The sequence below is a fragment of the Raphanus sativus genome, chromosome 1 (genome assembly GCF_000801105.2).
Source record: "Raphanus sativus cultivar WK10039 chromosome 1, ASM80110v3, whole genome shotgun sequence".
NCBI classification, from domain to species: domain Eukaryota; kingdom Viridiplantae; phylum Streptophyta; class Magnoliopsida; order Brassicales; family Brassicaceae; genus Raphanus; species Raphanus sativus.
Genome location: NC_079511.1, coordinates 10,323,076 through 10,464,445, shown reverse-complemented (window position 1 = coordinate 10,464,445; position 141,370 = coordinate 10,323,076). Strand labels below are relative to the sequence as shown.

General features: G+C 33.5%; 20 protein-coding genes, 3 long non-coding RNA genes and 3 pseudogenes across 27 annotated transcripts in view; 11 read left to right on the top strand and 15 right to left on the bottom strand.

Moving 5' to 3' along the window:
- The first annotated feature begins 24,159 nt into the window (after positions 1-24,159).
- On the top strand, positions 24,160-29,884 carry LOC108814646 (homeobox protein knotted-1-like 6). Of its 2 annotated transcripts, none has more exons than XM_018587274.2 (5): positions 24,160-24,697; positions 24,955-25,080; positions 25,170-25,308; positions 29,158-29,393; positions 29,481-29,884. In XM_018587274.2, the coding sequence occupies exons 1-5, from the start codon at positions 24,371-24,373 to the stop codon at positions 29,637-29,639; spliced, it is 987 nt and encodes a 328-aa protein (XP_018442776.2). In that variant the 5' UTR covers positions 24,160-24,370; the 3' UTR covers positions 29,640-29,884. The 2 variants fall into 2 exon arrangements, with proteins under 2 accessions (XP_018442776.2, XP_018442762.2); XM_018587260.2 differs by having other exon boundaries at positions 29,155-29,393.
- A 966-nt stretch (positions 29,885-30,850) lies between these two features.
- On the top strand, positions 30,851-31,692 carry LOC108858995 (pectinesterase inhibitor 1). Its single transcript, XM_018632834.2, has one exon. The coding sequence runs from the start codon at positions 30,851-30,853 to the stop codon at positions 31,454-31,456; it is 606 nt and encodes a 201-aa protein (XP_018488336.2). The 3' UTR covers positions 31,457-31,692.
- Positions 31,693-38,717: 7,025 nt separating this feature from the next.
- LOC108861907 (uncharacterized) lies at positions 38,718-41,669 on the top strand. The gene is made up of 7 exons (XM_018635895.2): positions 38,718-39,257; positions 39,527-39,613; positions 39,689-39,898; positions 40,162-40,326; positions 40,418-40,471; positions 40,554-40,700; positions 41,090-41,669. The coding sequence occupies exons 1-7, from the start codon at positions 38,724-38,726 to the stop codon at positions 41,465-41,467; spliced, it is 1,575 nt and encodes a 524-aa protein (XP_018491397.2). The 5' UTR covers positions 38,718-38,723; the 3' UTR covers positions 41,468-41,669.
- Positions 41,670-42,230: 561 nt separating this feature from the next.
- On the top strand, positions 42,231-44,668 carry LOC108810986 (uncharacterized). The gene is made up of 8 exons (XM_018583059.2): positions 42,231-42,785; positions 42,868-42,962; positions 43,059-43,162; positions 43,230-43,330; positions 43,424-43,527; positions 43,607-44,050; positions 44,145-44,276; positions 44,377-44,668. Exons 1-8 carry the CDS (start codon positions 42,528-42,530, stop codon positions 44,558-44,560), a joined length of 1,422 nt encoding a protein of 473 aa, XP_018438561.2. The 5' UTR covers positions 42,231-42,527; the 3' UTR covers positions 44,561-44,668.
- An 85-nt stretch (positions 44,669-44,753) lies between these two features.
- LOC108810997 (F-box protein At5g41490-like) lies at positions 44,754-46,264 on the bottom strand. The gene has a single exon (XM_057010317.1). It carries the CDS (start codon positions 46,174-46,176, stop codon positions 44,815-44,817), a length of 1,362 nt encoding a protein of 453 aa, XP_056866297.1. The 5' UTR covers positions 46,177-46,264; the 3' UTR covers positions 44,754-44,814.
- Positions 46,265-48,247: 1,983 nt separating this feature from the next.
- On the bottom strand, positions 48,248-49,952 carry LOC108811010 (F-box/kelch-repeat protein At4g33290). The gene is given in 2 exon segments (XM_018583076.2): positions 48,248-48,606; positions 48,609-49,952. Coding segments are annotated over 2 exon segments (1,332 nt in total). The 5' UTR covers positions 49,875-49,952; the 3' UTR covers positions 48,248-48,540.
- A 1,836-nt stretch (positions 49,953-51,788) lies between these two features.
- LOC108845028 (F-box protein At5g41490-like) lies at positions 51,789-53,052 on the bottom strand (annotated as a pseudogene).
- Positions 53,053-54,348: 1,296 nt separating this feature from the next.
- Positions 54,349-55,864, bottom strand: LOC108856981 (F-box protein At2g38590-like). The gene is made up of 2 exons (XM_057007682.1): positions 54,668-55,864; positions 54,349-54,554 (listed from the first exon to the last, which is right to left on the bottom strand). Exons 1-2 carry the CDS (start codon positions 55,806-55,808, stop codon positions 54,463-54,465), a joined length of 1,233 nt encoding a protein of 410 aa, XP_056863662.1. The 5' UTR covers positions 55,809-55,864; the 3' UTR covers positions 54,349-54,462.
- Positions 55,865-57,774: 1,910 nt separating this feature from the next.
- On the bottom strand, positions 57,775-59,191 carry LOC108845020 (F-box protein At2g38590-like; annotated as a pseudogene).
- A 2,149-nt stretch (positions 59,192-61,340) lies between these two features.
- LOC108861859 (F-box protein At2g38590-like) lies at positions 61,341-63,311 on the bottom strand. The gene has a single exon (XM_018635834.2). It carries the CDS (start codon positions 63,209-63,211, stop codon positions 62,351-62,353), a length of 861 nt encoding a protein of 286 aa, XP_018491336.2. The 5' UTR covers positions 63,212-63,311; the 3' UTR covers positions 61,341-62,350.
- Positions 63,312-64,723: 1,412 nt separating this feature from the next.
- LOC108845011 (tryptophan aminotransferase-related protein 1-like) lies at positions 64,724-70,832 on the top strand. 3 transcript variants are annotated; one of them, XM_057010306.1, is made up of 6 exons: positions 64,724-65,016; positions 65,275-65,772; positions 68,826-69,129; positions 69,437-69,714; positions 70,096-70,388; positions 70,487-70,832. In XM_057010306.1, exons 3-6 carry the CDS (start codon positions 68,857-68,859, stop codon positions 70,684-70,686), a joined length of 1,044 nt encoding a protein of 347 aa, XP_056866286.1. In that variant the 5' UTR covers positions 64,724-65,016; positions 65,275-65,772; positions 68,826-68,856; the 3' UTR covers positions 70,687-70,832. The 3 variants fall into 3 exon arrangements, with proteins under 3 accessions (XP_056866286.1, XP_056866278.1, XP_056866289.1); XM_057010298.1 differs by lacking the exons at positions 64,724-65,016; positions 65,275-65,772 and adding an exon at positions 65,937-66,075; XM_057010309.1 differs by lacking the exons at positions 64,724-65,016; positions 65,275-65,772 and adding an exon at positions 66,796-66,936.
- Positions 65,800-68,796, bottom strand: LOC130496907 (uncharacterized). Its single transcript, XM_056989573.1, has 2 exons — positions 66,789-68,796; positions 65,800-66,708 (listed from the first exon to the last, which is right to left on the bottom strand). Exons 1-2 carry the CDS (start codon positions 67,761-67,763, stop codon positions 65,800-65,802), a joined length of 1,884 nt encoding a protein of 627 aa, XP_056845553.1. The 5' UTR covers positions 67,764-68,796.
- A 2,576-nt stretch (positions 70,833-73,408) lies between the features above and the next one.
- Positions 73,409-74,822, top strand: LOC108852757 (uncharacterized). Its single transcript, XR_001949591.2, has 4 exons — positions 73,409-73,588; positions 73,736-73,827; positions 73,920-74,002; positions 74,640-74,822. It is a non-coding gene; the product is annotated as an uncharacterized LOC108852757 (long non-coding RNA).
- Positions 74,823-78,180: 3,358 nt separating this feature from the next.
- LOC108856447 (F-box protein At2g38590-like) lies at positions 78,181-79,651 on the bottom strand. The gene has a single exon (XM_018630249.2). The coding sequence runs from the start codon at positions 79,592-79,594 to the stop codon at positions 78,338-78,340; it is 1,257 nt and encodes a 418-aa protein (XP_018485751.2). The 5' UTR covers positions 79,595-79,651; the 3' UTR covers positions 78,181-78,337.
- A 1,999-nt stretch (positions 79,652-81,650) lies between these two features.
- Positions 81,651-82,965, bottom strand: LOC108858633 (F-box protein At2g38590-like; annotated as a pseudogene).
- Positions 82,966-85,747: 2,782 nt separating this feature from the next.
- Positions 85,748-88,213, bottom strand: LOC130498245 (uncharacterized). The gene is made up of 6 exons (XR_008937199.1): positions 87,674-88,213; positions 87,373-87,506; positions 87,142-87,247; positions 86,920-87,065; positions 86,596-86,773; positions 85,748-86,247 (listed from the first exon to the last, which is right to left on the bottom strand). It is a non-coding gene; the product is annotated as an uncharacterized LOC130498245 (long non-coding RNA).
- Positions 88,214-89,001: 788 nt separating this feature from the next.
- Positions 89,002-91,366, bottom strand: LOC108855649 (uncharacterized). Of its 2 annotated transcripts, none has more exons than XR_008934880.1 (6): positions 91,057-91,366; positions 90,442-90,639; positions 90,265-90,364; positions 89,801-89,951; positions 89,585-89,731; positions 89,002-89,505 (listed from the first exon to the last, which is right to left on the bottom strand). It is a non-coding gene; the product is annotated as an uncharacterized LOC108855649 (long non-coding RNA). The 2 variants fall into 2 exon arrangements; XR_008934871.1 differs by having other exon boundaries at positions 89,801-89,935.
- Positions 91,367-93,629: 2,263 nt separating this feature from the next.
- On the top strand, positions 93,630-96,058 carry LOC108844999 (tryptophan aminotransferase-related protein 1-like). The gene is made up of 5 exons (XM_018618276.2): positions 93,630-93,725; positions 94,175-94,478; positions 94,797-95,074; positions 95,363-95,655; positions 95,808-96,058. The coding sequence occupies exons 1-5, from the start codon at positions 93,649-93,651 to the stop codon at positions 96,005-96,007; spliced, it is 1,152 nt and encodes a 383-aa protein (XP_018473778.2). The 5' UTR covers positions 93,630-93,648; the 3' UTR covers positions 96,008-96,058.
- An 8,774-nt stretch (positions 96,059-104,832) lies between these two features.
- On the top strand, positions 104,833-107,922 carry LOC108808579 (glutamate--glyoxylate aminotransferase 1). The gene is made up of 13 exons (XM_018580702.2): positions 104,833-105,117; positions 105,307-105,470; positions 105,624-105,807; positions 105,897-105,978; positions 106,068-106,155; positions 106,233-106,391; positions 106,478-106,651; positions 106,745-106,876; positions 106,955-107,020; positions 107,105-107,169; positions 107,250-107,341; positions 107,422-107,578; positions 107,662-107,922. The coding sequence occupies exons 2-13, from the start codon at positions 105,363-105,365 to the stop codon at positions 107,789-107,791; spliced, it is 1,437 nt and encodes a 478-aa protein (XP_018436204.1). The 5' UTR covers positions 104,833-105,117; positions 105,307-105,362; the 3' UTR covers positions 107,792-107,922.
- A 1,158-nt stretch (positions 107,923-109,080) lies between these two features.
- LOC108808587 (60S ribosomal protein L27a-2) lies at positions 109,081-109,676 on the bottom strand. Its single transcript, XM_018580711.2, has one exon. The coding sequence runs from the start codon at positions 109,643-109,645 to the stop codon at positions 109,205-109,207; it is 441 nt and encodes a 146-aa protein (XP_018436213.1). The 5' UTR covers positions 109,646-109,676; the 3' UTR covers positions 109,081-109,204.
- Positions 109,677-110,778: 1,102 nt separating this feature from the next.
- LOC108844992 (uncharacterized) lies at positions 110,779-111,540 on the top strand. The gene has a single exon (XM_018618269.2). It carries the CDS (start codon positions 110,812-110,814, stop codon positions 111,538-111,540), a length of 729 nt encoding a protein of 242 aa, XP_018473771.2. The 5' UTR covers positions 110,779-110,811.
- A 2,180-nt stretch (positions 111,541-113,720) lies between these two features.
- On the top strand, positions 113,721-115,287 carry LOC108839691 (ubiquitin-conjugating enzyme E2 variant 1A). Its single transcript, XM_018612469.2, has 5 exons — positions 113,721-113,920; positions 114,063-114,202; positions 114,535-114,660; positions 114,746-114,872; positions 115,051-115,287. Exons 1-5 carry the CDS (start codon positions 113,893-113,895, stop codon positions 115,104-115,106), a joined length of 477 nt encoding a protein of 158 aa, XP_018467971.2. The 5' UTR covers positions 113,721-113,892; the 3' UTR covers positions 115,107-115,287.
- A 287-nt stretch (positions 115,288-115,574) lies between these two features.
- On the bottom strand, positions 115,575-122,156 carry LOC108806665 (mediator of RNA polymerase II transcription subunit 23). The gene is made up of 20 exons (XM_057010285.1): positions 121,938-122,156; positions 121,820-121,866; positions 121,644-121,743; positions 120,711-121,571; positions 120,401-120,638; positions 120,098-120,315; positions 119,814-120,012; positions 119,470-119,741; positions 119,299-119,382; positions 119,104-119,198; positions 118,864-119,026; positions 118,381-118,797; positions 118,198-118,311; positions 117,987-118,112; positions 117,748-117,899; positions 117,401-117,641; positions 116,536-117,313; positions 116,265-116,446; positions 116,084-116,187; positions 115,575-115,942 (listed from the first exon to the last, which is right to left on the bottom strand). The coding sequence occupies exons 1-20, from the start codon at positions 122,043-122,045 to the stop codon at positions 115,738-115,740; spliced, it is 4,704 nt and encodes a 1,567-aa protein (XP_056866265.1). The 5' UTR covers positions 122,046-122,156; the 3' UTR covers positions 115,575-115,737.
- Positions 122,157-128,515: 6,359 nt separating this feature from the next.
- Positions 128,516-130,981, bottom strand: LOC108854520 (dynein light chain 1, cytoplasmic). The gene is made up of 2 exons (XM_057010283.1): positions 130,519-130,981; positions 128,516-128,837 (listed from the first exon to the last, which is right to left on the bottom strand). The coding sequence occupies exons 1-2, from the start codon at positions 130,750-130,752 to the stop codon at positions 128,688-128,690; spliced, it is 384 nt and encodes a 127-aa protein (XP_056866263.1). The 5' UTR covers positions 130,753-130,981; the 3' UTR covers positions 128,516-128,687.
- Positions 130,982-132,365: 1,384 nt separating this feature from the next.
- LOC108852448 (endoglucanase 4) lies at positions 132,366-137,768 on the bottom strand. The gene is made up of 5 exons (XM_018625957.2): positions 137,086-137,768; positions 133,611-133,703; positions 133,255-133,528; positions 132,991-133,154; positions 132,366-132,890 (listed from the first exon to the last, which is right to left on the bottom strand). Exons 1-5 carry the CDS (start codon positions 137,716-137,718, stop codon positions 132,567-132,569), a joined length of 1,488 nt encoding a protein of 495 aa, XP_018481459.2. The 5' UTR covers positions 137,719-137,768; the 3' UTR covers positions 132,366-132,566.
- A 2,947-nt stretch (positions 137,769-140,715) lies between these two features.
- The window catches only part of LOC108839508 (21 kDa protein), an 861-nt gene continuing 206 nt past the window's right edge, over positions 140,716-141,370 (top strand). The window contains exon 1 of the mRNA XM_018612266.2: positions 140,716-141,370. This exon is cut by the window's right edge and continues 206 nt beyond it. Coding sequence (XP_018467768.1) covers positions 140,757-141,370 — 614 coding nt within the window. The 5' untranslated portion in view covers positions 140,716-140,756.

The following is a 141,370-nucleotide window of genomic DNA, read 5'->3' as shown; positions in this document are numbered from 1 at the left end:
TATTTTTGTAAAAATTAGTCAATTTTTTTTAGTGAAGGCATAAAAATTAGTCAAATGTACACAAAGGTTTTAGTTGAGACTTGAGAGCTAACTACCGGGGACGGATGTAGCTTAGATGTAGCTTAGATGAAATTATTCCATTAGTGACAATAATTCAAACAGGTTAACAAAATTATTTTATTTATTTACATAATCAGTTAGACATAGGTATTTAATTATACGTTACTGGTCAACTTTTACGAATATTAGGTTTTTGAATTTTAAAACTAAACTATGTTTGGATATTAAAAAATTTCGGACAATATACTATTTGAATTCTTCTGTGTTTGTATAAATTTGGATGAACCTAAAAAATATCTAAATAACATATATATTTAAAAATGTCACTAAACAATTTATACAAAGATCAAAACCATCCCGTATAAACGTACGGATCAAACTCTACTAGTTAGTTAAAGTCATTATGCATTAAAGAGTATTTGTTTATGTAACTATAGAAACTTGATTAGCTTTAACGTTATAAGAAGTATAGTCGTTTGCTGAAGGATTACATATTTCGGTCCAAAATCTTTTAAGAATCCAAATAAAATTAGCCCTATATTTTTATTTTTCAAAAGTGGTTTTCAAACTACTATAATTAATTTTGTGACATCACATTCGGTATACTTTTTTTCTTTGCGTATGACTCCAAATCCCCTAGACATTATTTACGAAGTGATTTACCACATGTCTTCTCTACAATCGTTTTTACAAAAAAAAATGTGACATGTCTATTAAGATTGATGACATGTCATATTGTTAAATATGACATGGACAATTAACAATTAATGCTGATATATATTTTTGGAATTTTTTTTAGAAAATAGCAATAACTCATATATTACATTTAATATTACATTTAATGTTGATTTATATTTTTGATAAACTTTTTAGAATATGGTAATAACTCATAAATCATCACTAAAATAGCTAAATTCAAATATGACATTTTGAATTTCGAAATATTATTTAATATTACTTTTATAATTATACAATTTTTATTATCTAAAATCTATAAAATTTTCTGAATTTTTTTAAAAATTATAATTTTTAATCATAATATTATTAGTTTTTTTAGATATCTACAAATTTTATAAATATTGTTTATTTTTAATTTTTGATAACTATGAAATTTTTATATGATTTTTAGTAATTTTGTACAAGTTGATTTAATATATTTAACCAAAAGAAATAGATAAAATTTATCTAAGATTATAATTTTAAATATATACATATATATTCTTAAAATAATTTAAAATAAAAATATTATTTTTCTTAAGTTAATGCTTAATTAAATGATATTTATACAAATTATTGGTCAAATAATAAAATATATAATATTAATAAATTTCATTTTTAAATATAATTTAACCTTTTAAAAATTTATCAGTGCATATGGTGCATGTAAACACCTAGTTTCCTATATTTATACGGAATGCTTGCTCAATTAATGGAATCACCGGGTTGAAAGTATAATCCGGGTCAGGCCCATATGAACTACCGGAGAGTCGTTTTCTATCTTTCTCTTATGGTTTCTTATCTTTGTTTCACTTTGGTAAGCATAAGAATATAGAAAACAACAAAAGAAACATGAACTGAAGGACCACAAGGAAAGAAACGTGAAAGAATGATTCAGAGACAGCTTTTCTCGTTTCTGTTAGACTGAAACCTTAATTACTTAACTTTGGAATTTTAAGATTACGAAACAAGTTTAAAGACAGTTTGTACATCGTCTGATGGACCACAGACACAAAACCAAGGACCACTTCCAACAAAAGAGAATATTAACTCAACAACCAATTAACACTGTGCATCATATAATATGATGACCAGTAGAACCAGAAACATTTTATATTAAGATCAAAATTTTTAGTAAGGTTGAATTTTTATTTTAATGAGGTCAATATATTTTTTCTTCAGTAAAAATAAATATTTTACAATTCTCCCTAAAAAAAATATATTTTAAAAAAAATAATAGGGTCAGCTGACCCCACCCCTTACACGCTGCCTCTCCCCTGATGATGCGATGATGTTTCTCTTCTTTCTGTTTCAAATGCATAATCAGATTTTGGGTTTGTACTGTATGCACAAACACGCACGTGCGAGTTTCGCATAGAATAAAATAAAACCTAATAGAATTGTTTTTTTTTGCTAAAATTGAATTGTTTGGTTTTTGATTTTTTTTTATGACTGAAGAACTGTGTCTTGTTGGTTATATTGAAAGTCTGGAAACTCGGTTAGTTGGTTATAATAGCATGATTATGAACGTGAGCGAAAAGCCAATTCTTTCTAACTAAAATGTGGAACGCATATATTCTCCGACCGCAGTGGACATAACAGTCGTGGCGATGCATTTTTACTATAATACTAGATTTTGACCCGCCTTTCAAAGGGCGGGTATATTTTTTGTTTTAATCTTTTTTTTGAAAAAATATTTGTTTGTATTTTATTTATTTTATAATCATATTTGTGTTTGTTACTAATTTAATTTGATATAATAGTCTTTTAAATAAATGAAATATATAGATGGATCCAATATATCACATTTATTGGGTTTTTAACCAAAGATTTAAACATAAGTAATTTTATGTTAAATTTAGATACTTGTTCATGTATTACAAAATTTATATGTGATTTGTTCTTTTTTTATTTTTAATTTGAAATTTATATATTTTAGTTTATAGAATTTTATATGATTTAAACGGATAGTCAAACCCAAACTAAAACCCATAAAATATGAATTGAAACAAAAATTTGAATTCTGAATAGACTTAAACCAAAATCTCATCATATAATTAAACTTCTTAATTTATTAATAATAAATATTACAATATCAACAACTTAAAATATTTGTGTTCAAATATTAATAACATAAACAATTTTTCGACCCACACTTGAAAGCACCATATATTTTATGATGTAAAATTTCATTAATAATTTTACAAAAATTATGTAAATTCGTAAAGATTTTGTCTATTTTGAAACAGGAAAATTCGGATATGTTTTCAAATCTATAGATCTAGTGATTCAATATGTAATCCGGTTTGGATTTCAAGAGATATTCATCAACTAAAATTTTGATAAAACCCACAAAAACCGTTAAAACCAGAGGGTGCATGTTAAACCTATAGGTGATTGATATAATTCAATTTTATTTAAATTGTTATTTTTTATAAATTTAAAATTTAATTTCAATGTTTTAATTAGATATTTAGATAATTATTAATTGATAAAAGTCATGTCCAACATAAGTATTTTTATCTCCTATTGGTATAGGTGAACATATGAACATGACCTATTGACCTATACCAAACATAACAAAACTTATACCCGCGGATCTTAAAACATGAACATGACCTATTGATATAGGTGTGGTCCAACTATTTAATAAAATAGATTAAAAACCGTTAAAACCAGAGGGTGCATGTTAAACCTATAGGTGATTGATATAATTCAATTTTATTTAAATTGTTATTTTTTTATAAATTTAAAATTTAATTTCAATGTTTTAATTAGATATTTAGATAATTATTAATTGATAAAAGTCATGTCCAACATAAGTATTTTTATCTCCTATTGGTATAGGTGAACATATGAACATGACCTATTGACCTATACCAAACATAACAAAACTTATATCCGCGGATCTTAAAACATGAACATGACCTATTGATATAGGTGTGGTCCAACTATTTAATAAAATAGATTAAAAACTATTAACTATTTAGAAGAAATATTATACAAAAAAACACAGATACGATTAAAACACACAAATATATATTTTTTTAAAAATATAAACAAAAAATATACCAGCCCTTTTAAGAGCAGATCAGAATCTAGTTGTATTTGAATTATATAGCGTAACTCTAATTTGTTGTAGAAAATGTTTAAATTATATTTTATGTGAAATGAAATATAAATAATTTAAATTTTAAAATTTTTTCTAAATTTTTAAAAATTACTTTTTAATACTGATATATTTATAAACTATATTATTAAATTAGAAAAATGACCTATTAATAGTCCAGCTATTTTATAAAATTATTAAAACTTTTTACTAATCAGTTAAGAAAAATATTCTACACAAATATGATTACAAAGAAAAACACAAATATGATTAAAAAGATACAAATATAAAAATTGAATTTCTAGAAAATGTAAAAACAAAAAATATACTCACTCTTTGAAATGTTGATCAGAATCTAAATTGTATTATATTATCTTAATTAAACCACAGTTCATTTCCATTAATTTTTATAGTGGACATAATATTTATTAATGTAAAGTATCAATATTATTGTTTCCAAATGATATAATTTTTATTTATTGAACTACGTAAGATTGTCCACAGTTTGTAATAAGTAGTGAACCACTAATATTTTGGAATTAAAGGGTGACTTTACAAAATATGCATACATCTTAGAAGCATTACAAAATTATTTTATGAATAATAATAATTACTGGAACTGAATTTATTCTGATGGATCCCAAAAGAAAAAAATAACCGCATATTACGTAACATATAGGTGGAAGTTACAGATTTAGGAAATCAACGTGGAAGTTACAATTTTTTTAATAAAGGTAATTACATAATATATCTAGATAATTATTTAGATGCATTATATTTTATGTTGGACACAACCTTTTATCAATTGGACCTTTAATCAACATATTTGTGTCTTTTTGTGATTATACTTTTACTTTTCTTTGTAATCATACTTGTGTGTAAATTTTAATTAAATTTATTTTATTAAATAATAGAAATTTAAAAATTGATCCGGTATATATTCAGATAGGGCTAGGTTGCCGATCGAACCTGCCAACCCACAGGTTTCAATTTTGTTTTGGTGAAAAATTATGATCCGCACAACACGCAAACAAATAATTTGTACTGGCATCCGCTTCATTTAATTTTGCGGTTATTCGCGGGTTATAATTTTTTTTAAAAATAGTTATTTAGTTTAATTATTATAAAATATATTTATAATAAAAAATATTATATTTTAAAATTTTAAAATTGTTTTTCTAAATTACCATATTTTTAAAAAATGTTTACTTTTCTTTTTATTTTATTTTTTAAATACTTTTCGGATCGGTGGGTACCCGCAATTCAAAATCTACCAACCCGCACCTACCCCGAATTTTGGAAGTATATATTGAAAAAAATAATTTTAATATTATAATTATTAATAATAGTTAATAGTTATTTTCTATTTTTATATATTTAGAATCTATGGAGCATATTTTGAATTTATTTAAAAGTCTTTTTTTAGTTAAAATTATAAACCTATATATATATATGATGTATCAATAACTTTCGACTATAGTCCAAAGTTTGAACAGTTTTTGAACTGAAAACATTAATAGAAACCTGCAAAACATTAACAGAAACATGTTAAAAGGACTACAACGACGACATCATTTCTAAAACCTTCATATAAAAAAATATTTTAAAAGACTTTTAGGAAGTTAGTGTATAAAATTTTGCCCATATTAATAATCATAGTTATGTAAATTCTACTAAGCCACGTGAATAACGAAACAGTTTGATTTAGTGGAGTAATGAAACAGTTTGATTTAATTGGAGTAAAACGTGGAGGAAACGGTTGTGTGTCTAACAACATTTATTAATATGAAAGAGTATATAACAGGAATAAATAGCTGGACACAACATTTATCAATTGGACATGTTGAAGAATTAATAGTATTGATAATGAAAGGCACTTTCGTTACATTATTTTAAAATGACCTCCTTTTGTATCTTCGTTTGTATATAATAGATATGCTAATGCTCCAGATTTAGACCGGATCTGTACAAAAACATTTCACTAATTAAACTTGATATCTTAAAGAGTGTTATCCGACGAATGGTTGCTGATCAATCTAACTCTTGTTATTACAACAATATATTAATTCTTTTTTCCTGGTGATATTTCATAGATATTAAATCATTAATATTGAATTTCATTAGTTTGTATACTATTCATCACGTGTCATGTGATTGTGAATAACATGATAACTTCAGAATCAGAGAAAGATATGTATTGATATTTTGCATCTTAGATGATAACTGCATATCTTATGTATGCATTATATATACAGAAATCAATTCCAATCTTGCTAGCTAGACCAGACTGACTGAATAAATTACAAAAATTTGACCCCAAAAGAGAATATAGTCACAATAACATATGGTGCATATCTATAGTAAACATATATCAATATGGTTCGTGCTATTTAAGCTGCTGCATATCATTAGATATTCCCCGTATATTATAGAACATATCTAGTTAATTAGTCGTTCACTACATACTGTTTATCTTTTGTAGCTAATAAATAACAATAAAATTGTACAGTATACAATTATCTTGCCAGACTCCCCCACCGTAGTGCCTTTGGATTGGCCAAGGTTGATGTTTTACATTTGGTTGAAAATGGAAATTTTTATTTTGATATAAAACGAAAAATCTGGCGGTCCATCAAGAGGTAATGGTGCATATATAAGACTTGATTAGGAACATCAAAGACCGAAATGTTAGGTGCGTTAATCAGGTTTTCTGTCCATAGGATTTATGTCCATCTTAGACTATCTACAATGGGCATTTTTGATTCAACTGTTAAATAGCTTGCAATAAAAAGTTGAATAAAAGAAAACAGTCTAGGTGGGTTTTTTTTTGTGTGCAATGCTTAGGTGGATTAAACATGTTGAAAACATTCAATCGATTAAAGTAGGGCCAAAACTAAACATATATCATTAGTTAATTAGAAAAATCAGTTGTAGTTAATTTTTTTACATCCAAATAATTTGAGATCAGTTATGTATTGATAAATTTTTATTTTTATATGAAACCTTTATGTCAAAATTCATAATTTCATAAACTCTACAAATAGAGACTTGCTTTATTTTATCTGGAAACCAAATAAAAATCCATTTTTTCAAAACATAAAACAAGGAGAATAATTATTTAAAATTTTATTTAAATTTTAATTATTTTGTTAAGTTTCAATTTGTTTTGTTGCAAAATGTTTGAAGCTTTTATGACTAAAAAAAACTTTAAAGTTTTTGTGTGTGGTTTAAAAAATTTAAAATTGTCTCTTTGTTTCAAAAAAAAAGAGATTTGTTGATTATACTATATATTTTTGTTTGCTGTGTTGTGTATTTGTATAATGTTTGTATTTACAGTTTTATAATTTTATTGATTTAATAATTAATTTACAATTTAAAAAATTAAGAATATAAATAAAAGTATTAAATAAAATTTATTAAAAAGTTATTATTTTAGTTATTCAATTTAGTTATAATCTAAAATTGTGATTAACATGTAGTTATTAAGAATATGAATTAAAATTGTAGAATATAGTGTTGAATTTTATTTTAAAAAATCATTGTCGATGTTAAAATTGAAATAAGTGTGGTATAACTAGGTAAAAGAGATAAAATAACATGGAATACTAAAAAGTAAATATTAGGATCTATCTATCTGTATATATACAGTAGACTTTTACCTCTTCTTGTGACATGTGGAAGAGGGATTTGATGACATTTGTCTTCATGTATTTTGTTTTTACATTTTAGATCTTTTTAATATTATTATAATTTGGCCAAATATTTTGTAATTGAGAATTTTTCTTCTTCGATTGGTCCCAAAATTTTTAATCGTAACTTTAACCCCTATTTTACACAAATGAATCTTAAATGTAATTCATTATATATAATCTTTCTCGCAAAAACCATCATCATATATAAAGTTTGCTAATCTATTTTAATAATCAATAAAACCAAGATAATTAAAAAATAAGCAAAATAATATAAATATATATTAAATATTTAATTTATTCACAACTAAAAATAACATAAATGTTTACTATTTTATTATCTTTTACTATTTTCTATTATTTCATTTACAAATTATATATTTATTTTACAACTAAAATTTTAAAAATAACCAAACTAAGTAGAAGAAATTAGAGCACATTATATAATCTAAACCTAAAACCTCTATAATTATAGAGAAAAGCAAAATGTCATAGTAATACTAACTCAATAAAAGTCCAAAACTGAAAAAGTTCAAGAACGAAGATTAACTTACCTCAAATTATCATAGAGTGTTTTAGTTTTAATAAACATATATCAAAAAGGTAGAAAGATAGAAATTTGAGAGAAAGCAATCCCCTGCACAAAAAATAGCGTGACCAAACACTAACACAAAGAACCAAGAAAGCGGATCAGAAGAAAAATAATCACCGAACCAAAACCACCATGAAACAGAAAGAGACATGCCTAAATCACCGAAAACACAACCACCAGCTAAAAAGTAAAAAGCACCTTACAAACTAAATAAACACATACAAGAGAAACATGGGAAGAATAGAAACAACATAAGGGAGGAGAATGGAAGCCAATCACCAAGAAAAAAGAGCCAAAACTTGAGATCAGAAACAACCTTCCAAGCCCATAGAACATACGCAGAGGAAAACAACATCAAAGATGACTAAACTCTGATTCAACCAAAAGAGATTCAGTCCCTAGCCAAAATCTAAAGAAGAAGCAGAGCAGTTGATCTGAACAGCCTATAATTCTGTGAGAAATAACCGCACATCTAGTAACTCATAAACCCGATCCAAACAAATATCAGATAATTTCACAAGAGAAGAAGATGCGGAAGAACAAGAGTACGGAGTTGAGTCTTTTTCTGGTAATGGTGAAAAGTATCGCACACTGGAAAGGTGAACAAGACACGTAGATGGTGACAACTCAAGATCAAAATATGGGGAAAGGATAAAATATATTTTAAAAGAATAAGGTTCAAAAATTTGAATAAAATAAAAAACAATTTTAACACTAAAATCGTAAATCCTAGAATCAACGAATGTCAAAATGTAAAGTTGTTTAAATTTAATATGTCTTATATCATCGACTCACTACACCACTAACAAGTACTACTATACACACGTCATCACATTATCGGAAAAACAAACACGTAATATATTGACATAACACTTATTACTGCATACCGCAATAAAAATATCAAACAATGCTCTTAACAAATAAAAAGGACCGTTTAATTACATCATCCAGAAATCATATTTAACAAAAATAAAACTATATTCTGCGAGAATCACGGACAAGAAATTGGCATATCACCCCATTGATCGAATCATAACAATCATTTACCTTACATATGTTGCTCGAATCATATCAATCATTTTGTTCTGCATCACATTCCTAATGAAGATATCGAGAGTTTTCAAATCATGCATATACGGAGCATTCATATTTCATCATTATAGTAAGTAAAACCCCACTAGCTGATGTTATCATAATACATATAAGTGGTATGTCATCCGTACTACTAGATCTTCGCTCAGATATAAGTTATAACATGAGATGCGCAATATATTAGAATATTTATATTTTCAAAGAGCTGAACAGCGAATAACCCCCTTCATAAACATTTTTATATTAAGCTATATGTAAGCCTGCAATTATTGCTATAACCAGATATAATATCTCTAATATAACTATCAATTCTACAGAACAAGCTGTTCAAGATTAATGATCCAGAACATCAATAAATGTTGGTGAGGATCAACGGTGCAGAAACAAGAGAGTGAAATGGAGGGACCAAAGCAATGTTTGTTTTTATATGGATTCATACGGAACCATAGCTTCGTGTCAGATTATTTTAGAACAAACTTGGCCCGAAAATGGATGGGTCAATCAACTCGTCCATCAACGGAAAGACCCTTGGGCACATTTTTTTTTTCCGACAATTATTTTTATTAAATAAAAAGACTCAAACCCACGAAATTACAACGGTCTAACGATCCACAAACCGAAAACTCAAACCAAACAACAAAAGAAAATTGGGCTTAGGCCCAAATGTCCATAAAACCGAACTTCCTAGATCTAACACTGACACTGCCCGAGACACGTGTCGTCATTCCTCTTCTTGTGTCATCCCGCCGGTTTCGCCTTAGCCTGCACGGCATCACACCGGCGATCCTGTCATAGAGAGCATCATCGGTCTCGCCGAGAGCTCATCCCACTCCATACGAGTCACCTACTGGGCACTCTAAACCCAAGACTCGCAATCTCCAAACTCCTTCTCCAGACCCTTTATCACATCCTATATTGAGAATTTTTAGAAGAAAATATATAGAAACACAACCCATAAAATATAGATGGTCATTGCGTACGATTCTTAAAGGTTATTTATTTGTGTTGATGTTTGAATTTATTGAAAGAAAATATTCAAATCATAAATATGGTTGTTTTTTAAATAACAATTAAGTCACTAGACATGGTTTAGATAACAAAATTTGTGGATTTTTTTTAAATATTCAGAGCTAGTAAAATTTTACGGATTCTTTTTGGATTGATTGTTTGGTATTGTTAGCTTAGAGAAAATAAGTTTTCCTTATTTTATGGCTTTTCTCAGTTCCTTGATTAAAGAAACTTTATATTATGACCCATAATGTTTATACATGCACCGCATCCGCATTGCAGTTGGTAGTAATAAAAAATCTCTATATAATTATATCCGATTTTTCGGATATCTAATTTTTTTGAATATATACAAATATTTACGGAAATCTCATACATTTGTTTAATATAAGTAAATTTAGAAAAAAAATATGTGTTTATTTTCAAAAAAATATTTTTACATAATATTAAACCAAAAGTGAAAATTAAGGAACTAAATGTTCCAAACTTTTTTATAATGATATTTTTTTTTTATAAAACACAGAATTTTAGAAAATTATAGTTTTTATAAAGATTTTATATTACTCTTTTAATGTAATACTTTATATGTAATTTATAAATACGAAAAATATATGTTTAAAATAAATAATTATATAAATTATACATTTAAATGTTATATCTAACTGTAGATATATATTTATTTTTATAAAAGTCAGAGTGGATTGGATATCTACCTCTAAATCTTTTAGTATCTATGTTTTGTTTTTTTACGGATATTTATTTTAATACCTGTTTGATTTCGAAAACTTACGGATATCTAGATTTTTAGATCAAATCATAATAAATAATAGGGAAAATTCCTTAAAAATACACAGACTGAATTTCTTTTGCTGAAAAAATACACGAACTTTTTTGGCTTCCCAAAAAATACACAAACTAATTTTGATTGTTCATAAAATACACAAACTTTTGAATTTTGAAGGTTTCACACCTCGATTTTAACGGTGTAAACAGTGACTAACAGAATAGTAAGACGCCGTTAGACGCCGTTAACTCTGATTAAAAAGTTCATGTATTTTATGGACAACCAAAATTAGTTCGTGTATTTTTCGGGAAGCCTAAAAAGTTCGTGTATTTTTTCAGCAAAGGAAATTTAGTATGTGTATTTTTAAGGAATTTTCAAATGGAGTTTGGAAATTTCATATACTATTCAGAGGCTGAATATCTGGACCCAATACATATCCAAAATTTTATATTTGTAAACTTTCGGTTTGGTTTTGGACCAGATATTTTCGGATCAGTTTCGATCCAAGTTTTTGAATCCGGCTAAAATATCTAGACCTAATCTTGACATTTTAGCCGGATTCAAAACTTGGATTGGAACTGACCCGAAAATATTCGGTCCAAAACCAAACCGAAAGTTTAAAAATATTTGTTGGGTCCAAAACTCTTCTATTTGAAAGAATTGAAACCAAAAAGAACTGATTCCGAATAGACCTGAGCCTAATAAAATCGACATGAATAGATTCAATCCGACAAAATCTTTCTGCTAACAATTTTGTTATTATTTTTGCAATATTTTTAGTTTTGTTTTTGTAACAGAAACATTTTTAATTAATATGAAACTTTCAATGTAAAATTTAGAGTTGTTTGTGAATTTTTAGATATATATGATAGATTTCGACTAAATTGGACTCAACAAATATTTGTAAACTTTTGGTTTGGTTTTGGAAAGAATATTTTTGGGTCAGTTCCAATTCAAGTTTTTGAATCCGGCTAAAATGTCTAGCTGGATCAAAAACTTGAATCATAACTGACCCGGAAATATTCGGTCCAAAATCAAACTGAAAGTTTACAAATATAAAATTTCGGACCTGTATCATGTGATAGAGAATGTGTTTTTTTCAGATCTTTGGGTCGGGTTTGGGCCGTTTTTTTCCGGATCTGGATTTTTCAAATCGAAAATATCTGGTCCAAAACCAAACCGAAAGTTTACAAATATAAAATTTTGGATATGTATTGGGTCCAGATATTCAGCCTCTGAATAGTATATGAAATATCCAAACTCCATTTGAAAATTCCTTAAAAATACACATACTAAATTTCATTTGCTGAAAAAATACACGAACTTTTTAGGTTTCCCGAAAAATACACGAACTAATTTTGGTTGTCCATAAAATACATGAACTTTTTAATCAGAGTTAACGGCGTCTTACTATTCTGTTAGTCACTGTTTACACCGTTAAAATCGAGGTGTGAAACCTTCAAAATTCAAAAGTTTGTGTATTTTATGGACAATCAAAATTAGTTTGTGTATTTTTTGGGAAGCCAAAAAAGTTCGTGTATTTTTCAGTAAAAGAAATTTAGTCTGTGTATTTTTAAGAAATTTTCCCTAAATAATAAATCAAATTAAATTTAACGGATAAAATACCATGTTTTTACCCTGTCAAAGGCCACACGTGACACAATATTGTATAGTTTATGACTCTACCTGCGTGAACAGACCAGTAGGCACAGACAATATTTGAAAATAAATCTATGTGTATATTTCGCATTGCATTATTTGGTCATAGAACTATTTGAATTATATGGATAGGTAGGGAAATAGGTACAGAAAATGAAAAGAATCAAAATCACAAAGCCTAGCTATCCTAGCTATAATGATGATATATTTATTAATGAGAAGAAACCTAGCTACGCGAACAACCAATCATAAGAGTTCGAAAAAAACATTGCATGTAGTTCCGATAGCTCAAAACTCAACATGCAGCATCCAAGTGGTCCATCATATGGACATTCGGACATTACTAAAAGAGTTATTCACTTTAGAGAGTGAACTAACACAGATATTCACCAACCAATAATATTTTATTTATTCATATTCAATAATTTTTAAAAAATGAAATAAAATATTGTTGAGTCATATCATATTTTAAAAATAAAAGGTAAAAGTAAATAAAAAATATTAGTAGCTGCAAAAAACTTTTTAAAAAATATTTTTAAAACCGTCATCAAAACACTAAACTCTAAATCTTAAATCATAAACTCTAAACCTTTGAGAATGTGACAAAAAAACTCTAATCTTTGGATAAATCCTAAATTCTTGGATAATTCTAAACCTTAAATCAAGAACATTAAACACTAAATCTTAAAAACATTAAACACTAAATCATGAAAACATTAAACTTTTAATCCTAACGTCTAAACCCTTGGATAAAAATAAATAAAATAGTAGTAGTTGCTAAAAAAAGTTTTTTTATTTTTAAATATTGCTGTCAACAAAACACTGAACACTAAATCTTTAAAACACTAAACCTTTAATCCTAACCATTAAACCCTTAATCCTAAAGCTAAACATGTGGATAAATCCTAAACCTAGGGGTCATAATTAAGGGTTGAATGTTTTTAAGATTTAATGCTTAGTGTTTTTGATTTGGAGTTTGATGTTTTTTCAAGGGATTAGGGTTTATCCATGGATTTAAAGTTTATGATTTAGGATTTAGAGTTTACTGTTTTGTTGAAGGTGTTAGAATATTTTTTAAAAAAAGAATTTTTGTAACTACTATTATTTTTTATTTATTTCAAAAATCTAATATATAACTTAACAATATTTTTTTATAAAGAATATTGAATATTAAATAATAAAATACTATTGATCGGTGAACTTAGTGATAATTGGTACTAGAATCCCAATTACGTTAGTGAGGTATCTTCTTTTATATATCTAGTTTGTGTTAGGAAGGTATCTTATGTTTTATGTGGATCAAACAAACTTAACCCCTGAGTAACCAAAACAAAGTGTTCAAAACAATTGTGTTTATCATTCCTTGTAGCAAGGTATCTTATGTGTCCAACGCATACTGATTTGATAAGTTTAATAGTTTATTTCTACAAACTCGACCTAACAATTATTTTAAAACATAGTAACCCATATTTAAGATTTAAGGAAAATTACATGATTACTAAGACAGCTTAAGAAACATCGTTATTTCATCAAGCTAGTTTTAACGTGAAAGGAACAAAGGTTATAGTTAAGCTCGGTGTTTTGAAACCCGACACAGATCCAAGGTTGAACTGGTAAACCCGGTGAACGTGGTTGAATTGGTAAATCCGGTGACCCGAAATAAACCTGGTTTGAGTTTTGTGAAAAAATCAAAATTTAAGAATCCGTAAAACCCCACCAAAATCTGAAATCCGGATCGGGTGAACCACTGGTTGAACAAATAAATAACATTAATATTTTTTTAAAAGTTTTTGATTATGTCTTTAGATTATTTTTTATATTCTAAGTTTCTAATTAAGAAATTATGTAGGTTTCTTTTTTGCCGTCTTCCTTTTTCTCTGCCAGTCTCTACTGATTTTATATCTGTTTTTTCTTCTTCTTTTTTTTTGCTTTTTGATTATTTTTGTTTATTATAAATCTGTAATACTAGGTTTTAAGTGTTTTAAGTCCTGTGTATATTGTTTTGTTATTAAGTTTTACAATTTAGATTAAACTTTCTGATTTTAATCATACATAATACTAATTACACTATTTTATTTGTGATTTTAAGATTTGATGAAGATTTCAAAATGCCACCGGAAGAAAATGAAGTGAACTATGGTAGAGAGAACCAAAATCAGTTGATGTGATTTAGCGTTAGTTTATTTTTGTTATTGACAATTTATTACAATGATGTTTTACTTTTGGTTTATTTTGGATTTGAAATTTAATTTATTATTCACATTAGACATAAATATTTATGAATTTTATTTTTACTTTTTTTAGATTTCATAACTTTTAACTAGTTACAAATCTTTTTAAGCATCTAAACTATTTTGATATTTTGTATATCATATGAAAATAAAATATAAAATAAAGTTAAGCATTTTCTAAATGTTTTTTAAACATAAAATATATACATATCCAAACTATGATTTATGGTTTTAAAAAACATTTAGAAAATATTAACTTTAGTTTCTATATTTTTATTTTCATAGCTAATATATTATTATATAATAAAACTAATTCATTTAATAATCCACGGTTCCCCGCGGTCGTCTCAACGACCCAATGACTCGATAAGTTGTCTGGTTCAGTGTCCGAATCGGTTTTAAAAACATTACTAATTGCAATAATTTATAGTTACCTTTAAAGTAAAAATGACTTTCTCTTTTCTTTAAAAGAGAGATAAAAAACATAAACAACTTTATATCAAAAGTAGTATAACAGAAGATGCCACCTTCTAAGAAAAACTATAAGATAGACCTCTAAAGCTGTCGACAAAACTAAAAGAATGGTTCCATTGGAAATAATATGGTAACATAAGGTGCTCTTCGTTTTCCTTTTGTTTTCTTTTGAACAAAAAAAAACTGCTCACTATAACTAGACATTGTTTATGTTTCCAAATCAAACGTTTACATTTTGATTATTTTATTTGATTAATTCAACTCTGTGAGATTTTTTCACTGATTTATGTTTCCAAATCAATTTTTTTACATTTTGGTTTATCATAATTTGATTAGAACTTTAAAGAAATTGTCATATCCAAATTTAATATTTTGGTGTTTAATTATTATTTTTAGCTCTAACCACAATAGCTGATATTATTATATTTTTTTTAGTTTTAATAATTTAGTAAATTAATTATTTGTAATTAATTAATTATATTTTCATAGCTAGGTTTTATGTTTATTTGCTAAAATTTAGTAATTTTATGTTTTCAGTGTTCATTTAAAATGACATTTTTCTTAATATAAGAAAATATTAGTTAAAATTAAAATTTTATACAATTGATAATACTTGTTTAGTTATGTTACTAATAAAAGTATAAATAAAATAGTAGTTTAATATTACCGCGTGAAAAATAAAATAAAAGATATCTTGATACATCTATTTTTATTTGTAACTTAAAACTAATTAATAATACTAATATATCTATAGTTAAATAATAAGTAATAATTGTATTATTTTAATATTTAATATGATAAATAGTATTGTATGAAATTTGGTATAATATACTTACAAAACATCAAATTTAGTAGGATTGTGTCATTTTTACTGTTTAATTTGAAATAAAATATTTGGTGTTTATTTGGAATTGACCTTTATGTATATCTAAAAAAATAATTATGAATATCAGCATCATCACTTGGTATGATCATAAGCCACATCCAGTATCTACCATAACGTCTCTAGCAATATACATCAGAATATCAGCCCAAAAGATTTCAAATCTGCTAAGACCATTCATTTTGCAGCTCCTATGCCTAGACCCTCTTTTATTTTATCTTGGTTTTATCAACAAGCTTGCTTTACTCAGAATTAACTATTCTAAATGTGTACGACGTAGATGCTAATTTAATTCTAGTTGCAACAAAAGAGGAGCAATTATCCATATGGTCTTAGTCTTGTCTAGGAAAGAACATACGCTTCTCGAGACCCGATTTTCCGTACAAAGAAAATGTCCAACATTGAAGGTGGTGCAATCTACATGTATCTCTATCTTCTCTATCTAAAGCATATATTCATATCCATATGCTATGCATAGTTGGTAACTTATTTTTAATTTGAATATCTAATATATTAAACCCCCAAAACATAGACAAAATTACACAATTCAAGTATTTCTTATCTATTTTTGCTCAATCCATATTCCGAAGCATTCCGCTATAGGTAATTTAGTATTTTCTAAGTATCGATAATTGTTCTCTATTTTTGACGACAAACACATGAAAGATTCACCTTATTTCTTTAAATGTTGAAATATTCTAATGTCGTCTCCGGAATACCTAGTTCTCAAGAAGATCGTCTACACTTGTAATCACAATCATCAATGTTGCACAAGACGAAATAGAAGGGAGAGGGCTAAGACACACAAACAAAAGAGGGTGCTGAAAGTCTGACTATATGCCTTGCTTCCAATCGCCAGAGACGCATACACCTAGATAGCTGGTGCTGACCCCGACAACACCACAAATGTTCAGCTGAAAACCGGGCTCAAAACAGTCGTTGCATCAAAATCCATAAATTACTCTAAAATCTACAAAAAGAATGATGAACAACGTTATTAGAATCCTTAAAAAAATAGACCATGATATTTAGATGTGTTGCTCCACTATAGGAGCCATCAACGGACATCTAAGACCTGGAGACAACCCGAACATAGCAACATTGGCATATTTTTGCCTCGAAGAACCAAAGACGAATAATTCACCACACCTTGTATTTGACTTCAGTGAAAAACAAAGTAAATTTACAAATCAAACATGAGCTGGCCACCATTAAAACAAGCCGAATTGCCTCGTAGAAAAATTGTGATTGACACCATGTTGGAGAAATTAGAGAGAGGAAGACAGTTCAAGCTCTAACGGAGAGGCCATAGACGATCCTGCCGACCAATAATGCTTCTTGTCTCCACGAGCATGTGCTTGGAGGACCAACACACACTGGTACACAGAAGCTGACAATGTCTCCGAGGAAGAAAGACACTCTGAAGCTTTCTTAGACACCGATCGAGTAGCTGAGATACACCAAGACCCCAAGGAGATGTCACCAAGCAACGAAACGAAGTCACTCACAAACCGGCCGAAGGGGAGCAGATCTGAGCCATACTCGCCTCATCAGAAGGTTTGAGCCATCACTCGACCACCTGTCAAGTGGGAACAAACCCTAATTAAAAACGAAAACCACTTGAAAACCCCTAAACGTTGATTCTTTATCCTGTTTCGACTACTCTAACCTCGTAGCAACAACAGGAAAGCCGCCCAACCACCTGATCTAGTTGTGATTCCTTCACCAGCAAAACTTGATCACCAGGGCTACACGCATATCAGAGAGAAAGCATGGGCAACAAAAGAACCAAAAGTAAAAGAATACAATGAGAGAAAATCTTTCCGCGACGGCTAAGCCAAAATACACCCAGAAATAATTGGCGATTTGAATTAAAGGGTGAAAGAGATCAAGAAGAGAAAGAAAATTAGTATTTGACTTATTAGCTTTGTATAGCTGGTAACTTGGCATCAACCACTCATCCATATTAACATCTTTTGAGTTTGACTTATCTTCAGTACTTCTAAGTTTTAAAAAGATAAAGATAAAAATCTTTTTTTCAATAGAACATAATTAAAGAAAATATAAATAGTATTGCATTAAGTTTGAAAAACACTATTTACAACTTCATATTACTGCTAGATTTTTTATTTACAAAAAGATTATTATTTTTATATATAATTTTATTTTATATATTAAAAGTTAAATTTTTTGTTTTATATCTTAACAAATTATTAATGCTTTCATTAATATAATTATAAATTAATACAAATCATTGTATATTTTATGAAAAATATAATTATTTATACAAGATATATTTATTTAAAATTAAAAAAAAATAATTGGGTAAAATTTGTAAGTTTTCAAAATAAAAATGACATTAAAAATTAATAATAATTTTGACAAAAGAATCTACCTGGAGTATTATGTTTCTAAGAAAAAAATCACTGAAGCACAAGTTCAATTGTATTTTTAATTTACCTCATTTTAAGAAAAAAATATATGAAACAACTATCGAAGATGCTTATAAACTATATGAATAACAAAAAAAATCATATTTAGGTTTCAATATTGAAGTTTTACGGTTTCTGTTAACATCCATATGCTATGCACATTTCGTTGGGGTTTCCAAGGGTCTGAATTGATCTTATAATTTTATCATCAACTAAAAGTCAAAATCTCTATGAAAAATATCTCATTTCTCACTTTATCTTGTCGAATATTAGTTTAGTCTCTTTTATATAGAACAAGTAAAGAATGTAAACCAAGCGACGATGTTCTAATTGTCTTAAGAGAGTTTTGGCTCCAATACGTACTTAGGTTCGAATTCTGTTGGCTGCTGTGGATTAAACTTAACATTTAGGTTTCTCTAGTGTCTGATGACCGTTCGGTATGATACTAGTCATTAGTCTAGATCCATTTTGGTGAGAGCTCCGGATTTTTTTTTTTTAAAAGAATGTAACGTTTCCACTGCCACTCTGAATGAATTACTACGTTCATTCTTTTGGATTGTGCGTTATATGTTCAACGGCCGGGATATATTTATAAAAAAGTAGAAGACTTTTCACTTGTGTTTAAAAAATAGACTTTTTACTAATTCTTAAATTATAATATAATATTTTCCGTGCATCATATTTGTATACTTGTCTTGGGTATCCAGTTCTCAGTTAAATTAAGATTTGGTTTAGTTTTTTCGGTTCATCGGTTTTAGAAATTGACAATCCATTCGGTATTTAGGAATTTCGATTTAGTTATTTTGGTTTTCGGTTGGGTAACAAAGTTGGAAACCGATTAATATCTGAAATAATTTCAAATACCATTCCATTTAAGGTTCAGTTCTATTTTTGGTTTAATTCAAACTAATAATTTAGACGGTAATTTTATTTTTCGGAATTTCAGTTAATAAAAATATTTTTAAATTATTTAACTATTTTAAAACAAATTTACTTAACATTTATAAGTATATAAACTATATTATAAAAACGAATATCCACTTGGTCTACTGTTCAGTTCCAGTTTAATTGTTCGATTATAGAGATATAGAATTTGTTTGCAAAATTATGATCCAAATTTTAACTCAACTTCATTTTGGCACAGTTCAATTTGATTGTTCGGTTTCGGATAAATATGCCAAAACCATACTTTCTATGAAAAATATTTTTTGATAGATTATCAATTGTATAATTTTCTCATATCATACACGCTTTCTAAAAATTCTTAATAAAAGTGATGGAAAATAAGAACACATATATAATTAAATGAATTCTTGTAATCATCTTTACATACATCACCATGTCTCATAAATCATGAATTTACAATTAAATCAAGACTTAACCACATACCAAAATCATTTCAAATTATCCACAATCAAATATCAATTGATTAGGTTTAATAGATTAGGTTTACCATTTATTTACAATAGAATGCCACTAAAGTAATTAATACACTTACATTTAGTTATCCTTTGTAAATAAATGGTAAATTTTAGGTTTATTTCTTATTTGTACTTTTTAATAGATTAGATTTACCATTTATTTACAATAGAATGCCATTAAAATAATTAATACACTTACATATAGTTATCCTTTGTCTTTTCTTATTTTGTTAATGCATTTCCTAAATTGACTATTAATTGTATTTCCTGAATCTTTAGCTAACCTACGACTTTTTTAAATTCTATTAATGCATTTTCTAAATTGACTATTAACTATCCACATGAATATAGTGTTACTACAATATATGTACGTTAGTATTAATGCAATTTTTTTTTTGAAAATTTTATGCAATTTTCATGAAAATTTATTTGATATGATATTAAACAATTCTAAAAATGTTTAATTTGTGTAAGATTCTCAGTGATTTTTTGGCTAAAGATTATATATGTGATACTTGGAAGTAGGGTGTTTGTTATTTCTATATAAATATCTACCAAATAAATTTGTTATCTACTTTATTAAAACAGAAGTACACATATAGATTAACCCTAAAATTTACTATTTATTTACAAGTCTATGCCACTTGAAATATTTAATAATCCTACATTTAAGTAATTTATGTCTTTTCCTAATTTATTAAATGATTTCCTAAATCAGATTTTAAACTAAAAAGGATTTGAGAACAATAAATTTTTTAAAAACGACTTTCCTAAAAAATAGGCATTCCTTATTTTGCATTGCTCCTAATATTTATGTACGTATTTTGTTATAGCCAAAATGATAATAGGTGCACATATTATAACGTTAGCCTAATAAACCATTTATAAATCATCTATGGCCAAAGTCATAATTTTTGAAAATCACCCGGCCCAAGTTATCATTATCATTTTCATATTTGTTTTTATTGTTTTTATTATTTTCTCAAGATAATGATTTAAGAATCTATTTTTACAAATCCTTTAAAACCTTTTTTCAAAAATTCTGTAGGAAAATAAATTTCACTTTAGTAATATAGATTTTTATTCATAAATTCTTAGTATAATTTTTTCATAATATAAGTCCATTATTTATAAATATTAGATTCGTTTATATGATGCATTGTGATATAATAGACAACTAAATCACAAAGTATAATTATTCAAAGTAATAAATAAAATTGCTATGTTTTAAAATGTTATATCAAAATTATGTAATACATTTTAATTTACAAATATAAATCAAATATATATATATATATATATATATATATTATACTATTAGTACAAAAAAAATTTAAAGTGAAAAGAAATATTTATGCTGAAACTTTTTTATACAGTCACGGGTCAAGCTATAGAAATAAACAACAACAACGCAAGATTATTTTTCTTTAATAAATTTATTTTAATATAAATTATATTTCTAAATATGTTTATATATTTTATGTATTTATAAATTTATTTTATTTGTTTTAAGGGATGCTAAGATTTTGGAATTGGAAAAAATGATCCACTCCTATATTATTTTTGTTTGGAAACTTAAAATTTTGTATCATAATATTTTTTTAAACTTATAATTTTAACTTTAGTTTTTATTATAAATGTAAAAGATTAATTATCAATTTAAATTTGTATTTAAATATTACAAATACATAATCTAACATAAATAAAAAGATAAAAACATAAAATAAATACCCGCCCGGTCGGGCGGGTCAAGGTCTAGTTTTCTATTAAACTACGTAAGCATTGTTTCATAGAAATCCAAATAATAATTTTTAAACGTTATTTAATATAATAAGTAAGCTTGGTTTCATTAAAATCAATTTTGTTGGAATATTTTAATAATAATTTTCTTCAAACGCTAATATGTCAAGTTCAACTAGGTTTTAATAATAATATTTTGTAAATATGTATATGGTAATATAAGTTCATATGTATATATAAAATTATAAATCTATTAAAAAATTCTACAGTTTATAGTATTAGAACTAGGTGATTTTCCCGTGCTCATGCACGGGTATAAATATTTATAAGAAAATATACTATAATAATTAATTGTTATTCACTTTTAATTTAAAATTAATTTATAATTTGTATGCATAAGTTATATTAATAATATTATTTTACTTTAATTAGACATATGATTTTAGATATGTTATATCTAATCGATTTTTTTTGTTTTTACAGTTGATTTAGTTATCATTTGGGTATATTGGATTGCATCTATTTCTCTGAATTAAATTATAATATTTTATATTAAATATATTAAAATTATGACTATTTTCTTATTTACATTTACGTTGATTGTTGTCTTGGATGTAAATATATTTGAGGAAGATTATGTATAACTTAAGATATATTGTTCTTATAATAAAATAAAAAAATAAACTAAAATGTCTTATTCCAAATTACACAATTAATATTTTAGAAATCTTTTTATATAAATAAGATATAATTTATAAAAAAACATTTTTGCTGTAGTTTAAAGATATTATAGTCAAATAAATATGTGAAAAAAAATAAAAAAAAATTCAATAATACTAATTAATTATAAACTATTTTTGTGTCAATCAAACACATATTAGTTTGGGTTACTTAAATTATTTTATGTAATCATCTAAGCAAATAGTTATGTATATAATAATTATATCTTTTACTCTAAAATATATTTTTGTATTGTTTAAAATTATGTTTTAAAAGAAATAATATTTCTTTTTTCTAATATCAAAATTATCTGTGTGAATTTTGTTTTATGAAATCACATTATATACAAATATATATTTTTATTTAAGAAAATAGAGATATAAAGAAATATTTTATTACTTCAAAAATATATTTTGTTATTAAAAATATTTTTAAATGGAATATTTCTGTTTTGTGAACTTTTCTTTTTTAATGAAATCATATTATATACACAAATATTTTCGTTTTTGAATTTTTTCTTTAATTTTATGAATTTTTTCCTTTTTATTATATATGTTATTTGGAAAATTTTAAAAAGGAAACTAAATAAAAATTCAATAATAGTATTTAAATGTAATATTTTAAATTCATTAAGGGTATCAATGTAATCAACCATCGTGAGAATTAACGTGAGCACGACACATAGGAAACTGACTTCTCAAATAATATTATAGAGATATTGAAAAACTAAATAATAATAAATAATTTTCTTCTGTAAGCACCATCCACCTATTCACGTTTTCTCTTCTTCTCTATTTTATCATTACATCATGTAAAATATTCTAACATTTTTAATTTTTTTATTATCAAAAAAAACATTTTTAATTTTTTTTACACAACAAAGTTTTCTTCTTCACTTTAACTATCAATATATCCATTCTTATAATAAACTCAAACAAATAAAATATGCATTGAAAGTAAAGAAACTATATTTGATGCACACTCACCAGAAGAACAATCATTCTAGTATAAATTGAGATTTTCAACAAAATCAGACATCTATTCTAACAGTTCTAACAGTTTTTGTTAATTTTATTGGGTCAACACAAATCTGTTTTAGAAACAACATGGATTTAGCTTAAAGAAGTCATGATTGAACTGATCCAATTGGTTAGTTCAATTTTTAAATCATTCGATATCAATTTGTTTGCTTAAATATCTAAGAATAATATATTAACACAATGCAAACACAACTAAAAACCATAATAATCTTAATTTGATTTTTTAGAATAAAAATAATATACGTTCAGGTACAGACGCACGGATCAAACTCCAGTTCAATTGAAAACCAAAAGATGTTCAAATTTCCTCATGTTGCAAATGATGGAATATGGCATAATACTACGTAACAGTAGAAAAATTAACAGATAAGTTGGGAAGGCCTTATCTCGAACTATACGAAGAAAAGCCTCAAGCTTGAGCCCTATAGCCAGCTGCTTATATGTCCTTTCTCGTAATTTACATTTTAAATTATTTCTCCACTACCTTTTATTTATTTGTGTATTTTTTTTGCCAAAAGAAAATATGATCCCTGCCTCCACTCCTTCACCTTCTTTCTCTCTCTCTTCCCAACACAAAAACACTTCCATAGAAATATTATTTGTACTACAATTGCAAAGTTTTTGCTAAGCCAAAGGTTTCATACAGTTCTACATCGATTATTTCGTTGTTCTACTACAGTGAAAAGAACCGTGAAAGAAGACGTTAGTTCTTACCGGCGATGGATGGAATGTACGGTTTTCATCCAACCGACGGTGATTACTCATCAGATAAGGCGGTGCTTATGATGTCACCGGATAATCTCATGTTTCCTTCTGATTACCAAACCCTTCTTTGCTCCTCCGCCGCAGAGAATCGTGTCTCTGATGTTTTTGGATCCGACGAGCTACTCTCAGCAGCCGCCTCCGCTTTGTCGTCTGAGGCTGCGTCGATCGCTCCAGAGATCCCAAGAAACGATGATAACGTCTCTTTCGGTGTAATCAAGGCGAAGATCGCTGGTCATCCTTTGTATCCTCGGTTACTCCAGGCTTACATCGATTGCCAGAAGGTGATTTTATTACTCTCCAGTTCACTGTTCATGGGATTTTTGCGTTCTGTATGTTTTGTCTCTTTAGTTTTTGTGCTCACGAGGGCAAGAACTTTGATCATCTTCATCGTTCTTGAATGCGTCACTAGAAAATTCTAGGCTGCTTCTTGTTTTCATCAAGGGAAAAAAACACCATATGGTTAAGACGAAGGAGAAACAAAACAATATGTTTGGTAATAATATTCTTAAAATCTTTTTTTTTATACAACTTTAAGCAGGTCGGAGCCCCGCCGGAGATAGCGTGTCTACTGGAGGAGATTCAACGGGAGAGTCATTTGCATAAGCAAAACGTTGTCCCGTCGTCTTCTTGCTTCGGAGCTGATCCTGAGCTTGATGAATTCATGGTCTCTATCTATCTCGCACTCTTTCTCGTAATTGGGATTTTGTTTTTTTTTTACTTAAGAAAAATCTATGGGTTGGTGAGATTTTCCAGGAAACGTATTGCGATATATTGGTGAAATACAAGTCGGATCTCGCGAGGCCGTTTGATGAGGCTACGACCTTCTTGAACAAAATCGAGATGCAGCTACGGAACCTATGCACTGGTGTAGAGTCCGCCAGAGGTCTTTCGGGTATGTCTCTCTGGTTCAGTTGTTCGATTTGGGTGTTTAGTCTCTGAGTGATGTGCTTTTCTCGATCTGTGTGTCTTAATTTGTTACAGTAATTTACCACACTAACCAAGAAGGATATATAAGTATGTTATTGGGAGCTTAATGATTTCAAGAACCCTAGGTTTTGAAGTGAGAGTACAATTTTTTTAAAAAAATATAAAACCCTAAGTTTTGTGGGAGATTTTTGAGTGACTGAATCACACCTTTAATCTCCACAGCCACTTTCCTTTCTGTTTTGTGTGTGTTTATGTGTTTGGACTGCTTCATAGTTCGTGGTTTAGTGTCTAATTGCATTGGAACAGTTTTGTGGTAATTATCTTAGTTTTAATTTTAATGTGTTGAGGTGGCCTTTCCTAACTCAATTATCTCTTGTTCATCTTTGTATAAATCATACATTTTAAAAAATTTATACTTTTTTTTCTTTTCTTTCCATGTCAGAAAGAAAAATGATCTTGGAAGTAATAAACTTTTGCGGTAGAGATTCTGATTTTGACGTTTCAGAGTCTTGTTGCGTACTGAAATATTAGTATTTTTTTTCTCTCCAACTTGTTGCTTTTCCCGTGAAAACCCATCGACAGAAAACCTAGTCATGGCCTTTTAGTTACCAATATTTTTTTGTTGATTTGCTTAACCTCTCGTTTAGATCATGATTAAAGCTTTGTTTACTGCCATTTTCTCTCACTGGATAACCAACTACTATTTTCTTAGCAATAAAACACTTTTCATGCTGACTCACAGATAACTTCTGAATTAGTGGAAGGATAACAATATTTTCATCACATTCATTTGTCTTCAGAAAGGAAAAGTATTTACCCCACACTCTCCTACTATTTCTAATGAATATACTTGACTCTGGTCTAGTTCAAGTTCCAATGATCTGAAAACAAACCCCATGTAGATTTTTGTTGATCATCGGAAGTGGTGTCATTGACAAGTGTCTGGTCTTATCTGCATTTCATATGTTAAACTCTTTGGCGTCTTGTTGGACTTACTACTAACATGCGAGTTAAGTTGCTCATTTCAATGGATTTTAGGTTTATGTTTTTGAATAAAAATGATAGAAAGGTTTATGTTATACGAATGAAACGCTTTAGAGAAATGCATTTTTGTGTGTGTTTGCTTAATGTGTTCTACGGTTCTTAGATATAGCAGACAGGAACGAAATATTCGCGTGAAAAAAATTATACGTATATAAACTCCCCAAATTTGTAAAAAAAAAAATTTAAAATTTCTTTTTACTCGACTACGGCTTCAAATTTTTAAATTCCTTCCAAATGCTATTAGCAGAATTCATTTTTGTGGCCATTAACAAATTAACTGATCCATTAGTGTAATTGCTGATAATGTATTAGATATTTTAATCGAACTTGTTTGAAATTCCACCTGAAAGAACTAGCTGTAAAGAAGTCAAGCGGTGGACTTTTCCAGCTTTGCAGGGTTTTCCTTGTCGTGGTAGATCTCTAATGCAGTTTTACTTGTACTTGGGTTGTATTGTTTATTGTGGAAAAACACTGCTGATATAACATTTCAACGTATTTTTATTAATTAATCGGATTTTGCGTAGAATCAACTGGAAAAGGTTGATAAATGGATCACTGCAGGTTGCCAATGGTGGGCGAATGTTTGTGATTAATTATTTTTAAAATTGTTCAAAGTACATCTTGCCTTTTCGACGATCTGATCTCTCTCTCTCTCTCTCTTTTTTTAATTAGCTGTGAGCTTTTAACCTTCTTTTTTTGAAGAATCCAGTTCTTTTGTAGGCACCTGAATGAATCATAAACTAAAAAAAAACAATTTGGTTTGGTTTAGATGTGATGTACTAGTTTCTTAGATAAGTGAGTCACGTTACTCTCATGTTAGTCAGTTTAGTAATACAACCAATCCGTAGTTCCCCGAAGTTGATTTAACATATTCTTACACAACTAGTACAAACTATTAGGCTACATATTCATGTTGTCTTCATGTTGTTGTCTCGTCCTTTCTCTGGACTAGCTGAAACAAAGTTGCATATTCTTTTGTCTAGTATTTAGCTAATATAGTGATCATTTAGCTTGATGGTAGAGGATGGTGTCTTATTGACTTCTCTGGGGTCAACATTTCTCTTATGTTCGGATTACTATCGTTACTAAGGTTGCATGCAACATCATAGATGTTTTGCATATATGATCTAGAAGAGCAGAATATTGCAATGAGAAAAGAGGAGCATACTGCATGATAAGCTTTAAAGTTAAAGGTTGAGAGTCACATGGACTCCCGTGTATTCCGCTAGTGATCTCCCACCATTGACCCCACTTACCTTTCTCCTAAGATTTTGTTTTTGTTTTGGTTAAAAATTTAATAAAGTAGAAAAAGGAGACATAGGGTTCTCTACACCCCAATCAAATCATCTATAAGAATGTGACTATGCTTCTCTATCTTTCTCAACTCTTTTGCGTATAGTAAGTAGTGGTCGTCATTTCCTCTGGTGGCGTTGTTCCCTTGGTGGGTCGTATTATGTCTCTCTGAGGCACGCTACTTGCACGTGTCTACTTATTTGCATGTTACCCCTTCTTTGGTCAAACCCTATTTTACAAGCAGTCAATGCATACCTGAAAATGTACTAATGTAATTCCACACTAGCTTTCTGTCATTTAACTATTAACCTCATTAACATGTATGTGTATAGAATATGAGCCTTAATGGTTTCTCTCTGATAGTCCTGTGATCAGCCCGTGTTCTAAGTGTTCCTGATTGACATGGCCCTCTGTATAATTCTTTTGACATTTTTTTGTGATATCTTTAGCATTGCGTTAGATGACTTTGTAGGGTATGTTACCCAATGCATGCTTTGCCCTTCTTTGGAAAAGATCTGTGGACTGAATATGTTCAATTACTAATTTTTTTACTTATTTGCTGTGCAAACTTGGATATTAATCTTAATTGAGGATGAGCGGATTACTTTTTTTTTGGTCAAGAGCGGATTACCTGTTTTAATATATACTTTCTCCAATATTGTGTGTATGTAATACTATGTATTAGGTTAGTTCACTATTTGTGTGCCAAAAAAAAAAAAGGTTAGTTCACTATTTTGTTTGTGCACGACTGACTGAAGGTGAACTCTTTTAATTCGGGAGTAACTACGGTTGCTTTCTCGGACTCAATCGCTCTGTCACACAGTCAAAACTATTATGAAATCAGGTAATGTTTCTTGAATCATCTTTTGGGGTGGAGTTTCATGTCAGGAAGCTCTCTGGGTAAGTGGGTCAGTAGGGTCGTTGGGGCGTGTATATATAAATGTGCTAACTTATTAAAAAGAGAGAGAGAAAAAAGTGAAAGTGAGGTTTGGGTTTTGGGGTGTTGTGTGGAGAGAAGAACATAAATGTGAGATGAAGCGTAATTTCCGGGGGTTCACAGAACATGTATTAAGTGTGTACACGTGTCGTCTTTGAATTGGATGGTGGAGTAGGGTAAGTGTGGGGATGTGTCCTCGTGGAGACAAGACTATTAGTCCTCTCTACTGCACAATGACAATGGAGGTAACTATTCACTGCGGCGGTTTTGTTTTACTGCTGCACTCAGCAATCGTGTGCGCCCTGGAAATTAAATTCTCTCTTCTTTTCCAGTTTTGCCCTCTCTTGTTGTTGAGCCACTTAGCCGTTTAGCCGAGAAGCCAGCTCTAACTTCGGAGTTATTAATTTATTTGTTTCCATGTTCGTTGTTTTCCGTCAGTTGTCTACTAACTTTCTCTAACCATTAATATTTACGTGAATGTGATATGTGTTTCACGTCATAAAAATTACTGATTGACTATCCATTTTGCATGTGTAGAAGATGGTGCAGTTTCATCCGACGAGGAACTGAATGGAGGCGATGAGATATTACAAGATGGGAAACAAATATGCGAAGACCGTGATCTCAAGGACAGGCTACTTCGCAAATTCGGGAGCCGTATAAGCTCTTTAAAGCTGGAGTTTTCAAAGAAGAAGAAGAAAGGAAAGCTACCGAAGGAAGCAAGGCAAGCTCTACTCGATTGGTGGAATGTTCATTATAAGTGGCCTTACCCTACTGTAAGCCAAAACATCTTATGCTAACCATAATTACAACTATATATATTTAAATAGGGGTGGTTATAGATATCATGTGAATGTGTACAGGAAGGGGATAAGATAGCTTTAGCTGATGCAACGGGTTTAGACCAGAAACAGATCAACAACTGGTTTATAAACCAAAGAAAACGTCATTGGAAGCCGTCAGAGAATATGCCTTTTGCGATGATGGACGACTCTAGTGGATCATTCTTTACCGAGGAATGAAAATTACGGTATTTAACGTTGGACTAAAAAGAAAAGAAATGGGGGTGTTATTGACATGTTTCCTTCGTATAAATTCTACTTTGCTATGCCGACAAAAAAAAAATGGGTACATGAATGGTTATTTTACTCAGTCACGTGTAGGAAAGGACAAAGGGACAAGCCCATCAATGCTTTGTAACTATTATTATCGGTGAATAAAAAGGTTATATATTTATAACAATAACAATAATGAACTACTTTGGTTTCTTCTGAGATTTGGTTTCTTCTAAATTCTAAGGATTTGGAAACTTGTGACATTCAACGTCTACTACATCCAGTCACCATATTTGTTTAAAATTTGTTGGGCTCTCAAATTATTATTAGGCCGAATAAATTTTAAGTTGGTTCTCATGATAATTATTCGACCAATCTCAGCCCACTTACCAGACTCTAACTAGATTTGACCCAATGCGTGTAATTGGAAACAAACAAACATGATCCGTTAATCAGCGGCCAGGCTTGTTTTTTTCCATAGCATATGCCACTATTGTATATCATATTTGTGTTTTCATAATGTTTAATTCTGCTGAAACGTCTTTGTACCATTTCGTGAAGGGATGGTTGGAAGTTCGAATTGTTCTTTTTGGAGAAGAACCATTATATTGATAACCATTATATTGTAATTATATAGACATAAACTCTATAGGGTTAAGACTCTACTCTTTGTAAGTTTGTATATATAGGCAACAATATACATGAATACAATCTCTATAACTAGAGGCTCTTGTTTAGAAGCTGGCTTAACCATTATGAGATTATAGGTATTTCATGGAGAATATGGTCGCTGTGAGATAAACGAATAGCATTGCGATGGCACTTCAACACCAAGAATCAAGCACAAAATTCACACTCTTCGTTTGGGTCTTGTTTGTAACATCTGTTTGTTAGCCACCTGATACAAACTCCATGTATATATATTCGCAACTTGATATATAACACTGTATATGTAACAGAAACTCAACTCAGTTTCACAGAAAAAGCTCCATTTATGACAGATCATGAATTTTCACCCTAAATAGAACAAGAAGACAATAACGATTACCATACCTAAACTAACAAACATACCAAAATAGATCTTTTCTTGTTTTATTCATCGGTGTCAATGTACTCAAAATCTTACTAAATATAACCAATTTTAACATGCGCATATAAAACTCAAATCCTTCCTCTTCATGAAACCTAATCGGTGTTCAAGCATAAACACAAAACACAAGAACGTAGATATATATATATATACATATACTCATACAGTATATATACGTTTCCGTGTTTATACTACACGCACAATGTCAATCAATTCCCTTATGACCCTCCTCGGGACGACCTTCCTCCTCCTCGTTGCCTCAAGCCAAGCGTTGAAGCTTTCTCTCGGTGACCCCTGCACGGTGGCTGATTATCCAAAATTGTGCAGACGCACCATTAAGGGTCAAACCAATGTGAACGCAGCGACGGATATGGCCATAAAAGAACTAATGAAGCGGACGATGCAAGCTAAAGATATGGCCAAGAAAGAGCCGAAAGGTAACGGGGGAGTTGCGGTTTGTTTGTCCACCTTCGGTAGCGCGTTTGACAACTTGGACAAGGCCCTTAAGAACATACAGGAGAATGATGGTTTTAGCCTCAATATGAACCTTAGCGCTGCATTGACGGACTACGATACTTGCAGTGATGCAATGAAGGAAGCTGGTGAGGTTATTAGCGTCTTCTATAAATCAGCAGGCGTTTTGTATAAAATGGCTGATAATTGTTTGGCACTTTCTACCATCGTTAAACTATGATTTATTAAGGAGAACGGGGAATTTCGGGGCAAGAAATACTATATATATATCATTTGATTGTACGGGTTTATTTATTTGTATTTTTTCTTCAGTTTGATTTATTTCACATTAGTTGAAAGAAAAAATAGAAGGAAAAATGAAAAAAGAGGACGGAGATCTTGTGTATATGTAGATGGAAAACGTTTGGACATTGGGTTCTAATTCAATTCTAATTTCAAACATGTCAACTTCACTTTAGCGCAAAAAAAAAAAAACATGTCAACTTCTGTTTCAGTCACGTGTATATGTGTATAATATTAGTTAGGTCACACTTCTCTTTTATCTCCTTCTGTTATAGTTTATAAATCTGTAAAAGTGTAAAATATTATGGTCGACTGATAGTGGGACGAGATTACTACGCCAACACGTTTCGGGTTTTTGCAACCTGCTTAACTACTTATGTATAATTCCCCTGTTTGAAATTGCGCTAGGCGTAACGCGTGCGGCCGATCTGCGCCTAGCTAGTTGAGAGAAAATCGGGGATTATTCGGGGATTACGCGGGGATTAATTTTGTACAGTTTTATCAGATATATATTATCATATGTAAAAGTACATAAGAATTCGTAGTGGTCTACTGGCTTGAGCTCACTAACTCAACTGGAGGTCCCGGTTTCGAACCACAAACCATGTTTTTATTGTTACTTTTACTCGTTTTGTTTTTAGTGAACACTAAAAGACTGTTTTGTCCCCATCTTCTTCCTGTGTTCGTAGATCTGAAAATATGTATTTCATCTCAGACTTTTTTTTCCCACTATAATGGCTTGTATTTACTTGTTTTCTTTAGGTTTTCACTACTAATAGCATATCTTGACCTCAGCATATGATTTTAAAACCAAATTATACAAGTTTTCTGAAATTCAAAGAACGAGTTTCTTTAATAATTCGCCGATTTCTGCAATAAAGCGGTTAACTCGGACTTTACTCGATCGTCCGCGTTATACTTCCGAACAGCTTCAATTCGCCACGGCGGGGCTCCGGTTTGCGCAAACGCGGCCGCGTACTCGGCAACTCGCCCGAGTTTTAGAACAGGGTATAATTCACATGTCTGGGATATCCGAAAGTTAAATAAAAAGAATGAAAAACATTTAACCACAGCCATACTACATACTTTATTGATTTTGAATGGCTTTTATTTGGAGGAAGAGATGCACAGGTGAAGAGATGCACGTTAGAGTAGTACATTGTTGTCAAAAAAAAAAAATAAATAATAATAATATAACGAGTTTTGAAAGAAAGTTATAACTTATGTTTTGCTTTTTTCTTTTAATGAACCCCGAGAGGAAGTAATATAATTAAATTTATAATTTTTTTTATGACTATTGACTAGGGATAGAAGCATCTCGAATAACTTAAGTCTCCACAAAAGAAAAGTCTTTCTTGTTGTGTTTAAGTTGAATATGAGACCTTATACTACAACATGGACTTCTCTTTTTAGGCGTGGATGATAATGTTGTTGAATGGCCCATCTTGACCAATGCTTGGTGTTTTGGTCACCGTTTGTTCCAAATAAGGAAACTTGACCTTTTTTTTATCAACTGCGGAATTAAATTAGAAAGTAAGATGGGCTAGAAGCCCAAATTGGAATTCATACAAAGGCAAGATTTTGCCAGGGCATCGGTAGGCCCATTGAAACGTCGAAAAACAAAAGAAATATAAACAAAAGAAAAGTTCGATGAGATGATCCGATTGATGTCCACTAGCACCCCGAAGAGTTCTATCGATCGTCGATTCAAATTGATTGCTGTGACCAGCACTTGTGAATCTGAGCATAGCCAGATGTTGTTGTATCCGATGGTAGAAGCTTGGAGGAGAGCACATCGCAGTGCTAGGGCTTCAGCCATCAGAGCAGAGGAGACGTTTGCTTGGAAGAGGGATCCTTTGTTTATCTCAGTCCCGTTGTGATCCATGAACGTCCACGTCAATCCCGCTGCTTGTAGATCAGTTTTCCAGGCAACGTCTGTGTAGCAAACTTGACCTTAATTGTGCCCTTCTCTCTATTGGCATCTTTGAACACTATATCGACGTTCCTGTTAAATTTGAATTTGAAGTCTCTTGTTCTTAATCTTGTGGGTGGTGACTAGGCCTTCAGTGGCCCATTTGGTATCAGTCTAGGTGATTCGGATTTTCGGTGTTATGCTCAGAAGTTTCATTCGGATTTTACTAACTATCGGATCAAGTTCGGTTCGGTTCCTTCCGAGTTCGGTTTAGATCGGATGTAACCAATGTTTAAAATCGTCCAAAAATAATTTTTAAACCTCAAAAATTGACAATCTTTTTTTCAAATATATAAATATTTTCAAATCTAATTAAATATTAATTAAACTATTTAAATTAGCTAAAAGTGTTCAAAATAATAAATTAAACAAACTACAAAAATATTTTGAATTCTAAAATATCTAAATCACTTTAAAATATATAAAAATATTAACATATTTAAATAATTTTTGATATTTTTGATAGTTCGGATTCTGGTTCGGTTCATGTTATAATCAAACTCCAAGATATTAAGTTCATAAGTTCCGTTCGAATATTTTTGTATAGTAGTTCGGATTAAGGTGAAAACGCCGAGATCTAGAGGTGACCTCACCATTTTCTTATTATGTTTTTATAACAACGATAGGATCCGAGATCGAAACCTCTACTTAATCTGTGGATACGTGAAAGAACTGCATATTCTTGCATGTTACAGCGTACACAATAGTAACTCATCATTAAAAATGCAGTGAAAAGATATATTCAATAGTTTTTGTTTGACAAAAAGACATATTTAATAGTTAACTATTATTTTTTTTTAATTATACAGAAGTATCTTGGCTCCACAGAAGTGGTCCAGACTAATCACATGTTGTTACGTGTCGGTCCTATGTCCATAGCAATGCCGAAATATTAATTCCTCAGTAGCCGGGATTCGAATGCCCATATTCTAATGAGGTCTGGTCTTTGTTGATGCGGGGGTTACTGCAATCAAATTTTACTACAAAGTGGCTTGAGCTAATGGAGTTAGCTCTGGATACTACGGGTGGTCTGTTACATACATTCTTACCAAGATATGCATTTCAAGCCTCTCTTTATTCGCTATGTAGAGAAAGGAATAACAGAAGACATGGTGCCACTCCCACTGCTGCTGTACCTCTCGCAAAACAGGGTTATCGTCAAGTCCGGAACCGTTGCTCGTCATTCCTACTGCAAGGAAACTATAAACACGCTGAAACATTATCTCTGTGGCTTGCCACAGAATAACCTCACTCTGTTGCTTGAAACAAGATGATCTGATTTCAAATTAATGTTGCACCTGCTGTAAAAAAAGGATATTTTCTTTTGAATAAATTTAATATATATTCAAAAAATAAAAAGTTAATTGTTAGTTATATATCAACTTGATGAATTTGGAATACAATACTTATGATATGAGCTACAAAATATAGTGGTAATTCAAAGAAGATTAACAATACTATTAGGCCTGGACATCCAGGTCCTCAGATCGGGTTCGAGTCGGGTTATTTCGAATCCTGATAATTTGAACTTATATAAGTATTTATAAATTTTTTCGGATCGATTCTAAACCGGTTCTTGTCGGGTCCGGATCGGTTCGAATTTTTAATTTTCATACCTGTAAAATACCCAAAAATATTTTGGGTCTATATCGGATCCGGATCGGTTCGGGTATTTAGGATCTAAAAAAGACATGACATATTATATTTAGTTAATATTTATCATATATATTTAAAATTTTACAAAATAACTTAAATTAAACTATTAATAATTAAAATAAAACATTTTTAAACTCTAAAGTTCAAAACTTCATGTTACTTAAAATGTTACAAATAATAACAAATATTGTTAATAAAAGATATTTCAACTAAATCATAAAATAATATATATATAAAATAGAACACAAAAATCATAGTTTTAGATATGTATATTTTTATGTCGGATACAAATTGGTTCTTATCAGGTCGGGTCTATTCGGGTCGGTTCTTTTTGGGTTTGGATCTATCCGGGCTGGTTCTTTCCAGTTCTTTCGAGTAAGAAAAATTTAAGACCCAAAAAATACTTGTAAATTTTCTGTTCGGTTTTGGATTGGGTATTTTGAGCCGGATTCTTGGGTCCGGGTAAAATGCGCATGCCTACCATACCATCTCAATGTGGTTTGTTTGCGGTGGTTTTCAAATATGGACCCAATGCTCAGATGCTCGCCCGAAAAAACAGTCGATGCCATTTGTCGAAATAGCACAATGTGGCTAAAACAAATGCAGTCAGATTTGTTTCCCTTTCTTGTAACATTTACAAAACAAATCCCTTAAAATGATAGATACCGCGTTTTCAATGTGTACCTTTTTAATTAGTATGTGTATTAGAATCTGTGCAGCCAAAAACTATTTCATGGTTACATCAGATATTTGACAAAACACAATGAAAATCCATGATGGTGTACCCTTAACATACTGCATTCATGGTCCGAACATTAACGTCTATCCTTTCACGCCGCTTTTGTAAATAATGACTCATCATCCATAGTTAATAACCCCAACGCCAAATCGTACTTTGTTTTAAATTGTTTGCATAATAGTCCTTAATCCTTATGATCTCTAAATACGTACCAACTGGAAAAAAGCTGAGCTCGAGGCTGCTTTAGAGACACTATCATTGCGCTTACATCAAACTGTTCCCATTCTCCTTTTGTTAGCTTTTTGATATTCATCTTTAATTCTCTTCGCCTTTTTTCTTCTCACTCCCTTTCAATTAATTATTGAAATGTTACCCTAATTTGTATGTTTTCGGATTTGAGACTGAGGGTGATATTATCTTCTTCCTATATACATTTCATGAACAGTAATTTTCCTATTGTTCACTCCCTGAAGTTCGGATTTGATTGTTTTAAGGTTATTCTAAGCCAACCTTAATCGCAAGGCCTAGTAAACTTTGTGTTGTAATCATTTTTACTATTTTTATGAATAATAATATATGAGATATCTTTTAAGAATCAGATACTAGAATATTGTCTATGTGAAACTACTTGAAATCTATTGTAGACTTGTAGCGATGCATTTAGAAATATTTATACCATTTCTATCATATAGTGGTGCATTAATAATTCCAAGAAACTAATGTCATTCTGTATAAAATTTTAAATATATGAATATACTTATGAAACAGGTTTTTATATATAATGTGGAAATATTTATATATGGATGTGAGTATTGTGAAGGTGTTCCATTGCACTCACATCAAAACACCAATCATGTTTTTCTTAGTCATGCAATTATTTATTAAATAGCAACCCTGAGGCAATGTTTGCATGCTTTTGGGTCTCTCAATCATTCCTCGATTTTAAAGACTGGACAAAATCATTCGAACAAATACACTCTCGAGTTCCATTCCACAATTTGTACTCGCTTTACTATAGACGATTTTACTTGCCCAACACTGAACTCTGTAAATTTTAAGTTGACTAATTAGATATCTTCATAGTAAAAATCGGTCAGTTGACCAATAAGATAATCAAACCACTTGATTTTTAGTTTTTTGGTTTAATGTCATGTCGAATGGACGATTAACTTTCGTAGAAGATGAGACGGACCCAAAGTATCTGAGATTATAGAGTTGCGGATCTCAAGTAGTATACTATACTATAAAAGTAGACATTTTATCCGTTAAATTTATTTGATTCGTTATTTGTTTTGATCTGATCCGAAAATTCCAAATATCCGTAAACTGTTGAAGCAATGCAAATACTAAAAATCAGTATCCGTTAAATTTTATCCGTTCGATCCGACAATATATAAATACATGTATATCTTAATTATATATAAAGTTTAAAATGTATAAAATTATATAATTATTATCCTAACATGTGATTTGACAAATTATATTCACATTATTACTTATATAAAAGTATTACATAAAAGGAATAGAAATTTTTTATGACAGCTATAATTTTTTTGTTATTATAATTGTTAACTAAGTTTAAAATTTTACAAACTATGTAGATTCACTATTTCTTTTTTTTTTTAATCTTACATACCATGCAAACAATATTTTACAAAACAAATTTATATCAAATTTTTAAGATTATTTGTATTAATCAAAACATATAAGATATTCGTAAATATTCATAAATATCAGCAAATATATATTTATTTTCCAGATATCCGTTTTTTCGAATATCCATATTTTCTCCCAAACAAAGTAAATCGAAAAATTAGATATCTATAACATACGAAACAATTCGCAAATAACATTCAAAAACCCAGATACCCAATCCATGTACATGCCTACTATACTCACCTGTCACCAAACTTATCCATAGTTTTGTAGTTGAGTATATTCACAATTTTGTTTTTGGTTTATGTGAATTTTGAATCACGTTCGCCTAAATGTTCAAGTGCTATTAGCCAACTATAATGTGGATAATTTGTAAGAAGTTGAATAATAATTTGGGTTTTTAAATATTATTTAACGAACGTGCTCTTTGGAGTTGGGATGTTGGAGCCAATAAGCACATCGTGTATCAATCCTCGTTGGTTTGTAGTCACATGAAAATTAATGCTTTACAAATCATTATGCCCAATTGCTTGAGATTTATGAGAATATATAATCTATATATATATATATATATATATCTTCTACTAGTTACTAATATTTAATTAATTGGAATATGTCCCTTTGGTATATTCAAGAGAAATCGAACAACACACAACGTACCATTATTAATTTGACGACATGCAAATCAAAGGAAACTTAGTTTTCTTTGACACGATGAATACGAATTTTGTTAGTTTAGCAGATACTTTTGAGAAAATCAAGGTTTAAATCTATTGATTTTTTTTGTTTAAAGGCATCTCCAACTCCACTCTATTTTAGAGTAAAAAATACTCCAATAGTATTTTATTTCTCACTCTATAATAGAGTGAGAAATAAGTTTACTCCAAATATAGAGTAAGTTATTTTTTCTTTGTTCATCACTCTGTTTTTCACTCTAAAATAGAGTACTATTGGAGCAAACTCCATCTTTATTATAGAGTCACTTTTTCTTTGCCTTACTATTAAAATGGCGTTTTTCAGATAACCGATAAAGCTGCATCAAAGATTTTCTCTCCCATTAAAAAAACTTTTAATTCTAAAATAAATAAACAATTCGTCCCAAGCCCTAAGAAAAATACTATAAATATAATTCCATGACTTCATCACTACCCAGTATTAATACCACCTTTGTATGTATGTCATATGTGTAAACCCACATGCCCAAACCCTTTATCAATACACAATATTTACGCTTCTTATATTAATATTTTTACGTCATTTATACTTGGGGAGAGAGTTAATTCATTAACTCTTGGATTTTGGGGGCTCTGGGTTTTCTTTAGAGAAGTAAGTCATTATGTCTTTAATGGGTTTGTTGGTGGAAGATGTGTCAGTGACATGAAGAAGACGAACAACAACAATAAGCTTGCATTAAATGTTTTGCTTTCACCTTCATCAAACAACACACACAATCAAAGTGTTTTTCATACTCTTCAGAAAAGTCAAAACGGTGAAAAAGAGGAGGGAGATTCTTCAGCCATTACAATGTCTTCTTGCTTGATTTTCACCTTCATTTTCACACTCTGCCTCCTGTCGTCTTGCTTTTCCTACGCTGCTTTTCTACATAATACCACAGACGAAAATGTGACTCTCCGGCCTCAACATGAGATCCAGAAGCTGAAACTTATCAGAGAACACCTCCAAAAGATCAATAAACCCGCCGTGAAGACCATTCAGGCAAGCCCCAAACTGTATATTTTTCTTAAACTAAGTTTAGAGCCGTGTGTTCGTTTATAGAGACATTACGTGTTTTTTTTTTTGTTGATCAAATGAGACATTACGTGTTTTTAATGAAAAATATTCAAGACATACATCTTATCAATTTCTATTACAATTACAAACTAGTTCCCATCTTTTCTCATAATTATGCCATATACGAATGTTTCTAAATCTACACCATCCGAATAGTTCTTCTGACTAGGTTAATGTTCTTGGGATGGTTTCAGAGCCAAGATGGAGATTCAATAGATTGTGTTCCATCTCATCACCAGCCTGCTTTTGATCATCCCTTGTTGCAAGGACAAAGACCAATGGTAATAGCTCAATCTCACTATTCTTATCATAATAATTCCATTCTGAAAGTCTAAAGTATATGAAAACATGTTTAGGATCCACCAGAGATGCCCAAAGGGTATAGCCGAGAAAACGAATCCCATGAAGATTTTCAGCTTTGGAGTTTAACCGGTGATTCTTGTCCGGAAGGTACGATTCCAATCAGAAGAACGACGGAGCAGGACATGTTAAGAGCAAGTTCTGTGCGTAGATTTGGTCGCAAAATCAGGCGTGTAAAAAGGGACTCCAGCAGTAACGGCCACGAGGTACATTATTAGATTACTATTATCAAAAAGTCAGAGCTTACATACTTTTTCTTAATTTAACATAAAAAAGATAGATACATAATAATAGCAAGAACCACCTTTCTCGCAAATCTTTGCAATGCCACCACCAGAATTTAACATGTCAGAGATTATCATGTTTTGCTCGAATCGAAAAAGACGATTATACTCTAGTTTCTTTTTTTTTCTTGATTTACAAAAATTATATTATTAACATTTTAGTGCATATGACAAATACAATGTAGCATGCGGTTGGATACGTATCCGGAAGTCAATATTACGGAGCAAAAGCAAGTATAAACGTGTGGACGCCACGTGTCAATAGCCAATATGAGTTTAGCTTGTCTCAGATTTGGGTCATCGCCGGTTCTTTCGCCGACGATCTTAATACCATCGAAGCTGGTTGGCAGGCACGTGACACTCTCTTCAATATGTATTTATAGTTCTTATTTATTTTCACAAAAGGTTCTAAATTCTTAGCATTTTGATTATGTCGGACAGGTTAGCCCGGAGCTGTACGGAGACACTAACCCAAGGTTCTTCACATATTGGACGGTATACAAATTACTTTCATGCAACTTCAAAAACTCTTTATGGTCTTTCCACAATGTTTAAGTTTATCTCTATGTCTTTTCAGTCGGATGCGTACCAGACAACAGGATGCTATAACCTATTGTGTTCCGGTTTTATTCAGACAAACAATCGAATTGCGATCGGAGCTGCCATTTCTCCGGTTTCATCGTATAAAGGTGGACAATTCGATATAAGTTTATTGATATGGAAGGTAATTCTTCTCTTCAATCAACTGTTTAAATTTTTAATTCCATCCTGTACGGTAAAACTGAGATTACTCTCTTTCATAATCACTTGATTTAGGACTTTTAATTTGAGCACTCGAGTATCACCCTAATAATAATTGCACGTCATACTTATTTAATAGAATTGTTTCCTAACAATATATAAAGTCAATTTATTTTGGCGTTAAAGTTAATGTCTCCCTTAAGTCATACTATTATTCTTGATCAAAACCATGCACATGGTTTATCCATCAAGTGTTTTGAACGTTCAGCACAGCATACCTCCAACTTTTTTTTTTTTTGTAACAAGCATACCTCCAACTTTTACGTATAGAATTATCCAACTAACGCAACTTCGTCAAAAACCCATGTGTAGGACCCAAAACACGGACACTGGTGGCTCCAATTCGGGTCGGGCACACTAGTCGGGTACTGGCCCGTATCATTGTTCACACACCTGATGGAGCATGGGAACATGGTCCAGTTCGGTGGCGAGATAGTGAACACAAGACCTGGTGGTTCACATACGTCGACTCAAATGGGAAGTGGACATTTTGCAGGTGAAGGTTTTGGAAAAGCGTCTTACTTTAGGAATATGGAGATGGTAGATTGGGACAATACTCTTATTCCGACATCTAATCTTAGAGTTCTTGCGGATCATCCGAATTGTTATGACATAAAAGGAGGAGTAAACCGGGTTTGGGGTAATTATTTTTATTACGGAGGACCCGGTAAAAACTCGAAGTGTCTTTAGAGATGAAAAAGAGTAAATTATGTGTGTTTCAGCCGACGTAGGTGAGTTTTTTGGGATTGAGGGCTCTGGACAAAGATCCAGAGATTTTTTTTTGAAAAATGTATGTGTAAGAAAAGAAATATACCGATTGATTAATGAAATCAAATGTGAAGTGCAACATAAATGAAATGAATCTATTAACTAGTTGCCGATCAATTATAAATATCAGAATGCTACAAAATTCTAAATTTAAGATGAGATTTTTCTGGTTACCCTGATGTACTGGACTGCCCACAAAACTTAAGTCCAGTGGGCTTATATGTTTTTTTCTACTGGATAATTTTTTTTGGAAAAACAAACATGAAAAACTATTATATAAATTTATTTGACTGAAAAACATATAATTTTGGTAAACCATTTTCCCAAGTCCCACCAAAAACTCAAAAGCGTCGTGGAGGCGTGAACAACGTGATAACAATTCAGTATGGTCCACTCCTAATTACACGAAATTTCACGAAACATGACGAATTTTCTCAGGACAGTTCATCAGCTGCTCCTACTCTACCAACCAAACGTTTATTTATTTATCTATTTCGATTTTAAAATGTTATAAAGTACAGTAAAGCATTGTTCAGTTCGCTGAGACATATCTTAGCGGGACCCACTTTATTTCCAAAAATAACACGTGGCGTCCACACAGAGGTATTAAAACACAGTTCTCCTTCTTCTTTCAAGCTTTTCTTTTCATTTCTAGACGCGTCTTCCACAGAGAGGAAAAACAATTTAAAACTAAACAAAAAAAAAAGAGAAAAAAAGAAAACAAGTGTGAGTCTTTTATTGGGCATTAGGCAAAGAAAGCGTTTTCATGCGTCAGGTAAATTACTACAAATTACAAAAACGAACGAGAAAGTTGTGTGTGGTGAGAGAGGCAAACTATTTCTTCTAGAAGCAAAGAATCTGATTTCAATGTGGAACAAAGATCAGATTTTGATTACTGGGTATTGAAAAAGTCTGCGTTTTTGAGGTTCCTCTGCTTCTGGGTATTTATAAAAGAGAGGAAAGATTTGATTTTTTTTTGAGGATGATTCAATGGTTTGTTGTAACTGCTCTCCAGCTAGCAGAGCTGTCAGTGAGCTCCGTCGTTCACATGATGTACGGTCTTTACATATTCAGCTCCGCCGTCGCCGGAGATCTCACACAGACGCTGACCGAGTCAATCTTCAAGGCTAAAACCGCCGTCGAAGTCAAACGGATTGACCAAGGGAAGACGACGACGACGCAAGTCAATGATCTGCCTCCTATTGTTTTAGTCCATGGCATTTTCGGATTTGGGAAAGGAGTAAGCAAAGAAAGAAAAAGAAAAACAGTTCTTCTCTGCTTTGATGTGTTTCTTTTGTTTGATTTGGGTTTGGTGATTGCAGAGATTAGGTGGGTTGTCATATTTTGCTGGAGCTGAGAAGAAGGACGAGAGAGTGTTGGTGCCTGATTTGGGGTCTTTGACGAGTGTTCACGATAGGTGAAAACAAGAAAGTTTCAGTCTTTGTTGTTGTTATGATATATAGTTTTAATTGTAATCTGCTGATATAAAGGAAGGATTTTTTTTTTTAAATAGGGCAAGAGAGTTGTTTTATTACTTGAAAGGTGGAAGAGTTGATTATGGTGAAGAACATAGTAAAGCTTGTGGGCATTCTCAGTTTGGTCGTTTCTATGAGAAAGGTTTAGTCTTTTTCTTTTTTGAGTAGCTTTAAGATTCACTCTTTGTGCTGATGAATCTGTACTTCAGGGGAGTATCAAGAATGGGATGAAGATCATCCTATTCACTTTGTTGGTCACTCTGCTGGTGCTCAAGTTGTTCGTGTGTTGCAGCAAATGCTCGCTGACAAGGTAACAAAAAAAAAAAAAACAAGATTCATAGTGCAGGATTTGGTTTTAGCTGTGTTGTGTTGTTGAAGTTGATTTGCTTGTGGTGTGTTTCAGATGTTTAGTGGTTACGAGAACACAAACGAGAACTGGGTTTTGAGTTTAACATCCTTATCAGGAGCATTAAACGGGACTACTCGAACCTACCTTGATGGAATATCGTGAGTTTTTTTTGTTGCTCTACCTTCTATTTGATCTCCTTGGAGTTATAATCCAAAATGTATATGATGACATTGTCAGGCCAGAGGACGGGAAGTCCCTCAAACTCATCTCTCTCCTTCAGATTTGTAAGCTTGGAGTCATAATGTACGACTGGATCGACATCCCTTGGCTTAAATCCTATTACAACTTCGGGTTCGACCATTTCAACATGTCCTGGAAGAAGACAGGTTTACGCGGTCTCGTCGATTGCCTCCTTGGCAACGCAGGTCCCTTTGCCTCATATGGTGACTGGATCCTGCCTGACCTCTCTATCCAAGGGTCGGTGAAGCTCAATGCTAATCTCAAGACTTTCCCAAACACGTTCTACTTCAGCTACGCGACCAAGCGTACTAGAAAGCCTCTTGGGATGATGACCGTTCCTTCGGGTGTGATGGGGATCCATCCTCTGCTTTTCATCCGTGTGTTGCAGATGAGTCAGTGGCGGTTCCCTCGTGACTTACCTCTGCCTTATAAGGGTTACAGGTAAAGGTTTGTTATAATGCCCTGAGTCAGATGCTACACACACTATACATTATACAAATCTGTAGTTTAAATTTTGTTTTTTTTTTCTTTGCAGAGATGAAGATTGGCAGGACAATGATGGAGCGTTGAATACTATATCCATGACTCACCCTAGAATACCTGTTGAACATTCTAATCTCATTGTTCATAGTGACTCAGATTGTCTTCCTCTCCAACCAGGCATTTGGTTAGTCTTCTTCTTGCTATGACCATTACGTGTCTCTTTGAAGATTCAGTGAAGATAAGAGTCTTACAGGATTTTCTTTGAATGTATCCATTCCCCACAGGTACTACAAGATCGTGGAGGCGGATCATATTCTATTCATAGTGAACCGAGAGAGAGCAGGCGTGGAGTTTGATTTGATCTACGACAGTATCTTTGAACGGTGCAGGAAACATGTGTTCAGGAAGAGCCCTCAGACATTGCCGAATGAAGCTCAACAGCAGCTAGGAGGAGACCAAGAAGATTAGAGGGGGCCAGCCAACACATGTGTATAGCTTTTGCTTCATCATCATGATTCATGATTACTTTTACCAAAGAAATAGATTTCATTGTTAGTTATGTTTTGTTTCTAAGCATCCTATGTCCACACTCGAACCATATGCCTTTTTTTTTTAATATAGTTGAGTTCTAGCCGTAATGAAAGATTTAAAAGAGTTAGAAGGTTTAATTAACAACACCAAAACAAGGTCATATGACGAATGAGTAAATGCAAATACATAAACTAAGCTTTGTTAACTGAGACTAACATTTCTTCTTTTGATATCATGTCTACTTGCGCTTCTAAGTCCTTGTGTTGTTTCCTTTTGCCTCGAACAGCAGGTTGCTTGATTTGCACTAGGCTTGGAACATAAGACCACACGTTTAGGCTACAGTTTCTGTCTGTGCCACCTAAACATTCTCCGAGTTTTAGCATTTTTAAGTATCCATCCTCTCCAACAATGTTAAATGTTTTATAGTAACTCATGGCGACTTTCTTCTCCTCGTCGATAAAGAAACTAGAACTTGCACTCAGAAGGTAAAGTCCCGTTTCCACTGTCAAGAACTTGGTCCACGACACCTTTTCGGCCTCAATCTTATTACTGATCCATATCTCATACTCCATTGTCTCAAACTCCAATAGACCTGCTTCGTTGCGAGTGAGTAAAACAGCAAGTTTCTCTTCTCTAACACATGATAAAGTCACATCGTCAGCATGCTTAGCGTCAAACGGGAGACGCATAAGAGGACCAAAACTCTCACTTTTAAAATCGAAACAGATAATGTGATCCTGAGGCAAGTCTTCTTTTCTACTTTGTGAAGCAGGCCAGTAGGTGTTTCCTTTGATAGACACGCCACCGGGATAAGATAGTATATACCAGTTTGGAGTGATGTCAAGAGTCTTCCATGTACTAGAGTCGAAATCGTAAATCTCATAACATGAACACTGGTGTGTAGGTCTATTATCATAATAGATGTCTATAGACCTCAATAATTTGTAGCCACGACAAGATGAGCCTTTGTCCTCGTATCCGAGACCGTATTTGAACCAGGTCCAGGGGCAAATGTCTGGAAGGTGAGAGTCTCTAGCCTCTATGGACCTAGTTTGACCCAAATACGGATTCCAAACAATATATTTGGTAAGATCATCTCTCAAGACGCATAACAATAAACCATCGCAGTGGAAAAATTCAGATATCTTGATTTGTTTGTCTAGGCAAGTAAGTCTACCTTGGCACTCTACGAATGGATCTTCATCGGTGCCGCCTAGAACGACCCTCGTGAGATAAAGATTGTAATCCATCATTGCGATCATCAGAGACTCACCTTCCTTTACAGTGCTTAGTTTATCAATACGCATCTTTGAAAAGCTTCGACTTTTGGATAAAGAGTCCCACTCTTTGCAAGTTAACCGAACTTCTCTCATATATTTCAAGGGAACCCTAGACAGAATCTCTTCTACCAAATTTACAGGAAGATCGGAGATCTTCGTCACTGTTTCAATCTGGACTGACTTGTCGCGCGAAGAAGTGACGATCATCTCGGCCTTGTTGACGGGAGTGCCCATGGCGCACACTGTGCCTTTCAAGACGAGCTCTTCGGCCATGGTGTTAGGGAGTTGTTGAGGAGTGAATCTAGGGTTTTTTTTTGAAAAACAAGAAACGAGACACTTTTATAGTTTAGCTCGAGTAGTTCGGCCTAGTACAAGAAACGAGACACTTTTACTATCCAACTATATGGGCTTCAAAAGAAAAACACTTTTATACATTTGTCAACTTTTCCACTAATTTTTTTTTTCAGATATTTTTAATTATAAAATATTTTAAAGTTTTTATTTACAATGAAAACTGAAGAAACATATTACAAAAACAATATGAAAATCAAACCATAACCACAATCCATTCCATCCAGAATAATATATGAGTTATTAGTTATTATTATATATCAAAATCAAACCATAACCACATATTACAAAAACAATATGAAAATCAAACCATAATGTATACTGTATAATGTATACTGTATGTGTATCACCACCATCTTTGTTAACAAAAAAATGATGTAGCTTCTAAGAATTATAACATGTATAATTTTCTTTATAAAAATTTCTATTTATTGGCAATGATTTCTGAATAAGTTAATAACTAATAACTCTTATACCATAAATTTCTAAATTTAAGTTCAGTTATTTTTTTACATCAACTTATATATCATATTTGTATACATACATATAGTCAAAAGTAATTGTAATTGTACATTATCAAATACAAAAATAAAGAAATAGTAATTAAATAAAATATTTGTTGATAGTTAATTGAATAAATTTCATTTAAATTTATTAGTTCAAAAGGTTAATAACATATTAATTTTTACCAGTTTAATGTTAGTTAAAACCAAGAAAATAAAATATTTGTTGATAGTTAATTGAATAAATTTCATTTAAATTTATTAGTTCAACAGGTTAATAACATATTATTTTTTACCAGTTTAATGTTAGTTAAAACCAAGAAAATACAAAATTTGTTAGAATTTATATTTTAAAATAAAATGATACAAATATTTTATGAAAATTTAAGCCTAAATTTATCAAAATATAAATTCAATTAGACAGAAATAATTAGACTATATAAAAAGAAACAAAGCTACAAAAATATGTCTATAATTTTTTCTAAATCTATGAAGTTAAAAGAGAAATACACTAGAATACTTCTGAAATTTTTTTTTATCACAAATATAACCTCAAAAATCAAAATGACCAAATTGTTTTATTAAATAGGTAAATATACATTTATACACTTAGGATTAACTAATTTAAACTTATGGTTTAGAGTAAGGGGTGGAATTTTGGGAGTGAGATTTAAAATTTGAAAAATAAAAAGTAAATATTAAAAATAAAAAATAGTTTCAAATTCCAAAAAGAAAATTTACAAAGTAAACTAAAAAAATTAAAATTTGTTTTTAACAAAAAGTTCAAATATAAAAACATATAATTCGAAACTATAATTTTTTTATTATAATAATTGTTTTTCTATTTATTTAGTTATTTGTAAGAGTGTAATGGTCATTTGTTTCTTTAATGACATCTATTTTTCTAAACCCAAAAAATCGAAACCAAACCTGACCTGCAGTGAAAACCGAGTGAGTATCCTAAAATATCCAAACATACAAATAAATATATATATATATATATATTATTTTAAATTATATTTATAATAGAATTATACGTAAAACTAAAATCATAAATCATATATTCTTTATTTTAGTATTTACAAATAAAAAACATATGTTTAGATAAAAATACTCAAATAACATTATATACATAGTTACTTTGTGACAAAAATAACCAATTCGAACTAATATAAATTGATTATTTTTGAGTTTTAAGTTATTTTAATTAAGTTTGAATAGTTTAAATATAAAATACATGAATCGAATTGAATAGTTTGGTTATTTCAGTTAAAACCCAAATCCAATCGGATCCAAAAGAATCTGACTCGAATCCAACCCAATATTTTTGTAATATTTAAATGGGACCATTAAAAATAAAATAAAAGATTTCATTGTTATTTCTGTTTTTGTTTCTAAACATCCTATGCCCACCTGAATCATTCGCCTTTTTATTTAGTTGAGTTGTAGCTGCAATGAAGATTTAAGAGTTGTAAAAGAAGGTTTACCAACACCAAAACAAGGTCAGCTTAAGAAAAGACAAAAAGTTAAGAAGAGTAAATGCAAATACATAAACTAAGCTTTGTTAACCGAGACTAAATAAAACCGCGAGCTTGTCTTGGCTAATACAGAAATGTGATGAGTAGAACAAGCCTCAGATGACCAGACAGAAGAAGCCGCCTATACGTCTTATATCTTAGACATCTTAATAAAGACACGCTGCATCAGAAGAGCTAAGAGTAAATCAAAGACATCTATGAACGACTAATCATTTCGTTTTTTGCCTTCCTCCTTTTGCAGAGTATCACACACTGCTACGATTTTCAATAGCGGCAAGTCTGGACATGTTTTGATCATATCGTTGACTTAGAACTTTTCTAAGTCGCCTCGTTGTTTCCTTTGACCTCCTGGAGAAGGTTGCTTGATTTGCACTAGGCTTGGCACATAAGAGCACACCATCGGGATACAGTAGTTTACGTCTCTGCCATCACGTTCCACGAGCTCCAGCTCTTTCAAGTATCCATCCTCTCCGACAATGTTCAATGTTTCGGAGTAACCCATAGCGACTTTCTTCTCCTCGTCAATGAAGAAACTCACACAATCAACCATAGCGTTAAATCCCATTTCCGTTTCCACTTTCAAGAACTTGATCCAAGACACCTTTTCGGCCTCAATCTTAGTGCTAACCCATATCTCACACTCAAACGGATCTACTTCGTTGCGGGTAAGTAAAACCGCAAGCTTCTCTTCTCTAACACTTGATAAAGTCGCATAGCCTTCATCACCACCAGCGTCAAACGGGAGACGCAGAAGCGGACCAAAACTCTCACTTGAGAAATCGAAACAGATCATGTGATCGTCAAGCGTGTTTTCTTTTATGTTCCTTGGTGAAGCAGGCCAGTAAGTGTTTCCTTTGAGAGACACGCCAGGCAATCCAAATTTTATACGCCAATGTGGAGTGATATCAAGAGTCTTCCATGTACTAGAGTCGAAATCGTAAATCTCATAACATGAATACTGGTGTGTAGGTCTATAATCGTCATAGATGTCTATAAACCTCAATAATTTGTAGCCACGACAAGATGAGCCTTTCTCCTCGTATCCGAGGGCGTATGTGAACCTGTTCCATCTGTGTGGGCAGTGAGTGCATGGAAACTCTATCGACCTAGTTTGACCCAAATATGGATTCCAAAGGATAGCATCTTCAGAGAGGCATAACAATAAACCATCGCAGTGGAAAACTTGAGATATCTTGATTTGTTTGTCTAGGCAAGTAAGTCTACCTTGGCACTCTACGAATGGATCCTCATCGGTTCCCCCCAGAACGACCGTCATGAGATAAAGATTGTAATCCACCATTGCGATTATCAGAGACTCACCTTCCTTTACAGTGCTTAGCTTATCAATATGCATCTTTGAAAAGCTTCGACTCTTTGATAAAGTGTCCCACCCTTTGCAAGTTAATCGAACTTCTCTCATATTTTTCAAGGGAACCCTAGAGAGAATCTCCTCCACCAAATTTACCGGAAGATCGGAGATCGTTGTTTCAATCGGGATTGACTTGTGGCGCGACGAAGTGACGATCATGTCGGCGTGGTTGACTGGAGTGGCGAAGATTGTGCTTTTCCCTTCGGCCATGGTTGAGGAGTGAATCTAGGGTTGGTCAAGAAAACGAGGCTACATACACCGAAAGTAGAAGATGCTGTAAAGGTTTCGGGCTCCAGTACACTTTTATTTACATTTCTCAATTTTCCCACTAAATTTTTTAGATTTTTTTCAGATATATATTTTTTATAAATCTTCATATTAAAATATTTTTATTTGTTACAAATGATAACTGAAGAAACATATTGAAATGAAAAAAAAAAGAAAAAACCACAATACAATCCAATCTAGGACAAGGCATAATATCCATACCGAAATACCCGACTCCGAAAATAAGCTATCTGATCTGTTCTGATTCTGTCTAAATATTCAAATTGTTCCTTTTTCCAAAACCTAAAAGATCAAAAACCGAATGAGTATCCGAATATATCTAAAAATACAAATGTTTAAAATATTATTTTAATTTATATTTACAATAATATATTAGCTATGAAAATAAATATATAAAAAATAAATTTAAGTATTTTCTAAATGTTTTATAAAAAAAGAAAATAATAATTATATATTTAAAAAATATTTAACTTTAGTTTTTATATTTTATCTTCACTTGACATACAAAATATTAAAAAAAACTAGTTTAGACTATCTAATTTTTTTTGTAGCAAGTTAAGCGTTTTGCATCTAACAAAAAATATCAAGACATAAAAATTCATAAATATTAAATATCTAATGTGAATGATATAATTAAAATAACTTAAAATAAACCAAAAGTAAAACGTCACTAAAAATTATCAATAACAAAAATAAATTAACACAAAATTAAATCAACTAATTTTGGTTTTCTTTATTATCATTCACTTAATTTGTTTTCAACTAAGTAAAAACTAGAAAATAATAAGTAAAATTTTATTTATTGGTTCAACCATTGGTTCAACCGGTAACCGGATTCCGGGTTTAAGGGGTTTTTTGCGGGTTTACGAATTTTTAAATTTTGGATTTTTTACTAAACCCAAACCGATTTACCGGCTCAACCGCGGATCCAGATCTGGTTTCAAAACAGTGCTAATAACATTATATCTATGGTTATTTTCATATAAAAATAACCAATTCAAATTATATAAATTGAGTATTTTTGGAAGGTTTTAAATTATTTCAGATATAGTTAATAGTTTGGATATAAAATACCTTAATTGAATTGAGTAGTTTAGATATTTCGGTTAAAATACGGATCCGAAAGGATCTACTCAAATCCATTCCGTTTTTTTTGTAATATTCAAATGATATCATTTTTAAAATGATACATTCAATATTCAATTGAATGTATCATATTTTATTCATTGTTAACCGAGAGAGATTTTGTAGATATACTTCCCGGATGTCAAGGTTTCTTACATTCTACGAACTCATAATCGAATTTTAGATTCTCTAGCTTGGACAACAAGATCTTTCCATAGAGAACTTTTTTGTTGGTTGTTATATTCCGGTCTGGTGACATATACCAGCTCAAGTTTGAGCAATAGAATAGCTTTTTCTTGTTAAAAAAAAATCGAGAGAGAGCAGGTGTGGAGTTTGATTTGATCTACGACAGAATATTTGAGCGGTGCAGGAAACATGTACTCCGGAAGAGCCCTCAGACATTGCCGAATGAAGCTAAGCAGCAGCCAGGAAGAGACCAAGAAGATTAGAGAAGGCCAACAAATGTTGTATAGCTTTTGCTTCATGATTAATTTCACTAAAGAAATAGATTTCTTCGTTAGTTCTGTTTTGTGTCTAAACATCCTATGTCCACACTACGCCTTTTTTTTAATGTAGTTGAGTTCTAGCCGTAGTAAAAGATTTAAAAGAGTTGTAAAAGAAGGTTTACCAAGACCAAAACAAGGTCATCTTAAGACAAGACAAAGTGAAGAATGAGTAAATGCAATAAACTTTGTTAACTGAGACTAATCATCACCTCTTTTTATCATATCGTTGAGTTTGTAAGTCCTTGTGTTGTTTCCTTTTGCCTCCAACCGCAGGTTGCTTGATTTTCACTAGACTTGGAACATAAGACAACACCTTTACGCAACAGTTTTTGTATATGCCCAAATGTTCCCTGAATTTCAGCTTTTCTAAGTATCCATCCTCTCCAACAATGTTCAATGTCTTGGAGTAGGCTTCTTTAAACCCATGGCGACTTTCTTCTCCTCATCAATAAAGAAACTACCACAATTAATAAGAGCGTAAAATTCAGCTTCCGTTTCCACTTTCAAGAACTTGGTCCACAACACCTTTTCGGCCTCAATCTTAGTATTGATCCATATCTTAAGCTCCAGTGAAGATGTTTCGTTGCTGTGAGTAGGTAAAACAGCAAGCTTCTCTTCTTTAACACATGATAAAGTCACATCATCATTATTCTCAGAGTAGAACGGGAGAGGCAGAAGAGGACCAAAACTCTCACTTGTAAAATTAAAACAGATTATGTGATCGTCATCTTCTCCTGTGTTAATGTGTGAAGCAGGCCAGTATGTGTTTCCTTTGAGAGACACGCCACCCCGATCAGGTAGTATACGGGTGTTTGGAGTGATATCAAGAGTGTTCCATGTACTAGAGTCGAAATCGTAAATCTCATAACATTAAAACTGGTCTCTACGTGTATCATAAAACTTGTCTATAAACCTCAAGGTAGCCACGACAAGATGAGCCTTTCTCCTCGTATCGAAGAGCGTATGTGAACCAGTTCCATCTGGCTGGGCGATGAGAGTATCTAGACTCTATGGACCTTGTTTCACCCAAATATGGATTCCAAACAATATATTTGGTAAGATCATCTCTCAAGACGCATAACAATAAACCACTGCAGTGGAAAACTTGAGATATCTTGTTTTGTTTGTCTAGTTGACCTTGGCACTCTATAGATGGATCTTCATCTGTGCCGAGAATGACCCTAGTGAGATAAATATCGTGACCCATCTTTGCGATCACCAGACACTCACCTGATCTTGTTTTATCAAGGTGCATCTTTGAAAAGATTCGACTCTTGGATAAAGCGCCCCACTGTTTGCAAGTTAATCTCACTGCTCTCATATATTTCAAGGGAACCCTAGAGAGAATCTCTTCGTCACTGTTTCAATCTGGATTGACTTGTCGCGCAATGAAGTGTCGATCACGTGGCGTTGTTGACGGGAGTGGCGATGGCGCATACTCTGCCTTTCAAGACGAGCTCTTCGGCCATGGTGTTAAGATTTTTTTAAAACAAGAAACGAGCCCCTCCAATGGGGTTCTATCCATTAGAATTCTAAAAATACATGTGTATATGTATATTTTATGTGTATGTAGATGTGGAGTCTTTTTTTTTTGTGGAGAACTCCCATTCTTAAAACCTCCATTTAAGAACTTTTAAATAAGGTTCTTCCCCAAAAAAATGGATTCCACACCTACATACACATATACACATGTATCTTTAGAACTCCAAGATGTGTTCTTATAAGGCCGAATTACTATCCAACTATATGGGTTTCAAAATAAAAACACCTTTATTCATTTGTCAATTTTCCACTGAAAGTTTAAATTTTTAGAGATATTTTTTAAAAAAAATCTTCATATAAAATACATTTTAGTTTTATATACAATGAAAACTGAAGAAACATATCATAAAAAACAATCTGAAAATTAAACCAACACCAAAACAAGGTCAGCTTAAGAAAAGACAAAAGTTAAGAAGAGTAAATGCAAATACATAAACTAAGCTTTGTTAACTGAGACTTGTCACATCCTTGCGTTTCTAAGACGGCTTGGAAGTTGGAACATAATAAGAGAGACACGCTACACCAGAAGAGCTAAGAGTAAATTGAAGACATATATGAAAGACTAATCATCTCGTTTTTCTCCTTGTTTTTGCAGAATATTTCAATAGCGGCAAGACTCGACATAATTTGATCAAATCGTTGTTTATCCAAGTCCCTTTGTTGTTTCCTTTGACCTCCTGAACCAGGTTGCACTAGGCTTGGAACATAAGAGCACACCTTTACCCTACAGTTTCTATCCCTGCCTGCAAGTTCGAGATTTTTAAATATCCAGCCTCTCCAACGATGTAAATGTTTTGCAGTAGCCCATTGCGACTTTCTTCTCCTCGTCTATAAAGAAACTTTTACTTGTTACTTCCAACGATGTTAACACTGGAAGCTATTTCATCATATGATTCATGATCATTGTTACTTCCTTCAAAGTAATCTATTTCTTTGTTTCTTTGTTTTTTTCTTTAAACATTTTATCGTGGCTTTGATTTTTTTTTAATAAATGGCTCTGCATTAATACTTCTACTTATCTGATCCAACGTAGATAAATATATCGAGAATCTAAGCTTTCTTATTTTGTTGAATTTAGTTGTAACAAAGCATCTAAAGGGCAAAATTCTTTATTAATATTCAGTAATTCAGTGAGGCAAGCCACAAGCCAAGAGATGACATATATAGTCGAATACCTAAGCAATAAAAAACGCTATCTAAACCCAAAAAGAAACTCATCAAAATCCAAAAAAAATGATAGCATATAAAAAAGGAAAAGGCAACACCAAAACGACATCTTAATTAAAAACACGCAGAATCAGAAGAGCTAAGAGTAACTGAAAGACATAGCTGAAAGACTAAACCATCCCACGCTTTTTAAGTGCAACAAGTCTCGACATGTTTTGATCAAATCGTTGCTTTTCTAAGTCACTTTGGCGTTTCCTTTTACCTTCTGCAGCAGGTTGCTTAATTTGCACTCGGCACGCTTTATAGCTGCAACAAGTCCAGACATTTTTTGATCAAATAGTTGGTTTTCTAAGTCACTTTGGCGTTTCCTTTTACCTCCTGCAGCAGGTTGCTTAATTTGCACTAGGCTTTGAACATAAGAGTACGCCATTGCCCTACAGTTTATGTTACCGCGTAAACCTTCTACGAGTTCCAGCTCTTTTAAGTATCCAGCCTCTCCAACGATGTTAAATGTTCTGGAGTAGGCTTCTTCATCAATGCCCATGGCAACCTTCTTCTCCTCATCAATGAAGAAACTCTCACAATTCACCAGAGCGTAAACTCCCGTTTCCGTTTCCACTCTCAAGAACTTGCTCCACAACACCTTTTCGGCCTCAATCTTAGTACTAATCCATATGTCAAACTCCAATGGACCTCCTTCGTCGTGAGTAAGTAAAACAGCAAGCTTCTCTTCTCTAACACATGATAAAGTAACATAGTCACCATGCCCAGCGCTAAAAGGGAGACGCAGAAGGGGACCAAAACTCTCACTTGTAAAATCGAAACAGATTATGTGATCAATCACGTAATATTCTGGGTAACTTTGTAAAGCAGGCCAGTAAGTGTTTCCTTTGAGAGACACGCCAGGCTGACAAACTCGCCATTGTGGAGTGACATCAAGAGTCTTCCATGTACTAGAGTCGAAATCATAAATCTCATACCAGACAAATTCGTCTCTGGTCTCATAGTCATCGTAGTATTCTATAAACCTCAAGAATTTGTAACTACGACCAGAGCCCTTGTCCTCGTATCCTAGAGCGTAACTGAACATGTCCCGTCCGTTTTGGCGGTGAGAAAATCTAAATTCTATCGACCTTGTTTGACCCGAATAGGGATTCCAAACAATAGCTTTGGTAGCATCATCTTTTAAGACGCATAGCAATAAACCGTCACAGTGGAAAACTTGAGATATTTTGATTTGTTTGTTAAGTTTACCTTTACACTCTACGACTGGATCTTCATTGACCACGAGAACGACCTTCTTGAGATACAGATTGTAATCTATCATTGCGATGATCATAGACTCACCTTCCCTTACTGCGCTTATTTTGTCAATATGCATCTTTGAAAAGCTTCGGCTTCTGGATAAAGTGTCCCACTCTTTGCAAGTTGATCGAACCTCTCTCATATTTTTAACGGAGACCCTACAGAGAATCTCCTCTACCAAACTTATTGGAAGGTCGGAGATCTTCGTCATTGTTTCAGTCTGCAACAAGGTTTTTTTTCTCTCTTTGGTCCCGCGCCTCCAAATCTCTCTATATATATATAACAATTTAGTACTCTAAACCCTACAAACACTTGGAACCCGAGTAACGATTTGAGGAAATCTCTACAAGATCATGAATATTATATTTTCTTTAATTTTATAAATTTATCATAATTTAAAAACAATTTTGTTTTATATTTTAAAAATACTTAAAATATAAGTATTTTCTCTTATAAAATAAGATATTTGCTGATTTACATATATGCTTTTAGTTTATTAGATTTTGGGGGGATTTTGACGCAAACACGTTGAAGATGTAATTTTATAAAATAGCAAACAAATGTTTAAAGAAATAAAAAAATTAGATGAATCGAAAAGGGTCATATAATTAAAAAATTATTAATGTGTATATAAATTATATATATTAGTTATTAATTTATAATATTGAAAATATATATTTTCATAAAGTTTTATAAAATTTATTGTTTTATCAAATTATATACTATTTTGAACTACTTCAATTTGAAATCAAAATAATTGATTCGATTTATTAATTTATCAAGTATTAATTTTTACGACATATCAAGTACTAATTTATAAAATTTACTGTATATTTGTATATATGAAATAACTGAAGACCCTTCACGACTTGAAACCCTTGATCAGAGTTGAACCAATCCCTTCACAATCTGATATGTGCTCGGTTTTTACAAATGCAGTGTGGAATCCCTCATCTGGATTTGCAGGGTTTGGTAAGATTATTGATGAATATTGGATATCTTCCTCACAGCATGCAGCGACATCAACATTTGTCTAGTCGCTCTTCGTGGCAAAATCCTTGGCAATTCGTGTTTCCATGACCTTTTCCCTTTCTTGCGGTTTATACTTCATCGTGGTGCTTTTATATTCGCAAGTCCTGATCAACACAATCAACATGAATGCAATGAATCTGGAAATCTTTGTTGTTTTTCAAAATATCTACTTTGTTTCTCTTGCATTTAAGTTGACTGTGTTTAAATTTATCATTAATTATTTATTTTAATCTAAAAACAAACCAAAATCTAATAACCAATCAAGTTTTTCCAAAAAAAAAAAACTAAAATCTACATCAAAATCAAAAACCAAAAACTAAAATTTAAAAACCAAATAAACAATCATCGCCTCAGTTCACTAAAGAGAAATAGATTTCATTGTTAGTTCTGTTTTGTTTATGAACATCATTTCCTCTTTTTCGTATCCTTGAGTTTCTAAGTCATTGTGTTGTGTCCTTTTGCCTCATACAACATGATTTGCACTAAGCTAGGGACACAAGAGCAAGCATGTGGCGAACATATTATGTCTGTATGACTGCATCCAGTTCTAGACCCAATCTGCATGCGCATTTAGTCTCTCCAATGATGTATGATATTTTTCTACGGTTTTCTTCATCGGCTATGGCGACTTGCTGCTCCTCGTCAATGAAGAAACCCTTAGGTGTAACCAGAGGGTCAGGTTGCGTATCCACTATCAAGTTCTTGTTCCAGGACAACTTTCCAGCCTCAATCTTATTCGTAGCCCATATGACATATTCAGATTGTCTGAAGCACTTGCGTAATTCTTTTCTCACTTGTAAAATCAAAACAGACTGTGATCTTTAAGCTTGTGTTGTCAGTTCCCTTTTGAAGCAAGCCAGTAATTAAGTGTTTCCCTTGAGAGACACGCCATGCTGAGTCCTCCATAAACTAGAGTTGAAATTGTAGATTTCATACAATACAGAATGGTATTCAGCCGCATAGTCAGCGTACCGATCAATAAAACTCAAGATTTTGTAGCTACGACAAGAGTTCTTGTCCTCGTATTTCCGAGGGCATAAATGAACATCAAGAGCTAGAATCCAAATCATAAAACTTATACCATGAAAATTGGTTTCTGGGTGCATTGTAATGTTTATAAACCTCAAATATTTATAGCTATTACAAGAGCATAACTGAACCCGACATATCAACATGGACGGTGAGAATATCTAGACATCTTAATAAAGAAATGCTGCTGCATCAGAAGAGCTAAAAGTAAATGAAAGACATGTATGAACGACTACTAATCAACTGCCTTCCTTCTTTTGCAGAGTATCACACACTGCTACGATTTTCAATAGATGTTTTGATCAGTCGTTTTTGTAGTTTCCTTTAACCTTCTACTGGCAGCAGTTTTCTTGATTTGAACTAGACTTGGAACATAAGAGCACATGTTTGCCCTACCGCAATATACGTCTCTGCATGCTCGTTCCACGAGCTCCAGCTCTTTCAAGTATCCATCCTCTCCAACAATGCTAAATGTTTTGTAGTAACCCACTGCGACTCTCTTTATCTCATCAATGAAGAAACTCTCACAATTAACCAGAGCGTAAACTCCCGTTTCCGTTTCCACTCTCAAGAACTTGCTCCACAACACCTTGTCGGTCTCAATCTTAGTAGTAATCCATATCTCAAACTCCCTTGGACCTGCTTCGTTGTGAGTAAGTAAAACCGCAAGCTTCTCTTCTCTAACACATGATAAAGTCATGATACCAGGCGTCAAACGGTAGACGCAGAAGCGGACCAAAACGCTCACTTTTAAAATCGAAACAGATTATATGATCGTTAAGCATGTCTTCTTCTATGTTCCTTTGTGAAGCAGGCCAGTAAGTGTTTCCTTTGAGAAACACGCCAAGCTGATAACGTAGTATACACCAGTGTGGAGTGATATCAAGAGTTTTCCATAAACTAGAGTCGAAATCGTAAATCTCATACCATAAAAACTGGTCTTTGGTCCGATAGTCAACATGATCTATATACCTCAACAATTTGTAACTACGACAAGAGCCTTTTTCCTCGTATCCGAGAGCATAACTGAACCCGTCATCTTGATATGAGGGGTGAGAGTATCTACATTCTATCGACCTTGTTTGACCCCAGTACGGATTCCAAACGATAACTTTGGTAGCATCATCTTTCAAGACGCATAACAATAAACCATCACAGTGGAAAACTTTAGATATCTTAATTTTTTTGTTAAGTTTACCTTTCCACTCAATGATTGGATCTTCATTGTCCACGAGAACGACCCTCATGAGATAAAGATCGTAATCTATCCAGGCGACCATCATATTTTCACCTTCCCTTACAGCACTTCGTTTACCAACATGCATCCTAGAAAAGCTTCGGCTTCTGGATAAATTATCCCACTCTTTGCAAGTTAGTCGCACTGCTCTCATGTATTTCAAGGGAACCCTGAAGAGAATCTCCTCTACCAAATTTATTGGAAGATCGGAGATCTTCGTCATTGTTTGAATCTGCAACAAGGGATTTTTGTTTGTTCTTCTGCGCCTCAGAATCTCTATGTATATAACAACTGAATACTCCAAACCCTACAAACACTAAGAAACAAGTAACGATTTGAGAAACACTCTATAAGTCAATAATATCATGAATATTATATTTTTTAATTTTTAATTTTGTTATAATTTAAAATCAAATTTGTTTTTATATTTCTATTTTTATTAAAAAAATATTCAAAATAAAAATATTTGATTTTATAAAATAATGTATTTTCTAATTTACATATATGGTTTTAGTTTGTTAGATTTTAGGGGGATTTTGATGGAAACACGTTTAAGATGTAATTTTATAAAATAACAAACAAATATTTTACAGAAATAAAATAATTAGAGATGAATGAAGAAATTATATAATTAAAATTTTATATAAATTAAAAATTTATTAATGTTTATATAAATTATATATCGTTTGCAAGAAGATAGTTATCTCTTAAATTATTTCTAAGCCTTGTTACAAAATGTTAACGGTAAACTTAAAATAGCTTTCAAAAGTTGATAACTCTATTTATATATCTTAACTTTATAAAAAATATATATAGATCTTAAACTTAAAATATAATTTAGACATGAAGTCCTAATTAATTCATTTATTTAAAGAATTAAGATTTTTTAATATTTTAAAATCAAAGCATCCAACGGTTCTACTTGCACGTACTACTCTTAGACGTTGCTGAAGAAGACTAACACTGGAAGCTATTTCATCATATGATTCATGATCATTATTATTTCCACCAAAGAAATAGATTTCTTTGTTTATTTGATTTTTGTTTCATTTTCTTGTGCTTTGATTTTTTTTAATAACTAGCTTTCTTCATTAATACTTCTCTTATCTGATCCAAGGTAGATAAATATATCGAGAATCTAAGCTTTCTTTGTTGAATCTAATTATAACAAAGCATCAAAAGTGGAAAGTTCTTTATTAATATTCAGTTATTCAGTGAGGCAAGGCATCCCCACAAGCTAAGAGACGAGTAAATAGGAAAGTCGAAAACCTAAGAGCATGTTTATTGGGGAGCTTTAAAAGGGGAAAGGGTTGGTTAGCATAATTGGGATTTAAAAATAAAGAAAAAATGAGATTAAAGCAAGGGGCGTAGCTTAATTACGATAAGTCCCTTACGAGCCACATGTCGCGGTATTACAGGGGAGAGAAGCAGTGTCGAGGTTTCGTGAATTTTTTTTTTCATTTTCTCTTTCGTTCGTTTTCTCTCGAAAGCGAAAGGCGACTCCCTCTCGGTGGAAGTGAGATCGGAGTTTCTGAGGAGGCAACTATCGGGAAGAGGATGGAAACAAGTTTGAATCCAATCAGGGAGAAGAAAGCAAAGAAGAAGCTCCATCAAAGGTTGTTGTTTTAGTTACGGCATTGTTTTAATTAAATCCCCTTTCTACAAGTCCTTTCTCCTTCAAGTTCTTTCTAACTTCAAGCTATCCCTTTTGTTTTCTATGTTTCTTTGCTTTCAAGTTCCAATGAGGCCGTGCAATTTTTGATTTGTTCTAATTAGTTTCCCATATATGAGCCAGGGAGATGCTCTGAGACATTGAAGAAGTATTGCAGCACGGAAGTGATTGAACGGTGACAGGCAGTATTCGCAGCTTTGAAAAGTCATGATCTAATTTTTGATCACAAGGTAAGGTCGTTTTGTTCCTGGTAAAAGCCTATAAATATTCTTGTTGCAGTGAATCGCCTCAAAAAGAACCAAGCTTTGATCCTAGTAAATATCCAAAACCTCTAGAGTTCTTTGCTGCGTATGATTGATTTCAAAGTGAGTTATACATTTTCCCGATGTTCATAAGCCTTGTCTTGCTCCTGTTATGTTTGTAGTTTAAATTGATATTGTTCCTGCTATTGCTAAAATGTCTAAGTGTTGTTCTGTTAAATGTTCCTGTTATTGTTAAAATGTCCAAGTGTTGTTCTGTTTCTTGTTCCTGTTATTATGTAAATGTTAATGTTATGTTAAGTGTTTATATTGATCTTGTAATGCAGGCAGACGAGAACATGAGACTGAAAGCTGAGAGAGTACACGAGAGAGGTCACGGGACAGACAAGGACAGTGCTTGTCTTGTATTCTTGTATCATGAAAGTCAGGCTTGTCTTGTATACAAATGGTTTTGTATTTTTTTTTTTTGCATCAGAAACACACATATAAATTGTGTTCTCCAATCTCTCCATATGTGTAGTCTTTTGCCCTTCCAATCTCTTCATTCTTTCACAACTAGTATTTTTTTTGCCGAGAGGTCACAACTAGTATTTCTTTTGCCTTTCAGGTTTTCAACAATACACGCTCATCACATTTTCACGTTGCCCTCAATTCTCATCACAAACACACCCATCACAAATCCATTCTCTCAATTCTCATCACAAACACACTCATCACAAATCTATTCTCTCAATTCTCATTCACATGTTTAAAATGTTATGTTTTACTTTGTTTTATTTAATAAAATAAGTTTAATCTTTAAAAAAAAAATTTAAAATTAAATTTAATATTTTTATTGTTAAGAACCTTAATTAAGTAACCACCATTAAACCACTATAATTAAGTGTCCCTTAACAAAGTTGCTTATCTCAATTTTAATAGTTAAAAATTTATTAAGCAACACTTAAGGGTCTCACCAATAAACAATGCTCTAAGAAACGATAATTAAACCCAAAAAATCATCAAAATCCAAAAATGATAGCATATACAAAAAAGGGAAACCCAACACCAAAAACACGCTGAATCAAAAGAGCTAAGAGTAAATGAACGACATAATTGAAAGACTAATCATCTCGTTTATTCTCCTTTTGCATTCCTCCTGTAGATTACCAAAACTTGCTACGATTTTTAGCTGCAAGAAGTCCAGACATTTTTTGATCAAATAGTTGCTTTTCCAAGTCACTTTGGTGCTTCCTTTTACCTCCTGCAGCAGGTTGCTTAATTTTCACTAGGCTTGGAACATAAGAACAAGCCTTTGCCCTACAGTGTATCTTTCCGCCTAAACCTAAACGTTCTAAGAGTTTCAGTTTTTTTAAGTATCCAGCCTCTCCAACAATGTTAAATGTTTTGGAGTAGTCTTCTTCAAAACCCATGGCAACTTTCTTCTCCTCGTCAATGAAGAAACTATCACATGTAATCAGAGGGTCAAGATCCGGTTCCTCCACTCTCAAGAACTTGCTCCACAACACCTTTTCTGCCTCAATCTAAGTAGTAATCCATATCTCAAACTCCATTGGACCTGCTTCGTTGTGAGTAAGTAAAACTGCAAGCTTCTCTTCTCTAACACATGATAAAGTCACATAGTCATGATGCCCAGCGTCAAACGGCAGGCGCAGAAGATGACCAAAACTCTCACTTGGAAAATTGAAGCAGATTATGTGATCGTCAAGCACGTCTTCTTCTGTGTAATTCCTTTGTGAAGCAGGCCAGTAAGTGTTTCCTTTTAGAAACACGCCAGGCTGTTTACATAGTATACGCCAGTGTGGAGTGATATCAAGAGTCTTCCATGAACTAGAGTCGAAATCGTAAATCTCATACCATACAAACTGCTCTCTCGTCGCATAGTCAACGTACTGATCTATAAACCTCAAGAATTTGTAACTACGACAAGAGCCCTTGTCCTCGTATCCGAGAGCGTAACTGAACCTTTCCCGTCTATATGTGCGGTGAGAAAATCTAAATTCTATCGACCTTGTTTGACCCCAATAGGGATTCCAAACAATAGCTTTGGTATCATCATCTTCCAAGACACATAGCAATAAACCATCACAGTGGAAAGCTTGAGATATTTTGATTTGTTTGTTAAGTTTACCTTTATACTCTATGATTGGATCTTCATTGTCCGAGAGAACAACCTTGGTGAGATATAGGTTGAAATCCATCAGTACGATCATCATAGACTCAACTTCCCTTCTTACTGCGCTATGCATCTTTGAAAAGCTTCGGCTTTTGGATAAAGTGTCCCAGTCTTTGCAAGTTAATCGAACTTCTCTCATATTTTTAACAGGGACCCTATAGAGAATCTCCTCTACCAAATTTATTGGAAGATCAGAGATCTTCGTCATTGTTTGAAATGGTAACTAGGTTTTTGTTGTTTGTCTCCTGATCCCTTGTACCTCAGAATCTCTACGTATACGCAAACACTTAGACTCGGAAACCCTACGTCACGACTTGAGAGGCTACAAATATATGTAAATATAACCGAAAACTCGAAAACCCTTATACGAAGCTGGGCCTACCATGGGCTAGATATATTATATATAATATATTTTCTTAGAATAATCACATAACACATTCATAATAATTCCTGTGTTTCTTGATCTTAGAAACTTTTTTTTTTGTATTTGCGTCGTCATGTTTCAACAACTGGGTCTTGATTAGGGTAGGACCGTAGGAAAACAACTAAAACCAAGCAAACCGATTGTTGGAACCAAATTCTTATTTCACGACTATAGCTTCCAATTTTTGGAAACCCCTATACAGATCACATTACACTCCAAAGATTTACCAAGACTAATTTTCATAATTCTATATCTACATACATAGTAAAATATCTTAAATAATTAATTATTACAGATTGACAATAAGAACAAATAAAGGGGAAATTGCTAGTCGAAATATAACACAACACGTTGCTTATACAGCTAGAGTAAAACCTATGTTCTTATCTCTTGCGTGGCATGCATTAATTATGTTAACATTTTTATCAATTACACAGTAGGTAAATCAAAGTATGTATTTAGGTAACAATCTTTTTATTTGCAGTTCCTTTCGTAAATTGACTGTGTACACAAGTTTATAGATTCGTAAGACACTTGGCATAACAAAAAGTGAACATAATTATGATTTATGATATACATATGACCCAAAAGTGTTGAATAAGCAAAATATTGACCACAAAAGTTGGGAGCATCTTTATCCATATGCTGACAGATACACTGATACACAGCACATAACTTTTACCTTCTGCTTATAAATAGTACCATAGTCCATACGATCTTCATACACATTACATACAATAGCAGCAGCATAGTGATCACGAGGTCATGGAGAAGATGGTTGGGTTTGAAAACTTGAAGATTTCCGGCAGTGATGCAACCAACGCTGTCATCAATCTCGACCAGTATGTGTTAATTTTTCCAAAAATTCGGCTAAGTTCGTTTTAATTCCAAGTAACAAATATGCATGATTATATTTTTTTTCTTTGAGAAAAATTAAATTAATAATGGCTTAATGACTTTCCGCAAAAAAATTTAGATAAAAAATAAGTTTGTAATCTCAAACATCGGACGTCTGTCATCAATTTCGATTGTTTCAAATTTTCTTTTGTTTATAGTATTTGTGTTTGACACTATCGTCAAATACTTTTTTGACAAAATAAATTTTGTTTTTTGTTTTTGGGAAATTACTTAGAATGACTCTAATAATTCCCATAAATACTAGAACGACTCTTATAATTTTATAATTACTACACTAAATGGCAAAGCAACCAAATTTACTAAAAACCCATCCTTCTAAACACTAAACACAAAATTATAAGTATTTTTTATTAATAAAATACAGTTTAATAAAAAAAAGAAAACAAATAAAAAAAGAAAAAAAAATAAGACAGAACTCGTCATCTTTTCTCCCCCACGACAAACTTCATCCATAATCCATAGCCATCTCCATCTCCATCTTTTTCCTCCATCTCAATCGTTCGTCCAGAAACTCAACCTCCATCACTTTTATCTTCTTCGACAACTACTCTACCATTGATTGTCTTCATCTCTGTTTTTCTCCACACCTCCATCGATTTCGTCTCTGTCATCAGTGAGGAAGAACTCAATTTCACCTCACTCCTCCACCATAAATCGAGTTCCTTGAATCTGTAAGATATAATCTATGTCTTAGAAAGTAATTTCAACAATTGATTGCATTCAGATTGATTGCTGTTAAATTTTAAAACCCTAATTACTAATTTCAAATCCCTAATTTCGAAAATTGGTTTGGGTTTTCTCTGTTTCTCTATAAGCTAATGTATGTTAGTATGAAATCTATGTGTATCAAGTGTTGTATTGGATTTCTCTGTTTCCAATTCCTTTTTTTTTAAAAATCAGTTCTTTGATTCCACTTATTTTTTTTTCAGGTATGGCTTCTTCTTCGGGTGAACGAAAGTATCCTCCTCGTTTGTATGATGTTGGAAAAACCCCAATTCAGGGTAGGAGCATGAACCATAGTTGTTTCATGGCCAACATTCAAGCGGTGCTAGAAGATCTTGGGGATGACGTTGCGTCTGACTTGAGGGAGTCAGCTGTTGGAGTGATTTTGAAGCTCAAAGAGTTGAAGTACACTTGGTCTGCTTCTTGCGTTCACCATTTTCTCGCCAATCAATTGGCCATTGAGAGCAATCATGAGATGTGGTCCTTGATAGACTCTATGCCACTGCGGTTCTCTCTTTATGAGTTTGAGGAGATTACGGGACTAAACTGTGATCCTTTCGACAAGGATGAGATTTGGGATGTGGAGCATGAGAGTTTTTGGCTGAAGATGAATGTCCCGACTTCACAAGGACCTACATTGAAAGAGCTCCAAGACATTCTTCCTATTTGCAGAAATTGGCCTCGGGAGGAGCGAGTGATGATAGGTTTGTTGTGTGTGCTGTCCATATAGTCTAACGAGACACAAAATCTGATTGAAAATTTCTTACCTCCAACATCTTCTCTACACCACGAGTAAGAGAGGTTTTCATCAACTCAGCGTCATGTTTTCTTGTTGCAAACCAGCGTGTCATCATTAATCGGATTGACTCTAAAAGGTGAACAATAGGCAAGCTTCTAGCACCCGACAAAGCTCTGTTTATTGATTCAGCTATGTTACTTGTAAGGAGGTTATATCTATCACCTCTAAAATGAGCTCGTGCCCACTTACGTACATCAGCACGTTCCAAGTAAGCATGCAAATCTGGATTTATCTCTTTGATTCTCTCGAAGGTTGCTTGAAAGTCAGTTAACCTAAAAGAGTTGGCGGCTTTTTTCACAAATCCAAATAAATCACGCCCTCTGTATCGTAACAAGATGTTTTTATATAAGTGGTACGTGCAAATTCCCCTGCTTGCCAATGGATAGACCACTGCAATAGCTTTCTCTATTGACTTGTGCCTGTCTGAGATTAACGCTAATCCTTCATCATCTGGTATCACACGGCTGAGTTGGCGGAAAAACCATGTCCATGATTCATCATTTTCTGTGTCAACGACAGCAAACGCAATTGGAAAGATTTGAAAATTACCATCCTGTGATGTTGCAATCAGAAGCGTTCCTTTGTATTTTCCTTGCAGAAACGTTCCATCAACCACCACAACCTTCCTCATAAATGGAAAGCCAGTAATGCTAGCACCGAATGCAAGGAATAAGTACTTAAATCTGTTGTTTGTATCAACTTCCAATCGAGTTAAAGTTCCTGGATTTGACATTCCGATCTTGTGCAGGTAAGTAGGTAATTCCTGATATCCACTCTCTGAAGTACCCATTACGAGATCTCTAGCAGCTTGAAGTGTACGACGAGCTTTCCAGTAATCCATCTGCAATAAACAAAAAAAAACGATTTAAAAGAAGTAAAGGCCAGAAAAGAAACAATATTTTATGATGTAATGTAGTCGACCTTGATTCTGAAGCTCATATTCATAGCAGTAGAGACATGACTTGGCAAAACAGATGGTTCAACCCCACCAACATAGTCTTTGTACAAGAGTCCAAGAATATCAGGAGTAGCTTGTCTGGAGCGAGATGGACGTTCTGTAACAGAGCAGGTATGTTCATCTACATATACTCGGATAGTAAACTTTGAAGACTCACCTACTGGTGAAGCTCTAAGATTCCACGTACAACCTTCTAGCCAACATTTTACACGAAACAATTTCTTTGTAGATTTATCCACATCAAAATCGAAACGTTGGACAACTGAATATATCTTCAGACGTGTCTCCAATGCATCTTTTGAATCGTAACTCTGCCCCACTGCAAATTTGAATGAGCGCAAATCTAATAAACTCATTGGAGACTCTCTTTCTTGTGTTTTAAGGACTTGCGCATAAAGCATATTTGTACAAGATCCTTGGACCTCTTCTACATGGTCTGGTGGAATCCCGTATGTGGTAAAGTTTTCATCATCGGATGTTTCTCCATCAGAATCATCACAGTAATCGAATCGATCACCCTCTTCGGCTGTATCTTCTTCGTCTTCACACAATAGTTCATCTCTTTCTTTGGGTTGTTTCTGATCTTCCGCAGCTCTTTCCCCAGCAATTTTTTTCGCTTTAAACTCCACACATATTCGAACGTTCTCGTCTTTGTAGAGACCCAAGAATGCATGAAACTGCCTATCGTTTCCTATTTTCACAGGTGGTGTATCGATGCTTTGTTTTTGTAGATTCCGCTTCGGCAAAACGTACCTCAGTTCCAAATCGTAATCTGCAAAATCAACTTCGTAATCCTCAAATATAATTTCAACAAAATCCTCAAATCGAGTGTTTTCATTCGCAGCAACCAATATGCTCCCTCGCTCGTTGTCTACTTCAAATAACCACCTAGTTTTCTCAACTTTCCACTTCCCACAGACGAGAACTATGTGTTCCATTACTCTCTCCTCGATCTGAATTAAAAGATGCAGTTGTAAGTCACCATGAAAGTGGATCACGTGTTTCTGAGTGGAAGGTCACAGGAAGAAGAAGACGTTAAAGAACGTAAAACCTAATTGGAGTTAACGTGGACATATCTTTTAGATTAAACCAATGTTTCAAATTGGTTTAAATTAATTTAAACCGAAAATAACTCTAAACCAAATTTCAAAATTAATTAAAAACAAATTTAATCAATCCCAACCGAGATCCAATTTAAATTAAACCGAAATTTAGATGAATTTAACCAGAAATTCGAATTGTGTCCCACTCTAGTAATTAAAATTTATTTAAAAGTCTGCCGTCAAAGACTACAATTTAAAAAATCTGCCACCAAATGAATACAAAAGTCTGCCGTAAAATTAAATCGGGCAAATATATCTATCAGCAAAATATATGTCTATTAACGATAAACATATCTGTCTCAAAACTCTGACTACTTAAAAAAAGAAATTGTTCCTTCAACAAATCGGTTACTACATATGACAGATTAAAATAGATAAATCTATCAACAATCTTAAATCGGCCACAAAAATCTGCTGACTTAAAAAATCTGTCGTACCAGAAAAGTCTGTCACCAAATACTTGGCAGATCTATATTTTACAACAGGTTTTTATAACAGACATATCTTATGATAGATTTATTTTTCGTTAAATAAGTCTGTCGTCGATTTTTTTTAATTAATTTAAATGGCATTTTTGTAATATTACTTTTTGATTATAACTAGAGTCAAGGACATTTTCGACCATAAAATAATGTTAGTAATTTTAAACTTTTAAGAGTTATTCTAGTAATTTCTCAACTAATTTGAGTCATTCTAGTACACTTCCCTTTGTTTTTTGGTCAAATATTTTGTGTTGCAAAACCCTAAGCTTTATGATTTCATATTTGAAAAAAAACTATATGTATAACATGTAAATGTGAAGGAGCTTTTAACGCAGAAACAGATTTAAAAAGAGTCCATAACGAATAAAATAAAAGTAAAAAGAAAGATAAATTTGCCTATGTTAATCTTTCTCAGAGGAAATCCGACGGCATTCGAAGAGTATTGGATGAAGATAAAGGAGAGGTGTGTTGTGGTGATACCAGGATGGGAACTGATGAGCTACTTTAGCGATACGACGAACGTGTGTTGGTTCCTGCAGCAAGATCTTGCTGAGGCGATCAAGGCGTTGCACCGTGAGATCGGCAATGCAGCGACTGAAGAACGCTACATCGTGGTGGGTACGGGCTCTTCACAGCTTTGTCAAGCCGCTTGGTTTGCACTTTCTTCTCTCTCTGAGGCGAAGCCTCTCAGCATTGTCGCCGCGGTTCCTTACTACTCCGTAAGCCCTCACTCACTGAATAGAATTAAAACAGCATTATTAATAACAAAATGATTGCATCATCACTTGTTAGCACTATGGTTGTAGCATGGTAGATCACACAATTTGGAGATTGAAATCCATAACCTAATTATTCCTAGCTACGAAACATGTTATGATGGTCTGCAAATACATGTTTCATGAGCACACAATACATGACACATCCCGAATATAAAAACATAAATTGAACTTTAATATATATTAATGCTCACGTCTCAAGTTCCTATCCTAATTTCGTTTAATATCTATGTTATACGTTTTGTTATAGACATACGAGGAGCAGGCATCGTATGTTCAGTCGCAGCTGTACAAGTGGGAAGGAGAGGCAAGAACGTTCAACAAACCCGGACCGTACATCGAGATGGTGACATCACCGAACAATCCTGATGGGACCATCAGAGAGCCGGTGGTGAACCGGGGTGGGAAAGTGATATACGACCTTGCGTATTACTGGCCACACTACACTCCCATCACTCGCCGTCAAGACCAAGACCTTATGCTCTTCACCTTCTCTAAGATCGCCGGTCACGCTGGGTCCCGCATCGGGTGAGTCAAACTAACCGCTTACATTGTTTAAAAATCGTTTAAGTTACTTGACCCAGAATCCTTCGACATATAGTTCGAGAGTTTGATAATGGTAATTGCAGGCCCTGAGATGTTGAAAGATATAAGCAATTTAGTAAAGATTTTAATATAAAAGTTTTATAATTTTGGAAATATTTATTTATGTGCATTATTTCTAAAATTCGGGAGCTATTGACTAATGTTTAACATGGCTATGCTCATGACCGGTTTTGGGTACTTGCTCCACTTTGTTTGTTCATTTCGTGTGAGAAACAATCACTGAAACGAGGCCAATTTGGTCGTCCTTGTGTATGAAGTTCGTTATATGCATGAAATTAATTATTTACTATTTTTTGAGTGAAGGTGGGCGTTAGTGAAGGATATAGAGGTGGCCAAGAAGATGGTGCAATACATAACCATCAACTCCATTGGTGTGTCAAAGGAGTCACAGATTCGAGCCACCACGATCCTCAACGAACTCACCAAAACTTGTCGCATCAAATCGGAGAGCTTCTTCGAGTATGGTTACGAGAAGATAAAATCAAGGTGGGAGAGACTACGCTGGGTCGTAGATAAGACCGGTGACACATTCACTCTACCTAATTACCCTCAAGCCTTTTGCAACTTCTTTGGCAAAAACAACTCCACTTTTCCTGGTATAAAACTACAAACCATTATATGATGATGTATTTGATGTTTGTAAACGATCTTGGTGGTTCACTAATGGTTTTGGATACTGAAATGGTTTTTGCAGCGTTTGCATGGCTGGGGTGTAAAGAAGAGAACGATCTGGAAAGACTCTTGAAAGAAAAGAAGGTTTTGACAAGAGGGGGAGACCGATGTGGCAGTGATAAGAAGTACGTGCGCGTCAACATGATTGGCCCCAACGAAGACTTTGAAGAGTTTCTTCACAGACTTCTCACCATCAGGAATCCTAACTGCTTTGAACCTTAAGTTTTTTATTTTTCATATGATATTTCAATAATGGTTTTTTTTCCGTAATGTTAAGCATTTCCTTTCTTCTCAATTTATCTTATAATAAATATAAACGTTCTCTCTTATTTCCATACATTATGTTGTATCCAGAAAATTTAATTATATTGCTAGATTATAATCACATGATGCATATATAGACAACTTGTAGGATAATATGTAAGTTAGTTGGTTATATATAAACTTATACAGACATTATGTTTGTTAGATTATATTTTGTTAATATAAGAATAATTTGTAAGCTAATATAGACGTTAGCCAGGTTATACATAATCTTAACCAAACATTATGTTATGTAGTCGGGTTATACATAGAGTTATCCAGACATTATCTATACTATTAAAGCAAAATACCTATTAAGATTCTGTCATTAGATTTTTTATTTATTTACAATGGCATGCCACTCATAATTAATGCTTAATCATCTTAAATTAGATTTTAGGAAATTTTATTTTTGTTACCTAAAAGAACATAATTTGTATACATATGCTATAATGATTGAAGGCGTATTATGTATCTCGCTGACTTAATAATACAAGAGTTATACTTTCTACATATATATATGCTGATCCACTCAATACAATCACGCCTAAACTAAAAATATATTTAATATTTGATTTATTACATATGTCTATTTAGTGATGGGAATTCGTATATCTGTTTAGGTTTGGTTCAAATTTATTAATTTATGTGTGTTCTATTAGATTTTTAAATCCAGTTTAGGTATTTTAATTTTGGTTATGGTTTGAGTTTGGTTTGGATCACCACTCATGTACCCATTAAAATTATGTTGAAAAAAATCAAATATATCTTAAAAATTCTCAAAATACAAAATAAAAAATGGATCTGATTTTGAATTAATTTGCAAGTTAACTAACATCCAGTTGGATATTCATTCAATAGGTTTGGTTTATGTTTTTTTAACTCAGCCGATTTGGTTTATGTTAATTAGAAATTTGTATAGTGGTGTAAAATTCTTATATATTTATTACTATTTTCACTTTTTCAAATGACATTAAAAATTTCATCAAAATCTAAGAAATCATAAGTTTATTCAATTTTATATACAATTAAAAAATTATGAGTAAATTAATCAAATATTTTATATTATTCGAATATCATGCATCTTTTAATACAAACCAAAACTCTATACAATAACTATTTATCAATTTATGTAAATTTTTCAAAATAGTCCAACAAAATAAATTCTTGCGCTTTAAAAAATTATGAGTAAATTAATAAAATATTTTAGATTATTCGAATATCATGCATATTTTCAATACAAACCAAAACTCTGTACCATAAACTATGTTATAAATTTATGTAAATTTTTCAAAATAGTCCAACAAAATAAATTCCCGCGCTTTTTAAAGTGCGGGTCAAAATCTAGTGTTCGTTAAAACATATTTTTGTTTCTGTGTTACATAACAAAAATTGTTGATGAATTTAATAGTTCATTTGTAAAATTACCGCTAATGCGACAAAAAAAATACAAAGTTAAATTAAATAAGGAATAAAAATGAGAGTATATAGCCAGATAATAAAATTTGGAGTGTCTTTCTCTCGTGGATTTTATAACGTGTGTTCCTTTGTGAAAAAAGCTAGTAAGAGTTTCCCTTGAGAGACACGCCTAGCTGACTAAACCATATACGCCAGTGTTGAGTAACATCGAGTCCTCCATAAACCAGAGTCGAAGTCTTAGATTTCATACAACAAAAATGGCTTCTGGCCGAATATACATACTGATCTATAAACATCCCCGTGGACGGTGAGAATATCTAGACGCATGTCATAACAATACACAATCAGCAGTGTGATATTTTAGATATTTCATCTTAAGAAAGACACGCTGCACAGAAGAGCTAACTGCTAAGAGTAAATAAAAGGCATACATGAAAGACATAAATGTACGACTAAAATGACAAACACAAATCAAAAAGAATAATCATATCTCGTTTTATCTCATTTCCATCCTCCTACAGAGTATTACACACTGCTTCGCTTTTCAATAGCGGCAAGATTCAACATGTTTTAATCATATAGTTGCTTTTCTAAGTCTGCATTGTGGTTTCCTTTTACGTCCTGAAGCAGGTTGCTTGATCTGCACTAGGCTTGGAACATAAGAACACGCACTTGCCCTACAGTTCCCATCACTGCCAAGACGTTCCACGAGTTTCAGCTATTTTAAGTATCCATCCTCTCCAACAATGTTAAATGTTTTGGAGTAGTCTTCTTTAAAATCCATGGCGACTTTCTTCTCCTCGTCAATGAAGAAACTGTCAGCTGTAATCAGAGGGTCAAGTTCCGTTGCCACCACCCTCAAGAACTTGCTCCACAACACCTCTCTGGTCTCAATTTTAGTAGTAATCCATATCTCAAACTCAGTTGGACATACTTCGTTTGGATTAAGTAAAACCGCAAGCTTCTCTTCTCTAACGCATGATTTAGTGCTGTTCGTTTGGTTGCCGTAGATCCGGCGTTTGCGTCTGCGGCAATGATTTTCGCAGCAAATTTGTTCGTTTCATCGACGCCGATACGTGCATCTGCGTCTGCGTCTAAACGCCAGTACCTGCATCAGACGCCGAGAAAATCCCGTGGTCGCGATTAATAACCAGCGTCTACTTAACCTATTTACTATTTTACCCTTAACCTAATTCACTAAAAACCTAAGCTATTTTGACGCAGACGTCTTATCTTCTCCATTGACGCCACTGCCTTTTCTTCTCCATCTCTCTCGAATCTCGATCTCAGACCCATCTCTCTCGATCTCAAACCCATCTCTCTCTCTCTCTCTCTCTCGAACCCAGCTCTCTCTCTCTTTCGTTCTCTCGATCTCTTGAAGCTCATCTCATCTCACTCTCTCGTAAGCTCTCTCCTTTTCTGGATTTTGTTTGCTTACTACTGTTTAGAATGCTAAGTGTTGTTTCTTGTTTATTGGGTATCATTTTGTCTGAGAACTAAAGTGTTCTTGTCTTGATAAACATTGATATATTTCTATCTGTTTTTACAGGAACCCTTTGTTCAAATAGTGGTCTGAGCTTCTGGTCTGAGCTTTCTACAGTTTTCTCAGCTTTACTTGATGCTCTTGTGCTGTGCGCTCAGGTTACATCTCTTAGAAACTTTCTTAAGTCTCTTTCTGTTTTATAACTATGGAAGCTATCATATCAACTGCAGCTTCTGGTCTGTTTTTACAGGAACCTTTGTTCAAAATAGTGGTCTGAGCTTCTGGTCTTACCTTGTAGCTGAGTTATCCGAGAAGCATTACAAGTACTCTTAGGTACATCTTTCTTTTGTCTCTACAGTCGAGAAGAGAGCCGGTTGCTATAATAATTACACATTTGATTAGAATATTGAGTTATGTACGAGTCTGATCTGTTATAGCTTATAATTAGAATATTGAGTTATGTACGAGTCTGATCTGTTATAATTCAATGCTGAGACTGATTGATTTTCTTTGCTAGTGTCCAAGCTTCTGTATTTTTAACAGCAGCTGTTAATTTCCTTTAGATGTGTCGTTGTGGGAGCTATAAATTTCCTTTAGATGTGTCGTTGTGAGAGTTACCGATCCCTTACTCTCTGTTCACTTTTGCATAAGGAGGGGCCATGATTTGAGCCTAATATTCTTTTTGTATCACTGAAACCATCTGATACGAAAACAGTGTCTTGATAGCTGATAAGTGCTTGTTTCTTATTTCTAAAAGCTATAGTAAATTTTCTAATTGATTGTTTGAGACGTTTTCTTGTTGTTACATGTTCTTAAGTAAGTTACATGTTCTCAAGTACCACAAGTTTGGTACTCCTTAGTTTTTGTAAGGTCTTAGGCTGAAACTGTTTTGTTCTTAAACATGTTCGGTTTCCTTTGATTATTTTGGCATGTACGAGCAGTTTCTGAGTTTGATGTTTGGTAAATGCAGGAGGGACAGCTTGATGATGTGACAGTAATCGTTGCCCAAGTGTTGGACTCTTGAGTCTATGTGATCTTTTCTCATTATTGTCTTGTTGTACAAAGAAACTTGTCATTGTATTGGAAAATCTGTATTAAAAGAACTGATTTTTTTTATCATTGTGAATGAATCAATGAACACTCTTTCAAAGCTCATCTATTCCTTTTAGTGTATCCCATAAAAAAGTTTTAAAATACAAAAAGTTAACTACAAAGCAAATCAGACAAATAAATATGTAGAAAAATATTGCTAAAAAGATTTCTGGGTTTGTAGGTCTACAGGTCAGAATTAGACATAAATTTTGTACAAAATAATTTTGAAATATGTTGTTTCATGCATATACTATTTTTTGAATAAATATATGCAAATACAATAATATAAATATATAATAAGAAATAACAAATACATGTAATGGTTTTAGACAATTAATTAATTAATAACGACACGTAAATTATACAATGATTATATTTGAAATAGTTACTTAAAAGTTTAAATATATTATTAACATTAAAAATGCGTATCACTAATGATCTAAAATAAATATATATGTATATAAAACTGAAAACAAGTACCTGCACGGTTGTGCCGGTCGAAATCTAGTGTGATAGTAAGGCTTGATGTAATTTTTTTTATCAACCAACTTAATTTAATGTTTCTTTTATCTGTGACACGTATTTGCGTTATTTGTTTAAAGTGCTAATTTCGAAAATTAAATGTATGATTTAGTTTAATGACAAAAATATTGTTATATTTGTATATTTGACCAAAAAAATATTATCAAGTAAACATAATATTTTTATAGATGTAAATATATTTAAACTACATTTTATTTATTTAAAAGACAATGTTATAAATTTTTAAAAATAAAATATGAATAAAATAAAAATAGCCGCAACGTCTATCAAACGAACAACACTTAATTATGCTTTATGCGTCGGCGTCAGAGTCAACTTCCTGCATTTTCGAAACGAATAACAATCAGCATCGGTGTCTATGAAACGAACATTAGATAAACGAGTTTGACGCAGCCGTTGACGCCGACGCCGACGCTGATGCTGAAACCGGCGGCAACCAAACGAACAGGGCTCACACAGTCATAACGCCCTCAAACGGGAGAGCAGAAGAGGACCAAAACTCTCACTTGTAAAATCGAAACAGATGATGTGATCGTCAATCATGTCTTCTTCAATGTTCCTTTGTGAAGCAGGCCAGTAAGTGTTTCCTTTGAGAGACACACCATCACCACATAGTATACTCCAGTTTGGAATGACATCAAGTCTCTTCCATGAACTAGACTCGAAATCGTAAATCTCATACCATATATACTTATCTATAAACCTCAATAATTTGTAGTCACGACAAGATGAGCCTTTCTCCTCGTATCCGAGAGCGTAACTGAACCTATCCCATCCGTCTGGGTGGTGAGAGAATCTAGATTCTTCTATCAACCTTTTTTTTTTTGTAACACGGTTTAAATTATAAAAAGCTCAAGGAGCAAGAACGATTACAACAGAAGCAGACGGATCCGGAGCCATGCTCGACAGTCGAAAGAAACTAAAAAATAATACAAAGCAGCTAAGGATAGAATCATCTAGGGGCGAGTCAAGCTCAGCGAAATGAAGAGACCCGATAGGAAGCTCCACTTTTGATCCCATGGCGATTGTTCCTAGGAACAATTGATAGTCGAGAACGACGTTGATACACCTTGTGTTGTTGACTGACCAAAGCTTAAGGTGAAGAGCTTTAGAAATGTAGACGACCTTGAGAGTACGAAGTCCTACATGACTTGATTTGGCGCTGAAACAAGAACTCTCAGCTTTGAACCCAACATGGCTTACCGAACAGACTAGATGAATCTCAAGCTCCAGCTTCACTTCCAAAGAAGTGCTTAGGATGAAGATTGATGACGGAGGTGAAGGTTTAGTTGGGTACAGACCTCGGAACTCAACATTACCGTGTCGAGCCCAACAATTTATACCCGCAGGAGACCTAAGCATACAGTCATCGTGCTCGTTCAACCTGAACTTGTGTGAGCAAACATCAGATAAGAGGTAAAAAGCTTTGGAAACTCCGGTTTGAACGTCGGATGGTTGACTCTGTGAAGAACCGTCGATGCTTGAGACGGCGTAATGTGATAAAAGCGCAGCGGTGACAAAGTAGCGAGCAAATCTGGCGCGTTTGCACTCTTGCACAGTAGTCCTAGCGACGAGCAAAAAGGTGAGAGAATACCACTGTGAAGAACCGTCGATGCTTGAGACGGCATAGTGTGTTGGAAACGCAACGGTGACATAACAACAATCAAATCTGACGAGTCCACATTCTTGCACAGTAGATTCGGTAACAAGGCGAGGGGTAGAGGCGAGCGAGGTGGTGTCGAGCGAGGTGGTGTCGGCGGTTGATGCTTTCTTCATCTCCGATTCCATAAATTTATACGAGTTTTGAAATTGCAGTATGGATGAATACGTCAGAGGGATTCGTCTAAAGAGGCCGTAGTGGTGAAGCGTTTGAACTCGTGACTCGACGGCATTTGACGGATTTGCAGCGGAGAGACTCACAGATCGATTGAGTCCGACCTCAAGCTGAGCAGATCCAGCTTTCTCCCTCGGACTAATCGGAGTAAGAGCAAGGGCGATGGTGGGGCGATGAGCAGTGACGACAGATCCGGTGAGTCCACCCTTTAAAGGAGCAGATCTGGCGCAGTAGATTCGTGAGTAGTGGTGGTTGAAGATGGTTACGGGAAGGGTGGAGATGAGGGACCTTTCTTTCACTGCTAGAGGCGTAGGCGGAGGAGGAGCGCGATGGAGCGCGGAGCTGATAACAGAGACGGTGGCGATGGAAGGACACGATGAGATGACGATGCGAGAGACGATTAGAACCATGACGAAGTAGAGGACGAGGAGGAACGAGCGGCGGAGTAAATTTCCCGACACCGGCGGCCAAAGGCCCCTCCGGCGCCCAGAAGAGAGGCTGGCGGCGCGGTCTCGATACTGAGAGAGAATTAGGGCGAACGTTTTCAATAGATGAGTTTAACTCATTTTCCTGATTCTTCTATCAACCTTGTTTGACACAAATATGGATTCCAAACAATCTGGTATTGGCGTATATGGAGGCTTGACCACACATTAGTGGAACGGAATGAGGCAGCTTTTGCCATCGCCGTTACGAGATAAACACTATCAGTCTTACATAGCGCACAAGAGTCCAGTTTGGCTGCACATCTGCTATTTTTTTGGAAGCGCAAGCAATTTAAAGGAACAAGGGAGCTCGCACACATACTCCTCTAAGAGCGTTCGGCTTTTTTTCTCTTCTCTACGTTGCAGCTACCTATTGGTAGTTTGTTGTTTCTGCATTTCAGTTATTTCGCATGTTTTTTTTTCTCAGCTACCTATTGGTAGTTTGTTGTTTCTGCATTTCACTTCTTTCGCATGTTTTATGGTCTTTGACCAACTTGATGCTACTTTGGGGAAGCTTGACTCCCCTCAATGAATGCAAAATTCTCAGTGTTAAAAAGAAAAGAAACAATAATTGAACTCATCAAAATCCAGAAAAAATGATAACATATAAAGAAAAAGTAGGGAAAACCAACACCAAAACGACATCTTAATTAAAAATACATAGTTGAAAGAAACATCATTTCGTTTATTCTCCTTTTGCCTTCCTCCTGCAGATTACCAAAACTTGATACGATTTTTAACTGCAACAAGTCCAGACATTTTTTGATCAAATCGTTGCTTTTCTAAGTCGCTTTGGTGTTTCCATTTACCTCCTGCATCAGGTTGCTTAATTTGCACTAGGCTTGGAACATAAGAGTACGCTATTGCCCTACCATACACTATGTTACCGCGTAAACCTTCTACGAGTTCCAGCTCTTTTAAATATCCAGCCTCTCCAACGATGTTAAATGTTCTGGTGTCGTATTCTGCAAAACCCATGGCCACTTTCTTCTCCTCGTCAATAAAGTAACCACGAGAATTCACCAGAGCGAAAAATCCCGTTTCCGTTACCACTCTCAAGAACTTGCTCCACAACACCTTCTCGGCCTCAATCTTAGTACTAATCCATATGTCAAACTCCAATGGACCTCCTTCGTCGTGAGTAAGTAAAGCCGCAAGCTTCTCTTCTCTAACACATGATAAAGTAACATAGTCACCATGCCCAGCGCTAAAAGGGAGACGCAGAAGGGGACCAAAACTCTCACTTGCAAAATCGAAACAGATCATGTGATCAATCGAGTAATTTTCTGGGTAACTTTGTAAAGCAGGCCAGTAAGTGTTTCCTTTGAGAGACACGCCACCCTTCTCCTGATGACATAATATACGCGAGTTTGGAGTGACATCAAGAGTCTTCCATGTACTAGAGTCGAAATCGTAAATCTCATACCAGTCAAACTCTTTTCTGGTCTCATAGTCAACGTAGTATTCTATAAACCTCAAGAATTTGTAACCACGACAAGAGCCTTTGTCCTCGTATCCTAGAGCATATTTGAACCTGTCACATCCCACCTTTCGGGGGCCCACCCTTCGGCGGTGAGAAAATCTAAATTCTATCGATCTTGTTTGACCCCAATAGGGATTCCAAACAATAGCTTTGGTATCATCATCTTCCAAGACACATAGCAATAAACCATCACAGTGGAAAGCTTGAGATATTTTGATTTGTTTGTTAAGTTTACCTTTATACTCTATGGTTGGATCTTCATTGTCCGAGAGAACAACCTTGGTGAGATATAGATTGAAATCCATCAGTACGATCATCATAGACTCAACTTCCCTTCTTACTGCGCTATGCATCTTTGAAAAGCTTTGGCTTTGGGATAAAGTGTCCCAGTCTTTGCAAGTTAATCGAACTTCTCTCATATTTTTAACAGGGACCCTATAGAGAATCTCCTCTACCAAATTTATTGGAAGATCGGAGATCTTCGTCATTGTTTCAGTCTTGAACAAGTTTTTGTGTTTGTCCCTCGGATCCCTTGCGCCTCAGAATCTCTATATATATAAAAATTAGAACTCAAAACCCTACAAACTCTACAAGTTAATAATATCATGAACTAGAGTCGGGCGGGATGTTAATTTGAAAATAATTTAAATAATTAGAATAATACCTTTGATTTCTGTTTGATATTTGTTTTGATTTTAAAATGTTTTGTTCTATATTAGTATGAATCATCATTTTATTTATTGTTATTATTTATTCAGTTTCATTGTCATTATAATTAACTAAATGTTTCCTTACGATTTATTTTTTCATACTCTTACATTATTTTATATCATGTATCTTTTATTCGACTATATAAATATATATTTTATTTTTACACAGTTGTGGATCTATGTTCAGAAATTTTTTAATTTGTTTTTATCTTTTTAATTTCTGTATTCTATTCTATTTTTTCTAAAAATTATTTTTAATTTTTATTATCTATTAATTTTTACTATGGTCTTATTTTCGGCCGGGTCAAATATATTATTGTAATTATCATTATGTGTATTTTATAAATTTTAATAGAAACCAAATAAAACGAACATTCAAATTCAATATTTTAAATTATAAAGTAAAACACTTATCATTTGTGAGTTATGAAAATTTTACAAACTTAAATGTAATATTTTATTTAATAGTTATAGTGATTTAAAAAAATAAAACAATCAATACTTTTCTTGTGATAACAAATTAAAAATAAACTCAATTTTATCCATCCTGTCTGAATATGGTCCGGTTCACTGTTAGACCCATCCAATCTCACTTATCTGGTATTGGCATGGAGGCTTGACCACAAATTAGTGGAACGGAATGAGGCAGCTTTTGCCATCGCCTTCACGTGATAAATGCTATCAGTCTTACATATATAGCGCACAAGAGTCCAGTTTGGCTGCACCATATGCTATTTTTGGAAGCGCAAGCAATTTAAAGGAACAAGGGAGCTCGCACACATACTCCTCAGAACTGTGCCTTACATGTTAGCAAAGAGGCATTGGCCACAGACCCCACAAAACATATGAAATTTTTAGGGCCCCTTAATTTTCAGTTTTGGTATTATATATGTGTAATGTTACAGTTACAACTTTTTTTTGTCTTTAAATATATGAAAATTTAGAGTTTTAAACTAAAAAGAAAATTCAGTTTTGTGGCTGTATATATCTACATAGGTAAAAGATCTCATCCAAATGAATTTTTTCCAAAATGATTTTAGATATTTTTTTTTTGTGCTTCTCTTTTATCGTTTTGCTATATATCTTCTCCCCTTTCATGAATATATATTTTTGTTATTCTATGGTGATATTTCCTTTTTTATTCTAGTAAATCTTCCTATTCCTTATTTTTTTTGCGTTTACAAGCTATTTCATATATTTTTTTCTGTTTACAAGCTATTTCAAATATTTTTTCTTAAATATATTGAAAGGCCTCTATTTTAAAATTTGCCTTAAGCCCCTTCAGACTTAAGCACGTCACTCTCTAATTAGAGCATCATTATTGGTGGGATGATGAAAAGTCCCTAATCTTTTCTTTTTTTTTCTTTTTTTTTTGGTCATAGAAACCATAAGGAACATCCCTTAATTAGGGGATTTTTCCTATTTCTTCTCTCTTGATCCTAGTGCTCCCCCTTAAGGGATGCCTTAAGGGATACCAATAATCATGGTCTAAGAACTTTTTTTTTCCTTCTCTACGTTGCAGCTACCTATTGACTATTGGTAGTTTCTTGTTTCTGCATTTCACTTTTTTCGCATGTTTTATGGTCTTTGACTAACTTGATGCTACTTTGGGGAAGCTTGACTCCTCTCAATGAATGAAAAATTCTCAGTGTTAAAAATAAAACAATTACTAAACCCAAAAATTCATCAAAATCCAAAAAATGATAACATATAAAGAAAAATAGGGAAAACCAACACCAAAACGACATCTTAATTAAAAATACGCTGAATCAGAAGAGCGAAGAGTAAAATGAAAGACTTAGTTGAAAGAAAAATCATCTCGTTTATTGTCCTTTTGCCTTCCTCCAGCGGATTACCAAAACTTGCTACACTTTTTAGCTGCAACAAGTCTAGACATGTTTTGATCAAATCGTTGCTTTTCTAAGTCGCTTTGGTGTTTCCATTTACCTCCTGCATCAGGTTGCTTAATTTGCACTAGGCTTTGAACATAAGAGCACGTCTTTGCCCTACAGTTTATGTCTCTGCCTAAACCTTCTACGAGTTCCAACTTTTTTAAGTATCCAGCCTCTCCAACAATGTTAAATGTTCTGGAGTAGGCTTCTTCATCAATGCCCATGGCAACTTTCTTCTCCTCATCAATGAAGAAACTCTCACAATTAACCAGAGCGTAAACTCCCGTTTCCGTTTCCGCTCTCAAGAACTTGCTCCACAACACCTTTTCGGCCTCAATCTTAGTACTAATCCATATGTCAAACTCCAATGGACCTGCTTCGTTGTGAGTAAGTAAAACCGCAAGCTTCTCTTCTCTAACACATGATAAAGTAACATAGTCATCATCCCCAGCGCTAAAAGGGAGACGCAGAAGGGGACCAAAACTCTCACTTGTAAAATCGAAACAGACTATATGATCACTCACGTAATATTCTGGGTAACTTTGAAAAGCAGGCCAGTAAGTGTTTCCTTTGAGAGACACGCCACCCTGCTCCTCATGATGACATATTATACGTTTGGAGTGACATCAAGAGTCTTCCATGTACTAGAGTCGAAATCGTAAATCTCATACCAGTCAAACCGGTCTCTGGTCGCATAGTCAACGTACTGATCTATAAACCTCAAGAATTTGTAACTACGACAAGAGCCCTTGTCCTCGTATCCTAGAGCGTAACTGAACCTGTCCCATCCGTTTCGGCGGTGAGAATATCTAAACTCTATCGACCTTGTTTCACCCCAGTAGGGATTCCAAACAATAGCTTTGGTATCATCTATCTTTTAAGACGCATAGCAATAAACCGTCACAGTGGAAAACTTGAGATATTTTGATTTGTTTGTACTTAAGTTTACCTTTACACTCTATGACTGGATCTTCATTGACCACGAGAACGACCTTCGTGAGATACAGATTGTAATATATCATTGCGATGATCATAGACTCACCTTCCCTTACTGCGCTTATTTTGTCAATATGCATCTTTGCAAAGCTTCGGCTTCTGGATAAAGTGTCCCATTCCTTTGCAAGTTAATCGAACTTCTCTCATATTTTTAACGGGGACCCTATAGAGAATCTCCTCTAACAAATTTATTGGAAGATCGGAGATCTTCGTCATTTTTTGAAAAGGTGACTAGGTTTTTTTTGTTTGTCTCCTGATCCCTTGTACCTCAGAATTTCTACGTATACGCAACACTTAAAGACTCGGAAACCCTACATCACGACTTGAGAGGCTACAAATATATGTAAACTAGGGTTGATATACTCTACTTGTGATATCAATTATTATTTTTATATGATTTTGTAGTTTGTGTTTTAGATTTGAATTTGAATTTGTAAAAATGTGTATGATACACTACAAAAAATCATAATATATTACATAAATAGTATCAGAAAAACAAATGATAGTAATTCGAGACACTTAGTAATTAAGGATACAAAATATTTGTTTTGTAGGTTTGAAGATTTGGTTAATTTATAGGTATAATAATTAATATGTTGAAATATATTTTATCATACATGATTGTTGGGGGTGAGATACTATGGTGGCTAAGTTATGATGGTCTTTGAGTTTGACAATTGTGTTTTACAATTTTACATTCTCATTTTTGTTTTACTAGATGATTACCCGCACCTTGTGCGGATTAATTTAATTTTAGTGTTATTTTGTAGTTTAAATGTAAATTATTAAATTGATACAAATTTTGAGTAAATTATTTAATTTCAGTATTTGTCTTGACCATTATGCATTAAATTCTACTCATTTTTCACCTTTGCATTTATAAGTGTATATTTTGGATACAAAATTTATTACTACGAACAACCAATTTATGATTAGGAAACTTGAATTTGAAATTAAACACTTACTGTAGTTGTAAATTAAAAAGATCTCATCAGCAATAAAATATTAGAAACAATCACGGCTAAAAAAACATAAACAAAAATAACAATGACTAATAAGCTTATATATATTATTAACAAATTAGATTAAGAAACTGTGAGAGACAAAAAAAAACCAATAACTTATAGAACATACCTTTTTATTTGTTTAGATTATACTTAAATTATTTTATGCTATTCAATATTTTATTCTTGTTTTATGTTTCTTTATATTTTTACTAAGTTTTCTATTTCTTTTATAGATTATTTGTATAAGATTTAATATTTTGGTTTTAGTACATTGTTGTGATAATGTTTTGTGATTTTCAAGATCAAAAAATAATTTAATGTTCGGCAATTACAAATGAAATTTTGATTTATTTTAGTTAGGAATGTGTTTTACCCACCCATGCGGACATAATCTTCTTATCAATACTTATTAATGTATGTTTTATTAATCTAAAAACCAGCATAGTAAGTTATTCTTTCTGTTTTAAAATGATTAAATCGAACATCAAAGTATTTATATATGTCAAATATTTTTTATAAAAATATATACTTATTATTGTGTTATTTTTTAAAACATTCATATCTTAGAAATAGTTTAGAAAATATCTTTATATACACGTATTTTCTTGACTAAAATTTAATTATAATACTTTTGCATCTTAATTTTTTAATCTTTATAATAAAAAATTGTTTTGAGATAGCAACACAATATATATAAGAATTATCTTATTTTATTTTTTTGATAATTTTCTTTTATTATTTTGGAATCAATTATTTAATATTTAATATCACATATAATTTTATATGTTAAAATAAAATTTGTTTTAAATTATATACAAAATTCATTACAGGTATTGTTTTTAAATTAAAATTAGCGAATCAGATAGAAACTAATAATAAATCAATAACCTAGCTAAAAGTCAAATCTTAAAAAATATGAAAATAAGGAAAATTAAATAAATTTTAATATAACATATAATTTAATATTATTAAAAATAAATTCGTTTTTATATTTATAAAATTTATCAAGGGTATTTTAAAATTAATAAATTAGTAATTTAGCTAAAAATAAATAGTAAATCAATGATTTTGCTAAAACTTAATAAAAACATGACAAATAAGCAAAATCACCTAAAATTAGGGAGAATATGACAAATCAACAAAATCACATATACTTTAATATTATTAAAACTAAATTCGTTTTTAATATTTATAAAATTTATTAAGGGTATTTTAAAATTAATAAATTAGTGATTTATCTAAAAATAAATAGTAAATCAATGATTTTGCTAAAACCTAATAAAAACATGACAAATAAGCAAAATCACCTAAAATTAGGGAGAATATGACAAATCAGCAAAATCACTTCATAAATAATAGTATAGATATCTATTATCCGTCATCATTATAATTATGTTGATTTTTGAAATATTATATGTCAATTGTAAGAATTAAGTTTTATCATTGTTGAGTTTTCGAAAAGAAGGAAAAATTTAAAATCTACGATTATTGACTTTAAGTTCCACCTAAAGACTAAATTCATGTATAGTATTTTTGCTAAATTGATTGGTTATATTTTTAAAAAGTTCTAATTATTAATTCTTTAAGTAAAACTTGAATTCTCTTGCTTAAAGTATGGACACACATTGTTTAGTTTGTTTGTAATAGTTACATTTGACATTGATTTTCGTAATTGTTGTGGTAACATGTAATCGTAGTTTTTATATTTTCATATATTTTATGTTAAATAGTGACCTCTTAAATCTAACCCAATAAACATGTTGTAAAGTTATTTTTTTTATATTCGTTTTTATGTATAACAAACACCAAAAATCAAGCTTTCAAATATGGATTTTGATCCTTACCTAGAAAATATAGGTAGTGCATGATATGACTTATTTGATTCCTGGACGGAAATAGTTTTTTTCCAGGTAGTTTTTATTACTAAATATAATTTATTTCTTAATATGAAAGAAGAGACGATATTTTTGCATTAATAATATATTATGATATGAAAACTTAAAAGCAAGAAAAACTAATATAATACATGCCCTCGGGAAAGATTGTGAGTTTGCGACACTTCTTCATTTTTTTTGCATTAGACTCATATCACTACCAAATCTATGTACTAAACTATCAAGCCTTATCAAAGGAAGGCAAGTAAAAGAAGACAAATCAAAAATCTGCAGGAAAAAAAGATGAAAACCTGGTTCGTTCACTATAGACATATATATGACTACTCCTTTTCTTACTTTTTATTTTTGTTATCCCTTCTCCTTCCTCTCCTTTGCCTCTTGCTAGCTCCTCGTCCAACTGATGCTGCTCCTTCAACTTGCATAGTCTTTTGTTTTCTCTTCTCATCTTCTTTCTTAATAATATCCTCTTTCTCTTTGGTTAACTTAGGTAGCTTCTCTTATTCTTATTCTTCCTTTGTTGCTGGCTTCACTCCTCTCTAGACAAAAATTTGACAAATGGTGGAGGCTGGTCTGGGTTTACGGCCTTGTTAGATTTTGTGGTCTAGATCTTCTGCTCGACGGGTTTTGGAACAGCTTTTACCCTGCTTTCACTGTCATATTCAGTTTTAATGGAATCTATATAATATGAAGAGAGTTTCTATGCGTTGTTCCAAAAAGAAAAAAATAGCTATATTAATTGGAGGTGAATATGTGTGTTATTATCATTATTCTAAGATATTCAAATTACAGCTCCAGCATATCATCAGAAACTCCACAATTACTATAGCTTTTCTAATATGAAGATTAGATAATGAGCTAATGCAGAAGCAAGTAACAACAAATTTCTTATTAGCTATTGTTAATTGAGCGCAACATGAAAAGGAGAGACAGCGCAAACAATCCATGTATTTGGTCACGTTATTATAGTGATCCTTATTCAGTGAACGTACCTGGGGCTGAATTGAGATCGTAGCTATTAAGTTCAGATAGTGTGATGGATTCAATTTTTCTAACACCACCATACTTGGAAGATGTGGCAGAGGAACCCCTCTGTTCTTTACGGAGCCTGCATTTGGTGTCTCTACTGTGGGCAGTGTGTCACTGATGTGGCATCGAGGAATAAACGACCTGCACAGACAGATTAAGAGAGCATGAAACCTGATGCCTTCCTGTTATTGTAAATGACATTCTCTCTCACTTCATTCATTCTCTGTCTAAAATGAAAAGAGCCATGGTTCAGACATGCAAAACAGACATATATATTTTGTTTGTACCTGATAAGCATTGCATTAGATTAGCTCCTTTAATCTATCAACAGTAAAGACAAAACGTTCACTGTCAGTGTAACACAAAACTCCAGTCTTCAGCCATCCTTTTGAATCAATAGTAAAAGCAGTAGCTTACTCGTTCTTGGAATAACCTTTAAAAGCAACTCAACACAGTTTCATACCAGCACCAAACGCAAAAGAAACACTTTTTGAAGAAGAAGCAAACACCTTTATCACGGTAGGACTCTGGAACCAGAGTTCGCCAGTTCGATCAACCCCCAAGTCACGACCCGTATCCGGATCCACAATCTTAGCCTCCAAAGACAATTTAAAACTGGATTCAAAACCATATCACAAAGAGGAAATAAATAATATCAAAATCATAATTCTAAACATGAATCTAAACACGGGAGATGTGTTCAAATATATGATGAACATGAATTTTAAAAACCGAATCACCTTAGAATCCAGAAGAAGCATATTTACTCCCATGAGGTCGCCACCACGTTTAATATTTCTGATGTTTGAGTTGGTTTAAGGGTGAACTCGAAAAAAAAAACGGCAAAACCTTGGAGAAAAGCTGGCACCATCGTCTAACTCACCATTGACATACCAGCAGAAGCTTTATTATTAACTTAGTCCACAAAGACCGTCAAATATAGATACAGCAACATAATAATAATTTAAATTCAGAGAAAAATCCACTAAAATTCGCCAATTTATCTTTTTTTAATAAAGATTTATAAAAAAAAAAGATTACCCAGAAGGAAGATTATCAACATAACTGATGAGCATTTAATCTTGCTTCCACCTTCAGAAGCGAGGCCCGCGTGCATCTCAACAGTCATTGCGTCAGCCACTTGTCTCAGATTCCCACCTCCCGCAATCCTCCTCCATCACCCTCAGGATCTCTATCACACGCTCCCATTTCCCCCAAGCTTTCCATCTGCCGCCTCACTATATACACCGCCGCCGTGCAAACCGCCGCTGCGCAGACAACCGTCGCACCAACAGCCACTTTACCCATCTCTTCGATCTCAAAACGTATCGAGATGGATAGATGATCTCGAGAGCAAGCCATTTCTCAGTAAATAAGTAGATTGATTTGTTCAATAGTGTGATAGGATGATTAAGAGTGTAGGGATGCTAACCTTTTTATAGTCAAACCACCACCGCCTTCTAAGAGAAAAGATGGCATTGAAGATAGGTCGTGTACGATGGATTGATGAAGGAATTAATAGGAATGAATCGGTAACCGACGGATTTCTAGATCTGTATGAAGAAGATGGAAAATCAAGAACGAACGAAGATCAGAAAGGGAACGCATCTGTTTAGGGTTCCCGAAGATTATGTCGATGGGCCTTCAAGTCGAAGAAGATTAGATAAACGTGACGAAGCCCAAGTGAAGCCCGTTCCGACAGAACAAATCTTAAGTGATACGGTGCGTATCTGATGTGTCTGCGCGAGATGCCTCATGTTTCCATGTTTCCATGCTGGAATCTGACGTGGCTCAACTTAGAGAGAGTAAATTCTACTTTATATAAATACTAGTGGTATTCCGGCGCTACGCGCCGGGTTCATATATTTTTTTTGAAATGAATTTATAATTTATTTTATGGTCTTAGAAATGAAAATGAAAATACGTTGAAAGAGTGATATTTTTCGTCCATTTGATAATTGTTAGCGATAGTAATGTATTACTTTATTTTGAAATTGTTTAGTCCAAAGTGGAATATTATTAATGATTGTGACTAACTGATTCAGTAAAAATAAAATAAAAATTTGGAAGTCGTAATAAAATTGATTTAGTTAGAATTTAAATATATTAGTTAATGAGTAAAAATATTTATATATTTTGTTTGAAAATTGGAACGAAAATCGAAAACAATATGTAAATGAAACTGAAAATTAGAACATAAAAAATCCTCTTGTAATAAATTGGAAGATTTTTTCTGTAAAATGTTTTTAGCATTTGTATGTATGGATGAATGAGAAGTAATACCTATTATGGTGGAAGCTTAAACTGAAATTCAATAGTAGAACTCAACTCACCTAGAATGTTTTTGATACTCAAAACCTCTCACTGAAATATGTATGCCGAATTTGATGCCCATGATCAAGAAGACACCGAAGAAGTTGCTTATTCAGAAGACCACGGAATTATAAATCCAAGACATGTGGATGCATATTGTTAAAAAGACTTGCATTCATAAAAGAAATAACAACCACGACACTTGAGTTTTTTTATAGGGAAATAAAATTTGCATAGATAAAAGAAATGACAACAACCACGACACTTGAGTTTTTTTCCTCAAGGGAATAGACTTGAGCGAAGTTGAAAGATGCTAAAAGTTTAATTGATAAGGAGAAGACATGGTTGTTTAGGTTCTAACAGGGGTCTCATTCCTCACGTGCTTTCTTGGGAGCATTCTCTTCCAGATCAACTTGTTCTTTCACTGTTGGTAAATGTCCGGGAAGTGAACCATCAGGTGTAGTTGCTTGCTCTGCAACTCTGCAAGTGTTAGCATCTCTGACATCTGATCCTGGTGTCACAGCTCCGGGAAGCGCTGCTTGAGGGACCTTTACACCTTCCTGTTATGAACATAACAAAGACTGACCATTTATTTTTATAAAAAAACTAATTACGTTAGGAGAAGTGAGCAACACTCACAGCAAAGTTGGCATAGGTGCAAGCTCTCATACCACAATCTGTGCAGCCTCAGAAGCTAGAACGTGGGTCAGTATAGCCACCTCCATATCAAAGCCAAGGAAAACCGCGGTGCCAGTGTTGTCTAACACAGAAAGTATCACCCGCTACCTGTCGAAAGGGAAATTATTTTTGGTTTTTCTTACAATACGCAGAAAGACAGAAATAAAAATTACTCACCTGAGTTCAGCCAGAGCATTAGTTTCATTGCATGCGACACATGTAAAGGAATATTCCTCTCAGATGAGTTTCTTTGAACACCCAATATAACACCAACCCAAAGAGTCAAACATACTAACACAAACATTTGCTTCCCTGAACATAAATCATGCTACAAAGTCAAATGGGGGATACGTTAGAGTAAAGGAAGTCAACATGAGATCGAAAGTTCTCAACATATCTAGTTCAGTTTGTCCTCGGGAAATTTTATATGAGACAGAATGACTGCACATAATTGGTGTTTTATTAGAAACTATTGTTGTCACAATAGTATTGTAACTAAACATGAATACCGAGAGAGGTATGTTCTATGAGATAATACTATACATCTGCTTTGAAATAAAATGAAACTAAACAGAAAGATCACCACTGGGGAATATGATCCGAATAACATCATCAAGGAAAAATAGACAACCTTAAAGTACCTTTCTAGACGCGAAGTGAGCATCACACGACACACGCTGTGTCTCCCCAGCAAACGGTTGGCTATTGTGTTACTAATTGAACAAAGCTCCCCCATTATGTCTGAGAAAATATTATATGGGACTATGTTAACTCACGCTTAAAATAAAAACTTTAATACTGAAATTGAAAATACATACCAGGGAGTTGTTTGCCCGTGTTTGCTAGCTCAAGTAACTGATCATATGGTCAGAATCGTGCTAGAATAAACTATTCTTCTGGATCGCGTTTGAGTTCCAGATCCCACCGGTTTTGTTGTTTATCGTCAAGCAATCAATACTCCATCTGTCTCATCTCTTCCTTCTGTGCTGGGTAAGTTTAAGCTTTGATCTAATATGCTATGTAACATATTGCTTGCATCAATTAGTTGTCGAAATTAACATCAATGTATCAGATTTTGAAGCAATCATCAAATTATGTGAGTCAGGCAAACCCAGACTAAAAGGGTTATCAAAGTGCAAGTGAACCACCTATTCCGAACCCAATACATATCTACCTTGAAATTATATAAAAAAGTAATATTTCCAACCCGCAAAACTGACTTGAATGCTGATATACACATGCATCAACCTCTACCTATCCCAAAAGCCATTCTCCACAACTCAGACATCAAACCGAGTAATCACATACTCACAGGAGAAAGAAAAAAACAAACTTTTCATTTGAAACAAAATCTGAGATCCACTCAACATCATTTAAACAGCAAGAAAGGAAAAGGGGATACAGAACCAGTGTGGGAAGAGAAATGGAGGCACCTGCTCATCTAGATCGAGTTTTGCATCCGAGAGAACCAAATTCACGCCAATGTTTTGATACTGCGTCTTCTTCATCCTCTCGTCGGATCGGGAAAAATGATTAGAAATCAGGACAAGGAATGGGCGGCCCAGACCCTAAAATTCTACATATTTTTCGATTCTCTCTCGCTTCAGAAATCAAAGTGTGGATTTATCAAGGGAAAAATCGAAATAAATGACGGATTTGAAGGAGTTATGAGGCGTTACGGACTTACGGGTAAGAAAAGGCGTTGCTTTTGTCGGTGAAACCTGGAAGATGAAGAGGCAGTCGTAAGAAGAATAACGCAGAAGAAATCTGGAAATCTTTGTAAACTGAAAACGGTAAGCTACGCGCAGGACAATAATAGAACGCGTGACCTTCACAGCCGGCTCAGAGCGACAACACGTGGCGCGAAATGCCCACTCCTCCAGAGACGACGTGGCTGCGGGAGATGCCAGAAAAGTCTCCTTTAGTATATATAGATATATAGATAACTGAAGACTCAAAACCCTTATACGAAGCTGGGTCTACCATGAGCTAGATATATTATATATAATATATTTTCTTAGAATAACATAACACATTCATAATAATTCCAGTATTTCTTAATCTTAGAAACTTTTTTTTTGTATTTGCGTCCTAATGTTTCAACAACTGGGTCTTGATTAGGGGTAGGACTGTAGGAAAACAACTAAAACCAAGCAAACCGATTGTTGGAACCAAATTCTTACTCACGACTATAGCTTCCAATTTTTGGAAACCTCCCATTTACACTCCAAAGATTTACCAAGACTAATTTTCATAATTCTATATCTGCATACATAATAAAATATCTTAAATCTATCTTATTAAATCAGAAACATTACAACTTCTTATAGGTAGATTTTAAAGGTGGACCTCATATATTTAAATTAAATGTCTTATTTCTTATATATAATACGTACCATAGTCTAACTTTGCATTGATATATCTATCTTATTAAATCAGAAACATTACAACTTCTTCTAGGTGGATTTTAAAGGTGGACCTCATATATTTAAATTAAATGTCTTATTTCTTATATATAATACGTACCATAGTCTAACTTTACATTGATATATTTTCTTAAATACAATTCCTCTGTTTGTCCATATTCCATATATGGTTCACATTTATTACATGTCGATTTAAATAAAATAGATTTATTTGTACGAATAAAGAATACTAAAAATATGAATCGTACTAGAATTACCCTATACAATTCATTTTAAATTGATCAGTATACTTTCATTGGTCATATTGATTTTATTTGTACGAATAACATTAGTAGATAATTCATAGACACATAAATAAAGATATGACTATTCTTTAACTACGTTGGACGTAATCTACTTTCTAAAACAAATAACACATAGCTTTATATATTGTATAGAATATAGTAATATTGTATAGTATATACATATACAATAATACTAAAAACAAACCAAACTGAAATATAATATATACCAGAGATAAAATTTACTTTGAAATTATATAATAATTATTTTTAAAAATTAAACTTCGTAATGTACAAAAAAACAAAAGTTTTATATCAAATTTTGTATTACAATAAAAAGACACAACTCGCGCTTGCAAAGTGTTATTTTTACACACGAAAGACAGTTTTGATATTGTTCTTTAAACACAAAATTTAATTATACAAACTCGATACTACATAAACTAAACAATATAGAATACATTTTAAAAATAAAATCCGTGCGGGTGCGCATGGCCTTTTTCGAAAAAATCGTAGATATGTTTATATAATATATAAATATATTATGATACACATATTTTCTTATAAATAATACTCCAATATAAATTTTGTATGATAAATGTTGAAAATATAAAATATATAGCACTATATATTTCAAATAATATATAAAAAATCTACTTTACGTTATCATAAATTTTAAAAATCAAATTTAGTAACTAAAACACATTGCTTATTTAAACACATTAGTACACATTGTTATTTATCAAAATGTTATATTAATACACACTGCAATCATTTATAACTTTTAGTACAAACAAAGATTAAAAAAGATTGACTCCCGCTCGGTCGAGCGGGTCATGATCTAGTAATTAATTATTACAGATTCACAATAAGAACAAATAAAGGGGAAATTGCTAGTCAAAATATAACACAACACGTTGCTTATACAGCTAGAGTAAAACCTATGTTCTTATCTCTTGCGTGGCATGCATTAATTATGTTTACATTTTTATCAATTACACAGTAGGTACATCAAAGTATGTATTTAGGTAATAATCTTTTTATTTGCATTTCCCCTTTCGTAAATTGACTGTGTATAAAAGTTGTATAGATTCGTAAGACACTTGGCATAACAAAAAGTGAACATAATTATGATTTATGATATACATATGACCCAAAAGTGTTGAATAAGCAAAATATTGACCACAAAAGTTGGGAGCATCTTTATCCGTAAGCTGACAGATACACATCACATAACTTTTACCTTCTGCGTATAAATAGCACCATAGTCAATACGATCTTCATACACATTACATACAATAGCAGCAGCATAGAGGTCATGGAGAAGATGGTTGGGTTTGAAAACTTGAAGATTTCCGGCAGTGATGCAACCAACGCTGTCATCAATCTCGATCAGTATGTGTTAATTTTACCAAAAATCCGGTTAAGTTCGTTTTAATTCCAAGTAACAAATATGCATGATTATATTTTTTTCTTAAATTAAATTAATAATTGCTTAATGACTTTCCGCAAAAGTTTTAGATGATAAAAATAAGTTTGTAATCTCAAACATCGGACGTCTGTCATCAATTTCGATTGTTTCAAATTTTCTTTAGTTTATAGTATTTGTGTTTGACACTATCGTTAAATAATTTTTTGACAAAATAAATTTTGTTTTTTGTTTTTTGGTCAAATATTTTGTGTTGCAAAACCCTAAGCTTTGTGATTTCATATTTGAAAAAACTAAATGTATAACATGTAAATGTGAAGGAGCTTTTAACGCAGAAACAGATTTAAAAAGAGTCCACAACGAATAAAATAAAAGTAAAAAGAAAGATAAATTTGCCTATGTTAATCTTTCTCAGAGGAAATCCGACGGCATTCGAAGAGTATTGGATGAAGATGAAGGAGAGGTGTGTTGTGGTGATACCAGGATGGGAACTGATGAGCTACTTTAGCGATACCACGAACGTGTGTTGGTTCCTGCAGCAAGATCTTGCTGAGGCGATCAAGGCGTTGCACCGTGAGATCGGCAACGCAGCGACTGAAGAACGCTACATCGTGGTGGGTACTGGCTCTTCACAGCTTTGTCAAGCCGCTTGGTTTGCACTTTCTTCTCTCTCTGAGGCCAAGCCTCTCAGCATTGTCGCCGCGGTTCCTTACTACTCCGTAAGCCCTCAGTCACTGAATAGAATTAAAACAGCATTATTAATAACAAAATGATTGCATCATCACTTGTTAGTAACTTAGTACTATGGTTGTAGTATGGTAGATCACACAATTTGGAGATTGAAATCCATAACCTAATTATTCCTAGCTACGAAACATGTTATGATGGTCTGCAAATACATGTTTCATGAGCACACAATATATGACACATCCCAAAGATAAAAACATAAATTGAACTTTAATATATATTAATGTTCACGTCTCAAGTCTCTATCCTTTGAATTTCGTTTAATATCTATGTTATACGTTTTGTTATAGACATACGAGGAGCAGGCATCGTATGTTCAGTCGCAGCTGTACAAGTGGGAAGGAGAGGCAAGAACGTTCAACAAACCCGGACCGTACATCGAGATGGTGACATCACCGAACAATCCTGACGGGACCATAAGAGAGCCGGTGGTGAACCGTGGTGGGAAAGTGATATACGACCTTGCGTATTACTGGCCACACTACACTCCCATCACTCGCCGTCTAGACCACGACCTTATGCTCTTCACTTTCTCTAAGATCGCCGGTCACGCTGGGTCCCGCATCGGGTGAGTCAAACTAACCACTTATATAGTTTAAATTCGTTAAGTTACTTGACCCAGAATCCTTCCATATATATAAAGTTCGAGAGTTTGACAAAGGTAAATGCAGGCCCTGAAATTTTGAAGGATATAAGCAATTTAGTAAATATTTTAAAATTTTATATCAAAATCTTTACTTCACTTTGGTTGTTCATTTCGTGTGAGAAACAACCACTGAAACGAGGACCATTTGGTCGTCCTTGTGTATGAAGTTCGTTATATGCATGAAATTTATTTACTGTTTTTTGAGTGAAGGTGGGCGTTAGTGAAGGATATCGAGGTGGCCAAGAAGATGGTGCAATACATAACCATCAACTCCATTGGTGTGTCAAAGGAGTCACAGATTCGAGCCACCACGATCCTCAACGAACTCACCAAAACTTGTCGCATCAAATCGGAGAGCTTCTTCCAGTATGGTTACGAGAAGATAAAGTCAAGGTGGGAGAGACTACACTGGGTCGTAGATAAGACCGGTGACACATTCACTCTACCTAATTACCCTCAAGCCTTTTGCAACTTCTTTGGCAAAAACAACTCCACTTTTCCGGGTATAAAACTCCAAACCATTATATGATGATGTATTTGATGCTTGACCAGTGTTAGAAAAAATAAACCACAAAACCATATTTGTGTTTGTTGAATTTGTAAACGATCTTGGTTGTCCACTAATAGTCTAGGATACTGAAATGGTTTTTTGCAGCGTTTGCATGGCTGGGGTGTAAAGAAGAGAATGATCTCGAAAGTCTCTTGAAAGAAAAGAAGGTTTTAACCAGAGGAGGAGACCGATGTGGCAGTGATAAGAAGTACGTACGCGTCAACATGATTGGCCCCGACAAAGACTTTGAAGAGTTTCTTCACAGACTTCTTACCATCAAGAATCCTAACTGCTTTGATCCTTAAGTGTTTTTTTTTTCATATGACATTTCAATAATGGTTTTTTTCCGTAATGTTGAGCATAATTAATGATATTGTGATGTTTTCCTTTCTTCTCAATTTATCTTATAATAAATTTAAAGGTTTTCAAATCATTAAGTATTTGTAGGCATGGGCATTCGGGGTCCCAATCGGGTTTCGGTTTTATCCAATCGGGTTTCGGTTTTTCGGATTTATCAAAATCAGCCCCATTCGGATTATTTGAAAGTTCGGTTCGGTACCGGTTCGGGTTCTATCGGGTTCGGGTCGGGGTTAGTAAATCTTCAAAGAACCGGTACAACCCAATGTACTTTCGGGTTCGGGTCCCAATCGGTTTTTCGGTTTATAAATATCTGATTTGTACCTATTTTGTAACCAAAACCTAAGTAAAATTGGTTTATTTTGGTTTCAAATACCTAATTTGTACCTCTTTGTAACTAAAACATAAGTAAAATCGATTTAAAATTAAGAAATGAACATCAACCATGATCATTTAAAATTAAACGAAAGGATAACATATTTATTGATAAAAAAACAAAATAAATAAAATCATAAAATGAAAACCACGACCTCATGAAATGAGAAACATTATTTAATGAAAACAAAATCTAAATCTAAATATTTCAAATTTAACAACCACCTTTAACCATCAACCTTCATATAATAGAACCACAAACATTTATGTAATACATAAATATTTTAGATGTTCAATATATCTTAATGTATTTTGAACACATATTAGGAATTGAGATCATATTTGGTATAAGACCTTTCTAGGGTTTTGAATGTTTCGGGTTCTATCGGATATCCATTTAAATTCGGGTTCGGTTCGGATAATATCCATAACCCGAAATACCAAAAAACAAGATCCATTCGGTATTTATGTCGGGTTCGGATCGGTTCGGATTCATTTTTATCGGATCGGATTCAGTTCGGATTTTCGGGTTCGGTTTATTTGCCAGCCCTAAGTATTTGAGTGTTAAACAAAAAAATGACATTTTCTATTTGGAAAAGTAATTCGAATGAACTCAACAAAAGTTATGATCAGAAAAAAATGAATTCAATAAAAGTACTTAACAAAATAGAAAGTGTATTACTATTAAATGAGTTCGCAATGAGAGGAATAGAACCCTAGCCTGCATTCATCACATGATGAATCTCCGACAAATGCGGATGGAGGGTTTAAGTAATGGGAGTCACATGTTCTAGCTGTTTTCTGATTATCTTCAAATAATTTTTTTTGTCAACTTTGAGTTTTCATTAGAGAAAATTAATCATATATACATAAAAATTAGAAAATTGCACATGATTTGACACAAACCAAAATTTCATATTATTTTGATTTCCATTGGACATTTATACACTTTTACACTCCCTCTCTTCTTCTGGTTCTTTCTCTTTTCTGACGCTCTCTCTCCTCTAATGCTTTCTTTTTTCTCAGGCTCTCTCTCTTCTGTAATTGTTTGTTCTTCGTGGCATTCTCTTCTCTTTTAACTCCTCACTCCTTTTCTTTTTTTTTCTTTTTTTTTCCCAAATTGAAATATTTATATATAAAATGGGCCAAGCCCAGGTACATATTCAGGGCTAAAAACCTCAAAGCCCAAGTAACATGAAACCCAAAAAAAGCAACCCAAAACCGAAACCACTTCGGTTTACACAAACCAGCCGAAAACCAGCCATATTGTCCCTTTACTAACGGGCCTACGCCCCATACCCAAACCGAACCCAGCAGCTTCCAACAGGCCCAAGGTCAAGGAGGCCCAACCGCGAAAGCAGTCTTCGATCAGAAGACTCCACGTGTCCAAACTGCCTCAACTTGACCTAACCCTTCTTTGGAAAGGCCGCCGGTTCACCAATCGATGCGTCGGAGCTTGCAATCCGGCGAACCTCCACCACCACCATCTCCTATCTTTCACGCTTGTTTTTTCCTTTACTAGAGGAAGTCTCCTCGATCTCTTCGAGAGCTCCTCCATTGCCGCACAATCGCGAACCAAATAACCACCAACAGAGCTAAAAAAACGCAAGCCACAATCAACCCACAAACCCTAACCGTCGACATAACTTGCATCGACAAACTGAAACCCGGCGGCGCAAGACTTTGGAAGCCTCTTTTCCCCGTGAACATGAACCGGCGACAGAGAGCTGACGAATGCTTCCTCCTCCCGGTGACAGAAGCCGGCGGCGACGGAGCTGTTGAAGCCTCCGCCTCCCGGAAAACCTAAGGCTGACGACAGAAACTCTACCACGCCATCTCTTTCTCATGACCGCGTCTTTGCTCTAGATGAAAAGCCTCTGCTATCGGAGTACTCCCCGAGTAACCGACGCTAGATGGACTTGACCCAGAGCTCCGACAAGGCAGTAACGAGAAGGGTACGGCGGAGGAGCGAGCACTGAAACTTTTATACGGAAGAAAAAGGTTTCCGGCGACGGCACGCTCACGCGCCGGCCGTACGCCGGAATCCAAGCAGATCTACTATCACCCTCTGAACTTTCTCTAAGAGATTCTGCTTTCTTTCTCTGTTTGTCTTTACACGACCTTTTCTTTTTCTTTTCTTTCTGATATATTTTTTTTCTTCATTTATTTTCTTTTCATTATTTCTGTTCTTTTCTTTTACCTCCACTCTTTTCTTCCTATTTGATTCTCATTTTTTAATTTTTTTCTCTTTGGATATTTTCATTGATGTTTCATTTTTTTGATTATATATATATATATATATATATATGAAATTTTGAATATCAATTTCCGGCGAAATTCAAAGATAATTTGATGTCAAATCTAGAAAAAACAGGTGAATTTCATGACAGTAATTTCTTTGATGATGAAGGTTAGTAGTTTTGCTTATGTTAGAGTTTCTAGTAAATCATAGTCAGAATACATGTACTATCATATATTTATAGAAATATAATAAACGTAAAAAATGTTAACACTATATACTATCTTTTAAGGTACTTATTTGATTATCAAGTTAAGTGTTATTTATAGCGCATTAAGCAAATCAGTAACATAATAACAATCTTTATAATTCATTATTAAGTATTAATGTAATATATTATTAATCAGCTAAAATATAAGTTAGTTACTAAGATTTAAATTAATGAGTAATACAACTAAGTTAACATTCAATAATTTTTATTGTTGGTTGTTAATAATTGATGTATCATTTAAAAAATGTAGAAGCTGTTAACATATGTATTAGCTGGTACTTCTCATGTAACACATACAACGAACACACATATTAACATAGATATAATATTTTGTTTTACACGATGACATATATATCCCCTAGATTGTATTTGAGAAGTGATTTTGCCACGTGTTCTCTCTACAATTTCTTTCACAAAAAAAATATGACATGACTAATCAAATTGATGACATGGCTTCCAGAAAAATATGACATGTATTATTTTATTTAATATTGATTTATATTTTTGGTAAAATTTTTAGAATATGGTAATAACTCATACATTACATTTAATATTGATATTTATTTTTGTTAAACTTTTTTAAATATGGTAATATCTCATATATCATCTATAAAATAAATATATTCATATATAACATTACAAACTTCGAAATATTATTTTATTTTATTTTCTATAATTATATAATTTATATTATTAAAGCTTTCAAAAATTGTTACAATTTTAAAAATAGATTTCTAATCGTAAAATCATTAATTTCTTATATATCTACAAATTTATAAATATTGTTAGTTCAAATTTTTGATAATTATATAATTTTGTTAGTTTTATACAAATTGATTTAACATATTTAAACAATATAAATAGATAGAAAATACTATCTAAGATTATAATTTAAATATATACATATATATTCTTCAATATATTTTCAAATAAACAAAATCATTTTAGCTTAATTTAATATTTAACTAAATAAAATCTATATTTAAATATTGGTAAAAAATAATAAAATCTATAATATTTAATAAACCTTATTTTTAAATATAAATTAAATTTTGAAAAAAATTCTTACTGCACATGTTGCAGGAAAACACCTAGTTATTTGTTAATTTTCATGTTGTTTTTCAGTGAATATAAATCATGTTTATATATATTAATTGGTTACAACTATATATCAATGTAACACGTTAAATTTTATTATGCATGTTTTACTAGTGTAGATTTAAATATTATATTTTGAATTAGTTATATCAAATTCAAATCACTGAGTTGGTTAACGTTGTCTCTTTTCAGGAGGAACATGAAAGCCTTACCGATTGGTTTTATATTCATTGGATAAAATCTTGATTTACTACCCCTCTCTTCACTTTCTTGACACTTCACATACCCTATACAAAGATTAGATTATAGGCTATATGAGTAAAATTGGAATCAAACTTATTTTTTACTTATAAGAGATACTTTTCTAATTATGGTCACATCTAAGGCTATAAATGCCAATTCTCTCTTTTCATTAACTATGTCATAAGCCCTGTTCAAAAACGCGCCCGAACTGACCGATTACACGGCGAGTATATGCTCCACGGTGGTTCACCGTATCGATTTTCCTCAAATCGGTCAAAAAATCGGGAAATTCGAAATAATTTAAAAAATTGGGTTTTAAAAGGTTACAATCAGATGTTTTGGTATGGATCTACAAGATTAAGACAAAAACAACAAGGAAATGAGAAAATCGATGAACTATATAACTCTGGCGGCCATCAGAAAGTTGCAGAAAACCTTTGGAGAAGATGAAAACAATTACAGAAATGCCATTCATTTTTTTTAAAAAAGCAAAATTAACAAACGTGACTCGAACACGTGCTATTGAAGTTAATAATAGGGACCGCATACCAACAAACAACGCAAAATTTCTCTGCACCTTCATTCTTTTGGTCAAAATATAATTATATGTATCCAAAAATAAGAAAATTACTAAAATAAAAACATATATTCTTGGATATACATATATTAAGGGTAAAAATAATCCCCGATTAATCTCCGTATAATCTCCGATTTTCTAATTCGGCGCTAGGCCCTTGTTAGCCGCGCGCGTTACGCCTAGTGTATTTTCGAACCTTGGTCATAAGGCATTGTTTATACTATGTCATCAATTTTTTACAATTTAAAAGCCCAAACAAAGAGATAATAAGATACAGTCCATTTAAAAAGAAAACTCGAAAAGCTTCAAACTCTCTCCATGCTCCTTTCCTATGCAAAGTGGAAGAATTCTTTGACACGTGTCTGACATGCATTTAATAACTGACACGGTCACTGCTTCAGAGCTCCACGGCCGGAAAGCTCTCTACACTGCAACTCGTATTCCTCCCCCCGCCGTAGTATCTCTCATCCTCAAGTAATTTAACTCAGTTTGGATAAATGTTTTTAGTTTTGTGAACAAAAAGAAACTGCCCCCTATTCAAATATTTTTGTCAATTATTGTGTTATGCCCTAATTAAAATACTTTTTATGCCCCAATTAAATACTTCATAGTTGCAGCGACAACAACTATAAATTGTTTATATAGTTTATAGTTATACATTTTATTCAAATATATTTTCCCTTGAATAGAAAGAATTGACACCTAAAACAAATTAATTAGTCATCTCGAACATATTCCTATCATCAATAAATCTTGAATAAAGATTGATAAATTAACTTTTTGGGTTAGATGACTACTGATGGGATTGAAAAATGTGGATTAAATTAATACCATATTAATATAGACGAATCTAATTCAAAAATTAAATGGCATTGAGTATATATATTGACGCCTACCTTTGAAAATGGGCATATCAGTGTTGGTGTTCACCAACGGTTTCTGAACCCCCTTTTTAGGATCCTTTTCTATCGGTTTTTACACTGATTTTAGTATGTTCTTCACTACATCAATTTCAAAGTCTTAAATGAAGTATGTATGTGGGTTTAAGATCAAACCAGTCATTGACTCACCAGATTTTTTCATTTTGAATCACACTCGGTCGGGTACATATACAGTGAAATTAGGTTACTGGCTAGCAGAAACAAAAAAAAAGAAAATGTTTATTACTGGAAATACTTAGCCATCCTTAAATGGCATTAAAGATTACATTTGGTCTTTGAACATCGCTCCAAAAATCAAAATTTTCTATGGAAAGTGGTTAACTGAGCTTAGGCGTGGCAGATAATCTCATTGACCGAGATATGAAAGTTGATAGTTGTTGTTAGATTTGTGGTTTAGAGGAAGAATCTTTAAATCGCATCCTTTTTATGTACTCTAGCTTAACAAATTTAAGCTTGCAGCAATTTCTCTCACCTGTCAAATGGTTTTGATCCTATCTCACCTCTGTCTATTCCAACATATCTTATATTCTAAATACAAGAAAAAGTCAACTCATTCCAGAGAAGATAAGAAATGGAGTTCGGATTCTATGGTCGATATGGAAGAACATGAACTCCTTTCTCTTATAAGGTAATCTGGCCCTTGGTCCACCTTTCATTAGAGCAATCTATGAAGAGGGTTATAATTGGTTTCTGATCAAATCAATTGAAATAAAAAATCATATACAGTGAAATCTCTATAAATTAATAATGTTGAGACTACACCAAAAATTATATTTTTTTATTAATTTATAGAAATTATTAATTTATTAATATACTAATTGAACCAAGAATTTAATTTGAAACTATAAAATTATATTAATTTATAGAGATTTTTAGTGTATATTAATTTAAAGAGGTTATACTGTACCTAGAAAAAAAAAGATTATCTTTGTTTGGAAACCTCCTCTATTTATCCCGAGAGTGACGTTGATTTTGCTTGGGATAAAAATAGAAATCAGAGTGATGCCTCATGGATTATCAGAAATGAAGAAGGAAAAGTTTTAATGTATGGTAGAAGTTCTTTTGCGGGCATTTTTTGGAAGCACGATGCTTTTCTGGAAAGTTGGTTATGGGCTACTGAAACCTTGAAGATTCTTCACTTCAACTCGACTTTTTTGCTGATGATGATCAGAACTAGATCAGTGTAATCTCTAAACATGCACCCTGGCCCTCCCTCAAATACTACTCATCAAAGGTCTTCTCTCTTCTAAATGACCTTTCAGATTGGCAGGTTCAGTTTCACTCTCACCATCATATAAAAAAGAGCAAAGTTGATAGCAGAAAACGTGATCAAGGATGATCTTTTTCAATCATATATTGTTGTGGTCGCTTAGTCATCTTTTTAGCTAGGCCTCTGTCTCTGATCATTTATTTCTCTGATCATTTATTTTCTTTGTTGATTAAAGTTGATTCTTGTAAAAAGTTGATGTCTATAATCTTTTCAATGAAATTATAGTGTTTAGAAAGAAAAAAAGAAGTATGTATATGGGTATCTTCACCCCTCTAACTTTTCTATCTCTTGTTGTAGTACTTTTCGTATCTAATCGTTGGGTTCATCATATACGTATGTCTCTAACTATTTAAGTCTGCTGAGGTTTAATTTAATATAAGAGTTTGATGCACAAAAAAGTTAATATCATTTTGTAACTTTTTCGTTGAACTTTATCAATAACAAAAAGTTATAAAGTCTAGTTTGATGCAAATTAGTAAAATTATATTTATATGATTGGTGATACAAACCAAGTACAAAATGGCGGTATGGTAGTAGTGTGGCGCTAGATGGTTATCAGTTGTGATTAAAATTGAAGTGTTGAATCAAACTCTTGAGAACAGAGCTTAAGCGCCTCACAAGAGAGAGAGAAGAGAGAGAAAGTAGATCTATAAATTGGATCTGGCGTCCGGCCGGCGCGTGAGCGTGCGTGCCGGCGCCGGAGCCCCTTTCGGTGACCGCACAATTCTTGGTCTTCGCTTCCATCGCGCTCATCCTCCTCTCCGCTTTGCCTGAGCTCTGGAATCAGCCGTCTTTGCGCTTCTGAAACTGGAGTAAAGACGCGGTGCGGTGGTTTGTTCGCGGTTAAGCTCTTCATTTTTTTTTAGGTGTTTTTGTCTCCGAGAGACGGAGGCTTCTATAGCTTCGTCATCGTCGGTTCTCGTGCCCGGAAGACGGTGTTTTTCTTCAGCTCCGCTGTCGTCGGTTTTGTCACCGAAGGGTAAGGTTTCTTCTGTCCTTGCGCTGTCGGTTTTAGTTGGTCATGTCTTTGTTGGACCTATGTGGAGGGCGTTGGTGGCCCGTCTCTGTTCTCTGGTTTGGGTGGTTCTCGGTTTGTTTGTGGATGGGGTCATCGGGTGTTTGTTCGGAGGAAGCTTTCGTTAGTGCGATGAAGCTCTCTAGAGAACGACGATGAAGCCCGGAAGAAAAGTGGTTGGATCTGTCGGAGTCGCCTCGGTTCTTGGGCTCCGACGGGATGAAGTGGGCGGTGGAGTAGTTCCGGCGACGATTTCAAAAGTTGTCGGTCGAGTGGAGATTGAAGAGACGCGTGTCGTCCTGAAGACCTAGATCCTTACACGCGTCCAGTTCTCCTCGATGGTTTGATTTGCGAAATCGGCCGGTTTAGTCTGATTTGGTTTTCAGACCCACCGGTTTAGTTTGGTTTGGATCGTTTTCCTTGTTTTGTATTGGGACTTGTTTTGTTGGGCTTTTTTATGGATTTGTATGTGTAATCGGGTTTGTCCCGTTGTTTTATTTTATTTAATCTAATCTCTTGACGGAAAAAAAAAAGGTGGGAAAAAATAAGAACAGAGCTTAAGCTTTTTAGAGTACTGAGAAGTCAAGTCAGTGTAGACGTGGCTCTACCCTATTGGTCGTGAACCGAAAGTATATTTTTATCTAAATAAAAGAAAAAGATACATGAATCTCCGCCACATTTATTCTCTGTTTTTTTCCAGCGCTCACAGAAGGAAGGGTACGTCGTAGCATAAAAAAACGATTAAGATATTGCTGAAGACGTGTTTTGTCTGAAAAATCGTGTTCGTCCATTTCAGTGGTTCTGCTGCTTCCTTCGTATAAGATGCCACATGATATCGGATTGACGAGTGATCCAAATCTTATGTCAGACACACAATTGTAATCTGCTTTCGCAAATATTTTTACAATTTTTTTTTTTTTAAAGTCGCACACTTTAGAGTTCAATTACAAATCAATTAGCTCTCTCCTCTCTCCCTACTACTATTGTTCTTGCTTCTAGCTCCGGAAAGTGAGAGACTCTTCTTGAAAGGTGCGTGTTTTGATTAGTTTTGGATAAGATCATGAACTCTCTCCTTTGATTAATTTTCTATTTTACTTTGAAAAGGCGTCGCCTTTCTGCTCTGCTCTATGTTGTTGTTGTTATTGGCCTTTCTTGTTCGAATTGGTTGATGTTAATTCTCACACAAAACTCTTTTTTTATTTTTTTGGTTTCGATAAGGTTGAAAGTGAGGTTTGGATTGCTTTTTAAAGTGTGAAGAAGAAGAAGATCAAAAAATGGCTTTGGAGTACGAGTCTCTGAATGAAAACGTGAAGAAGTGTCAGTATGCTGTAAGAGGTGAACTCTATCTCCGAGCTTCTGAGCTTCAAAAAGAAGGCAAAAAGGTACACACTTTACTCCTTTTAGATCCAATGAGCTTTTTGAGTTTAGATAGGCCTCTGTGGTTCTTGATATGGATTTGCAGTTATGATAAGTTATGACTTAGTTTTTTGTTTTGTTTTGTTGTGCTAACATGTGTTGAATGCTCTACATAACAGATTATTTTCACAAACGTTGGGAACCCTCATGCTTTAGGACAGAAGCCTCTGACATTCCCTCGCCAGGTTGTTGCGCTCTGTCAAGCTCCCTTTCTACTAGATCACCCCAACGTTGGAATGCTGTTTCCAGCTGATGCTATTGCAAGAGCCAAGCATTATCTTTCCTTGACCTCAGGCGGTTTAGGTATTTATTATTTATTCTCAGCAAAACTCATCTGTTAGCTGGTTATCAGAAAGTTATATCCTTTCTTTCTTTCTGTGTGTGTTGATCAGGTGCTTACAGTGACTCGAGAGGCCTTCCAGGAGTTAGGAAAGAGGTTGCAGAGTTCATTCAAAGACGTGATGGCTATCCAAGGTGATGAGTGAATGATTGCTTTCCCTTTTGTTGTAAAAGCAAAGCCAGCTCTCAAGCCTTGTTGCTTCTTAATTTTTATCATATCACAGTGATCCAGAGCTCATATTTCTCACTGATGGAGCTAGCAAAGGTGTGATGCAAATCTTGAACTGTGTTATACGCGGTGAGAGAGACGGGGTGAGTAATATGCTTTTTCTTCCAAGAAAGTCTTAAAGTCTCATGACACTTCCATTTATAAAATCATTTCCGTGCAGATTCTAGTTCCGGTTCCACAGTATCCACTCTACTCAGCCACCATATCACTCTTAGGTGGTTCTCTTGTTCCTTACTATCTCGATGAGTCTGAAAACTGGGGGCTTGATGTTAACAACCTTCGCCAATCCGTTGCTCAGGCTCGTTCTCAAGGAATATCAGTAAGCACTCTTCTTCTTAACTGCATAGAAGCGTATGTTTTTTACTCCTCCAGATACTTATTTATCTTGAATGGGGATGGATACAGGTAAGGGCAATGGTGATCATTAACCCTGGGAACCCAACTGGTCAGTGTCTAAGTGAAGCTAACTTAAGAGAGATATTGAGGTTCTGTTATAGCGAGAAGTTGGTTCTTCTGGGAGATGAGGTTTATCAGCAGAACATATACCAGGATGAGCGTCCTTTTATCAGCTCCAAGAAGGTTCAGCTTCTATCTTTGCTTTCATTGTTACTGAAACTTGTGATCATTTATTTTGACATTGATTATTCTTATTTATTTTAAAAAAACAAAAAGGTTTTGATGGATATGGGTTCACCGTTCAGCAAAGAAGTTCAGCTTGTATCTTTCCACACTGTCTCTAAAGGTTATTGGGGAGAATGTGGACAGCGAGGTGGATACTTTGAGATGACCAACATCCCTCCCAGGGTTTGTCTTTATCTCTCTCTACTTTATGTTTGACACACAACATAAAGAATAGTATAATATGATCTCTTGATTATGAAGGTTGTTGAAGAGATATACAAGGTTGCATCAATCGCCCTGAGCCCGAATGTCTCTGCGCAGATCTTTGTAAGTTTTTAAAAAGACTTGTAATGTGGATTTGCTTTTGCAGAAATCATTTGGATTGTTCTGAGAGTGATATGAATGTTGCAGATGGGTTTGATGGTTAGTCCTCCAAAGCCTGGAGACATTTCATATGACCAGTTCGCCCGTGAAAGGTATATATAGTCACTTAAAGCATCATCATGATCATCCCTGGCTTGAATGAATCATATTATAAATTGTAAAAATTCTTTAGCAAGGGGATTCTTGAATCTTTGAGAAGAAGAGCAAGGATCATGACTGATGGATTCAACAGCTGCAAAAACGTTGTCTGCAATTTCACAGAAGGTACTAACAAATTAAAAGGAAGCATAAACATCAAGACAATACTTACTTTTTGTTGTTGTTGATTCATGTACATATGTTAGGTGCAATGTATTCGTTTCCTCAAATACGGTTACCTCCGGGTGCTCTCCAAGCTGCTAAACAAGCCGGAAAAGTGCCAGATGTTTTCTACTGTTTGAAGCTCTTAGAAGCCACAGGAATCTCCACAGTGCCTGGCTCTGGCTTCGGACAGAAAGAAGGGTAACAAGAATTAGTTTTTCATTTTCTTTCTATTTTGATATCTCTTCTTTATGTTTTATAACTCGGTTCTTATTTTTGGACAGTGTGTTTCATCTGAGGACAACAATCTTGCCTGCGGAAGAAGAGATGCCAGAGATCATGGACAGTTTCAAGAAGTTCAACGACGAGTTCATGACTCAGTATGAGAATAGCTTTGGTTATTCCAGAATGTGATTTACTTCTCTCTTCTTGTTATGATGATGATGATGGAACGACTTGTGTTCTTCTGCTACACTCTTTAAAAAGCTAAATCTCTGTAGTACTCTTTCTTCTCTATCTTATATAAACTCTCTCTTTACTTCCTTTTTTTTAATTGCAAATTATATAAATCATTTTCTTTTGTGGCAAGGTATAAATTTGTGATTATGCAAATTAAATTGAAGAATGGAAATTGACTCTATTAATCAGTTCCAGAAATATTTTGTTTTGGTTTAATTTAGTAATTTATTTTTAGTTATTGAAGCTGGGCGGCAAGGGATCGTTGCATGTGTGATGAGGGTGTACTACCTATGTGGCATATCTATTGGTCTGGTGCTAAGTTACAAGTTGAACCATGACAATTGATAAGATTCAAAGTAGTTATGAATGCACACGGGTAGAGGGGTTTTGGACAGCAATGCTAACTGGAACGGTCGTTCAGACATCTGTTCTGATTTTGATGATTTGCAAAACCAACTGGGACATAGAGGAGATAATTATCTCTTGTTTTCTATGGACAAGTTTACAATTTTATGGGTAGTAAGATATTTTCTGTCAATGTTCAGGCATCAAAGGCAGAAGCTAGAATAAAGAAATGGGGGAGGCAAAACAGGTCCTGAAGAAGACTGAAGAGATGAGATGTGAAGAAGATTATACTATTCAAGGGATGGAAACAATGTGATGGTCATTTCATTAGAGAAAAAACTTTGAAAAATAAAAGTCTCTAAACATGATGTGATGATATGCAAGAACAAGAGCTAAGTATGCTAATACATACAATAATATATATGAAAACCAAGGTTGCATAGTAAGCAGCGAGCGAACACAGTCTTAAATGACACATTTCGCAACAAGACAACAAGCAAGGAGCTAACAAGTTCTGTACTGACTCATCTCACAACAAGAATACTTGAGAAATGAGACTAAGCGTGGAAAAGAAATGGAAAAGAACAGCACTTTCAATGTACAAATCAACGGATCCCCAAGAACATGATGAAACCAGTAAAAATTCTGAAGAATCTTAAAGTAAACATTCGAAAAAATCGCAAAAATAATCTTGGACAAAAATAGTCATTCACATCTGTAAAGAACGAGAGATGTTCTCACAGTAAAAACTAAATGAAGCGCAAACAAGCAAAACTTGAATAACAAGTAATACGGAGCTAATACAGAGGCTGCCATCCCTAAGAGATATGTATTGCTAGATGAAACCAGTAAAGAATCTATTGCAAGAATTCAAAAAAACCATATCAATCAATACCACATTTAATCTCCAAATAACGATTAATATTGATTAAAAGATCTCTCATTCCAAAAGGCAACAAACTTAACGAGTTCAACAAAACGATTCCAAAACATAAAGTAATTAAACGAAACACGACCTAAACCCTAGGCAGTGAGCACGACGGCGCCACCAGCCTCCTTGATCTTCTTCTCAGCAGTCTTGGAAATGAGCTTAGCCTTCACAACAAAAGGCTTCCCCTCAGGCAAATGACCTTTCCCAAGAACCTTAAAGAACCCGTGCTGCGTCACATCGATCATCGGCACCTTGTCCTTTGTGGCCTTCCCCTTCACATCCTCGGGGACGAGTGACCATAGCTTGTCGAGGTTGACGATGGGGCAGTAGAACTTGTTGCGGAGCTTGTGGAAGTACCTCATACCAACCTTCCCGAAGTAACCTGGATGGTACTTGTCGAAGAGGATACGGTGGTGGTGCATGCCTCCGGCGTTACCGCGACCTCCTGGATGCTTGCGGTGCTTCCCGATACGCCCGTGTCCGGCGCTGACGTGGCCTCTCTTCTTCCTGTTCTTCTTCAACCCCGTCGCCATTTCGTTCAGATCCCACTAGGTTTGAGGAGTTTGGAGTTAGGTTTTTATAGGGACTACTGAACGAACGGCTAGGGTTTTATTGTGTGTTTGGGCCTTTTAATCTGCACGATTATTACTTAGACCTTATGGATTTTTAAGGCCCAAAGATACCACATGAACGAAAACGGTATCGTTTCAGGTGTCTTTTTGTAGCTTTTGTATGTTCAGTATGTGTTCGGTGTTCCATCTATTTTTTTTCTTGCCTTCATTGTAATTTTTAAATTGTAACCATCATGATTTGTATTAAACACACACAATTTTAACGAAGCCGAAAATTAACTCTACAAATGTGTGTACTATTAGATGTTGGGCATATATACTTAGTGTCTAGGATTTTCGATTTCTTCTGTTTTTTTTTGTCTTTCAGGTTGTGCAAGAGGATGGAGACATGAGGCAAAGGCCTACAAAGCCTGAAGAAGTTTTTATACTCTTGATAAGAGAAGGTATGAACAAGTTTAGGTCTTTGGTTTTGTAGGTGTTCTTGTAAAAGCTAATATCTTCTTATTTTGGTGTAATATCTTCTTATATTAACATTAAAACCATTTATTAGAAGCTACACTTTTTGTTTTGAAATTGTTATTGCAAAATTGGAGAAAATGAGGGCTTTGAACACTTGCCACTAGGTAAACTTGTTACTGGATGCAAATGGATTTATACAATCAAGTATACTGTTAATGTATATGGTGCAACTGAGTGTATGAGGCTTTTATTCATATGAAGATATATCAATTATTGGAATAGAAAACAAAGGAAACTCGTTTGGAGATAAATATAAATAAGTCAAGTTTATATTTCCACGTAGCAAAATATCTGAATACGTAACTATACTTATATGCACGTTAAATTGTAACATATGAAAATGGATATATATATATATATATATAACATATCTTTTGCGGAGGGAAAAAAAAGGGAATTTAACATTTTACAAATGCATGAAAAAGACAAAACGCAACGATTAAAGCATGAACAAGGGAACTTAACATTTTACAAATGCATGAAAAAAGACAAACGCAACGATTAAAAAAAAGGAATGTAACAGCCGTTGTGTTGTCTATAAGAAGAAGCTTAATTCATCGTTCCTTCTTCGAAAACCTCGCTAAGGAAAAAAAAGAAGCAACAATATAATGTCGAGTTTCGGATATCTTTCGAGTAAAGACGACGCTTCAGCTGTGGAGGAACTCCTTTCACAGGCCATGGATCTCCACGTTCTTGAACAAGTCGCAGCTATCAACCTTGCTGGCGTCCCCGACTCTGCTCTTCCCACTAATATTGAAACCCGTTTCCGTCGTCTCAAATCTCTTCCAGTTTCTGCTCTTCCCACAAATCTTGAAACCCGTTTCCGTCGTCTCAAATCTTTTCCAATTTCTCGACAACCCGAGTCGGTTTCTACATCCAAGAAGCTTCTATCCCAGTACTCCAAGAGCATGGCTGCTTCTTCCTTTTCCGTTGATGAGAAAAGGAACTTATCCGGAAGAATCAAACGTGTTCCGAGTGTGCAATCTCGTCCATTGGTTTCATCTGTTGACCAAACACGGTTTGGTTCGACTTCGGGGAGGTTTTCTCGAGATGGAAAGGTCTTGTCGCCACCAACAACAACAAAGACACTGAAGCTGCTTCCTACAGAGAAATCAAGAACTAGCTCAGCTTCGTCTGCCTCTATTGATTTAATGCCGCCATCATCGTCCGAACCAGACCAAGAAAAACGGTCAAACCGGAAACCAAAGTCGAAGTTGTTAGTTTCGTGGTTTGACAAGTTATCACCATCACGAGCCATGGGTTGCTTTTATTTTTCTCCAAGCATAACGTCATCAAACAACAAAAACACAATCAAGAACAGCAGCAAAATCGTATGATCCCTTAGTAGAATTGACTGCTGAAGAATGATAATCATATTTGTTAAATAGTCAAGAGCTCTGTGGGCTTTTATTTGTTTTGGTTTGTTGATTTTGAAATAAACAAAAGATTATGTTCTGATTTGAGACAATATAACGTTTGTAAGAAAAAAACTGTAGTTAAAGTAGTTTTTTTTTTTGTTATCACCAGTCGTAATTTTCTTACGAGTTCTATTTATAATTTCCATTCTTGTGTTGGTTACAAGGAACTACTCAATTGTTCAACAGTTCAATAGCCTACAAACTTAACGGATAATAACAAATGACATGTTCGCAGTTTGAAATATCCCCACCTTCATATAATAAACATTTTCATAAGATATTTATTGTTTATATATTTAACAAAAATATATAAAAGTGCCATAATCATACATACAACATCTCGAAATAGCTTTGTTCAATCAAGGAAACAAGTTGGATTGTTTCCGGATAAGGTGTTTATATATATAAGCTCACTAACAAGCGAGCTTAGATATATCTCTAATGGGTGAAGTAAATACAATGATTTAGGCGGAGTTAGAGAAAGTCTTTCCTCATATAATTCAATCTTGGATACCATCTAAATTTGGGAAATGCGGTCGTCTTGATCATAAGAAATGAAGATGTACAAAAGCTTTTTTTTTATCTGAATAAATTTAACGTTCTTTAGAAAAAAAAAAATCAAGATGTATTTGCAACAGCAAACGATCGACTATAAGGTAGATGGGAGACTCTTTCTCTGCCATAGTCTTAAAACAAGAATTCCATCGCTGCAATGGAAGTTACCACTCAGCAATGTCCAGTCCAGCTAGCTACTACCATACAAAATGTTACAGAACAAATTGCAGCAGTAGATGAAAATGTATTTTCGTAATTTGATAATATCCAAACCTCTATTCTGACCCATGTTTTAATTATAAGAATATAAATGTATGGTTTATTGGATATTTAAAATTTGGATTATTAAACACTGAAATATTGTGAATATTCAAATCAAAATTTCTTACAAAAAAATAAAAGTATATTTAAAATAATACTATTACCAAAATTAGTTTACTATTTTACAAAATAAAATAAATACTAATTTACTATCATTTTTTATTTTATGTATAAATTCAATATACTTATAATCATAAATACATACTGTAATTAAATTGTCCAAAATTTAAAATGGAGAAATATCATTTAAATTATCAACTTTTAAATTTAATTGAAATAAAACATCAATTTTTCGGTAAACAAGAAAACACTCAATTTTTGTCGACAATCCATTTAAACTATAAACTTTCATTGATTATATTATTTTAATCATATCATTTTAATCATATCGTTAGTCAATAGTTATAATCGACTAACAATATGCGTAAAATAGCTTTCAAAGTTGATGTTTTTTTGACACAAATATAAATCAACATTTTCTCAAATACTAAATTTTAAATATTGAAAATATATTTTTATAACTATAACACTATTAATAAAATTATAAATAAGAAATAATTCAAACCAAAAATATTAAAGTTTTTTCATTTTCTCAAAGTAAAAATTCATGTAATTTCGTTTACATTCTAAAATAATTAGTTAAATAATTGAATATTTAGTTATAAAATTATTATGAAGACCTCTTATAATTATTTACGATCAATTTTGTAACTATTTATATAAATCTTATTTGGATTATATTTTATAATTTTGCTGTCAACAAGTGAAATTTTAATTCGAATTTTATTCTCAAAACTAAAAGGGTTATTCAAAAAAATAATAACATAATTTCTATAAACTTTTAAAATTTTGACAATAAAATTATGAAAACATAACTCAATTATGACTATATGAATAGTTACAAAAAGTGACATGATTATCGTAAATAATTATAAAAAACTTTTATAACTATTTAATAGATAGTTATTAAACTAAAGATATATTAACTAACTATTTTAGAATATAAATAAAAATGATTTTAAATTCTATTTTTAAGAAAAATAATGAAAAATATATTTTTTATTTAATATTTATGTTTATAAAATTTTATAGTTCTTAAATAATTTATTCCAAAAATTAACTTTCAATTTTTTTGGTTTAGAGAAAAATTGAGTACTTTGTTTCAACTAAATTTGAAAGTTAGATTATTTAAAGTTGTATAATTAAATTTATTACCGAGATCATCAGACTTTTGGAAGCGCATGGTGGATCCGGATAATAATTGGAGCCCCCCTCTACCTGAAAAACACGACCAAAAACTTTTCTTCCTCTTCCAATCTTTTCTCTCTATACACACACACACTCTCTCTCTCTCTCTAATCGTTCCTTATCATCTTTATCTCGATTCCGTCTACGATGAGCTCGGAGGAAGCCAAGGTCGTTGGTAAGTCCGATCCATTTCCCTTCAATCTCATCATTGCTATTGAATTTGGGATCTAGGGTTTTCTTCTAATTAACAGAATGTGACCGGATCCAAGATTAAAAAAGTTTAGTAATTGATGAATCAGCTCAATTTTTTTTTGAAGTGCCAAGGAACTTTAGGTTGTTGGAAGAGCTAGAGAGAGGAGAGAAAGGTATCGGAGATGGTACGGTAAGCTATGGAATGGACGACGCTGATGATATCTATATGCAATCCTGGACTGGCACCATTCTCGGCCCTCATAATGTATTCTCCTCTCCTCCCTAATTCTTGTTTTTACATTTTTAGTGTTCTAACAACAAATAAAAAATCATGTCTTTTTCTACTTTTTTTTTTGGTTCCTATGTTTTGGGTAATATCTCTGTGCCCTAAAGTAATTAGCTTTTACTGGAAATGATCCGTTACTTTTAGTTTATTTTGCTTTACTCCAAATGGTCTTTAGCTACATTTCTTGACCACTTTTGATTAGAGTTGACACAAATATAGAAATAAAAATGTTTTTGAGTTTCTGCTTTTGGGCTTTTGAGGAGATTGATGATGTTGTTGTTTGTATGTATGGTGATATGACTAAACATCAGACTGCATACGATGGGAAAATCTTCCAGCTCAAACTCTTCTGTGGTAAGGAATACCCAGAGAGTCCACCAAGTGTCAAGTTCCAGACCCGGATTAACATGGCCTGCGTTAACCCTCAGACTGGAGTGGTAACCCCTCTCCCTCTCTGTGTGTGTGTGTTGAATTTGAATGTATATCAAGCTTATTATATATAACAAGGAATTGTATGATCAGGTTGAACCGAGTCTCTTTCCTATGCTCGCTAACTGGCGCCGAGAATACACTATGGAGGACATTCTGGTTAAACTTAAAAAAGAAATGATGACTTCACATAACCGCAAGTTAGCTCAGCCCCCGGAAGGTAATTTTTCTTCTGTAGTGGCAAAACAAAACTCGGTTTACAATTGCTTCTTGTTGTCAGTTCTTTTATGATAGACAAACTTTGATAATAGCTCTGGTTTTTAATTGGACCCTAGTGTGTTTGCTTATGATAAGTCTTAGGACCCATCAGGCTTCTAACCAAAGTCTTGTTTCTCCAGGTACCGAGGAAGCTAGGGCTGATCCAAAGGGACCAGCTAAATGCTGTGTGATGTGAAGAGAGAGAAGTTGGGGCTGTCAACAATTTGTATTAATATAAAAGACAATGTATATAAAACATCATTTGAAGCTTTTGAAAATTGCCTACAACTTAATGTCATAGTGTTGTTTGAGATTATTTATATATATATGCACCAATAACAGGTAATGATCATCCTAATAAATCTTCTCTTTACATAGTTCGTAATTCGTGTATGAGTTCTTAAGTTCTATTAACTGGTGCATTTGCACAGCATCCTCTGCTTAGTTGCGCCAATTGTTGTGAAAGGGAGTTGGCTTTTGCATTTGTTAGTTAATAAATAGGAAGTTTGAGTGAATAGGTTAATTCATATGAACGCAAAAGTAGCAGTGGAAAACTGTTCTAGTTGATACTACCGTGTATGTGAAGAAAGGGCTGATATATTCAATTAAAAGGAAAGTGACACAGAAGAGTTGTATGGTCACATTTCTCTTCCTTACGCTTCAGTGATGAAACAAAACTTTATTGATAATATATACAGGTTCACATAAAATTAGTTGTAACCTAGAGCAAATTAACCAGAATAAGTTGTCAGATGTAACAGCTTCGGTGCTTTGCGTCCACCACTGACACAAGTCAATACAACCGATATAATCTAGTTTTATTTTTCCTAAGAGGTGTTGGTCTTTGCGGCATTCTGATGAGCAGCTGCATATATCGACGAATTAGGATCGGTTCTGAGGTGAGAGAGGAGATGTTGTACATCTGGTCGGAGAGAATCTGCTGCTCTTCCGAGTAATGCCAAAGTGTCTGGTCTCGGCTTGCTGCTACTTTGGACTGCTCCTCCTTGTCCCTCATAGTGAACAACATGGTGACTGCGTGCAACCATTTGATTAACGAAAGTCTTACAAAAAATTAAGCACTTTGAACAATTATATGAATGTTATTCGGATAAAGACACAAATGAATCTATAGGTATGTATGGTAATGGTAATGGTAATTAAGACAAAACTTACAGGAAATCAATTAGGTCTGCAATCTGGGATGCTTCAACAGGGACCGGTGTCTGCGAGTTCTTTCCAAAAACATCGACCATTGTGTTCAAGAGAAGGGCGAGCGTCTGTTGAGAAACAGAAATGAATACCAAAGTCAAAATTTGACAAGTCATATAGAGGTTTGTGATGGTAGTAGAGTTACCTTGTTAAAGAGGGCATGTGTGTTTGCAAGCCTCGGCAGAAGTGGTCCCATAATACGGAATGCGACTCTAAGCATTGCGACAGATGTAACAGGCCGGAGGTTCTTGATGATGAGATGCGTGCCATCAAGCCATTCTTGTGGGAGATTGCTGAAGAAAGCATGAAGCAAGGCGACTACATTTCCTGGAAAAAAAAAGAAACACAACAATTCACATTTAAAAAACACACGCAAACATTGACACCTATAGATAAAGAAGCTATATAGTGTGTACCTATGGCGGTCGAGGTGTTGTCCTGAGCAGCCCATGTAGGATCCATCAGAGCATAACCAACAGCTGAGTCTAGCTCCCCTTGTGATCTCTTCCCGTCACTAAGCCACCAAGTTTCCCTCGTCACACGCGAAGCCTCCATGTAAAGCTGCGTGTGAAACTCTGGAGGGAGCTGAGCCAAGAGAAGCCCGCAGGCTTGAATCAACAGACACGACAGTTGCTGGCACGTATAACCGCTTCTAGAGACAAAGCTCGCCGTGTTGTTCATACAACTGGACCGGCTCGCCCCCATGGAGTCCGTGCTCCCTCCCGAGGGAGACGTAGGCAGTGCAGAGCCTTGACCAACTCCGTTTGCAGCGCCGTGGAACCCGTTGCCAGATTGAATCAGTGTGGACTGTATGTTGACGATTATCTGGACAAGAGAAGAGACGATCTGAGCTGCGGAGACGGGAAGAGAGAGGATCTCGATCACTGCCGTTTCGAGAACCAGCTGAGTGTAAGTTCCCGGGTCCTGGATCTGGTAGAATGCTTTCTGTCCCTCGGAGGCGTTCGCTGGACCAGGCTGGGATGCTCCTGGGGCTTTACCATGAGGAGGTCTCGCTGAGGTGTTCAAGATGTCAGCAATTGAGCCAGACTTGGAGCTGCAGTTCCTGGTGCTGCTGAGTGGAGGTATAACGTTGTTTACGAGATTAAGTAGGAGATTGGCAAAGTAATCCAAAGGTGGGCATGTAGCAGCACCTGTATGGGTGATGTACTGCGGAAACGATTCAGAGAATGGAATCTGCAATAGGAAATGGAAAATGAGTAGAAACACTCTAAGAATCAAAGAAGGATTGGTTGTATTTTTCTTTTTTTTTTTTGCAATTACCTTGCTGAGACCAAGTACTCTGAGAATCTTGACAACAAGTTGGCCGGGAAGATGACCATAGAAATAGGCGAGTATATCACGGACAAACGTGAATCTGAGAGGATGATAAGCCAGAAAATTCGAGTAGGCAGTCAATATTTTATCAGCTGTATCCATCGCATTGTTCTCTATGAGCCTGTACACCACTAGTGGGATCACTGGAAGCAAACGTGCCGCGATATCATCAAAGAACGTTGGATACCTGCTCAAATTTTAAGACACAACATTGCCACACAAAAAAAAAAGAGCATTAAAATGTCACATACAAGTTTGCCAAGTTCTAATAGAAATGGTCTAAGACACATTACCTGTTGTCCTTCCAAGAAAGATGGCTACCAAGGGATTTTAGGAGTTCATTGCGTTTGAACACCTGCGTGCAAAGCCAGTGCTCAGGGTTCCCACGGTTTACGCAGAACGCATTAATCCTCTGTAGAAGCTCTGGCCTTTCAAGTATTCTTTTCTGTAGGGGAAATAAAAAAATAAACATCTGTAAACTTTATATGATCTTTACGCATACTTAAGGTAAAAGCATGAGAAGGAACATAACTGCAATTATCAAGGCGTGCGGATCATCATCACGGTCAATGAGGGCCAGAAGAAAAATGTCCAAAGGAAGCATTTCATGTGTCCAGAAGAAAAACGCAAGATTCGCATCGTTCTTATTTAGAATCTCCTGAGAAACATTAGGATGCAATGTAAGAAGAAGGATCAAGCAACAAAAAGTGAGATCAATCTGTTGAGACAAACAGAAGATGAACCTCTAAACCGTGTCCTCGCTGAAGGTCTACATGAACGTTGTGAAGCAAAACATCTACGAAAGTGTATATGTTAGCAGTGACTTCGTCAGGAGAAACCTCCCTAAGCACCCGTGCCTGGAGAAAATCATACCACTAAAATTACTTCACGAGTTTGAATAGAGACTAAAACAAAAACAAACAAACCAAATTTGCGCTGTTGATCTTGTCAGGGTTGCCTTGCATAAGCAGACAAGCACCAGCACAAAGATACTGACGGTGTTGAGGAAAACTGTGACTGAGGTACGTCATAACGTAAGCGGGTTCGGCAGCCGGCGAGAGAAGCTGCGTGCACTGGTTCAACACGGTTGTTTCAGCCTGTTGCCACGCCTGAATCGATAGTCCCCTCTTGTCTACCCGTCCCATCAAAGCGTCACGGAGAAGGGATGGGAAATGGCGAAGCGTCTTCTCGGACCACGTGTGCTGACTCGTCGACAGTACTTGTTCCAGCATGGTGTGAAGATAAACCAGGTGATCGGCGTCCGCGATACCACGTGTTTTGATCGTGATGGCTAGAGTCATGATGGTTATTCGGCTTAATGTTTCAGTGAAGTCAGTTGGACCCTGGTGATAGGTAAATAACATAAGAACAATTATTAACACACAAAAAAAACACACACAGACACTTACTTTTTGATCACGTTTCACGGAAAAGAAGTCTCTGAGTGATAAAATGAGATTCATGCATAAATTTTCGGCTAGTCTGAATACACGGTGGTCGCTACGTTTTACTTTCAGTGTAGAGATTATCTTAGTAACATCGTACATTAAGCTTTTGCTTTTTCCTTGGTATCTGCAAATTAAAAGGTGCATTAATGAGATCAGTATAGAAGGATCTACTCCCCCAACTTTAGAGATTTTTTTTTTTACCTGTATAACGGAAGCAAACGATAGTTCAGAATCTCAAGAACAAGCAAACTCACGGAAGACTTGCTTAGCAGAGAAGCATTTCTTTGGGCAATTTGCTACAGAAAGTTAAGGAAAATCCCATTATGATTAATAAAAAAAAAGAAATAACAATAAATACAAGATGAATGAGAATCAGAAGGATCCAAACTAGGTTACAGTGAAATGAGAACGGAACATAGAGTGAGGGGAAATGAGCAGCAATCTTGTGTATGTCTCTACCATTGCAATGCTAGGAACAACCTAAAAAACAGGTCACTAAAAGTGAGTAAAACCTCCATAGATTCAGTGCACCACTTGTATAATAATCCTTGTGAGACAAAAAAAAACCTGGCTAACAAACATAGCTTCTTCCATCTGAAGGGCCAATTTCAAGCACAAGTTCATTGAAAAGCCAGATAACAATGACATGGGCAATGGGCTCACTTCCTGCATCATCATTACTCTTTCGTTTGGTGGTGTTCCAGGCATCTCAGCCACGCCAGCTGAAGACAGCCAATTTATAACTGTTTCACAAGCCGGCTGCGCCATGGTATAGGAGACAACCCAGAACATGCCAATCGACCTATCATCCAAATTCATATAATCCATCATGCGCTCTCCTGAAAACAAGAAACAGAAATGAGAGAGAGAGAGAGGGGAGTTTTCATAATCGGTAAGGAGATGGATCTAACCTTTGCTTCTCCACCACTCATCAATCTGTTTTCCCTTCAACAGCTGTTCATTGTTTAGGTATGCCCTGGTTGCTGCGCTTAGTGACCATATCCGTAGATTCTGACAACTGCTTACGAAGTCAAGCAACACACTCTGAGGATTATTTGGATCTGTTCTATCTTCCCTGTGAAATGATAAGATCTTCCTAGTAGTCTCCACCTGAGATATCAAAGCTCAAAGAAAAAGTAAGTAGAAGGAAATGAAATGCAGCTGCAAACATATCAGATGTCATTCAGCAACTGACCTTTCTAGGATCAGAGTTCAAAGCAGTCATCACAAGCTCCACGCGTATTATTTGTGCAAGCAACCACGTCACATGATTCGTTCGAAGGATATGGTTATCATCACCGTTGAGGCGTAAGACCAACTTATCAATGAAATCAACAAAATCAGTACATCCACTTTTGATTAGAAAGAAGAAGATATCTGAGAAAACCAGCCACTCTTGCCAGCAATTTGCATCTGCATTAGAGAGAGCGGAGGAAAATCAACACATACCAAAACAATCCTAGTAGACTGGTATCTCAACTCTTTATTCTTATCTGACCTGAGTTGGTGAGCTTGAGAAGCTCAACAATCCTGTCAATGATCGCCTCACAAATCATGTCAGAAGTGAAAACAGCACCAGGGGTAGGCCCAGCTTGTGCAGAAGGCCTATAACAAGGGGCCACAACAAGAACACGCTTCCACCATTCTGGCGACGGCGTAGTGCGAATAGCATGTCTAATGCAACGCACTGCTCTTTCCCAATCTAAACTTCCTTGTGGAACAGACATCGCCAGATCCTACCAGTATCAAAAGAAAAAAAGATTATCTAACTTAAAGCATGTCAACTAAAGCTACAAAGCTATTCACACCTCTCCAGATAAAGGTTCACCAAGCACGCTTGGATACGTAATAGGCGAATAGCGAAGGTGAGCCACAGCTTCCGCTGAAACATTGGCAGTCGGTTGGGACGATATACGATGAGTACCAAACGTTGGACAGTGAAGATGTTGGTCCAGCATGAGCATATGCACAGCCATAGCGTCTCGCCTCCGGTGTATCTCCATGACAAGAGCGAACAAGCCTTCATCATCAGGTATGTTCTCAATAAACTGCAGACCACTCCGCAACAACTCATAAAACGGAATCCGAGATTTCCCCGCTTCCACCAACAGACAGATCACTTCCAAACAGCTCCTCAACCATTCAGCCGACGCCTTCTCGGATCTCCACGTCTTCTTTCCTGCAGAGTCGTCGTCGTCATCGTCTCTCCTGTCCCAGTTCACAAGCCAACTCATCATACACTGGAAGATCTCGGAGTGAGTGACGGGTTTGAGATTAAACTCAACGCCAATCAAGATAATCTTGCAGCTGAGCTGACGCAGACTGTTCATAGCTGCTGCTGCAGAAGCTCTTACTCGTTGGCTGTTATCTCTAACTGATTTTGACAAAGCAGTTACAGAACCTGGTTCGTTTCCTGAAGGTACAAGAGAAGGAACCAAAGACTGTGAAGAAGTAGTAGCCGTTGCAGCAGCAGCTTGGCTTAGGGAGGCCTCAGCAGCGGAGACAGAAGAGAGAAGGGAAGGTAAAAAGGTATCCCAGTTAACGTAACCGATTCTAGACAAAGCACGCAGGGCGAAGAGAAGGAACTCAGCCCTGGGTGCATGATTGCTACATTGCAACACCGTAGATATCAAAACAGACTCCGTGATTGCCCTCAACTGATCCGGGTCCTGCATGGATAATAAAAACAACCAATTATGTTTACAGAAAACCCCACAAGAGAAAAGGTGAAAGCTTTTTACAGCGAATTGGGTCTGAAGCTTGTCGAAATCAAGAATGAATTGGTCGTTTCTAGGTGGTAAGTCCCTAACGGGAGCGTGAACACGCTTCTGTGATTTGTTACTGCCATAAAGGATAGATTTTTATTAGTCAAAATCGATGCTAATTGAAGAAGGGAAGGAGGATGGTGGAAACCTACGGAGGATCTCGTAGGGGTTGTTCATCGGGCTTTTGAGGGTTTCCTCTCTGTGAAAGAAAGAAGAAATCAGAAGCCAAAAATTTGAGAAGACGGAGATGGAGGAAGAGATTATACATACCCCAAGGTAGAGGTTGAAGAGATCGACGATTGCAGCACGAGCAGGATGGAACTGATACGATCGAGAAGATGAAGGAGCAGCAGCCACTGTCCGCTGCGATTGATCCATTTGCTCTCTTTCTCTGTCACTTTGTTCGTTTGTGATCTTTCTCTTTGTTTATCCAATAGAGGTTTTGGGTTTTTAAAGGTAACTCCTTTTTGTTTTTGCGAGAGAGAGAGAGAGAGACAAAAAGACTGTTCAAACATAAACAGAAAACACTCTAAGCTAACTCATGTTTGGTAGTTATTAGTAAAGATTTTAAAAGATCATTAGCTAACAACTGGGCTTTACTTATATGAAAAAACAAGTAGAGCCTTGTATGAAAAAGGAATCCACACACGAAGATTTAAGTATAATCTGAGATAAAAGAAAAAAAAGTTTAGAAACCACTTTTTTAACTGATCAAATAATCTAAATCTGTGATGAAATTAGGCCATTCCACGGATTTTTCGATTATTTTTGAACAATTTTTCATAATCTGTTTGATAGATAGCTGAATGAGTGTTCTTTACACTTATATAAGTAGAAGCGATTATCCGTCTCCGCTTAGGCTTCTTCTGCCACATTATCCAACCAAGCATATGCATCTGCTTTAAACTCGCTACTCTCTCGCCATGTATAACTGTTAGAGCAAACCTTATTGATGTAATACTCGGAACTGAATATCTCGACCAAAATATATTTGTTATTTTAACACATTTTCATTTAACAGCTAATATTTATTTTGATTTCTAAAGAACACTAATTGAAAGGTGATATAATACATGGCGAGATCCCCTTACTATTATTTGAGGAGACCACTAATCAAATTAACCTTTTGCTCATGTGTTTATTACATGTGTGTCATTTCCTATGTGGCATCTCTAGAGATGTCAAATAGGTTGATCCGTCCCGTCCCGTCCCGTCCCGTCCCGTACCGCAGCGGGCTCATCTCTTTGCGAGTCACGACGGGTCAGGCCCGCGCGGGCTGCGGTCTCCAAAAGATCGTCCCAAGCCCGTACCGCAAATTGCACACTCCTTTACAGGCTGTCCCGCGGGACATACGTTAATGTAATGTATCCGATCATGCTTGACACTGCAGGCCACTCCAGAACACTTCCTGATGCTGCATGCTGCTCTATGATGCCTCAGGCTGCTCCCCTACATAACCAAGTTCACATAATTAATATACATGAAATGTCTACAATGCAAATTCTTCAAAATTTGTAATATATTATGCATATTTTCTCTATTAAAAGTGCATATAGAACATGAGATGATTATATATATATATATATATATATGAAGTCATAACCAAACAAAAAGTGCATGTAAAAATGAGATGTTAATGTATATTATATTCTATTGATGTAACAAGATAACAATGATAAGTAATGAGAAAACATGAAGAATAAAATACATATCGAAGAAGGCTCTAATCAGTAACAAGACTAACTCTTTCAGCTGAACGACATCATTGTTATAGAATTAAATAGCTTAATCGATCAAGGCTCTAACCATAGCTTATTCTCGTTACCGCTTTGATCAGAGCTTAGTCTTGTTCATGTTATCTTAACCAAATAAAATAGTTATAGTTAATTTTGTCACACTCAAACATATTTACATACCAATTAAAGATAATTTCAGAAAATGTTTTTCATTAGCTTATAACTCCTAAGTTCATAACCAATTTTTTAGTTTTAATGAATAAAAACTAAATATAATCAAACACCAAAACTAAGCTGCTAATCCCAAAATTAATTAAAAACACCAAATTAAAACACTAATGGAGCTCAAAACATCATCGTCGGAGCTCGAATCATCATTGCTGAAGTTTTTTTCTTTTTTCAGAGGAAAGTCATATAAATTATCTTTTTCACTCTTTTTTATTTTTTTTTGAGGTAAAACAAGAATTGAAGAGGAAAAAAATGCGGGTCTTTGTAATCCCGCAGACCCGCATCGTCCCGTCCCGCAAAAGACCCAGTCCCGCAAAGACCCGTCCCGCAAAGCCCGCTAATTTGCGGGTCTGTAAAATCTCGGCCCAATCCCGTCCCGCGACAGTTCTTTACGGGCCAGACCCGCGGTCCAGGTCCATGATTGACATCTCTAGGCATCTCCACATTTCACCTCACACCATTTTTTCAAAAGCCCATCTTTACCTAGAATATTTACCTCTCATGCCATTATAATGGACATATGTTATATTGAAAAGGAAATAAATGTTATTAATATCCAACACAACTTATTGCCTAGAATGCCTTTTGTCGAATTGATGTGCTTATTTTTAATGTCCAATGCTTTATGTTCATGCTAAACCATAAACTACATCTTATATGCCTCTTTTATATTTTATGTTTATACAGAAGTTATAATGCTCGCAGGAAATGACACTTTTATACGCTTCTTTTATAGTTTATGTTTATACAGATAATAACATTATGTATACTTCTTTTATATTTTGGTGATGTATTCTTTCTCAACTGAAGTTATAATACTCATACTAACATAAAATATATATATATTTTTGTTGCAACAAAAGAACATAAATATATTTTTGTTCCAAGAACATATATTTTATATATTTATTGTTAATATAATGCTCATACTTATAATAGTGGTAATTGTCATATTTTCTATTTTATTTATATTTTATCCGTTTATCGTAATTTTTATATTTTATTATTTTTATATTTTATGTTTATCGTAATTTTTATATTTTTATATTTTTATGATACAACCATAATCATATCCCAAAAAATGCCATTATTGAATATGAAATCTCGCAAATCATGAATATAAAATCTCCCAATTTGGTATGCGAGTCAAGGAATAATTATGTTTGTATCCTGAATATGAAATCTCGCAAAGCATGATTGATTTAGGATTCAGTCCCTAATCAGATCGCAATCTTTCCGTATTAACTCAATTACCACCTAATTGTTAGGCTTAATTGATATGATTAGCGATATTTCTTACACTTTTTCATATTTGAGGCATATTCTTAGTTTTTAGTTACAATAATTATAAAAATTCTTTGTGACATTTGTTATAAAAAAGAAAGCCAGGTGAGTAACGAACCATCCGTGGTTTTTCATTTCGTTCAGTCCCAACACAAATGGCTGTCTTTTGTTTTGTGCCTTTCAAAAACGTCCTCGATGGATCGCTTAATCCTCATATTCTGATTGGTAATTCTAATTTTTTTTGTTAATGAAGTATCAAATATTGTTTAAGTAGCAGCGTATTGTTATATAGTTTTTTTACTAATCCATTTTGGTTAACATAAATGTCATCGGACATGTTGTGCAAGTGGGACGCATTCAGATGTTTTCAGTTAATGGAAAAGAGATCCCAAAGATTTCATTGCTGATACGTGATGCAGAGTAAGTTCTATTTAAAAATCATATTCAAATTTTCGTGACTTAGTTGTTATTTTAGAAAAATACTTTTGATACATTTGCTCTATTACAGATTATTAATTTTTGAATTTTCAATGGTTTCTCAGTGATGTCCGTCTTCCAGTTGTACTGTGTGGAAATGTTGCCACTTAGTATTAATTCCATATTATTGCAACCGATAATCCCACCAAAATAAGGAATATAATAGAAATTATCGCAAGTAATCCGTAATCGGGGATTTCATCTTTTTGACATTCCAAATTATGTTCTCAATTATTAATACAAAATAAGGGAAAGTTGAATGTTCTCTTGATCTCCACGCTAATTTAGCTCTAAATTTATTGCTCAATTTTAAAAAATAAGGCAAGTAAAGATAGGAGATGTGAGTTAAGTGTTTATTATATCAATTAACGCAAAAATTGATATTGTATTAGCATTAAACGTGATTGGATTAATTTTCGATTCGAATGCTACATTCCATTTTATAATTATCCACGACCATAACATATTATTTATTCTGTTGTTTTGTCGTGCTAACATTCGGTTAGTAACCAAACATGGAAAATATATATCATAAAATCTTGAATATCTTGATTCATTCCAAATTATAAATTTGGGACGATCAATTACTGATTTTTTGATATCTTTAGTCACAATTGATAGGGTTTGGACTATATATATACGATTCATATTTTATAATATTAGTTTTTTTTTACGATTCTAAATTATACATGACATTGTTAGGGACTCGAAAATATAAACAGTTCACAATATGTTCTTCTATTTAGTACATGACATTTATTTTGACGAATATTTTTGTATTTTATGGGATACGTGACATTTATTTGGGATAGCCAATATAAGTTTTTTTTATATTTTAATATCAAAATGTCGTATATAAAAACTTATGAGCAATCTTGAAAATTATAAAATACATTCAAAAATGATTTCCATATTAAATTTCTTGCGATCCCTAATTTTTTGCAAAAAATACTTTTTGATTACAAAATTATCATAAATGGTGACAAACATCAAGTTTGGAAATTTATATAATTATTTCCGATTAAGTTTAAGACGAATATCATTTAATGTGGACTACTTTAATTTCCTCCCTATGCATATAACACTTTCTATAAGTATATGAAAATCTACGATTATAATTTTATACAAAATTAATAGGATAATCTGATATATATAGTCACAACTGATAGATTTTTGACTATATATACAATTCATATTTTTATAATATTCAACTTCTTTACGATTCATAAATGATACATGACAATTTTTAGGGATTGGAAAATATAAAATATTCATAATTATGTTCTTCTATAAAACTTTAGTACATGACATTTATTTTGAATAATATTTATTTTATTTTAAGGGATACATGACATTTATTTTGGGACTGGAAAATATAAATTGTTTTATATTGTAAAATCAGAGTCATACATAAAAAATATGAGCAATCTTGAAAATTTATAAAATACATTCAAAAAAATTACATATTAATTTTCTTGCAATCCCTTCAATTTTGCAATAATATGTTTGATACAAAATTATCATAAATGGTGATAGACATTAAATTTGGAAATTTTATATATCTTTTCAATTAAATTTAAAGAACTAACCATTTTTGGTGTGAAATTCCTTAATTTTGCCATATGTATATAATACTTTTTATAATTATCTTCAAATCTACAATTATAAACCTATATGAAACTAATAGGATAGCCTTATATATAGTCACAACCGATAGAGTTTTGACTATATATATACTATTCATATTTTATAATATTCAATTTATTTACGATTCATAAATGATACATGCATTTTTTGGAACGGGAAAATATGATTATAAAACTTTGGTATGTGACTTTTATTTTTATTAAATATATTTTGTATTTTATGGAATACATGACATTTAGTTTGGGATGATATAAACTGTTTTATATTGTAAAATCAAAATGTCATATATTAAAATTTATGAGCAATCTTGAAATATTATAACATACATTCAAAAAGGAATTCCCTATTAAATTTTCTGCAATCTCTTAATTTTTGCAACAAAATTTTTGATTACGAAATTATCATAAATGGTGACAGACATTAAATTTAGAAATTCATATAATTTTTCCGATTTAATTTAAGGAAAACATCATTTTTAATGTGGGCTTCCTTAATTTTCGTACTATACATATAATTATTTCCAATTATATAAGAGTCTGAACAAAATTGTCTGGAAATATATGAACAATTAGAGATTTACAACCTTACTTTGTTGACACATCTAGATATATCATGTGATGAGAAAAAAGATCGAACACATCCGAACCGTAGCCCTTAATCTCATGTCCCCTCAAGACTTTTTAATAAAAACAAATAAAAGATAAATCAAAAAAGGCTCATATGTATTTGAGTCTAATGGATATTAAGGTTCGACAAAGGATCTCTTTTACAATTTTGAGTCCTAATAAGCCCACTAAATTTGAAAATTCATATCAGTTACTTTTTTTTCTTTTGTTTTCCAACCTAATATTATTTACTTCAATTTATTTATAGAGTTTCTTATTTATATTCTTTTACAATTTTTACTTCAAAACCATTATAGTTTTAACGAAATATAACGATTTAACTTCGATAATAAGACAATTACTTTTTTGTCAACCATAATAAAATTATCGTTATCCGGATACTTCAGTAATTTTTTTTGTTGATTGAAAAATTTAATAAACTTTTAATCTCAATTTGGTTTTTCTTGCATTAATCTCTATATCAACATTATTTATGCTATAATCTATACCATGTATAATAAATATGTCACTTTTTATGTTTCGATATCTATAGAGTAAAAATTATAATTTTTTTTTAATCCGTTCACTCCGCACAGGGCGCAGATGATCACCTAGTGAGGTTCTAAAAAGAGGTAAAAATAGTTCCCTGCGAGAAATTATTTTGTTAGCACAACCCTTTAATGGAAGTGCTCTTATAGATACGGATGGATGTTCAAGGGAAAGTTCATTACTAGGTAATCATATTTCATCTACCGTCTACTGAGGATAGGCTGTATCAATGCCTGCTGAGTTTGTTGCTAGCTGATGTGGGGAGCCGCTGACTTTCATTCTTTTATAATGTCTACTTGCTTCTTGTTGTTTGTTCAAGGTATACCCAAACATTTGTTTAATATGAATTGATTCAGTGCTAAAAAAAACATATTCTTAATTTGCATCAAACTCGAAATTAAATAAAGTGTGAATAATAAGGGACAGTGGAAATAGAAAAGGGAGGGGGGACTACTTGAAGAAGATGGATCAACATTATCTCATTGGTGAGAGATCTATAAGGGCTCCACTGCAGTCTTGAAAAGAAGAACATAAACCTTGTCGATCTGGAAATATATGAATCCTCCAATGGAATGCGTGACGTACGAACCAAAGCTGGTCCCAACTATGCAGTGCCATGCAGGGCCATAGGCTGAATCAAAGTCCTGAAAATTGTAAGATCATATGGAAAGTTTATATACATCTGATACAAGTTTAAATTCGATACACAGGGCCGTCTCAAACTTTTCACGGACCCGGTTCAAAAAAAAAACTTCTTTTAATAATCTGAAATTTTTTTGATTTTTTTTATAAAATAATATTATAATATAAAATAAATACATTAATTTAATTATTTATAATCTAAATAACACCAATTTTTTTGTTATTAATGCAAAATCATTGATCAAATCATTAAACTTGATTATTTAGTATTTTTCAATGCAAAATCATCGATCAAATCATCAGATTTACATTTTCTAATTTTTTCAGTTTTTTACGTTTATTATATCCACAATCAGAAATCATAATCTATAAATATAATAGAGTAACAAAATCCAGATAGTAAGCTATATACTCTTGATTAGACAAGTCAATCTTTTTCTTGTAAAAAGAAGTTGTATGCTAGCTTTATTTTCTTCGTGTTTGCTATTTTTAATTAAAAATGGTGAAAAAATATATTTTGTTCTACGTATTTATAATCACTAATTGATAATTGTTTCCTCAACATAATCAATTAGAATATTAACTTTTTATACTACCATTGAATATTATAACAAACATCAACAACTATTTATTACTTTCCAAAATATATAATTGATATAAATACTAAGTATTTCCTAATTTATTGTCTTTTAGTTGGTTATATAAACAAAATAAAAAATTGTAATTTACATTTATTGGTTATGAATACGAGAACTAAATTAAAATATAGCCATTCTGATTTTTTTATAAAAATATGATTTTAAATTTATAACTATTAATAAAACAAAAAAAAATTATGGACCCTCTAAAATTTTGGACCCTGTTCGACCGCTCCACTTGCACGTGCTAAAAGACGGCCCTGTCGATACAGTTTTGACCAAGAGACATAAGCTCAAGTTGAAGAGATAAGAAACATATGAAGGTCTATTTCGAGAGAGGAGATCTTTTATCATCAGTACAAGAAGATAAAACAGCAGAAACACACCCGAACATAAAAGCTAAGAATGGTAATGACAAATTAGTGAGCACTGGGATTGTTTTACTCAGCCACTTTGTGAAAACCAATGTAAAGCCGCTATTCTTCACACTTGGATCATTTTTTACAACTTTCAACACCACATCTGAGCTCCAGAAAAAATCTTTACAGATTCAAAAGCTAACCACCAGTGCCCTCAAAGCAGGAACAATAATTTAAAGTGTTCACCACTAGACATGAACAAATTCTATGAAAAAAGCAGCATAAATGTCCAATTATATATATATATATATATATATATATATATATATATATATATACGGTAGTAACGCCAGACAAGTCTAATCAGAAAGAAGTCTAGGCTTGAACAGGGCTCATTTCCTGAGCTGTGTACTTAGAAAAACTTAATATAATTGATCTGATTACCTATGTCAATGATTTATCTTTTATCTTTTTTGTCATAACATCCGTTCCACTTAAGACTAGTTGTTACAAATAGAAGTTAAGCTCCCAATCCAAAAACGGAAAAAGATTTCAGATTCGTCATGCAAGTACACTAACAATTTTTCAAAACTCACCTCAGCCACAATACGACTCCTTCAATAAAAAAAAAGACGCCATTTTTAAGGAGATAGACAGAGAGATACAAAAAGAAGAAAAGATGTGACCTTTTTAAGGGCGAGAGCGAGTCTTTTGTTGTCGGCCTTTCCAGGAGTGGCGTTCAAGAGGTCACGCGACAAACCGAAGGCCCTGTTCTGCACAACCAGAGGCATATCGGAAGCTCTGACACGAACATTGAACTCGCCTATCAGGTCCTGCTGCTCTTTAGCCTTCTTCTTCTGCTGTATCAAGCTGTTCAAGAACTTGCTTCTTCTCTCTAGTTCCAGCTCAACTCCTTCCATGTTCCTCTCGCTCTACTTGCATCACACTCGGCTAGGATCTCGTTTTCCTCCTTTCTAATCGGAGAACAAAGCTAGAGAGAGTCGTCCCCGAGGGCGCTGGTTAAAGTTCGTTAAGCGAGCACCATCTGTTTGACAAACGTGTCGGAAAAGATAAAAAATGAAGAAGAAATGATTTTGATTTTTTTTGGGGAAAAGAGAGGAGACAAAATAGCGTTCTTGAGTTAGCGAAAAGCAGCCGACCAAAGACAAGTTCATAATTTTACAACCTTGGTCTTTGGTCTTCAAATAATAGTATACTATTATTATTACCGTTATGCTGCCTTCTCATAGATTTTGCATTTCTACTGTAAGTATTTATAAAATATTAAAGCTTTATAATCTAAAAATAATAATAGAATATTAAATATGTATCAGGAATTTTATAAAATCTAACTTAAAATCTTCCAAGTGAACAAACTATTGGATAAGTTTCCCAGATGTTTAGAAGTCAAGAAGTAAGAAAGTCACTGGTGAAGAAAAGTTTCTTAGATGACAGCAAATTTTTAAATTTCAAATTTTGTGATGATTGAATCAATGGAAGACACTGAAAGTGAATTCTTTGCGGACCAATACACTATTAAGAATTATTTGGATTATTTGAATCCTCTGAAAGAAAATGAATTTCTCTATGGGTGAGCTTAGGGCTGGGCGTTCGGATACCCATTCGGGTTTCGGTTCAGTCTATTCGGGTTTCGGTTCAGTCTATTCGGGGTCAAATATTTCAGCCCCATTCGGATATTTCTAAATTTCGGTTCGGGTTCGGTTCGGATCTTTGCGGATTCGGTTCGGGTTCGGATAACTCATTTAAAAATTTTTAAATTTTCAAAATTCATTATATACTTTAAATTTTCAAAATCTATAAAAAAATATTATATTACATATAAATTTTCATAACATATATGTCAAAATACCTTAATTTAACATATAAATTGGTTTTCTTTGAATATTTGGATAAAGAATCAATAGATATTTAACTATTTTGGTGTTTTCAGTATATTTTAACTATTTTAAACATTTACTTTTGACTATTTGCATATATTTTCCGAATATTTTGGAAAATTTAAAGGTATCTTATATATTTTAATAATTTAATATACATTATATATAAAATAATGTATATATTTAAGTATATAAATTTATTTCGGATACATTCGGGTACCCAAAATATTTCGGTTCGGATCGGTTTCGGTTTCGGTTCTTTAAATACCGAAATTTTGAACCCGTTCGGATATTTAATCAATTTCGGTTCGGGTTCGGTGCTACTTTTTCGGATCGGGTTCGGTTCGGTTTTTCGGGTTCGGATTTTTTGCTCAGCCCTAGGTGAGCTCACTACTAAAAATCATTTAAATTATGTGCATTACCAAAGTTAAAAGTTAAGATATACTTGTTGTCCACAATAGTAAAGATCTCAAATGAGCTATTGTGTCCCAAAACTATTCTCTTCAATTATATGACCTCTTAACCTTGTAATTTCTTCTTCCTTACAATTTAATAAAATGCTATTTAAGAAACTATGAAGTAAGACATTTACCATCATTCAACAGAGGGAAAAGCATTTTAACTGATTCCAAATTAACTAAGATTTGATCATTTGTGTGTTACAAAGAGTCAAAGACATGTATAGTTTTTTTTTGTATAGTCAAAGACATGTATAGTAAAAACTATTTTGAAAACAAATCAACATTCAACATGGTAGTTGTAGGGTGGTGACGAGTTATCAGCACACCTCTAGACAATTCTTAACGAGCAGACTTCATCGTTATTCTTTAGGAATATCAAGTACGGGCCGAAAAGTAACTAAGAAGGCCCAGTAGAGGTGCGTTGATATAAGTCGTGGGCTCAGTCAGCTGAAAGTAAGGCCTCGAATCAGGAAAATCGTCAGTAACATTAGGCCCACCAACGACCGCGCCAATTAACAAGTTAGGGTTAGGGCTCGGGCTGAGGAAATAACGAGACCCTTCTTTGCACCCTATGCGAGCAGGATGGTCTACGACGGAAGGAACCGAGCTTCCACGATGGTGAATCCTCTGTGGAAACCTCGAACCATACCCAACCATGTACGACATTTTCATTGGATTGTCTCCTAGTATGTAGTCCACCTGCATTAACGTATGCCACAGGCAACAGAGAAAACTATTATGTTCACTCCTGCATCTCATCGGTGCTGAAACAGGGGATGTAAGAAAGTTAATTAGTTACCTGTCGCTTAGCTACTTGACGGAGAAGAGCTGGAGAAGCTGTGAATTGGCCACAAGGCACTACCTTATTGGCGTGACTTAGGTAATTAGAATATGTTAATAACAGAAACGACAAAGATGTTACATGCTGCATGTTACTCCCTCCACTCTTCACTAGTAATCCTCCTGTGTTTGTGTTAAATCACCCAAAAAATTAAACATGATGAGTACAAATGAAGTCACTACAGAAACTATATACTGTATGATTTTGTAAATTGTTTTTTACCTAGTGAATATTCGACTTGAGGGTGAGAAATCCCAGGCAATAAAGAACAGATAAACTCATCAGCGTTTTGCTTAAAGCTCTGAAAATAATCTGCTTTTCCCATTAGGACCGTTTTGGAGATTAAGACATTAATCCCAGCATGTTTATTATCCCAACCAAACTCGTGGATCGTCTCTCCAGCTCTTAGAATCTCTTTGTTCTTCAGAATAAACTCTCTGTACACTCGTTTCTTCGAAGCTTTGTGTAGCCACGCTGCTCCCCAAAGCAACTCATCCTGCACGCACACTCATCTAATTATCTTTTAACTTCCTTTTGATTATGATATCTAACTGTGGTAATTAAAACCTTTTAGTTACCTCGTAGCCGTTGAAGTCGCAGTAAAAAGGACACACTGCTTGACGAAGACTATCACTGTACGCCCCTCTGTACTTATTAGCAAACGCAAACACCTACATCCATATGATTTAAAGAATTATTTGAATGTCAATAAAGAAAGCCACATGTTGACCAAAAACAAACAAACAAATAATAATAAAAAATAAAGTCAGATTTTGTGGGTTTTTATCTAATCTAATCTATTAAAAGTGAAGTACAAATTTAAATTAACCCTGAATTTTTCTAAATAATTACAATTGAATGCCATTGATTTAAACACAATAGTTTTAGTAATAATTAAAAGCCCTTTCGTCAATTAACCAGCCCATTATGATTGACTTTCCCATTATTAACATGATTTATCTCATAACAAACAAAAATAACTCGGTTTACTATTTACTAGCCGGCAAAATTTTCCAATCTTTGCATAAATTGGTTTACAACTATTAATAAACCAAGATTCTAAAATCAAGTGCACATAAAATTAATATTATTATTGTACATCATATTCCACTATCACCATTATCAAAGATTGGTTTTCATGCAATACACGTAATTCATACCAACCCTCATTTTATGTGTTTAGATATAAAAACATCAAACTATGAAATTTTACCAAAAGAAAAACATCAAATTGTGAAAGTGGATGTCCAATCAATGTATGGGTTCACAACTTCTAATAAACCAAAAGTGTAAAATGAAGTGCATCAAATTTACGGATCCAAATTTTATAATATACAAAAAATCATTAAAAATTCTCAAGCTGATATCATTAGACATATATATTATGAATGTTTGAAGTTTAATCAACACTAGATCTTGACCCGCGCTTTGGAAGCGCGGAATATTTTACGATGAAAAATTTCACTAATAACGTAACAAATATTTTGTTAACTTTTAAAGAGTGTGTATTTAAAATATTTTTGTATTTAAATCAGTGTTTTTAAATTCAACCCGATTGTGATTATACCGGTTAATCCGGAGATCTAACAATTCAATTTAGTTTTTTAAAATATTTATATTAAAAAGTCACTAAAACCCGAGACTAACCGATTGAACTGATGGATGACCGATATGTAATCTAATTTGATTGAAATTGTAATATTTTCATAATTTGTAGTCTTATAATCCAAATTTTAAAATTCATTATTTTGTAATTTATGAAATTATGACGTTTCTACAAAATTTTAAAGAGAAAATGATGGATATAAAATAACTAAGATTAATTATTGTATCGTTTGGAAACATTGATAGTAGTATATAAAATATATTGTTTGGAAACATTGATAATAGTATAAAGAAATAAGTATATTGTTTGGAAACATGGATAGTAATATAAAGAAAAGAACATTAGTGATTTAATGTAGGTTTAACTATAAAGTATAAAAGTGTATTTAATTTAAAAACTTACAAAATAAATGTTAGGTCCAACATAATGTTTCTGTTTTAATAAGATAGATGATTGTGATTATACCGGTTAATCCGGAGATCTAACAATTCAATTTAGTTTTTTAAAATATTTATATTAAAAAGTCACTAAAACCCGAGACTAACCGATTGAACTGATGGATGACCGATATGTAATCTAATTTGATTGAAATTGTAATATTTTCATAATTTGTAGTCTTATAATCCAAATTTTAAAATTCATTATTTTGTAATTTATGAAATTATGACGTTTCTACAAAATTTTAAAGAGAAAATGATGGATATAAAATAACTAAGATTAATTATTGTATCGTTTGGAAACATTGATAGTAGTATATAAAATATATTGTTTGGAAACATTGATAATAGTATAAAGAAATAAGTATATTGTTTGGAAACATGGATAGTAATATAAAGAAAAGAACATTAGTGATTTAATGTAGGTTTAACTATAAAGTATAAAAGTGTATTTAATTTAAAAACTTACAAAATAAATGTTAGGTCCAACATAATGTTTCTGTTTTAATAAGATAGATACTACATATAATCTTAATTAGCTCCACAAAATAATCCTAAAATCAAGCACATTCCATCTACACTTAGCTAAATCATTAACCAAAAAGATGTCATACTTGAGGAAGACAATATTTAAATGAAAAAACGATATATAATATTCTTTCCTATATATCTATCACATAAATAGAAATTTCATGATTGATATTTTCTTTGAAGTTCTATTTCCTTAAAAACTTTATATGAAGTACCTATTTATTAGGGCGTAAATCGTTTGTAAGATTTTTTTGTTTGTAACACCGTTTGTAAGATTCTCAAACAACTAATATAATATGTATTAAACCACCTTATAGTCGAATTTGGAAAGTTGTTATTTTGTTTCTTTTTTTTAAAAAAAATATTGATTATGAAATACTTGATTTCTATTAGTGAACTCAAGAATAACTCTAATCTAACTATTTAAAAAGGGAACTAACCAAATCTAAATAATTTTTAAAATATCATTATCAGTTTCAAGCAAAAAAAAATCATTATCGGTTACTAATTATTCAATCTAAGTGCATTTCACGCCAAACTAAATATTTAGTATAGATCTCCTTCTGTATCTTCACACCCACACTAACAATATATATAGAATTCTCTCTTTTTTTAACACAAAATATATAGAATTCCTATATAGTTTAATTTTTACTCATATTCAGAAAAAAACAAAACTTACTTAGTAAAACAAGTATTACTCTTATGACTGGTCGTTTAGGCCCATCGAATTTGGTTCGGTTCATACAGATTTTCAAAATTTTGGTGTGATACTCATAAGTTCAATTCGGGTTTTACTAATTATTAGATCGAGTTTGGTTCAGTTCCTTCTGTGTTCGATTCGGATCGATTATAACCAATGTTTGAAATCGTCTTAAAATATTTTTAAAAACCTAAATTTTTTGAAAAAAGCTCAAAATATATATTTTCACTAATTTAATTAAAAATTAGTTAAATTACCTAAAATAACTAAAACTATTCAAAATAACAAATAAAAAACTAAAAACTAAATTTAGAATAAAAATACATTTGTCCCGACGCACAAATCATACTCTTGAAATGTGGCTAAAACGATTGACGGTTCAAAAAAAAATATAAACTATAAAATTATTGAGTTTAGAGATTTAATATTAAACAGTTAGTTAATATAGATAAATTTTAAAATATATATTATACCATTTTTGTAAAATAAAATATTTATTTATAAAAATAAAAATAAACACCCGCACGGGCGTGCGGGTCAAACACTAGTCTATTTTAAAGTGAAGTGCTTTATAGTTATTAATAGCGTAAATTGCACGTTAGTCAAGAATTTGTTAGAACAAGAAATCAAAAGTGTACGGAAAATAAAACATAGAGAGAACATTAATCACGCAAGCAAAGCATAATCATCTGTTAAACTTTTGGACACAGCATGCAATTTTTGTTAGAAAAAGAAGAAAATTAAGAACGTTAAAGTAAAAATTAAAGTAAGAGTACCCTTGCTGCACGGTCCAGCAGGCGTTTGGAGTATGCTGGATCGCGTTTTTCAAACACGATCGACGCTGCGGCTAAAGCGGCTGCTGTCTCGCCGGCCACTTCTGAACCAGGATGGTCCTTGTCGACTTTGTAGACCGTTCGCAACGTGTCCATGTCCTCCGGCCGCTCCCAGCAGTTGTGGTCGGAGTAAGCGTCTCCGACTTGCACGAACACGACGCCGGGAATCGCGGTCGCTTTGAGGAGATAGTCCGTTCCCCATCTGATCGCTTTGACGGCGTTTCCGAGCTCCGGTCCCATCGTTTTCCCGAAGTCGATGACGCTCCACGACATCATCGTCGTAGTGAAGGCCATCGGGAAACCGAACTTCACGTTGTCTCCGGCGTCGTAGTAGCCTCCGGTCAAATCCACGCCGGCGGAGGAACCGTCGCGTAACGCGGAGTCGCGGCGCCATTTGAGGCGTTGATCCGGTGGGAGCTTGCCGGAGCGTTGGCCCTCGAAGAAGAGGATGCTCTTCTTGAGAGCGTCGCGATAGTCGTGTCCTGTGCAGATCTCCGGTGAGAGGAGGAGCATAGCAAGAATCATCGCCGCCGCTGCCGGAGCGAGTCCCGAGAAAGTTAAGGGTTTTCCCGCCATTTTTGCAACTATTGAGTTCGTTTCTGTTTTTGTATTTTGTATTTTGTATTTGTAAGATATAGCGGGAGAGATGTGAGAGACTCTTCGTGCGTAGGCTCTTTTATACTCGAGAAAAGAAAAGAGTCCTTTGGGATTCTATGAGACAAGTGACAATGGATTAGTTCCTACGTGGATTTGATTGATTGGAGGAAGGTGGACCATGTTGGGTAGATACGATTGATCGGGTCGGGTTATATGACCCGTGATTGACGAGCAATTCCCAATAATTTAGGCTTTTTTAAGAAATACGTAAAGATTTTTCCGTATGGCCTATCCATGACAAGTTAACCCAAGAGTTACGTCTCGATATTACGAGTTGTTTATAGCAATTTTTCATGAGCTTATTTTTATATCATTGAATCGGTTCAACTCAAACATACGCTAATATTTGATAAAATGTATATAATGCAGTTTATTCGTATATTTGGAGTAAATGAGTAATGTGCCGGATTCAACTCCGGTGACCAATCATCATTTATAGCTTGAACAATCAGAAAACTAATTAGAACTCAAACATATCTATCTAAACCGAACTTAATGTTTAACTTCTAAAAGTTATTCCGTAATATATGCTCAAACATGGGTTTAAATCGAATTATCGAAATTATATTAATCCAAACAAATATGTATCCGCTTCTTCGTTCACTTTTAAAATCTAACCAAAAAAAGTCTAAACTGAAGTTAATATTCGCATGACTATACAAATGCCGTTATGATGAAGAGATCTATAATGAAGTAGTAATATTATTAGAAGCTGGGTATGTTGTAAATTTGTGACAGAAGAGAAGAAACGTTGACAATTTGACATAGACTATAACTGGAGTATGATATAGGTATAGCCATATGATTAAGATACGATTTGCGTGGAATACGAGGTTGACTTGGAACGCGAGGGATGTTGCAACTTGCAACTTGCACAAAGCCGACGCATCTAATCTTCCTTGCTCAATGCGCCATTCAATCTTTTTTCACATTGATTATTTCATTTATTCGAAAGAAATATAAAGCCAAAAACTATTGGGATTAAATAAATAAATTAATAGTATGAGAAAAGGGAGAGGGGCTTATTGAAGATTTTGTCTAGTAGATTTAACACAGAGAAATATAATGTGTTTTGATCAAAAAAAGGAAAGAAATAGTATGTGAATACAGGACAGAGTAAACAAAGGGAGGGACTAACTGAAGATGCTCTTTATCTCTTTCTTATGGATCAATTTTCTGGTTAGTGATCGATCTAAAGATTTACAGCAGTCTTGTATAGAAGAACATAAATCTTGTTCTTTTTGGTAATATTACGGAAAAAACATAAATCTTGGTTGATTTTGAAATATATAAAACCTCCAACGGAATGAGTGGCTTATGAATTAAAGCTGGTCCCAACCATGCAGGCCATAGGCATAGAAGCCCCTGACACATAAGGCAGATGGAAAGTTTGTTTTATCAGTAGAGAACAAAAGTAAAGTTTATAGACCTTATGCAAGTTTAGATTCGGTGCAAGACCTATATACATCCATAATTACAGTTTGTTAATTTCTGATGTGAATATAAAAAGTCAAATGGTGTGTTTCTTTTTGTGCAATATTTTGAAGTAAAGTGCTTCCTAATTCATACATGTTGGTCAAGAAATTAGAACTAAGGGAAATCAACAATGTACGGAAATAATTTAGAATATTCGAAAACACAAAGAGAATATTTCTCATGCAAGCAAAGTATAACCAATTGTTAAACTTTTTGACAAAATCACGTTTTGTTTTCTCCCACTCGTTCGTTTGAAAAGAAGAAATTGCTAAACTTTGGTTTAATTTAATTTGGGCTTTATTTCAGCAGAAGTAGTTAGAGTTTCCATCATCGGAAGTTAGTTAACTTTCCATCATTTATGTGTCTCTTAACATTTGGTCTTTCAAGACAATAATTTAAGCCTTCAAACCTCAAATCTCCTTTTTTCAAACCTCAAACCTCAAATCTCCAAAACTAGAAGAAAGAGAGACTATCAAGAGTGAAAACGATTTCCACTGGGCATCATTTAAAATATAAAATATTCAGCAAAATGCTAAAAGTACCAAAATATCATGTCCGCTTGTTTTCTTTTTAAATCTTATAGAAACATATCTGATTTCGAACTCATAACACACACACTAGTGATTGATTGGCTCGAAAAAAAGAAAGTAAGAAACGTATCCGCGTCCCTGTAGCTCTTCACCATGTGTTAGACATGATGAGTTTTATTGTATTATGATATATAACTTTTAGATTATTATATATTTACATTATGAAACTGAGTACTAGAGAATCAGCATATTTAGATTAGGGAAATTGATTGCTAGATCTTCTGAGTATACTTTTTAGTGATGCTTGAAAAAGCTAATAAGTCTGATTCAGAGAAAAACATGAGATCTAACAGTATATATCATATATCAATATGACACAAACACATGGTAGACATGAAGCAGATCAGTAACATATGCTTATTCGGCTATATACCTATCTGATGCAAGATCAATGGTTCTTAGATAACTCGAGCGATATCAAGCAGCGATGAAAACTTGTAAAGGTAGCATCTATCATCACTGCATTCTAAGATGGAACCTTTACTTTAAGAAATAAAATATCGATCGGATTCTACGGAATATTACCAATAAACTTCCGTTAGCTAGAACAGTTCATATCGAAACATTGTTGTCTTCTCGTCTGTATGTATCTTTGATCCAGATTTGTTTAACAAATATGTTTAGATGCTACTCTTAAAACTTTGTCTCATTTACTCTAGTGCATTTTCATTTCACAAACAAAAGCACCATTCCAGCCCGGCCCATTATGCATATGGACGCAGCCTCATATCTCAACTTTTTTCAAACCCATCAAAAATTTATTAAGGTATGAACGTCAATCATTATTTCGCTTTACGGCTAAAAAGGGATAGATAGCTATTTGTGTTACCTTCTCTATATAAATATCAACTTGAGGTCACAAAATCCATAACCCAAAAGAGAAACCCTTCCATGTCACAGAAAATACACACACATATAACAGAAGAAATCATGAAGAAACCTTCTCTTCATCAACCAATTCTCTTCTTCTTCTTAGCAACCCTTCTCCCACTAATCCTGACCGTCCATTCTCAACCATCTCCATCACCTTCACCATCACCATCACCATCCCCATCAGACGACTCAGATTTCATCCAGACGAGCTGCAACACCACTTTATACCCTGACGTCTGCGTCTCCTCTCTCTCAAACTTCTCAACCTACGCCCACAACGACCCAGCACTCTTGGCTCGAGCAGCAATCTCCGTCACTCTCTCCAAGGCCCTCGAGTTAGGCAAATACCTCTCCAACGTATCTACTCTCTCTGAAATCCACGTAGATGGTGGCCACCACCCAACCGCAGCCGCCGTTTTTCATGACTGCTTCGAGAACCTCAAAGACGCAGTCGAAGAAATGAGAGGCTCAATGAAACAGATGAGGGATTTGGTCACCACTGGCTCGCTCGAGTCTTTCAGGTTTCAGATGAGTAACGTGCAGACTTGGCTTAGTGCGGCTTTAACCGATGAGGAGACTTGTACAGACGGGTTTAAAGACGTTCAAGATGAGCCTAGGAAAGATGAGGTGTG

Bases quoted from the DNA above. Each gene is read 5' to 3' on its own strand.
- LOC108856981 (XM_057007682.1), bottom strand. From the start codon at position 55,808: ATGACGAAGATCTCCGACCTTCCAATAAGTTTGGTAGAGGAGATTCTC. The intron at 54,555-54,667 runs GTAAAAGGAAAC...CTGCTGCAGAAG, and splicing joins TAAGCAACCTGCTGCAGGAG to GTAAAAGGAAACGCCAAAGT.
- LOC108861907 (XM_018635895.2), top strand. From the start codon at position 38,724: ATGTGTAAACCCACATGCCCAAACCCTTTATCAATACACAATATTTAC. The intron at 39,614-39,688 runs GTAATAGCTCAA...AAACATGTTTAG, and splicing joins TGCAAGGACAAAGACCAATG to GATCCACCAGAGATGCCCAA. The intron at 39,899-40,161 runs GTACATTATTAG...AATACAATGTAG, and splicing joins CCAGCAGTAACGGCCACGAG to CATGCGGTTGGATACGTATC.
- LOC130496907 (XM_056989573.1), bottom strand. From the start codon at position 67,763: ATGGAACACATAGTTCTCGTCTGTGGGAAGTGGAAAGTTGAGAAAACT. The intron at 66,709-66,788 runs GTCGACTACATT...TGTTTATTGCAG, and splicing joins ATATGAGCTTCAGAATCAAG to ATGGATTACTGGAAAGCTCG.
- LOC108844992 (XM_018618269.2), top strand. From the start codon at position 110,812: ATGTCGAGTTTCGGATATCTTTCGAGTAAAGACGACGCTTCAGCTGTG.
- LOC108852448 (XM_018625957.2), bottom strand. From the start codon at position 137,718: ATGGCGGGAAAACCCTTAACTTTCTCGGGACTCGCTCCGGCAGCGGCG. The intron at 133,704-137,085 runs GTACTCTTACTT...ATATGGATGTAG, and splicing joins TGCTGGACCGTGCAGCAAGG to GTGTTTGCGTTTGCTAATAA. The intron at 133,529-133,610 runs GTAACTAAAAGG...GTGTGCGTGCAG, and splicing joins GCGACTTCAACGGCTACGAG to GATGAGTTGCTTTGGGGAGC.
- LOC108839691 (XM_018612469.2), top strand. From the start codon at position 113,893: ATGAGCTCGGAGGAAGCCAAGGTCGTTG. The intron at 113,921-114,062 runs GTAAGTCCGATC...TTTTTTTTGAAG, and splicing joins GGAGGAAGCCAAGGTCGTTG to TGCCAAGGAACTTTAGGTTG. The intron at 114,873-115,050 runs GTAATTTTTCTT...TTGTTTCTCCAG, and splicing joins GTTAGCTCAGCCCCCGGAAG to GTACCGAGGAAGCTAGGGCT.
- LOC108814646 (XM_018587260.2), top strand. From the start codon at position 24,371: ATGGATGGAATGTACGGTTTTCATCCAACCGACGGTGATTACTCATCA. The intron at 24,698-24,954 runs GTGATTTTATTA...AACTTTAAGCAG, and splicing joins CTTACATCGATTGCCAGAAG to GTCGGAGCCCCGCCGGAGAT. The intron at 25,309-29,154 runs GTATGTCTCTCT...TTGCATGTGTAG, and splicing joins GTCCGCCAGAGGTCTTTCGG to AAGATGGTGCAGTTTCATCC.
- LOC108808579 (XM_018580702.2), top strand. From the start codon at position 105,363: ATGGCTTTGGAGTACGAGTCTCTGAATGAAAACGTGAAGAAGTGTCAG. The intron at 106,392-106,477 runs GTAAGCACTCTT...GGATGGATACAG, and splicing joins CTCGTTCTCAAGGAATATCA to GTAAGGGCAATGGTGATCAT. The intron at 107,170-107,249 runs GTATATATAGTC...AAAATTCTTTAG, and splicing joins GACCAGTTCGCCCGTGAAAG to CAAGGGGATTCTTGAATCTT.
- LOC108808587 (XM_018580711.2), bottom strand. From the start codon at position 109,645: ATGGCGACGGGGTTGAAGAAGAACAGGAAGAAGAGAGGCCACGTCAGC.
- LOC108810997 (XM_057010317.1), bottom strand. From the start codon at position 46,176: ATGGCCGAAGAGCTCGTCTTGAAAGGCACAGTGTGCGCCATGGGCACT.
- LOC108806665 (XM_057010285.1), bottom strand. From the start codon at position 122,045: ATGGATCAATCGCAGCGGACAGTGGCTGCTGCTCCTTCATCTTCTCGA. The intron at 121,572-121,643 runs GTAAAAAGCTTT...TTATCCATGCAG, and splicing joins AGCTTCAGACCCAATTCGCT to GACCCGGATCAGTTGAGGGC. The intron at 119,199-119,298 runs GTAACCTAGTTT...AACTTTCTGTAG, and splicing joins TGTTCCGTTCTCATTTCACT to CAAATTGCCCAAAGAAATGC.
- LOC108845011 (XM_057010306.1), top strand. From the start codon at position 68,857: ATGAAGATAAAGGAGAGGTGTGTTGTGGTGATACCAGGATGGGAACTG. The intron at 69,130-69,436 runs GTAAGCCCTCAC...GTTTTGTTATAG, and splicing joins CCGCGGTTCCTTACTACTCC to ACATACGAGGAGCAGGCATC. The intron at 70,389-70,486 runs GTATAAAACTAC...TGGTTTTTGCAG, and splicing joins AAACAACTCCACTTTTCCTG to CGTTTGCATGGCTGGGGTGT.
- LOC108858995 (XM_018632834.2), top strand. From the start codon at position 30,851: ATGAAACCTAATCGGTGTTCAAGCATAAACACAAAACACAAGAACGTA.
- LOC108856447 (XM_018630249.2), bottom strand. From the start codon at position 79,594: ATGACGAAGATCTCCGATCTTCCAATAAATTTGGTAGAGGAGATTCTC.
- LOC108844999 (XM_018618276.2), top strand. From the start codon at position 93,649: ATGGAGAAGATGGTTGGGTTTGAAAACTTGAAGATTTCCGGCAGTGAT. The intron at 93,726-94,174 runs GTATGTGTTAAT...AATCTTTCTCAG, and splicing joins GCTGTCATCAATCTCGATCA to AGGAAATCCGACGGCATTCG. The intron at 95,656-95,807 runs GTATAAAACTCC...GGTTTTTTGCAG, and splicing joins AAACAACTCCACTTTTCCGG to CGTTTGCATGGCTGGGGTGT.
- LOC108810986 (XM_018583059.2), top strand. From the start codon at position 42,528: ATGATTCAATGGTTTGTTGTAACTGCTCTCCAGCTAGCAGAGCTGTCA. The intron at 42,963-43,058 runs GTGAAAACAAGA...TTTTTTAAATAG, and splicing joins TTGACGAGTGTTCACGATAG to GGCAAGAGAGTTGTTTTATT. The intron at 43,528-43,606 runs GTGAGTTTTTTT...TGACATTGTCAG, and splicing joins ACCTACCTTGATGGAATATC to GCCAGAGGACGGGAAGTCCC.
- LOC108854520 (XM_057010283.1), bottom strand. From the start codon at position 130,752: ATGGAAGGAGTTGAGCTGGAACTAGAGAGAAGAAGCAAGTTCTTGAAC. The intron at 128,838-130,518 runs GTCACATCTTTT...TACAATTTTCAG, and splicing joins TCGCTCTCGCCCTTAAAAAG to GACTTTGATTCAGCCTATGG.
- LOC108861859 (XM_018635834.2), bottom strand. From the start codon at position 63,211: ATGACGAAGATCTCTGATCTTCCAATAAATTTGGTAGAGGAGATTCTC.